Genomic DNA, 144179 nt, shown 5'->3' on the forward strand with positions numbered 1-144179 from the left:
TTGTTCTCCAGCACTCCACTGTATGACACCACATGGTAGGCACACTGACCACAACTGTCTGCTCATCAGTGGGTGGACATTTAGGTTACTTCCGTTGTTGGCTATTATGAAGAATACCGCTATTTTTGCAGATGACTCCTGATTCAACTATTTCAGCTAGGTCACAGGGTGAGCACACATCAACTCTTGTAGCTAATGCCTTGCAGTTCTTCAAAATAGTTATATCCATACACTACCACCAGTAGTGGATGAAAAAGTTGTTTTCTTCTAAATCCTTGACAGTATTCAAAACTGTCAACCTTTTCAATTTGAACCATTCTTGAGTGTAATGATATCTCATTTTGGTTTAATTATGTTCTCCTCATTACTAATGAAGTAGACTTTTTTTCTTTTATGAATTACCTACTCCAGATTTGGGATTTGATTCTAAGTACAATGGAAAGCAACTGGAGGGTCTTATGCAGGGGAGAGAGCCACGGTCTCACCGCTTTGACTGTGGGTGGAGAATAAGTCGGAAGGAGACAAGAGCAGCAGTGAAAAAGATCAGTTAAGTGGCTAGAGTGTTAGTCTAGTTAAGGTGAAGTGGTCTGGACCAGCGGGTAGTAAGAGACAAAAAAAGCAGTGGATGTGTGCCAAATGCAGCTGGAAGCAAGCTTGATAGGACTTGTTGAAGATTGGATGTAGAGGGCAAGGTTGAGGAAGGCAGCAAGGATAACTTCCAGACTCTAAATGCAAACCTGGGTGACTTGTCAAAGAAGAGTAAAGCCAGGAAGGGGTGGGTTGCGGGAACTATTTGGACATATTCCATTTGAGACAGGTATGAGGCATCCAAGTGCAGACATCACCAGGCAACTGAATACTAACAGAGCTAGTGTTCTGAGAAGAGGTAAGGTATTGGCCAAAAAAAAATTTAAACAAAACTGGGAAATGTCATGACACTGATGTCATTTAGAGACATGGGAAAGAGAAACTAGTTCGGATGAGAAGACAATCTGAACTGAAAGCTGAGCACTAGATGGACCTTAGAGGGCTGAGAGGGAAGGTGAAGGTGCTGCAGGGGGCAACGGAGGGGTGTTAAGCAAAGCTCTCTGCCACTTAGTAGTTACTGTGGACAACTCAGGGTCTAACTTCCTTTCTTATACCTCAAATGGTCAATAATACTTGTAGAACTGTGAAGGTCAAATCAAATTCTGTAATTCTTCCTTTCACATCTTAACTTTATTTCCCTTCTTTCAATGTTCTGATTAAGAATTTTGACACACAGGGAGGACCACACACATGGCCCATTTGCTTTCCAGACTAGCACCCAGTGGATAGAGGTTAGATGGTGGCGAGATGAGAGCAGCATTTCAGACCCACACTGTGCTGGTGGAAAGGCATGAGATGAGCATGTAGAGTGGAGATCCTACGAGTAAACGCCTGAAAAGGAGACCCACCTCCCCACAGAAAGCCTTGTAGTATCGGTGCCTGTTTTTCTTAGCCAGCGTGGAGGCAGCAAATCCTGGGCTCTACTGAATGCACCGCAGGGCCTGGCCACTGGAATTAGTGATGGGGAAGAATCTGAGACTAGAAAGATGCTTCATGGCCTGGGCATATAGAGTCAGTCACAGCAACAGCCAAGAGCAAATGGAGGCAGCTGCTGCGACAAGAGGATGAACTTGCATGAACTTGGTAGGAGAATGAACAGGTCATCAGTTTGTTAGAGGTTAAGCAGTTGACAAACAGGTTTAGAGAAAAAGGAGCGTACACAACTGGTGAGCAAGACTATTAGTGGAGAGATTTGGAGAAAATGCTAATAGTAAAGAACAGTTTCTGGTGTACAACAAGGTTGTGGGGGTCTCTCTGGAAAGGGGATCCTTTGGCAGAGGGATTGAGCACTTGGGAAATATGGTTAAACACAGAATTGTGGAGCTGGAAACAAGTCCCAAAGCTCACCTGTTCAGCCCATTATTTTATAAACGAGGGCCTGGAAAAAAAGGAGGGTTTGGCAGCATCTGGGACCTAAATCCACTAAAGGACGCGTCCCTTAGACGTGTGCCCTTGTGTGTGGGAAGCTTCATCAAGTCAGCATTGGGTAAGAGCGTCTGCTGGGATCCAGCTGAGCTAGTCCTATGTTTAAGCATAAAGCTAAATGGATTGCCATAATGAAAGGCATTTAAGGACCTTCTGATTTTGGAAGTGTTTCCAAAGTTTGTGCATAATTAACACAGATGACATGAATAAGGCTGTTATTAGCACAAATAAAGCTGCTATTAAAGTATTTTATTATAAATAATGGTTGGGAAGAGCAAGAAGTACCAGGGTGAAGAGTCTCTGAATCCTGTTCAATGTAACAAGTGTCCAACTTGTCACGTTCCTTCTACTTGAAATGCAGTGACAGCATCTACCATCCATGTTACACAAACAAAAGGTTAACTCAATAAATATTTTATTAAAGAAAAACCAGAATATTGTTAAGCACCAAAACTGGATGTTGTTACATAGCATGTACAGGAAGAGAAAGATGATTGCAATACTTGGTGTACAAGTACTTAACTCTGAAGTCACGAGTGTAAAAAACATGAAATACAAAGCAATATGATAATTACAATGCAGAAAAGTTGCACTAAAGAGCAAAAGGCAACAGTCGAAACAATTATTGGAGATATCAGAGTATTGCTATAAATGCTTGCTTAGTTTTTTCTTTGAATTTTTAATACTTTAGAATGTTGAGCATATTTAAGTATTGTAAATTTGCAAGAGTTGGCATTTACAATACACTTTGCACACTGCCCATGTACTGTAACAGTGTTAAAGCCATCCTTGAAAGCCAAGCACAATGTGCTAGTGTTTTGCTTCTACCATTGTAATATTGCACAAAGCTAGAACTGGTTTGCCATTAAAGTTTTCATTTGTCCAGAAAGGATAAAAAACGTATCAGTTTCATTAGCCCTAATGGGCTTTATTCATGCAAAATGATGTGTGGCCTTCAATTTTTTATAAACTATATATTATGGTTTCAACATTGGCAATACATACAGTACAAATGAGAGAATCAATGAGACAGAGGGGAGTCCGCCCAAGTTGAAGTCACCGTATGGGTTGTATTGTCTACTCCTTTTGGTTCGCAAGGGAAAATGCCACCTTGTGATTGTATGGATACTTAAAACCGATATAATTAGTATTGGGAAAAGCTAGAATAACTTGTTACACTCTTTGATAGTTAACCATAAAACATGCAAGTTTAAAAAAAACAAGCCCCAAACTCCCCTTGTTGAAACTGAACTCTATAACCAACACCTATACCTTTTGTACGCGTCTACATTATCACTTTCTCCATGGTCCGTCCTTAACTTCCCCAAACAAGCCACTCTTAGTTATACCTGACTTTAAAAAAACCCCCAAGAACTTTCCCTTCACCCTCAAAACAAATGATTGCTTTGAGATTCAGTGTGAAATAACATTGATATTTCAATATGTCAATCTCAGAGGTATTTTCTGTACATGCACCTTACAGTGTCATAATGAATGTATGAAGAAGGGGAGAAATATTTATAAATTTGGAATTCAATTAAATTCCTCAAATACCAAGCTGTACACTTACTGTGAGCAAAGAAAAAATTTCGGAATGAACACATCTTTGAAATAACTCAATGAGCAAACATTTCACACACATACACAGGCACACACAGAGTCCAGACTCCCTCTCACCTTTAAAAAATCTGTTTACATACATGATCGTTTAGGCAGCATTATAAACTCATTTTTAGGAAAAACTTTTAAATTAGACTATATTTATAGGATAAAAAATACCATTGCTTCATTTTACAAAGCAATTAAAAGCAGAGATTTTTTTAATGTGCTTTAACTAAAGAGCACTTTGCAGCAAAGTTCAGAAATAACTACTGTGTTGGTCAGTAGCACTAAATAAATGCAACATGCTCCGACAGTAAGGTGCTTCTCCTTTCCTACCTCTCTTCCCTCTGAAATAAATCTTGCCAGTCAGTCCTCTAACACTAAGCGTAGTTCTTCTATGCAAAGCAATAATTGGGGAATAAAATGCACATTTAATTAATTAAATTCAGTGCAAGAATTAGGCAAAACTTAAGGTTTCTGCTTTCACTATCAAATGGCTGCATGTTAACAATGCATCTGACACAGTTTTTAAATGATTTACATCTGTTCAAAAAGATTTTTTACAAGTAACCTGGTGAAGTATATGAAATTTCAACTCCCTGATAAGGCCTTTAAGGACCCATTAGTACTTTACAGGTTGATATCTGATGTTAAGTACATAATAATGAAATTATAAAGATTTAAAAAACCCTTATATTTAGTGAAAGAAAAAACTTTTCTTAGACTAAGAGCATTGACTTAAATATATATATATACATACTCAGTGAATGTAATTAAAAACTGGAGTGTTAGGGAATGTATAAAATTAAATCGTATTCATTGTATACTGGTCCCATCCAAACACAGAGGATGCTCCCCATTCATTTCTGTTCCACTAATACCAGAGTTTTGCTTTTTCGTGTTTGCTGTGGCCAAAGCATGTTTTGCAAAAGTGGCCATGCTCTGTTACCCGAAATTGCCACCAAATTCAGCTTTGGAGAAACAAGAACTTTCCCCCTCTCATTATATGTAAAAGTGCTGAAAATTTTCTATGGTTTCATGTAAGAAAAACCCCACATTCCCACTGTGGAAATACTACACCTGATCACCTGTCATAGCTATGTCTAAGAGTCCATCTGAAAATGGACTTGAAAATTGCATTTTATAGAAATGTTTCAGTTCTACAATGAAGAATTAAGGAACGATTGTTTTTATGCTGCTCACAAACTCAGTAAGCCTATAAACTGTACATTAAACAAGCAAGACAACTGCTTATCTTTTAAAAATCCTTTTTAGCCAGGCATTTCCTCATACTGCTACACCACAGTACCATTAAGACTTTAAACCATTAGTAATACCTTTTTTAGACATGCCACATTGGTTATATACACATAATTTTAGTTGCATTGGAAGAAATTTAAAATTGACATTCAAGTGAGCAGTAACATTAACCTCAAAACATCTCCCAACATCATCTATTTGTTTCCCTATTTTTAAATATGGTGCATTCGAGACTAGATCGGTAAATTAACTTATAAGTGGATTTAGGCACAAGCAAGCAGCTGCTTGTGGATTCTTAAAATGGAAATGATACCTTATCAGAAATATAACTGTCAAATATTTAAAACCGTATGAATAGTGCAGGCAACTTTGGAACTGGTAATGTGATCATCTGTAGGTACCATCATAACTAAATATATACAAATGCAATACTAAGGCCAAAGATGCTCATCTGATTAGGGGCAAGAAAAAAGAAAGAATTTAACTATGCCTATGTAATTCTTGTTGGGTTCTGAAATTGCTTTAAAATTAAAATGAGGATTCAACTGGCCATCTCATCTTGATGGATAACCCACCCTAGTTATTTTAAATTTTAATACTATTTGTGAAAACTCTAAAAGGCTGATGACCTGTGGTAACATGCAATTTTGTGGAAGTAGGAATCTGAATCTTGAAGGGAAGTGAATGTGCCCAAGTTGTTTATCAGAGAATAAGCACAGCTGGTGCTCTAACCCACTCCTCTTCAAGTGTGAGATGACCTTCACCAGGTACTACATACAGTGGGATGTGCTAAGAGCTGTGGGCACACCCCTACAAGGACTAGAGGAGTGTCTACACACCCTACATTACTTGCTAGAGACTTATTGTAATATGGCTCAGAAAGATCGATTGCAGGGCATTTTTATAAGTGAGCCCGCCTGTCTTTTAAAGGAATCTCAGCAGTAACACTAAATAAATGGGTGGCAATTCCCTCTAGACGCCTAAGAGTTCTAGTGCTTTTGCTGTTAATTTAACACTATATCATCCAGTGTTTTCTAAATGTCACTGAAGGAAAAACAAAACATGTTGTGAACAAGCATCCAAAGGCGTAAAATTGATACATGATTTTTTTTAAAGGTTTACAAATGTGCTAAACATTTTTTCAACTACATTAACAATCAAACCAACCGTTCTTTGGGTTAAAAAACATGCTTAAATGCTTTACTGATGATGGTATACAGAAAAAAAAAAAATCTACCTCCATTCCCCACCATGGGATGAAGATTAGTTTTATATATTAGATCTGTATTTCTAATCTTCCCAGACGTGAGCATAGTGTTAGAATAAACCAACATATTGTGAAAATGCCGTGCAAAAGTTCCTAGTCTTATCAATAAAAGTATTGCCAACATTTAAGCAGAAAGACTTTGTTTTATATAATCTGTAGCTGGAAAATTTCCTCCATAATTATTTTGAAGGAAATACCTCTTTAAAATGACAAAGATGTATGCATTTCTTTTTTTCTCTGCAACAGACCAATTCATTGGGGGCTTTTACACTGGGACTGCTTTCTGAGTCCAGGCCAGAGAATTATTGCCTCATAAGAAATAAAAGTTCTTTTTGGTACTTCAGTCCTTAACTCCCTTCACATAAGGCCAAGAGCTGCCTTAGGAAGAACTACACTCTACAAGCACTGTAAAATGAGTCCAACATATCTACCTTCATTCAAGCCCACAGCAGTCCAGTTGAGAACTCATAATGGCTCCGTTCACAGAACTGTGCCTTCAGGACTCCATTACCACGAAATCAGCACCTAGAGCTGCTGTTTAAAAATTTGGTGACAAAGGCTCTCTCACACAATTCCACTCGAAGCATGTGAAGACAGTAAAATGTCAACTAAGGAGACTTTTCTGACTATCTGGTTTCTTTGCATATTTGTTGAACATTGAGCACACATTTTTTCACTGTGGAGCATAAAAACTTAAATGGTGCATGATAAAGAGACTTAAGATCTGCATCCCTATTAAGGAATCGTGATTTTGATTCTCAATAGGAAAGTCATGTTGAGTTATAGTAATCAAGCAATAGTTCAAACAAAAAGACTAAAAATAATTTGAAATATTTATTGCTTCTCATAAACAAAGCTGCACATAAAATTCAAACTATTATAAATTCACAATTATGAAGAGCTATTTAAAAGCACAGACATTTTTCTTTGAAAACTTACAAAGTGTAAGAGTGTGTGGTCTTCTAAAAATATGCCATGTTAAATGTATCATGTTGTGGTAAACACATTAACAGATGTATCTCCAGAGTTGTATCTTTCCAGATGTTGTTCAACATCTTTATGAAAATTCCTTTGGAGATGAGTAATGTGGAAATTTTCATCAGATATATTTCTCTCTGGATTTTCTTTCAACTCCTGTCCTATAGCGGTCAAGATGAACTTTTTCAGAGCGTCACACTACGTATATAAGCTGATATGGAAGAAGCTCTGTAATTTTCAAGCGGATGACTGACTACTCAGTGCAGTCCCAATACAGCTCACAGTAGACCTCTGTCAACCAGTGTTCTTCCAACTCACAGTAACCACTAGCTGTACTGGCCACTGCAAGTATGTAAGTGGGTGGACAGGAGGGGAAGGTGGTTTAAAAAACAACAACCCAAGAATCTCCTTGAAAGGCCTTTTCTTCACTGTAGTCAGGAGCATCCATATCTAATACTCCATCATCTATTGGAATGACTGGAAAAGTGGTAACTTGCCAATTGTGCTTCCTTTTTTCCATACCACGGAGCCAATACACTTTGGATCTAATGGAATCCAATTGTGGACCCAAGTGTTAAAATTTGTTTTCCAAAATATGAATTGATCTTCAACTGCAGATATTTTTCTTTCTGTTGAGTCACCTGTTCACAAACAAAATAATAAAGTATATTATGAAAGGACAACCTATTAAAGGAAAGTGTATATATCATACCTTTTGCAACGTCCAGAATGAACACTGATATTTTCCCTTATAAATGTCCATTTATACAGCCAGTGTACGAGACACTTAAAAAAAAAAAAGGATATGCTTGTATTCAAAAAGCAGTAAAAATAAAAATTTGACATATGGACAACTTGACTGATCTCTGTTAAAAGGTTGTTATGTTATTTTCATTTTTATTCCTTTTACCCTAACATTTATGTCAAAGAAAAATACAATCTAAAAGTAGTTGCCTCATAAACTGCCAGCATAATAACTATTAAATGACATCTTTAAAATTCGCTAGGGAGCAATTTCTGTTATACTGACACTTAGAGAATAGGATTAATACTGGTTTTTAAATGGATGTTTACCAGGATTTTTAAAAATTCAAAATAGTTGTGTTTGAGATCTGTGCGCTTACCTATGGCACAGAGCATTCATATAAAAGGCCCACCTATCGGATGAAAGCTGACAATGCACTGGAATAAAGTACTGGGCTGACCAAAAAGTCTTGTTAGTTTTTTCCGTAAAATAAAAGATACATTCTTCATTTTCACTAATAACTTTATTGATTTGGATATTTTGAGTACGTCAGCTGCCTCCTACGTGGTATAACACTGACTGTTCTCAATAATGTCTCGATTTGATCGCTATCAACTTCAGCTGGTCTACTCGACCACGAGTCCAGGGAGACATCTCCAGCACGAAACTTCACAAACCAGTTATGACACGTTCAAACGGCTGCAGCACCTTCTCCACACACTGCACAATTTTTTTTTGGCTTTTTCAGTTGCTTTTTACCTTTCTTGAAATAATAAAGCATAATATGCTGAAAATGTTGCATATTTTCTTCCATCTTTAATATTAAAATGGCTACACAAAATTTACCAATCTTGATAAGTTTTTTAAAATAAATGCATGCTGATATGATAGCTGTCACAATACAATCTAACAAAATTGCTTCAAATTAAGTTAAAGATAACTAAGTGATACTAGAGCCATACTATTGGAAAAAACCAATCGACCTTTTTGGCCAACCCAATACTAACTTATTTTATAGTTCTGCATTATCTAATACTGTAACTACCTATGTGTGGCTACTGAGCAGTTAAAAATGTGGCAGTGTGACTAAGAAGTTGAATTTTTAATTTTATTTAAATTAAAATCTGAAGTAGTGTAAAATATTTGTCCACTAAATATAATTTTGTTTTGATAGTACATTTTACTTCAACCACTGAATATTTAGCATCCACTGAAAACTGAGATGTGTTACAGTGTAATTTATACTAATAAGTATACAATACAAGGTAGATTTTGAAGACTCAGTATAAAAAATGTAAATTACATAAATTTTTAATATTGAAAACATGCTGATACTTTTTTCAATATATCATGTAAAGTATTAGTAAAATTGATTCCACCCATTCCTTTTTACCTTTTTTAAATATGACTGTTAGAACTTCTAAAATCCTATCTGTGGCTCACTATGTATTTCTGTTGACAGCATCATTATAATGACTTCATAAGTTTAAGGGCCCCACAGGAAACAAATTAGAAACTCAGTAAGAAGTCTATATAATCTGCAAATTTCCTTATGTTTAGAAATGCCCTTCAAGGACACTATTACCTATAGTTACCTATGAAAAGAGTAGAATGGAGGATCTTCTTGTTTTACCTCATGAAGTTTTGAGAAATTAACTCTTCAAAGAAGTATGAATTACATCAATGATTTAAAATCTCTAAGAATGATGCTAATTAAAAATAGGAAATACAAATTATAGCCTTTTAAGCTACCTGCAGAGAAGTATTTAAAAGTCCAGAACCTTTAAAAAGGATTTCCCAGGAGCACGCAATGGGCAGTTAAATACTGCTCCTTTATCACCGCCCGCTGAATGCATGGAGAGGACACCCCGTCCACTGATTGTCTGGAAGTGTTTCACTGTTTCTCTTAATATTATACTACATACACCAGCCATAAAAATATTCAGTCAAATAAAGAAAAGCTTTAGATAATTTTCAAGTTAGTATTTATCATGAACACATTCTTAACATCTGATAAAAGGCTGCATTAGCAGCCAAAAGCTACAGATAACAGCCCAGCCGCTTGAATGTAGGAACTACTGCTGTAGTGTCTATGTGTTTGGGCAGGATCTGGTGGGATGGAAGACAACAAACAAGAATGCACTGGCCTGAGCAACTGCTGGTAGGCCATGTACCTGGACTGGGCCACCGCAGGAAACTAATAAAAGGACCAAAAAACTCGTCTATGTGAAGGCCCCCCTGTGGATTAACCCATCAGCACTAAAATGGTGGTGTCAGGCATAGGCTGAGGAGCTCACTGAGAAGCAGAACACAAGGCAATAGGTGGCACACATTGTAATGTAGGAGACAATCTACAAATACCCAGAGGGGAAAAGATTCCAATCAGACACCTAGGTGTCTGGACAGAAAGATACAAAATAGACACACTGATATATTTACATCCCTCTGCAAAGCACAGTGCACATATGTACAAGCACAAATGCTTTGAAATTATCTGAGGATCTAAAAACAGTAAGTCCTACAGAGTGACTGTTAATTAGGACCTCTATGAATAAGGCCCTTGGAAAAAAGGACACCAAAAGCCCAAGACCCATGGGAGGACCATGGTACTGTGGAATGCTGGCTCCAGCACATTAAAGGTTATACACAACCACTTCCCAAGAGGGATATGATTTTTTCCACCCATTTTGTTACACTACTGATTTTTGCAGATATTGCTGGGGAGAGATGAGATTGGGAGTGAAGAAGAGGGACATTCTCTTGATGGACCCATGTCCAAAACAAACAGGTAAAACTACTTTTAGTAATATTTGATGTCCAAAATAGTGTATTTGAACATGTAATCAATATAAAAATTAATGTTAGTTATGGTTTTTCTGTATTAAGTCTTCAAAATACAGATGTATTCCTGCATATACATCAGATCTACTTGGTCAGAATCCTGTTAAGTGAAGGCCAGGGAATCTATACTTTTAATAAGCTTTCCAGGTAATCCCAAACATGTTTAAGAATAACTGTGCTAATGAATAAGTTTATTACTCCTTTCCTTACTCCCTCCAGGACTGGGTCTTCCACCTTTTGGTGAATGTTGTGAAGCTATATACTCTTTAATTTATGTAATTAGCTTACTAAAATGTACTAGAGTATAACTCTCTATTACCTTAGGAGAATGCCAAATGTGTAACCAATACCCAACTGGGGTAACTCAATAAGATGTGTGTGTGTGTGTGTGTGTACACATATAATTTTTATATTTATGTTAACTGCAATTGTAACTAAATAATGCACTAACTATAATAAGTCTTAAAGTGATAAACCTCAGTTTTAAAGGCTTGGAAAGCTAGATAATCAGATAATACAATTATTTTTCTAGGCTGATCTTCGAAAATTCCTTTGTGGGCAGCTACTAAGACATCAAAATTCAATATGTGTAAGTTTGTAATCAAAATACTTCAATTAGAAAAAGCCTTTTCTGTGTTTTAAAGCCAGAATAAGGCATCCTGTTATTCAAATAAGACTATCTTCTTTCCTTGCGATAAAGCTATACTACAGAATTTTTAGTGAGCTGGATATAAAAAACAGTATTTACATAGCAGTATCCTCAAAAAGTGCTTTTCCACTAAGTTTCTAGAAACTACAGAAGTAAAATCTGAAGTTTACAAATTTATGACTTAACTACAATTAAACTGTATAATAAATAATAAACCTCAGACTCAATACAATATAATAGACTTCATTATACAATATAAAAGCTGTGTTACCAAATGCTACTGAAGAAAGAAAGACCATTTACTTGTTAGTTTTCCCATTCTGTGCAAGGCAAAGTCTCCTCTTCATCCTCTGACTCAGGGGATGCTTCTTTGATTCTTCGAAGGGCTTCATGGATGCTCCGTGTTAAAGGGTCTGTGTCAGGCAGCAGCGTGAAGGATTCTCTCAAAACTTCCTTCTGTACCTTCTTCAATTTTACCCCCTTCCTTATCTGTGCCAAGATATTATTACTATCATCTTCATCAGGAAAAGGAGGCAGAGTTCGCTGTTCAACCTTTTTCAGATGAAAACTACCACGTTTCAAGGAAGCTAGCACCTCATCCATAGGTGAGCTCACTTTAAAAAAAGAAAGAGAACAATTACTGTTAGGATCGCACTTAAACTACAGTATAACCTCTAGACTTCAGGATTGTGATATCCCATGACATTGGAAAAACCATCTATAAACTGGACCGTGAAGAAGTGTGAACAGAAAAGATTGCCCAAGTATGGGGGATCCATTATGCTTTTAAAAAGAAATCCCAAGACTCAAATTCCATGTCAGGTATTATTTGGCATTTCTATCATTTCCCATGGGAGAGAAGGGAACAGACTGGGAGCTAGAAGGTAGTCTTTAGTAATAACATGCATGAGGCCTCCAAAAATTTCTGTAATGCAACAAACAGCTCAATCTAAATTCACACAGTGATTGGGTTAACATGTTCAATTTTAAAAATTTTAATTTTGGTTTATTACAGTGACTTGTTTTCATTTAGTTGTTTTACACATGAAATTCTACTTGGGTTATAGTAAAAAATATTTCAAAGCATGGTCTCTCAAATTAAAATGCAACATGCAAAATGTTTTATATGTTTTCCTTTTGCAAGCTAAAGCTCCTTAAGGGCCAGGATTATTCTCTGTTCTTTTCAAAAATAGCTTTTAGGCAAAAATGACATGCAATAAACTGTACATATTACTCCGTTCTTCTTTGCTTCTTTATACAAAAAGTACACCAAGGTCCTCAATAAACCCATGACCAAAGGTTACACTGTCCTGCCAATGTCATCCTAATGTGACAGTTCTGACCAGATGGCTTAAGCTTTCTGATGTGAATACCTTTTTTGTATTTCCAAGGTTTAAAATCAGACTTTCTTCACAAAAGGAGCCACATACTAAATATTACCACATACATCAAGAATCACTTCAGAAGATGTATTTTTAAAACACGTATAACAGCTAAAGGTACACATTTCTGTGTTTGTATACATTTATTGATGTGGGTTGGTAAGAATTCTGCCTCGCTGTGACCCTGAAAACCTACCTGCTATCAAATAATGTCCAAAAATAAAAGAGTATTTTAAGCTTTGTAAGATCCTATAAAATAAAAAATCCTTTGATTATGCTTCACTTTATTCAACAGATGAACATGAAAATTTCTTAATTTACCTCTCCTTCTCTGCAAACCTTCAGCAGTCTTTTTGAGCTTCTTCCTGGCACTGACCAGCTGGCTACTATCAAAGAGGTGTGCTGAAGGGGCACTCGCAGACTTAGGGATCCTCTTCTCGGTCCCCTCCATTCTAGGCAGACCTTTCTCCAGTGTCTCTGGGATACTGTCCTTAGCAACAGGCAGAGGTGGTGGTGGGGGGGGAGGGGGAGGAGGTGGTGGGGGGGGAGGTGGTGTTGGAGGAAGAGGTGGTGGGAGTGGATCTGCGGTACTCGAACCTGGTTCAAGGTCATTATTATTCAAAAGTGAAAGAGAAACAGTGGGAGACAGTTCCGAGGTAACACCACTGAGAGGTAATGAAGTGTCTTCAAGTTGTACCAATGAAGTATCTTCAATCTGTATGAGGCTCTGGGCTTCTGTTTTCTGTGATGACCCAAGCTTGCCTCTTCTTTCCTCTACCTCTTCACTTTTGTCTTCTACTGGCAGCACTCCTGGTACAGAGTCACACTGGTCCTCGCAGGGCACAGGACTGGTGGCACTCCTCCTTCTTGCATGAGCCAGCCGCAATCTGGTTGATTTAAGTATAACTTGACCTGGGTACCTCTAAAAAATCAGAAGTTATCATAACTGGTTAAATTATATTAAAACAACTTATGAACAAATGGCTATTTTCTCCCTCAAATGAAAGATGTTATTTGGAGATTTTGTCATTTTCACAGAAAATTATTTAATATATACAGAAAACCAGAGTACTTTTCAAACAGTTATCACCAAACTATTATTTGCTTATTATAAAGTTCTTTATCAAGGTTTTGGATCCTCTTACTGACTTAAGCAACTATTCAAAATCACCATATGATTAAAAAAAGGTCTTTACTGCATAAAAGAATGCATTTAGATGAAAATATAAAAATAGCAATGTAAATTATACAACATAAATTATGTCAAATATATATATATATGCAGAAAGCTAAGGAACTATTATTATTAGCTTCTTAAATATATTTCCAGCTGTTTACAGATAAAATTTTTTGGAGTAGTAACTGACATACAGGACTCTAATACTATATTTTTACTCTAATGCAATGCATTGAGTTAATGCATTTACTTAACTCAAGGCTTATTGTTATATAGGACTAGTCCATCTATGCCCCCTCCCCCTTTTACTATTAGTACTAAGAGGACTTTATCAAAAGCTTCCTTCACCTATAAGATGATCCCTCACCACATACAGTGGAAGTAAGGCTCCTGAGCACCTTAACAACTAAAATCACTCAGCTTACACACAGTTAAAAGGAAATATTTGGCTGCTATGATATCAGTGTCCGGAGTCAAGGGTTAGCCTAGTAGGAAAACTGCTGAGGTATTTCTCAGGCATGCTGACCCACCCTCTATTTCTGTTACTGGTCATTTCTATAGATTATTACCAGAGGTCGATGCTTGAAATGGAGTTGGTTATAAACTAATTAATTTTATAAAACTCAAGAGGAATCCAGGCTTCCCAGAGGCCTTGACCATTCATTAACTACTACACTGAAGTGGTAGGCCAAGGGTCACAAGAATATTAATTCTGGGAACAAACAGAGGAAAGGTAGCTATGTAATCAAACAACTAATTTAAAAATATAAAAGGATTGATATAATTATTTTCTAAATAACAAAGGGAAAAACTAAGTTTTCCTCATACAAATAAATTTATAATAGGAGTGTGTATGTAGCAATGAAAAACAATACAATGATCATTCTTATATTACCTGTTTAAAAGTTCGAAGTCTATCCAGAGTTCTCTGTCTTTCTTGGCTAACCCAGGCACTTTTTCTTTCTTCTTCATCATGTAATTTTTCTCTCTTCTGGTAAGAAAATTAACAGTAGTTTCATTATGATGTTTCCCATTTCTTTTTATTGCTAACAGGAAAAAAGAAGAGAGTTCTCCCAGTACATTAGTAATCTGGGTCATTCCAAAGAATGATATATTAAACAAATTTAAAAAAAAATTTATTTGTTTTTAGAGAGAGGGGAAGGGAAGGACAAAGAGAGGGTGAGAAACATAAATGTATGGTTGCCTCTCATGTGCCCCCTCTACTGGGGACCTGGCCCGAATCCCAGACATGTGCCCTGACTAGGGATTGAACTGGCGACCCTTTGGTTTGCAGGCCACCACTCAAATCTACTGAGCCACATCAGACAGGGCTAAACAAAATATTTTATTTTTTTGCATTTACTCCCAATTAAAGATGTTTATTCTGTAAAATAGAATAAAATACTTAAACTAAAAAATGTTTCATCTTTGGGGTTCTGGCTTAACCAATTTTAGTATGAAATACTTGTAGCTACTATATTCTGTTAACTCAAATAATGGATCTTAAAAATAAAATCAGCAACCACTTGGTCAGTAATTTACATATTACACATTAGTTCAATCAATATAGCCAGCAGTTAGGGGGGGAAAAAAGTACTTCCAGCACTATACATGAATCATTTGAATCAACTAGCTCAACTTATAGTTGACATTTATCTGCACAAAATGAAAAATTTTTCCTTTGTCCCTGAATCACCTGTAAGTTGTCTAACCTTTCTTCCATTTGTCTGCTGTCTTTTTCAAATTCAATTCTCCATTACTCTCTTTTCTGGTACCTCTTTCTTTTTTTCCATCAACCTGTCCTGGACAATATAAATTCTAATGGCAGTTTACTGCTATGTTTGCCTTGGATGATTATATCATAATCTAAAGGATGACTTGAATGTTCAGACTAAAGTGTTCATGAATTTTCAGGAAACTCTCATACACAGAGATCAACTGGTAAAGTTACTAGATTTCTACAGTAAAGAAAGATTTTTAATGGATATCCAGGCAGAAAAATCAAGTCTCATAAGTGGGTGTGGATTGGGAGGTTACTTTAGGCCTCTGTATTGCAACATTCAATACTATAAGACAGTGTGGTAATGTCTCCAAAATTCAGATGAAGAGGAAATATGACAGCATCATCCAGCCAAATTGTCCTTTATGTATAAAGGAAACAGACAACCATTCCCAAAACATACCAGACTCAAAAAATACAGCAACCACAAAACTTTCCTGAAATAGTATCTTAATGAAATCTAATCATCTCCAAGATGAATCAAACCGAACTCACAAAAGTTGTGGCAGGGATTATGTACTGGATGGTGACAGAAGGCAACCCAAAGTGGGTGCCTGGTAACATTCTGTTTCTCAGTCTAGATGCTGGTTATATAGGTATGTTCATCTCATGAAAATTCTTCACGTTATATAATTATGAGCAATATACTTTTCTGTAGGTATATTATGTATATATTATGCTTCAAAAAAGCAATGAAAGGTTTTCATAACAGTATTTTTTTAAGAAGGTAAGAACAGACAATGATTAGTCAGGGCACATATCAGAACATGAAGGAAGCAGGTAGTATTAAAAGAAGCCATCATGAGCAAAATAACTGAAAAAGTTCTGATCAATTTCCATAAACTACAGCTTAAAAGCATGTATTCCAGGAGTACTTCCTTTATTATTTCTCTCCCCTTTTAAAAATATCCTCAACCGAGAATATAAACATTTATTGACTTTAGAGAGAGAGAAGGGGAGAGAGGTGGAGAGAGAGAAAGAAAGAGAGAAAAGAGAGAAAAACACAGATGTGAGAGAGAAGTATCAGTCAGTTGCCTCTCATATGTGCTCTGACCTGGGATTGAACCTGGACCCTTATGGGTTGTACAGGATGATGCTACAACCAACCGACCCATCCAGCCAGGGCCCATGTGTACTTTCTTGAAGTGAAACTCATGAATTATGAATGAGTGTGGTTACATAAAACAAGGATGAATTTTTTAATGGGAAGATCTGATTTGTTTCCTGACCACCATTTCCCTTCTTTACCCAAAATGTTTGAGCTTAAAACAAAGTAATAAGCAAGTAATTTTACATTTATAACTATTTTTTAGAGCTTATGATTAAATATTAAACCTCTATAAATCTTACATATTTAATTTGCAAAGATTTCTAGAAGAAATTTTTGAAACAATAAGTAGATCTAGGGATCTACATTTTAAATAATCTACCACCCAACTGTTGAAAAGGTGGTATAATGCTAGCTTGGAAAAACAATGATTTATCCTGATCTAAGTCAAGTTTCATTTTCCACTATTTATACATATTAAAGATAACTAGATAATTAAAAATCCATTCTCCCAGACAATGAGGAATTCCACCCAAAGCTGGCTTTAGGCAAATGACATTACATATATATGACATTTATCTTTGAGATTCCCCCAAGTATCCATTTCCTCATTTTTACTCCTCTTTGTCCCATAAAACTCTTTGAAAAAGGATTTAATATTCATTCTAAAAGTAATTAGTTATGCTATCCACCAAAGTATTAGCCTTTTATCAGAAGCCAAAGTCTTCATGTAATAAGGAACAAATTCTAAGGGATCAATAGCAAGCTGATAGTGTCGGTGCTGATGGTGACAGTAGAGGGCATTCTGACACATGTGTTCTGCTAAGTCTACCTTCCTTATAAACCAGTTTCTGACCCATGAAAGTATAAAAAACGGAATTGAAATAATTACCTATTTCTAGCTGCTAAGAAAAAGAAGAATCATACAGTTAATGGGTAGTTTGGCTACTTTCATGTGCTTAAAATCAAAAGTAAGGGGCTTCAGCTAACATGTGCCAAAATAAGCTTAAGTGATAATATAGACAAATTTGGCCTTGTGTGTTACACTGAAGAAAACTTGTAAGTAAGCATATACAGTGATGTGGTCATGTCATCACTACTACTGTTTAATGAAATATAAATCAATCGTGTTGACTAACCTAAGATGGGTCTGAAAAGAGTACTATAAGAATAATATACTGCAGGCATGACGAAGTACAAAAAATACCAGGAGTGGAAGGTTTTGAAAAAACTAATAATCCCAAAGCAGGGCCACACTGCCAATAGAGGGGAACTTCTTCAACCTGACAAACAACGTTAACAAAAACCCTACAGCTAATACCATACTTAATAGTTAGAAACTGGAAGCTTTCTTGTTGAGAACATGGAAAGACAAAGATGTCCCCTCTGACCACTCCTTTTCAGCACTGTATTAGAAATCCTAGCTAATGCACAGAAAAACAAAAACAGGTATATAGACTCGGAAAGAAGATATAAAACTCTTATTTGCAGGAGACATCACTGTTTACACAGAAAATTTGAAAGAATTGACACAGGAAAAACTGACACAGGACACAGGACAAATTGACACAGGACAAAAGGAAGAAAAGAAAAAGAAAACTCCTGGAAATAATAAGTGATTATAGCAAAGTTGCAGGATACAAGGTTGACATATAAAAGTCAACTGCTTTCCAATGTACCAGTGAAGAACAACTGGAATTTGAAATTAAAAACTACTTACATGATATACCAACAAAAAAAAAAAAAAAGAAAAGAAGAGAAGGGGAACTATATAAATGGAGATATATTCCTTGTTCATGGGTAGATAAGACTCAATGCTGTTACAGTGTCTGTTATTCCCAATTTGATCTACAGATTCAATGCAATCTTAATCAAAACCCCAGCTGCTTATTTTATGGTTACTGACAAGCTGATTCTAAAGTTTCTTTACAGAGGACTTTCAGTCAAGATGGTGCTGTAGATAGATTATGTCTTACCTCTTCACACAACCACATCAATATTACAACTAAAATACAGAACCATCACTCAGAACCATCAGAAACTGAGTTGAATGGCAATCTGACAACTACGGAATTAAAGAAACTACATCCACCCAGACTGGTAGGAGGGGCACAGATGCAGAACAGGCTGGTCCCACAACCATGTGTGGTGGATAAAAATTCAGGAGTAATATCTCAAGAGAAAGAAGTCTCAAACCCAAACAAGGTCCCCAGCCCAGGAAAGTAAGTTCCCACAACTTCCGGCTGCAAAAACCAATGGGGATTGAGTTGGTGGAAGAAACTTCTGGAGTCCCAAGCAGTTGCTCTTAAAGAGCCCACATGTGGACTTACTAAGACTCACTCCTTCTGAACTTCAGCAATGGGGTAGTAGCTTGTAAGGCACCAGTAGCATATTGGGAGAAACTGAACTACCTGTGATCAAGGCAAGCAGAGGCCATTGTCCCTTTTCTAAACACTCCCCACACACAGCCACAGAGATGGCAAGCTGGTGCCATGTCTGAGACTCCATCAATGTAACACTGTTTGACCCACCTGGGAGATTCAGAGAGACTCTACCCCACCCAATTTATGGGCCCACCCAAGCATCTTTTCCATATGAATGGCTGATTTTGGCTCCTGCTTCACAACTTCCTAAACCTTCTCAAATGAGGAAGGGCTGGCCTCAGTGAGCCCCAGGCCCAGCACCAGCAGCAGTCAGCCTAGATTTCACAGCTTGGCTATGCTTGGGTATCTCCAACACTAGCACAAGTAACAGTCACCTCAGACTGTTTTATGGCTCAGGCAGGGTAGCCCTGGGTAAAGCACAGGTGGAAGATGACCTTGGCCTACTCTACCTGGAAAACCCCAGGGCCAGTGCACCCAGTGGACAGCTACAGACCAGACCATGTCAGAGCACTACGACCCTGCCTTTGCACAGCTTATCCTCCATGGAGGATGGAGGCTGGTGGTCGGTGGTCACAGCCAGTCCTTGCATCTGACTGACCTGGGTAAATCCCTCCTGTTGATCTCATATAGCAACTGAGGCTAAACTACAAGAGGAGGGTGTAATCAGCCCACACAAAGGGCACAGCTTAGTACTCAGCTTGATGATAGGGGAGGCCATGCAACTGGACCTTACAGGGTACCTACTACCTTAGGCTACACTACCAAGTCACAGAGTCAAAGCAGCTCTACTGGATACACAGAAACACAGGGAGGCTACCATAACTAGGAGACAAAGAAACATGGCCCAAATGAAAGAACAGATCAAAACTCCAGAAAAAGAGCTAAACAAAATGGAGATAAACAATCTATCAGATGCCAAGTTCAAAACATTATTTTTAAGGATGCTCAAGGAACTTAGTGAGGACCTCAACAGTATAAAAAAAGATCCAGTCAGAAAAAAAGGATACATTAACTGAAATAAAAAAACAATTTACAGGGAAACAACAGTAGAGTGGATGAAGCTGAGAATCAAATCAATGATTTGGAACATAAGGGAACAAAAAACAACCAATCAGAACAAGAAGGAAAAAAGAATCCAAAAAAAATGAAGACAGTGTAAGCAGCTTCTGGGACAACTTCAAGAATATCAACATTTGCATCATGGAGTACCAGAAGGAGGAAAGAAAGAGCAAAAAAGATAGACCGGAAATCTATCTGGAAAAATAATTAAAGAAAACTTCCCTAAAAATAATGAAAGAAATAGACATGTAAGTCAAGGAATCACAGAGAGTCCCAAGCAAGATGGATGCAAGGAGGCCCACTTGAAGACACATCATTATTAAAATGCCAAAAGTTAAAGCTAAAGAGAGAATCTTAAAAGCAGCAAGGGAATAGCAGTTAGTTACCTACTGGGGAGTTCCTAATAAGACTGTCAGCTGATTTCTCTAAAGAAACTGTAGGCTAGAAGGGATTGCCAAGAAATATTCAAAATCATGAAAAGCAGAGACCTATAGCTAAGATTGCTCTATCTAGCAAAGCTATCACTTAGAATTGAAGTGCAGATAAAGAGCTTCTGAGGCAAGAAACAACTAAAGGAGTTCACCATCATCAAATCCTGATTATATGAAATGTTAAGGGAGTTACTTAAGAAAAAGAAAGTCAAATCCATAAACAATAAAATGGTAATAGTACGTATTTATCAACAAATGAATCTAAAAACTAAACTAAGCAAAGACGAACAGAGACAGATTCATTGATGCAGAGAAAATTTTTATGGTTGCCAAATGGGAAGAGGGCATGGAGAATGGTTGAAGAGGTGAGGATTAAGAAGTACAAATAGATAGTTACAGAATAGCCACGGGGGTGTAGTGTACAGTATAGGGAATGGAGAAGCCAAAGAACTTACACACAAGACCCATGGACATGAACAATGGTGGGGGGAATTGCCTGAGGGAGTTAAGGTTGCTGGGAGGAGTGAGGCAAAGGGGAAAAATTGTGATAACTGTAATAGCATAATCAATAAAATATAAGTTAAAAATGCTTCTTTATAGAGGCAAAGACTTACATCTATGGAATAGAATACAGTGCTCAAAAAAAGACCCACACAAATATCATTAACTGATCTTTAACAAGGAGCAAAGACCATTCAATGGAGAGTGGACAGGTTTTTCAACAAATGGTACTAGAACTACTAGAAATCCAAATGCAAACAAATAAAAAAAAAGTTTACCCACAGACCTTACGCCCTCCAAACTCACTCAAATATTAACTCAAATGGATCACACACCTAAATGCAAAACTATAAAGCTCCTCAAATATAATTAGGAAAGAAATACGATGACTTTTTAGATAGAACATCAAAGGTACAACCCGCAAAAGAAAATGTGGTTAAATTGGACTTTATAAAAATTAAGAAGTTTTGCCCTGTGAGAGATACTCAAGCGAATGAAAGGGCAGGACATAGATTTGGAGAAGATATTTGCAAAAGACATATCTGATAAAGGACTATTATAGAGCATAAAAAATTATTTCTTGTAAAGATTTTATTTATTTACTTTTAGACAGAGGGGAAGAGAGAGAGAAAGACAAGGAGAGAAGCATCAATGTGTGGTTGCCTCTCATGAGCCTCCTACTGGATACCTAACCTGCAACCCAGGCATGTGCCCTGATTGGGAATTTAACTGGAGACCCTTTGGTTTCCAGGCTGGCGCTCAATCCACTAAGCCACACCAGCCAGGGCAAAAAAATTCTTTAAATAATTTCTTTAACGTCTCAGTTAAAAAATGAACAAAGGATCTGAACAGATACTTCACCAAAGAATATACACAGATAACAAATAAGTATCATGAAAAAATGTTCAGCGTCATACGCCGTTAGGAAATTGCAAACTGAAATAACCATGAGATACCATTACACATCTATCGTAATGGCTAAAATCCAAAACACTGACAACACCAAATGCTGGTGAGGATGTAGAGCAACAGGAACTCTTATTCATTGCTGTGAGAATGCAAAATGGTACAGATGCTTTGGAAAACAATTTGGCAATTTCTTACCAAATTAAATATTCTTGCCATATGATCCAGTAATCATGCCCCTTGGTAATTTACCCAAGAGTTTAAAACTTATGTACATATAAGTATCTGTATGGTATTGACAAGAGCTTTACTCATAATTACCAAACCTTGGAAGCAACCAACAGTAGATGAATGCATAAAGTGTGGTATATCCAGGGAACAGAATATTACTAAGTGCCAAAAACAAATGAGTTATCAAGTCATGAACACATGAAAGAACCTTCAAATGTATATTACTAACCTAATAAGCCAATATGAAAAGCTACCTACTGTATGTATCCAATTAAACATTTTGGAATAAAAAACTATGGAGAGAGTAAAAATTACCAGTGGTTTGGGGACAGAAAGAGGCATGCACAGAAGATTTTTAAGGCAATGAAAATATTCCATATGATACTACTAATGGTGAATTTGTGCCATTATACATTTGTCAAAACCAACAGAATGTGTACACCAGGAATGAATTCTAATGTAAACTGTGGACTTTGGGTGATAATTATGTGTTAATGTTGGTTCACTGATTGTAACAGACGTACCATGCTTGTATGGGTTTTGACTAATAGAAAAGCTGTACGTGTCTGCTTTATGCCAAAAGTGCTCTAAATTATACAATATGTGCATATATATATAGTGAACTAATGCTCATGTCTATAGTTAAAACATTTTAAAGTTCTCTATTTTATTCACTTTGATACATGTAAAAATTGAAGTTTTACTCTAAGTCTCCAAGAATCCAAACTTACTAGTTGTACTGTGTGATGGGTTCTATATTCCTCTTCACTCCGAAGGCGCTGCTGGAATTTTTCATTGTGTTTTGCAATACAAATTTCCTATAAATACATAAAATGTGTTTTAATATAAGTGAAACATATTAAATACAATCCAGTGATTATATAATGTATTTTTCAGACCATAAGATGCACCTAAGCTTTAGAAGAGGAAAATAGGAAAAAAAAATTTTGAAGCAAAAAATGCGGTAAAATATTCAATAACATAAATAACATAATATTTCACCAATGTAATGTAAACAGAACTCAACAGCAGCATTAACCATTATTCCTCCCAAATTTGGGAGGGGAAAGTACTTCTTATAGTCTGAAAAATACAGTATATATACTTATATTTAATATTAAATATAATCCAGTGATTACTTGATTAAGTTAAATTTTAATCTTAACATATACCTACACAGCAAAATACCAAGTAAACCACCTCTGGTTTCTCATTAGGAATTCTGAAGCTGCATAAGCCAAATCATGAAGATCTTAAAAAGAACTCTTCTATCAAACTATTAAACTTCTCTGACCCTCCTCATTTCTATTCTTTTTTTGGAGGGAGAGGAATGGGGCAAGGTAGAGTGGAAGGGAGTATCCTTACATAATGTCAAAGGTCTCTTTCAGCTCTCAAGTCTGTGCTCTGTGGCCAGAGGATTCTAAGTCTTATTGTACTCTTTAAACTGTCTGGGCAAAAAGGATATACAACTCTTGGTTTAAAGCTTGTATTGTTAAGCTCTCTTTGATGACTTAAAGAACATGATTTTGCCCAGAATGGTTTAATCCATTATTATGAAATCTCAAAACTTCTGGGCACAGACTTGAGAACTAAAAGAGACCTTAAAGACTAGAATGTCAGAAGTATAAAGAAAATATAAGTATGCTGTTTCTAATCACATGAAAATAAAAACATAATAATAAAATGGGATATATGTGCTTCTTTAAAAAATAATGCACTATTATCTGGCAACTTTTTGGTGGCACTCTGACAAGTCTTCATTTTCTCTGCGTCCTTTTGGAAAAGTCCTCCACATGAAAGGGTTTATATTGGTTTCCAACACTATCAGAACTATACTAAAAGATTATTCTTCTAACCAGAGAAAGGCATTTAAGGAATAACGTTTGAAGCCAGTAAATTATTTTTTAAAGCAACTGTTTATATTATATTCTTCACCCACACTAGGTTAAATTTATTGATCATGAAATGAACCTGTCCAAGGTAGTCTCCAGGGGAAACAAAGGTGGTATTACATAGTGACATGATATGGTGATATAAGGACTCAGACTTCTAAGCCATACAGACTTAAGATAGAATCTTACCTTGCCCCATACTAACCACTTTTGGTTGGGTCATTTATTTAACTGCTATGTCTTGGTTTCCTTGGTTATGAGAATACAAGTCCATAATCCCTCATACAGAACAGAGGTCAGATGAGTTTTGAAATTAAATTTTTTTCCAGATTTTGAAAAGGTAATAGGTTACATATATCATATATTACCAAATAACTCCAGCAAGATCTGAAACAGCACCCCATAATAATTTGCTTCATTTAAAAAGATATGCAAGTATCAGTGACAAAGTAGGTTAGGATTATTAGCTATGGATCAAGGATTAGGTAACAAACACAAGACTTAAAATTAAGATTATATATTCAATAAATACATAACCTATTATACCTTTTTATTTCTGAGGTAGGCTTTCTTGGCTGAAACCCGTCCACGTCTCGCTTCCAGCTGGCGTGCTTTCTGCTGAAGTTTCTGCAGCTCTTCTCTCTGTAAGTGCACTGACGCTGCCATCTCTTCCTTCTCCAGCATGGCCTCCATGCTTTCGTAAGTGTCATAGTACACCACTTCATCTCTCTTTTCTGTTACAGAACAGCAACAAAGGGTAATGGTTAAGTGCAGGGACTACAGAAGACAGAACAGGGTTTTAATCCATGTAACAGCTGTCACCTCGGGAAAAGCCATGATCTCTTATAAAGTCTTCTTTTCAATCTTTTCAATCTTTTATTCAGTCTTTTCAAATCTCTCATTCAATCTTTTGTGGACTTATGTGGTTAAATGTACACAATACCTGATATAAGTCTTTTAATGCTTTCCAGTTGTGCTGTCAATAGTAACTCTTCACACTTCAAGATTTCAAACTGTACTTCGTACAATTGAAGTTGCAGGTCATAATAATCAGCTTCTAACTGATCCAATCGGGCTATGGCTTCTGTACCACCCTGCAAACTCTGCATCTGCATTAAAAATAATGTAACATTTCTTGTTGGTGGGGAGAAGAAAAAAAATCACATTTTAAGTTATAATTAGAAATGAAAACTAATTGGACAGGATATATCCATAAAGCAACTATTCTAAGAAAGAACCTTATACGCAAGAATAAAGTTTTAAAAATGATGTAAAACAGTAATAATTAAAACGTATGGTTTTAAAAATAATTAGGCAAACAGCAAAAATAAGATCTTAAAATCTTGTTTATACTTCAGCTCATCCATATTTAGGATAATAATAATTGAATTATCCTGACATAAATATTAATGGTGTCCCTTTCACTCTCAAAAGTGGTTGCTAGTTATGCACTTATCCTTTTCATGTAAGGTACATGAGTAAGATTAGGCCATACTCGGTTAGTTATAACAGGGGTACAAGTTTGGTCAACCTCACACATCCAGGGCTTTGTTTTTTCTTCAAGGTCACAGCCTGGCTAGCTGCTGGGATCTGTTGACTGGAGAACAAGGTGAGTAGATGGGAGTTGGAGCAGCATGACAAATGCCTTCTGTGGAAATCCTTACAAGCTACATAATGATCATTTTTAGTATCAAGTAGATGAGCTCAGGGTCCTACAAAGAACCTAAGGTGGGATTCAGAAATTTCTGTGCATGTCTCATGAAGTGGTGGGTGGACTTGCATGAGACTTGTTTGGTTGGATGACTGGCTTTTTGTCTTGAAGTGAGAAGGAAAACATTTTGCCAGACATCAGAAGAAAACCACTGTAGGGTAAAGTATAAATCAGATAATTATTCCTAATACCACTATTTCCATATATTTCTATTTGGGTCTTTGGAGAAAGATGGGTACAAGCAGCAGCTTTCCATGCATCTGTAAGATGGGAAGTATAGGCACAGTTTTCTGGTATGAGAGATTAAGTATTCTTCCAAGAACAGTTCTTGTAAGAACATGGCACAACCACTTCCAGAATTTAAAGGTTCATGCTTAGAAGTCCAGGAGACTCATTGCACAGGCATCAGTTTGCTGCGAACTAGAAGCATTGGTGACAGGTGGCATGCCAGGGAGTGACTGCCAAAGGAAGCGAGGGAAGAACAGAGAGGAAAAAGAGAAATCTTTATGAGCTCAAGTGAGACATCACCTGAGGCTTCCAGAACAGCAGCAACATACTTGACTAGTAGTTCTGGGAGAGCCATGGCATCAAAGACAGTGAATCCTTATTGCTACAAAATAATCCCTTCAGGCTGGTGAGATTGGTGAAATATGTCAGCACATAAAAAGAGTATTTTTGAACAAGATTTCAACCTTCCTTTACATTCTAGATACCCATACAGTTCTATCCAATCATTTTGATGTTTTTGTCTTAGTATATAATTTCCAGTTCCTTTAATAAAAAGTTTGAACTGCAAAGCAACAGTTAGGCTGTTGTCTAAATGTGCAACACTATACATTTTAAAATAACCAGATGAATTAAATACAGTGCTATTTAATACAAGTTATAAAGATTTTATAAATAAATATTTAATAAGTTATATAAGTTGTTAAGTCAGTGATCCTGCAACATTAGGAAGTATGTTATGAGCAACAAACAATAAATATAGAACAAATCCCAAATGGGTTGAATTATAGTGGCTCATGGAAGAGAATTTTTACAAAATGAAATCCTGATGCTTTTGTCCTAAGTCATAAAAGGAATCTAGGAGTGATTTCTTTCCTCAGACTCCTAGTCTCACTTTATTTTTTTTTACCCTCACCCAAGGACACACTTACTGATTTGAGAGAGAGAGGAGAAGGGAGGGAGAAAGAGAGGGAGAGAAACAAATGATATGAAAAACACACATCAGTTGCCACTTGTATGTGCCCCAACCGACTGGAGACTGAACCCACAAACCTAGGCATGTGCTCTAGCTGAAAATCGAACCCATGCCCTTTTGGTTTGTGGGATGACACCCAACCAACTGAGCCATACCAGCCAGGGCTAATCTCACTTTTAATTACAAATGTATCTTTATATACTATCTTGGGGCTCTCGAACATGTTTGGAGACCAAAGCCCCAGGATGCATCTTCCTCTGTTATTTGTACCCATACCCTCTATGAGCACAGAATGCAAAGAGGTAAAATACATAATGTTAGAAGGCTTTATTCTCTAAGTGGGAATTATAGTCAGTAAAGCCTTGGTATGAATCAGTCTAAAAGCCTTCATCTATGATCAGTTCTCCAGTGATACTTACTCAGGTCCAGCCCAGGCTTGTTAGTTCCATCTTTACTACCTCCAGTTCTTGTCAGCTGGAAGTGACCATCATCTGCCATGTTCTGACACTACGCTATGGCTTCCCCTACCACTCTTCTACCCAATCTTTTGACTAGGGAGGGAAGTTCAAAGTCCCCTCCCTGTTGGCATACCTTTCCATTGTCAAATGCCTCAACTGCAAGAACGATACTTTGATTCCTGCACAGGGTCAACGTACCTTAAAAACACTGGAGATGCATAGTGATACCACAATACAGAGAATATCAAATAGCAAACTAAGAAAAGGAAGGGGATATTCTCTAACAAAAGTGACCTCACCCCCGATTTTCTGGTTGAGTGAGTTCCATTCAGAACAAGAGAGTTCAGAGGTGTATTTGCCATGTCAGGATTTAAAAGGAGACAAAACCTCATCAGAGACAGAAATGCAGACAAGGAATCTGTTAAATACCAACCTCTGAGAGAACAAACAATAGGGCAGTGGTGGGCCTCAGGAAAGGTTAAGGGGTTGTAGAAAGGACTTGCATGGGATAAGCTAAGGAGAACAGCATTAAAGACAAGTCAGGGAAATCTGGGAGGGCAAAACAGTGCTCTGAGGTTTATCTAAACTTCAGCACGGAGGTGGTATCTTCAGTAAAAGGCATAGAAGGTAGAAGAGGTAGGTAGCAATGGAGCAAAGGTTACATTGCTCCAAATCTCTTCCCTATAACATCTGAAATTTCCAGACTGCTTTTTCCCTGGTGCCTAACTCAGCTGACAGCCACAGAACTAAGGGAAAGGGAAGCCAGAGTAGAAGAAGCACCAATTCCGGACAATGGAGCTGGGCAGAGAGGGTAGGTGCCATAGTGAGATATCTTCGTTACACCTGGGGGCAGTGCTTCCCCAGACAAGAAGGAAGCCTAAGAAGTAGGCTAAGTGCGAAAAATTTTTTTAAATAAAAATAAAATAAAATAAAATAAAATAAAATCACTGCCAATGAAAACTGCTACCTTGAAATTTTACTCAGCTCAATTTTCACCCTCCTAATCTTTTGATACTAGGGTATCAAGACCCCAAAGCAAATTGTGACTTTCTAATGTAAGTAGTACCAGGTAGTACCACCAATGTTGAAACTAGTCCCATTCTCCCAATTCCTACAAGGGTGGTCTTTCCACTAGACAAAAGTGGGGAGCATCGTTCTAGTAAATATGAAAAAGGAAACAAAGAAAAATGTTTTTGGAGTAAATCTAGCAAGAAACTGAAGTACATAAAATACTAGTTGACATCTTAAATCCCCATAAGTGCATCATACACTACTGACCCCACAGATGACTGTTCATTCCGCCATGCACAATAAAGATAGTTTTCACATGTACTTATTTTACTGACTGTACTATACCATAAAAATAAACAGAAAGCAATTTTTATAAACTAAATTTTTATGCCCCCATCTTGTCTTTCACCCCACTGTGCTAGAAAACCCCTTGACATGCAAGGGTCTGTGAAAAAAAGGACTTTCAGAATATTGTGGGTTGAGCCAACACAGTAGCCAACAAATACTCACTGAATACCCACCACTGTGTGAGTTAGAGAACATGGCAGTAAACAAAAAACTATGCAAGGGTTCAGATTAGTTAATAAAACCATGCACAGCATAAGAGAAATAACATTAAAGGCAAGCTTGGCAAACACTCAATCAAGACTAGGTTTTTTACAGAAAGAAAGAAGGAACTCCTGCCCTTTGTGACAGCATGGGTGGAACTGGAAAGCATTATGCTAAGTGAAATAAGGCAGGTGGTGAGGGACAAATACCGCATGATCTCACCTGTAAGTGGAACCTAGCCAAAAAACCAAAAATGAGCAAACTAGAACCACAGACTTGGAAATAAAGAACAAACTAACTGTGACCAGAGAAGGGGGATAGGGATAATGGGGGAAAGAAAGGGAAGGGGCAAGCAAAGGAACACGAATAGAGGACCCATGGGCACAAGCAAGGGGAGGATTGAGTATGAGAGTGGGGAGGGGAGGGTGAGCAATGGGGAAAATGGTGGGACAACAGTAACTAAACAACAAATTTTAAAAAAAGGTCTTTATGCCTTTAAAATTATATACATATATAGAGAAAATTTGTAGATAATTTAGAAACTGAAGGGCAGTGTAAATAAAATAAAATAGCCTGTTATCCCCCCCCCACACACAAAAAGACTAGCCCTTTTATATGGAAAAGATGGGAAGAACATGAGACTTAGAACCAGAGAAACCTGGGGTTCCACCAATAATAGCTGCACAAATACTGACAATGCATACAAGCTGACAGAACTATCTAAAATTTGACATTTCAGAAATCTTTAAAAATGGAAAATATCCACAATTTCTTTGATGTCTAAACTGATCTCACAATCCATTTGAGAAGATGATTTGAACTGATATGAGTCTCTATTTATTCCATTTAATGTAAATATCTGTATGTTTCATCACTGGAATCCTAACACTTGTCTGGTAGTTATATGCACTAAATTGGCTTTTGAAAATATGGAAAACTGAGAATTCTGAAACATACGTGGCTTTAGGGGTTTCAGATAATAGCTTATGGGCTTACAGCACAAAGGGTTATGTCTGAAAATTAAATGAGATAATATATATAAAGCACTAAGGACAAGACCTGAAACATTTAAAACTTTTATGTTTATTTTATTTCTAACCACTATAAAAATGTGGCTTAGATAGCTAAAATAGAATTTTATACTTAAATAATATTATAGTTCTTAGAGTGGAACCTAGCTTTTTGTACTTAGAGGCTTTGAAATTTCTAATGTGCATATATGAAACACACTCACTCTGCTTACTGATAAATAAGTTAAAAACACAAAGTCAGCCTCTTTGCCTCAACAAGCACCCCAGTTTCACAACCTATGTTCTTTTCGGAAAGGCCAATATGAAATGCAAATAAACATTTTAAGCATGGGAATTACATTTTCCCCACCTTTTATTCCCTTCCATGATACTTGATACATACATCAGAATACTTGATACACAGTTCAGAATGATAATATCTAATATTTATTTTTGAGTTCTTACTTTATGTCAGGTACCTTGCTAAATGATTTATACACATTAACTCATAAGTCCCTAGAAAGCATATGTTATTTATATTTTACAGAGAGGTTAAGTAATTCACTTAAGGGAAAATCTATAACTCGGTCCAATATAGCAGCCACAAGCCACATATGCCTATTTAAATGAAATAAAATGAAAAACTCTGTTCCTATGACACATAAGTCACAATTCTGTTCCTCTGTCACATAAGTCTCAATACACATGTGGCTAGTAGCTAACCTTATTGAAAAGTGTAGATACAGAACATTTCATTTCCATCACTGAAGGAAGTCCTGCAGAATAGCTGTCTCTACATCATAAGTTCATGCCCACTACAGCATACTGTAAACGCTCAATAAATACTAGATGATTTAAATAAACTGATCCAGAAGGCTATAACCTTAATTAATAATAATTTAGCCACATGCCTTTAGGAGAAAAACAAAATAATGAAATAGAAGGAACTAGCCTCAGGATTGGTGTGTGCACGCGTGTGTCTGTGTGTGTGTGTGTGTATTCAGCTCAATATTCCAGACGTTTATGTATGTTCACAGAGATGACTTCAGAATCATAGTTTTAAAAAAATGAATGGGAATGGTTAAAATCCTCTGTCAAGACAAGTCAGCACACTGATACATTTTTAGAACTTTCAACCAGAAGCATTGGAATCCAGAGGGTTTTCTGGTTAATTCCCTATTAACCAGAGAAAATCATTAATAGAAGATAACAGTCCACAAGTTAATTGAGACATAACTATTTTCTATGATTTGTTTCATGATGGCACCTTAATTTTAGTCTCTCTTATTTCAATCAATAGCTATAAAGAGAATCCCTTATTTCAAAATCCTAACCCTGTGTGATTATATGTAATTTAGTCTTATCCAGTGGTTTAAAATATGTCTTTTATGATCTGTAAACAATAAAGATCTGAAAGTAAAGATGTATTTGGGATAGTTAGATTGTGCTATTGTTTTTAAATCTGGGTTAATGTGGAGTATACAACTAAATGAATGGAATAAGGTAATCACAACTAATTAAACTCACCCTTTCAAAAGTATCAGGCCAAAAAGACATTGGAATTTTCTAGAGTTTTTGATGGGAAAGTCTGAATACCAGCAGACAATCTGGTCAGAGGCTCAGGTACAGATAGATGATCTGGGAATCTACTAAATTTGTGCAAAGCTGTGCAAAGGCGCATTTCTCTGAGTACAGGGTTCCCAGCTTTAAAATTAGTAAAGGGGCAAGTAGTCTGTGACCTAAAAAAAGGTAAGAATGACTACAATAAAGACTCAGTAACAGTTAAAAAGAACACAGATTAAAAGGCATTGTACTTATTCTTAAGTACTAGTTCATCTAGTTAAAGAAAATTTTAAAAGTTAAACAGAATTTTACTTACCTAGGTGACATTTAATACTTCAGCATTAGTTTAGAAATTTTGTTTCAAATTTAGCGTTATACTCATGACAAATATTACTCAATATTTTCAATTTAATTTGTTTTTAATTTTTAAAGTGTTTTGTCACATCAGGAAGAAGTTTTTTGTTTTTAAAATAACCTAGGGAAACACAACATAATGACATTTTTAAACGAAAAGTCTCCCCATTAACTTAAATCATAGGGTAATAATGTATTATAAAGCCTTTGCTGGCAAATTTGTTTGGGATGGGCATAATAACTGACATTTGTTCTCTTTCTCATGAGTAATGTGGTCACCTTGTATTAATGCTAATAAAACTGGTAGAGTGCATCATCACAAATACATATAAAAGGCACAATGCATATATTATATACACACAACAAGCATAAACCTGGCAAGAATGACTGACAGTTTTACCAAAACCTTTGAAGAATTCAAACACAATACAGAACATCAAAAAAACAGACTATTAAGGTAACAGGATGGCCTCAGGGAAAATGAACCCACAGATAATCACCACCCCAGATGCTCAGCCCATTCCAGCCTCACCCTTCCTCTACCACCCTGGCCAATTCCAGTCAGAACAATGTTCCTGCAGTAAGCCAGTGGTCAGAACTCTTACCCTCAGCAGCTCTTTCAGGCACTCTATGTTGTTAGTACAACAACAAATTTGCCAGCGAAGGCTTTATAATACATTATTACCCTATGATTTAAGTTAATGGGGAGACTTTTTGTTTAAAAATGTCATTATGTTGTGTTTCCCTAGGTTATTTTAAAAATAAAAAACTTCTTCCTGATGTGACAAAACACTTTAAAAATTAAAAACAAATTAAATTATAAGCTTGGTTAGCTCATTATCAGCTCATTATCAGCCTGGTTAGAGTAATAAAGCTGCTTCACAGGCAATACAGTGCTAGGATTTCAAGTCTTAAAAGTTTTGAAATTTAAGAAAATTTGAGACAGCTCATAACATAAAGAGAAAACTAACTAGAAAAGGAGACTGCAATAGAAATGCCTCAGAGGAACATGAGATGAGGCTGAAATCCTTGTAAAGAGATTCTGCATATGAAAGGTAAAGAAGTTCCAGGGCAAGAAAAGCTCCAATTTTACCTTTCACAACAGTACCAAATAAGAAATTGTAAGGGAAAATAAAACCACAATTTAAAATTCATTCACAAAAAGATTTCTTTCTAGATCACAGCAGTGATACATTATAGAGTAGCTCATAAACCATTTTTTAAACAAGAGATAAATATATGCACTTTTAAAAATGTCAATGAGAACTATCTTGGTAGTCCTCCTAAGCCCCACAAGTTTCATAAAGCTATATTAATAAAAGCAGAGATAATATTTTGTTCTTCTCTACAGACAAAAATATACTACTTTCACAAATATGCAAGCAATGTTTTAAAAACCAATATAGTCAATCACAGAATGGGAGCAAATATTTATAAATTATATATTATTTGATAAAAGACATATCTAGAATATACAAAGAATTCTTTCAAATTAGTTAACAGAAAAAACCCAACTTAAAAATGGGCAAAAAATTTGAATGTCTGCCCAAACAAGCTATCTAAAGTGGCCAAAAAGCACACAAAAACATACTCAACATCAATGCCATCAATGATTGCACATCAAAACCACAAGATACCACTTCACACCCACCATGATGGCTACAATGAAAAGACAAATTATAAGAAGTATTACTGATCATGTAAAGAAAGATGTGGGGAAATTTTAACCCTGCTACAATGCTACAGGGAATGTAAATGGTTCACAGCTGCTTTGGAAAACAGACTCCCAATTCCTCAAAAGGTTAAATAGTTTCACACCTAGGTATATACCAAGATAAATAAAAAACTTGCACATGAATGTTCATAGTAGCATTATTCATAACAGCTCCAAAAGAAGAACGAACCCAAACATTTATCAACTGATGAATGCACAAAATGTGGTATAATCAGGTAATAAAGTGTCACAAAAAAGAAGAGGAAGAAGAAGGGAAGACAGGAGGAGGAGGGAGGAGGAGAAAGAGGAAGAAAAGGCAAAAGAAGAGAAGGCAGAAGAGGAAGGAAAAGAAAGAAAATAAGCACCAATGCATGCTGCAACATGGATGAATGTTGAAAACATTATGCTAAGTTGCTAAGTCAAAAACACATATTTTATGATTCCATTTATAGTAAAATGTCCAGAATAGCAAATTTATGGATATTGGAAGTAGATTAGTTGTTACCTAGGGCTGAGAGGCTTTGAAGGGAGAGTGAGAAATGACCACTGATGGACACATATTTATCTAAGGTGTTATGAAAATGCTCTACAGTTGAATGTGTGACAGTTGCATAATTCTTTAAATACATTAAAAACCACTGAATTATTCACTTTAACTTTTTTAATCCTCACCCAAGGATATGTTTATTAATTTTAGAGAGAAAGGAGGGGCAGAGTGAGAGAAAAGGGAGAAACATCAACTGGTTGCCTCCAGTAAGTGCCCTGATCAAGCATAGAACCTGCAACCTAGGTATGTGTCCTGACTGGGGAACAAACCCACAAAGGTAATGGTTTGAGTATAGTAAAATCAAGTCTAACAAAATGTTACTGACTTAGGATTTTTGCTAAATTTTTTTAGGTGGTGAAACTTTCTTAATAACTGAAAGCTTTGAATGTTACAGTATAAAATTTTTAACAGATAGCAAAGAAATTCTGACATCAATCTCCTTTTTGTTTTAACAGTGCACTGTTGCCCGCATTCCTACTGTGATGCTGTGAAAATACCATGTGTCTCTAACTCTTCTATTAGTGGCAACCCAAATCATAAGCCCCGTCATGAGTGATACTATTTCATGAATCAGTGCAAAATAAACAGTTGCATGTAAAGTAAGAAATATGTCAGTCTTGTACAAAGACAAAAATCAAACTTAATTTGTAAAAAATTTAATATTTTTCTGAGTTTTGTGTTACCTCTTCTTTTAGTGCATGTTTCCTCTGTTCCAAACAGATCTCTTTAGCCCTCATCATCTGCAGAGTCTCCTTAGAAACCGCATACTGGAGTTTTTCCATACGTTCAGCGGCTGCTGCCCAAGATGCTTTACCAAATTTCTTCTGATCTGCTCGCATTCGATCATACACAGCTATTAATAAATAAATTTTTAAAAAGACATTAAGACATACAACAATTTGATACTAGAGAATTTGAAAAGCTTAGCTTTCATTGACCACACACGCAAAGATAAACATACAAATCCTACCACCATGACAGCCCTAAAATATAATTCAACAGTATCTTACATTTTAATATCTTCAATAAAAAATTTCGGTAATCATCCTCAAAAGTAACTTTATGAAAATGAAACTGAGTTGTCAGATTAATTTCAAAACTTTAAAAAATACTCTTTTACGTGTCTAGTGTTATTAAATTTCAAAGTTTCTATAAAAAATTTTATTCTCTGAAGTTTATATATTTTTCTGGGTTAGCTGAAATATTCAAGATTATTTCAAATTATTTAAACCACGTGCTAAATTTATCATTTTGCCTTCTTCAACAATATTGCAATAATCTGATGTAAAAAGAAATAAATCCTACATGTTAACATGGAGGTTATTATGAGAAGGTTAAAGTTAAAGTGGTACAAGTACCAACGAAGACACCTGACTTACCACCCAGCCCCTGCACACACACACACACACACACACACACACACACACCCCACAAAGGGAGAAATGGAAAACATGTTTGCCACAGCAGAGGCCTGGGTCAAGAGATACTTCTTGACAATCAAACAGCTAATGTTTTCCTGTTAAAGAAGCTTATGACTGATAATAGTATGGTGCTGGCTCATTCTGGGTTGTTACACAATTAGCCCACCATCCTTATGCCCAACCACAATCTGATTAGTACCTAATGTCATCTTTCAGTCAGTATACATTCAATAGTAGTTTCTCCTATATGTTCTAAGGTAAGTGATAAACATTTTGTACTGCTACTATGTCCTACCATCTTTTACAAAGTATAGCTTAGTAAGTTTTCCCTCAGACTTTTATGAAGTCTTAATTTTTTTTTACAATAATACATGTACATACTTAAAAATTAAAACTTGTAGACAGCCTTATAATGAAGAACAGCAGTTTCTCACATTTGGCCCTCCTCCACTCTTAATCCAATGTGCAAATGCAATCAACTTTTAATTGCTTCTAGTAGTTACCTCCATATAGAAATAATGCTATTTTTTGATTCACAGTTTAAAATTATTTGTTGAGGTCCTAGTATGATGGATGAGAAATTTGCTCACTTAGAATCTCTTTTCAATAAGTTATTGGTTCTTTCAGTTTCCTTGTTTTTCTGTGGCTTTTACTGGGTTGGCCAAAAAGTCCACTTATTTTTTTTTCCATAAAATAAAAGACACAATTTTCCTTTTCATAAATAACTTTAAATTTGGATATTTTGAGTATACTGGCTATCTCCACATGGTATAATGTTGATTGTTCTCTATTAATGCCTTGATTTTATCACTATCAACTTCAACTGGGCTACCTAACCACAGAGCATCATCCAGCGAGAAATGTCCAGCATGAAACTTCACAAACCACTTTTGACACATTTGATCAGTTACAAGCACCTTCTCCACACACTGCACAAATCTTTTGCATTTCAGTTGTTTTTACTTTTCTTGAAATAATAAAGCATAATATGCTGAAAATGTTGTGTATTTTCTTCAATCTTTAATATTAAAATGGCCACACGAAAATTCACCAATCTTTGTGTGAATTTTTTAAAAAGCATGCTGATATTGCTGTTATAATACAATCCAAGAAAATTGTTTTGAATGAAGTTAAAGACAAGTAAGTGCTACTAGAGCCATCTTATGAAAAAAATCAGATGGATTTTTTTGCTAGCCCAATAAATGCTAGCATGTAAGAGGTAATGTTTAATTCATAATCTTACTCTGTACCTCAATCTCAGTATTTCTAGTCATGTTGGTTAAATATGAAATGATTCTGCCTTTTAAATTTCTGCCCATCTTTTAAAATTGTGTTACAGTATTTATGCAAACACAAAATCAATAAAGTAGTTCACTGTAGGAAAAGAAAATGGCAGGAGGTTTGGAGTTAGAGAGCTTTGAGTTAAATTCCCAATTCTAACCATAACTGACATGTAACTTTTGGCAAGAAATCTAACTGTTCTTGGTCTCAGTTCCCTTGAGTGAAAAAAGGAAGGACATATAGGATCTAGTCAGAAGGCTTTTATGGGAGTTAAATGAGGATGATAGGTATTCAAATGTCTCTCCCACTTCACAAGGCTATATTAATTGAATATATGGTCTGTTCTATTTCTTTTCTTTTTTTCTTATACACAACCACCACAATCATTCACATTTCTATGAAGTTATATTATTTTCAAAGTACTTTTTTCATATATTATCTATCTGCCCAGCAATCCTATAGAATAGAAAAAGTATGCATTACTAATACCTTCTACATAGATATACATATCTGAGGAGTTTGGGTAACTTAAAAGCAAGGTCACACACCTACAGTAAGTAAAGTGAAAACAGTTACCCACTTTGCTTAAGCCCCTAGTCTACTATCTCTACTATTTTTACCTGAAACTATAATCATAGCAAATAGTCAAACATTCTGCACACTTGCAAATAGTCAGGAGCCTCTTCTCTTGCTCCCCACTTCAGGACCAACCATGTCTAGGGAGCACCTCCCTATCTTAATTCAGTCTCAGGTTGTTATCTACCACAAGACCTAGACAATACTTTGTGTTTCAACACCTTTAGATGGAACGCATTCTTATGTATAATTGCTCTTCACTTCACCTGTAATTATTTCCCAACAGCTCAGGAATACAAAAGGTAATGAGAAATATTATTTGTGAATAAATTGGAATACCCCTAAGAACAGTATTGGAATACCTCTAAAACAGATTTTTCTCTCCCTCTGCTGGGGGAAAAAAAAAAATTCTTGCTAAGATGACCATTTACATGATCAGGATAACAACTCTGTAATAATACTCTATGATGATCATTAACTGTAAAAAAATCTCTGAAGGTGACACAGTCCTGGTGTTTACAATGTACCATGTTAAATCTATTTTTAAAAAACCTTAATGTTCTAACATATGTGTATACTTGTCAGAAACAGGCCCATTTAAGATGTTTTTAAAAGCTAAGTAGTAATATATCAAAATTGGGTTATATCTAGCTTTGTGTAAGAAAGGAAAAAAATAGTGCTTTTTACTTTTCTTCTAAAAAGAGAAGGTTTTTTTAAAGATTTAAAAATTTTTTTAAAATTTTAAATATTTTATTTATTTTTTAAAGTTTTTATTTATTTATTTTTAGAGAGGGAAGGGAGGAAGAAAGAGAGAAACATCAATGTGCGGTTGCTGGGGGCCGTGGCCTGCAACCCAGGCATGTGCACTGACTGGGAATCGAACCTGTGATGCTTTGGTTCACAGTCTGCGCTCAATCCACTGAGCTACGCCAGCTAGGGCGAGAAGGTTACCTTCTGATTGCAAACATAAAGGAAGGCTATTACTCAAAAGCATAAAGCCACAGAGAAATCTTCATGCTTGTAAGAAATCTCTTACACATGGGAAGAGGAAAACATGCTCAGAAAAAAGAAAAGAAAAGAAAAAAGGATCAAGCAAATTAAATATCTCCTCTTGTTTGGGCTCAAATCTTCCTGCTATAATAAAATCACCAGAACTGAGATATAAAATGTCTACAATGACTTTGAGGAAGCAATTGGAACCCTAGAATGTCACTCACCATACAAAAATGTTTTGCCTAAAATTGGAGAAACAAATTATAAAATAAGAGCAATAATAAAAAATTACATACAACTATAACCAATGACCTATGAACTATATATGAAAATATATACAGAATCATGGCAATTATGTAATAAGCCAAAAAAATTAACAGACACAGGGTGGTTGAACAAGGCTGACAGGATTACAGACGTGAAGTTTCTTTTCCTCTAATATTCTAAATTTCTGTAATAGATATATATATTCTTTAATCACAATACACAGATTTTTTTTAACATTAGAAAAGGGTGCATCTAGAAGGCAGTCTAAACCAAGCACAGTTTTTATAAAAGTAGTTTATAGTAAGTAGGGGGTCATCTTTAAACATTCAAAGAAATTACTATTAATATAATGTATTGTTTTTTTCTTTTTTAAAAATTACCATATTGCTCTAGAGTGAATACCTAGAAATGAGATTGCTGGGTAATATGGTAAGTATATCTTTAATTTCATAAGACAATGCAAAATAATTTTCTAGAGACATTGTACAATTTTGCATTCCTGCCAGCAATGCAAGAAGGGTTCCCATTACGCTGTATCTGGTCTGCATTTGGTATTGTTAGTATTTTTTTAAAATTTTCTCTGGGTAGAGCCTAGACATGAGAATTTCAGTGAGCCTTCTAGGTCTGTGATTCTAATGAAAAAATTAATTGACTTTATTAGTAGGAAGATATTAGTATTTGCAGTTGTTATTTTCATCTCAAAAATGAAGTTAGTAGAACTATAGAAACTTCAGTACTTGGTCTTAACTACTGCACATATAATTTAGTTGAAATAGGTCATCCAGGAAGAATGCAGACATCATTTGGTAATTATCAAAATATTTACAGAATGCTAGGAAAGCCTAAAAGCTGAGGGAGGTAGAGCAGTAGTAACTAATTATCCTATTGTTTTATTTTTTTTAGTTTCCTGGACACTTTATTTTTTGACTTAATGTTTATTGTATTTTTTCCCATTACTATTTAATCTCCTTATACCCTCCTCCCCTAGCAATCACCACACTGTTGTCCATGAGTCCCTTTTTCCTTTTTGCTCAATCCCTTCACTCCCTCACCTCCCCCCACCTAGCTGTCATCTGCTCTACATCTATGAGCCTAACTCCATTTTCCTTGTTAGTGTAGTCTGTTCATTAGATTCCACCTATTAGTGAAATCGTATGGGATTTGTGTTTCTCTGACTGGCTCATTTCACTTAGTATAATAGTCTCCAGTTCCATCCACGCTGTCACAAAAGGCAGGCATTCTTTCTATCTGCTGCATAGTATTTCATTGTGTAGATGTACCACAGCTTTTTAATCCACTCATACTGATTTTAGAGAGAGAGGGGAAGGGAGAGAGACACCAATTTGTTGCCCCACTTATTTATGCATTCATTGATTGCTTCTTTTATGTGCCTTGACTGAGGACTGAACTCCCAACCTTGGTGTATCAGGATGATGCTCTAACCAACTGAGCTACCCAGCCATGGCTTTGTTAGTATTTTTAATTTTAGCAAATCTAATAGTCGTTGTTGGTATCTCATTGTGGCTTTAATCTGCATTACCCTAAGGACAAATGACGTTGAACATCTTTTCGAGTGTTATTTGCCATCTTTACTCTCTGGTAAACTATCTGTTCAAGTCCTTTCCCCATTTATTAATGGATGGTTTATTTTCTTACCACCTCTATTCACTGGATTGTTTGCTGAATTTTAAGATATTTTATATATTATGGATACAAGTTCTTTGTTGATGTGTTATTTGCAAATATTTTCTCTTAAATACTCTCTTGTCTCATCATTCTCTTAATAGTACCTGGCAGAGTAAAAGTTTTTAACTTGGATGAAATTCATTTGATCAGTTTTTTCTTTTATGATTCAGTTATCATCACTTTGATCACTTATAGTCTATATTTGTGGTGTCATTGCTAACAACTCTGCCTCCATCTAGGTTAAAAAAACTTCTCTTTTATGTCTTCTTCTGGAAGTTTTACAATTAGATCCACTTTGAGTTCACCTTTGCATAAGGTAGGAGACTTTGGTCAAGGTTCACTTTTCCGTATGTGGATGGCCAACTGTTCCAATATCATTTTTTTCCCCACTGATTTGCTCTGTCAAAGCATAACTGATCATGTATCATGAGCTTATTTCTGTATTCCTTATTCTCTTTCATCAATTTACAAGTCTATCTCTTCTACAATACCACATCACAGTAGCTCTACAGTAATTTGCAAAGTCAGGTAATATGATTCTTCCAATTTTCTCTTTCCAAAACTGTTTTAGCTATTTTAGTTTCTTTGTCTTTCCATATAAATTAGAACAGCCCATTTAAATCTGTAACAACATAAAAACAACAACAACAAACCTCTGCTGATAAGCACTGTATTAAATCTGTAGATCACTCTGGGATGAACTCACATGACCACTATGTTAAGTATTCCGATCCACAAACACAAAATGTCTACCCATTTACTTAGGTCTGAAATTTCTTTCATCAGTATTTTGTAACTGTCAGTACAGAAACCCTGTACATTTTGTTAGATTTATACCTAAACATTTTGTTTGGGGGGAATTATTTAAATGTTATTATTTAAAAATTTTTTATTTCCAATTGTTCATTGCTTGTATAGATAAGTATAATTCACTTCTGTGTGTTGACCTTATTTCTTGTGACCTTGAGAAAGTAATTCACTAGTTCCAAGAGTTTTAAAAAATAGATTCCATACAATGTTATCTGTAAATGGGGACTATTTTTATTTCTTCTGTTCCAAACTGTATGCTCTTATTTCTTTTTCTCGTCTCATTACAACTAGCTAAGATTTACTACATTAAGTTGAACAGCAGTGATGAGTGTGAACATCTGTAACTGTGACTTTTTACATATTTCAGGGCGGGGGGAAGCATTCAGTCTTTCACCATTAACTGAGATACTGGCTTTAGAGTTTCTGTAGATGCCCTTTAGTAAGTTAAGGAAATTCCTTTCTATTTAGTTTTCTGAGTGTTTTTAGCACATATAATGTTGTATTTTGCCAAATGCTTTTAAAATATGACAAGTACATGAAAGGATTTTTACTAAGCTTTAACTGTGAGGAGAAAAACAGAAACTTACTTTAGAAAATACAAATTAAGTAACATATTTAAAGATTTGAAAAGAAATCATTCTTAAAACTTGATAGTTTTTACAAACAAAATTTGTTTAATAAAAAGTTAAAAGAAAATTTAGTAGATATTTGAAAGAGATATCAGAAAAGTTAATATATAACTATAATACAAATATTTTAAACAATCAATGTAATACAAGGAGCCCTTACAGATCCATACAAAAAAATATCATAAACATACACAAAAAATGTTAACTGAATAAAAAGAAGGTACAAATACCAATTAGTAATGAAGGCAAAAAAGATGTATACTCAGTAATAATCCAAGAAATACAAACTTTAAAAACATAATCATATTTTTCACCTACCAAACTGTTGGTCTTATTTTTTTAATGTCAATGCCAAATGAGGCTGAGGAGTTAAGCAAAGTATTGTCATTCAGCATTGGCGTTCTAAAGAAGTAAACGGCTTTAAATGAAATTTTTAAGAAAGTGTGGACTTATTGAAAGAATATTCTGGATGTTAACCTATATTAATGCCAGGTAAAGAGATTATTAAAATAATGAACAGCATTGATTTTGAACTGTATATTAAGGAGCCATTAACTGATTTCTATGGACACCTGTGGACGGAAGTTGAAAGAAATGAATCTTCACAGACCTTGCCCTATGTGTCTCTTCATTTGGCTCATCCTGATTTGTATCATTTATAAACTCTAATTCCTGAGTTCTGTGAGTCATTGTAGTGAATTACTGAATCTCAAAGGGCTAAAGAAACCCCCAAATTTTTAGCCAGTTGGTTAGAGGTTCAGATGACGTAAAGACAACCTCCAAATTAGTGAGTAGTGTCTGAAGTGAGGATAGTCTTGGTGGCTGTGCCTCTAAACTGTGGGGATCATGGTAAATTAAGTGACAGAATTGAACTATACTACACTAGTACCCCATTACCATTATTTTTTACAGTTGGTACGTGTAAACACCTATCTCTAGAAAAGACTGAAAGGATACATTTGTTAATAGTGATCTTCCTTAACTGCTAGGATTATTAGTGGTATTTAGATACTTTTCAATATAGTTATTGTGAACATCAATATTTAAATTGCTCATTCTCAAAAGTAAACAAGAATAATTTTGGACTTCCGGCAAGAGGGAGGAATAGGTGGACACACCGTACCTCCACACACAACCAAGATTAGAACAACAACAATTTAGAGGCAGAATAACACCCAGAACTGACAGAGAATTTATCTGAATGGAAATTGGACAGCCAAGAAGTTGAAGTAGACACGTTCATCCAGACCGGTAGGAGGAACGGAGATGAGCACGGGTCGCAGCGTGCGGAGTGCGGGAGAGCTGGGCGCCTAAGGCAACCAGGAGTGAGTAAGCCATCCAGGGTGTGCAGCGGGTGGACTCTAAGTACGCAAGCAGCAAATGGCGGACCCAGTGAGGCTGCGATCGTGGACCAGGGCAGAGCGCACAGCCCAGGATCCCAGGGAAGGGACTGAGATCCCAGGAGAGTGGGGCTGCCGCCATTGTTCTCTCATGCCCCCGCCCCCACATACAAAGTCACAACCTAGCGACTGGAGTGCCCAGCCCTGGTGAACACCTAAGGCTCTACCCCTCACCATAACAAGAGCGACCAGACCGGAAAAAACAAAAGAGAGAGTGATGGCTCAAATAGAACAAATCAGTGCCTCAGAACTCATCCTTTTGAGAGACCAAGAAATAGCTAGCCTATCAGATGCACAGTTCAAAACACTGGTGATCAGGAAGCTCACAGAATTGGTTGATTTTGGGCGCAAATTAGATGAAAAAATGCAGCTTACCATGAAAGAGATGAAGGAAGATGCACGGAGAACCAACAGTGATAAGAAGGAAACTGGGACTCAAAACAACAGAGTGGACCAGAAGGAAGAAAAAAGAAACCAAACAGGAAATAATGAAGAAATAAGAATTCAAAAAAAGGAGGAGAAGCTTAGGAACCTCCAGGGCATCTTTAAACGTTCTAACATCCAAATTATAGGGGTACCAGAAGGGGAAGAGGAAAAGCAACAGATTGAGCACGTATTTGAACAAATAATAAAGGAGAACTTGCCCATTCTGGCAAAAGAAATAGGCTTCCAGGAAATACAGGAAGCTCAGAGAGCCCCAAAGAAGCTGGACCCAAGAAGAAACACACCAAGGCACATCAGAATTACATTAGCCAAGGTAAAAATGAAGGAGAGAATCCTAGAAGCAGCAAGAGATAAGGGGACAGTCACCTACAAAAAAGTTCCCATCAGACTGTCAGCTGATTTCTCAAAAGGGACCTTACAGGCAAGAAGGGGCTGGAAAGAAATATTCCAAGTCATGAAAGACAAGGACCTATATCCCAGATTGCTCTATCCAGCATAGCTTTCATTTAGAATGGAAGGGCAGATAAAGTGCTTCTCAGATAAGGTCAAGTTAAAGGAGTTCATCACCACCAAGCCCTTATTTTATGAAATGTTAAAGAGACTTATCTAAGAAAAGAAGATAAAGAAAAAAACATGTATAGTAAAATGACAGCAAACTCACAATTATTAACAAACACACCTAAAGCAAAACCAAAAGAAACTAAGCAAACAACTAGAACAGGAACAGAACCACAGAAATGGAGATCACATGGAGGGTTAGCAACAGGGGAGTGGGAGGAGGACAGAGGGGAAAAAGGTACAGAGAATAAGTAGCACAGATTGTAGGTTGAAAATAGATATGGGGAGGGTAAGGATAGTATGGGAAATGTAGAAGCTAAGGAACTTATAAGTATGACACATGGACATGAACTAAAGGGGGGAATGTGGGTGGGAGAGGGTGTACAAGGGGGAAAATGGGACAACTGTAATAGCATAATCAATAAAATATATTAAAATTAAAAAAAGAATAATTTTATTGGGAAACTCACCTTTTTGAGCTTTAGCTGTTATTTCAAAATATTTGACAGTGAGATCTTGAATAGAGAGCACAGCCATGTGAGCTTTCCGCTGCCAGTCAGCATCTTCTTTTTGTAGACTTTCAATTCTTCGTGGACCCAAATAATCATTCTCCATAGAAATCTTGAGAGAGAGAAAAAGAGAACAAAATTAAATAGTTCATTTCTTTCTCTCTTTTATTAATTTCTTAAACATTTACTACATGTTTGTGTATCAGACATTGTGCTTGGATATAAAAACAAAGAATATTTATTTTTCCCTCCTTCAGAGCACAAGCTAATAAGTCATAAAACAAGTAAATTAACAATAACGTTGATATGGACATAAAATTTGTTCCCCCTTCATCCTTCTCTATCTTCATTTTTATCTGTTCTTCTACCATATATAAACAAAAGATGTACAGCAAAATGTTGTAATTATTTTGGGGTGCTGAGATAATGAGAACTTTACTTCTTCCTTTGCCCTAACTAACTTTTCAGATTAAGAATTATTTATACTAATAAAATACTTACTGAATAACTGAAAAACAAAATAAAAACTTAGATTTTAAGACTGATAACATATAAAAATCAACCCATCTACCTACTAAGATGCTGGCAAACCACCCAGACATGTACCCTGAACTGGGAATCGAAACAGCAACCTTTTGGTTCACAGGCCAGCATTCAATCCTCTGAGCCACACCAGCCAGGGCCTTTACCTTCTTTTAGTCAGTGCCCTCTCCTTCCTCCTCCCCTCTTATAGCTCTCAGCCTGTTCTGAGATTCTATGCCTCTGGCTCTACTTTGCTCACTAGCTTATTTTGCTCTTTGATTCCTCTTGTAAGTGAGATTATATGGTATTTATCTTTCACTGACTGGCTTATTTTACTTAGCATTAGTCTCCAGTTCCATCCATGCTGTTGCAAAAGGTAGGAATTTCTTCTTTCTTTCAGCTGCATAGTATAACATTGTGTAAATGTACCATTTTTTTTTTTATCCACTCATCTACTGATGGGCACTTAGGCTGTTTCTAAATCTTGGCTATTGTAAATAGCAATACTATAAACATAGGGGTGCATATAATTGCTTATATTGGTGTTTCGGGGATAATTCAGGTATATCCCAAGCAATGGAATCACTGGGTAAAAAGGCAGTTCCATTTTTTGTCTTTTTAAGGAAATTCCACATTGTTTTCCACAGCAGCTACACCAGTCTATATTCCCACCAATAGTGCAGCAGTGTACTCTTTTCTCCACATCCTCACCAGCACTTGATTTACTGATAACCATTTTGGCAGGTGTGAGGTGGTATCTCATTGTGGTTTTAATCTGCACCTCTCTGATGGCCAGTGATGTTGACCATTTTTCATATGTCTATGGACCACCTATATGTCCTTCTTAGATTACTGTCTATTCAGGTCCTTTCCCATTTTTAATGGAATCATTTATCTTCCTGATGCTGAGTTGTTCTTTATATAAGTTCTTTATATATTTTAGAGGTTAAACTGTTGTCTGATGTATCCTTGGCAAAAATGTTCTGCTATATAGTTGGTTTCTTTAGCTGTGTAGAAGTTTTTTAATTTAATGTAGTCCCATTTATTTTTTCATTTATTTCTCTTGCCCTAGGAGGTATTTCAGTAAAAATAATTGCTACATGATATATCTGAAATTTTACTATGTATTCCTCTTAGATTTTTATGGTATGACTTATTTTTAAGTCTTTTATCCATTTTGAGTTTATTCTAGTATGATGTACAATGGTCCTAGTTCCATTTTTTTTGGATGTAGCACTCCAGTTCTCCTAACACCACTCACTGAAGACACTGTCTGTATTACATGCTCTTGCTTCCTTTGTCAAATATTAATTGAACATAAGGATGTGGGTTTATTTCTGGGCTCTCTATTCTGTTCCATTGATCTGTGTCTGTTCTTATGCCAGTACCAGACTGTTTTCTGTTTTCATTACAGTGACCTGATAGTATAGTTTACTATCAAGTATTGTGATCCCTCCAAATTTGTTCTTCTTTCTCAAGATTGCTGAGGCTATTTGGGGTCTTTTTTGGTTCCATATAAATTGTTGAAATATTTGTTCAAGATCTGTGAAATATGCCATTGGCCTCTTAACAGTAATTACACTCAATCTATAGATTGCTTGAGGTAGTATGGACATTTTAATGATGTTAATTCTTCCAATCCATGCTCTCCACTTATTTCCATCTTCCTCTATTTTTTTCTTTGGTGTCCTATAGTTTTCCAAGTACAGTTATTTTACCTCCTTGGTTAAGTTTATTCCAAGATACTTTATTTAATTGCAACAGTATACGGGATTATTTTCTTAGTTTCTCTGCTAGTTCATTATTGGTGTATAAAAATACCACCTATGTCTGATACTGACTTTGTATCCCATCACTTTGCTGAGTTCGTTTATTAGGTCAAGCTGTGTTTTTGGTGGTGCCTATAAGGTTTTCTATGTACCATTTCATGTCATCCACAAACAGTAGCAGCTTTACTTCTTTTCCAATTTGGACGGCTTTTACTTCTTTTTGTCTGATGGCTGTGGCAAGGACTCCTAGTACTATGTTGAGTAAGAGTTATGAAAGCAGACACCCCTGTCTTGTTCCTGATCTTACTGAACACTCTTACTTTTTGCCCATTAAGTATGATGTTGGCAGTAGGTTTACATACGTGGTCTTTATCATGTTTAGGTATGCACCCTCTATTCTCACTTTGGTGAGTGTTATCATAAATGGGTGCTGGATTTTACGAATTGCTTTTTCTGAAACCTTTGTTATGATCGTGCAATTTTTGTCTTTCATTTTGTTTATGTGATATATCATGTTTGTTGATTTGTGGATATTATAACATCCTTGCATCTCTGGAATAAATCCCACTTGGTCATGGTGTATAGTCTTTTTAATGTATTGCTGGATCCAGTTTGCTAATATTTTGTTGAAGATTTTTGCAACCACGTTCTTCAGAGATATTGACTTGTTATTTTCTTTCTTCCTTGCATCTTTATCTGATTCTGAATTAGGGTAATACCTCAAAGAAAGCGTTTGGAAGTCTTCCCTCTTGCATATTTTGGAGTAGTTTAAGGATAGGTGTTAGCTCTTTGACTGGTAAAAACCATTCAAAAGCCTTTTGTATGTCAGCATTTTTTAAATTACTGCTTTGATTTCACTAGTTCTTACAGGTCTAGTAAGGTTTTTGGCTTCTTTTCAATTCACTTTTGGAAGACTGAATGTTTCTAGAAATTTACCATTTTGTCCAGGATGTCCAAATTCTTGGCATACAGTTGTTTATAGTAATTTTGCACTTCTGTAGTATGAGTTGTTACTTCCCTTTCACTTCTAATTTTACTTGGGTCCTCTCACTCTTTCTTCCATTATTTAATTTTTATTGTATATTTTCTCAAGGTTTATTAAAATTACATTTTATTATTATTACTGTTGTCCTGATTTTTTCCCTTTGCCTCACTCCACCCAGTACCCCATTTCCCTCAGGCAATCCCCCACCATTGTTCATGTCCATGGATCATGCATGTAAGTTCTTTCATTACTCCATTTCCTATACTGTATTCACATCCCCATAGTTATTCTGTAACTACCTATTTGTACTTCTTACTCCCCTCACCTCTTTACCTCTTCCCCCAACTCCTCATATGACAACCATCAAAATGCTCTCTGTATCCATAACTCTCTGTTCTGTAGCTGTCCACTGGGTGTATTGGCCCTGGGGTATCCCAGGCAGTGCAGGTCAAAGTCAGCCCCCACCTTTGTTTAGCCCAGGGCAGGCTGCAAGAGCTGTAAAGCAATCTGAGATGGCTGCTACTTGAGCTGGGCTTGGAGATTCCCAGGCATACCCAAGCTATGAATCTATGCTGGCTGCTGCTACTTCTGGGCCTTGGCTCACTGAGGCCAGCTGTTGCTTGTCTGAGGGGATTTAGGAAGTTATAAAACATAAGCCAAGACCAGCCATTCATATGGAAAAGCAGCTTGGGTGGGCCGGAGTCTCTGGGGATCTCCAAGGCAGGTCAAACAGTGTTAGCCAGGTTGATGGAGTCTCAGATATGGCACTAGCTTGCCAGTTCTGTGAGGGGAAGCTTCAGAAAGGGGGCAATGGCCTCTGCTCCCCTTGATGCCAGACACTTCAGTTCCTGCCTACATACCACTGTTGTCTTTTAAGCTGCTACCAGATGCTTGAGCTCAGAGGTAGAGAGTCTGAGTAGGTAAGTTTGTGTGTGGATTCTTTAAAAGCAACTGCTTGGGGCTCTAGCAGTTTCCTCCACTGACTCAATCCCCACTGGTTTTTGCAGCCAGAACTTGTGAGGACTTATCTTCCTGGGACTGGAACCCTGGACTGGGGGGCCAGATGTGGGGGTAGGACTCCTTGGTCCTGATATACCCCTCCCGAATTTTTTACCACCACATGTGGGTCAAGGATCAGTAAGTTGTACGTCTGTGCCTCTCCTACCAAACTGGATGGATGCGGTTTATTTAATTCTGTCATTGTCAGACTTTCATTCAACTCTTATTTCTAATGATTCTGAGTGATGGTTGTTCTGTATTTTAGTTGTAATTTTGATGTGGTTGTGTGAAGAAGTGAGCCATGTCTGCCTATACCACCATCTTGACCAGGAGTGTGTCTTTTATTCTTGATGAGTCTGGTTAAAGATTTATTAGTTTTGTTTATCTTTTCAAAGAACCAGCTCCTGGATTCACTGATCTTTTGAATTGTTATTCTAGTCTCCATATCATGTTTGTCCTTTGATTATTTCTTTCCTTCTACTTGCTCTGGGCTTTGTTTTTTGTGGTTTTTCTAGTTCTTTAGATGCAAGATTAGGTTGTTTGAAATTTTTTAATCTGCTTTAGGTAGTCCTGTGATGCTGTGAACTTCCCTCTCAGAACTGCTTTTGCAGTGTTCCACGGACTTCTGGGTTTTTGTGTTTTCATTTTCATTTGTTTCCAGATACTTTTTGATTTCTTCCTTGATCTCATTGTTAACCCATTTGTTTTTTAATAACATGTTACTTAGCCTCCATGTATTGAATGTTTTTGAGTTTTTTTCCTTGAAGTTGAGGTTTTCTTTGAATTTTTATTGTGATCCAAGAAAATGCTTGGATATGACTCTTTCTCCAATTTGTTAAGGGTTTTTGTGTCCTACCATGTAATCTATGTTTGAGAATTTTCCATGTGCCTTTGAGAATGTATATTTTGCTTCTTTTGAGTGAAGCGTTCTACAAATATCAATTAAGTCCATATGATGTAGTGTGTCATTTAATGCTGCCATATCCTTATTGATTTTTTTTTGTCTACAGTATGTCCATTGTTGACAGTAGGGTGTTAAAAACCCCTATAATATCTGTATTGTTGTGAATCTCTTTCTTAAAGTCCTCCAAGATTTTCTAATATATTTAAGTGCCCCTATGTTGGGTGTGTATGTCTACTACGGTTATATCCTCCTGCTGGACTGACCCTGTATTATGTAATGACCTTTCCTGTCTCTTGTTATGATCTTTATTTTGAAGTCTATTTCACCAGATAGAAGTATTGCTACCCTGGCTTCCCTTTCACATCCATTTGAATGGAGTATTTTTTTTATCTCTTCACTTTCAGCCCTTGTAAATCTTTTGCTATGAGGTGGGTCTCTTGTAGACAGTATATATATGGGTTATGTTTTCTTATCCGTTCAGGTACCCTGCATCTTTTGATTGGTGCATTTAATCCATTTACATTTAAAGTTATTATTGATAGGTACTTATTCATTGACATTTTTTTCCTTTGCACCTGTGTTCCTCTATTTCTTCTTAACACAGACCCTTTAGCATCTCTTGCAATGCTTGTTTGGTGGAAATGTACACCTTTAGCCTTTTTGGGAGGAGTGGGGATCTGGAAGCTCTTTATTTCACCTTCCATTTTAAATTTTAATTGCTGGATAGAGTAGTTTTGGCTGCAGGTCCTTGCTATTCATTACTAGGAATATTTCACGGCAGTGCCTTTGGGCCTTCAGTGTTTCTGTTCTGAAATCAATGGACAGCCTTATTGGAGCTCCCTTGTAGGTAACTAATTGTTTCCTTCTTGCTGCCTTTAAGACTCTCTTTGTCTTTAAACTTTGCTACTTTAAATGTGATGTGTCTTAGTGTAGGCCTCTTTGGGTTCATCTTGATTGGGACTCTCTGTGCTGCCTAAACGTGCATGGCTCTTCCCCTCACCACATTAGGAAAGTTTTCTTGCATTTTTTCCAAACAGGCTTCCTATGTCCAGTTCCCTTTCCTTTCCTGATGATGTCCCTATGATGTGAATATTGCTATGTTTTATGTCATCTAAGCTATCTTACACTATCCACATTCTTTTAAAATCTTTTTTTCATTTTGTTGCTCTGGGTGTTTTTCCACCTTGTCTTCCAAATTGTTGATTCATTCTTTTCTTTGTCCAGTCTGCTTTTAATTACTTCGTGTATTCTTCCTTTCACATGTTGCTTTCTTCATTTCCAACTTATTTATAGCTTCTATGTCCCTTTTCATGCTGATGTAGCTCTCATTACGTTCCTTGAGCATACTTATATCCATTACTTTGAATTCTATTTCTGATAAGTTGCTTGCCTTGATTTCACTTAGCTCTTTTTCTGGACATTACTCCTTTTCTTTCGTTTGGAGGTTGGTTGTCTCCCCATTTTTGCTGTCTTGTTTTGGTTGTTTCTATGTATTAGTAGATATGCTTCAACTCCCTGTATTGTAGGGTGGACTTATGTAGTAGGCATTCTATAGGACCCAGTGGTGCAGAGTCCTACACCACTGTCTTTTCCAATCTGGATGCTCTATGAATGCACTTCATGTCAGTTATGTTGGCTTTACTGGTATATTTGGGTCCTGAACACTGTTGGCTTGTTTGTTGGTGGGGGTCTGCCCTCCAGCTGGCTGACTGAGAGGCTCAACCCCAACAACATCTTATATGCTGCTGTACAGGCACAGGCAGAACAAAGCAAAACACCACAAAACAAGCACCGCCTACCACCACAAAAGATTAGAGAATAATAAAAGTGGAAAGAGAAGTGGAACATTAAGGAAAGAGAGAAGTAAAAGAAAAAAAATAAGAGAAGGCCGACGGACAGCAAAGTGATTATGAGAGGAGAAAAGGGGAGAGAGAATATGAATAATGAACTGAAAGAGGGAAACAGGAAAAAGAATAACAAAAACAAGAATAGTAAAGCAGGGAGCACTGAGGAAATTAATGGTGAGATAAAATAAGAGATGTGAAAGAACGAAAGAAATAGAGTAATAAAAATAAAAAATAGAGAAACTAAAATGCTATGAAAAAGAAAAAAAAGAACAAAGTGGACTTAGTCCCAGCAGAGTTTAGTGCTGCTTGCTGGGTTTTTCCTTTCGATACAGCTGTGATTTAGTCTGAGGCTGGTATAACTCAGTATCAGTGCTATCCACCCACATCTAGCCCTCTGCAGGCTGTTTGAAGCTACATGCGATCCATAGTTTGTGGCTGATTCCTCCATGTGTGGCTGCACCCAGAATGGACCCAGATGCTTGACAAAGCTGAGTTTTATCAGCACTCTGCCCAGGGGTATGTCAGCAAATATTCCAAGACACCACAGGATCTGCCTCTGCCTGTCAGGCTGCTGTCAGTCTTAGAGTAGTCACAGACCCAACTGTTTCTGAGAGAAATTTCTGGTGGACTCAAGAGGGTGGAGCTCCCACTGTATTCTCCCTTTGGGTATGACTCTTAAGTGTCTGAGGATGATATAAACCAATGTCAGCTGTTGACCATGTCCAGTTCTTAGCAGCCTGTTTGAAACTATAATCGTTCCAGTTTGTGACTGATTCCTCTGGGCTTGGCTGTGCCCAGGTTGGGCCAAGCTACCCTGCCAAGCTACGTTTTATCAGTACTGGGTCTAGGGGTGTCTCAGCATGAGCCCCAACTTACCACAAGATCTGCCTCTGACTGTCTCTGCCTACTGTTCTGCTGCCAGGTTTAGACTAGTTGCAGACCCAATTATTTCTTAGAGGCCTTCTGGTGGAATTAGGCAGTGGGGAGGGGGAGTTATGGGGTATTGGGACTCCTGGATCTCCCATGGCAAGTATCTTTCAGACTTCAGGGAAGATGGTAGATGTGCTCCCCTGCCCAAGCCACCGGTCTGAGTCTGCCTGGGGCCTTTTTCTCCCTGTACTTGGCAAGGCAGGGCCCCTTGTCAGCTAATAGGTAGTCTCCAGAACCCATATTTTGGGTCTGCCAGAAACCAGAAGGGTGTTCCTATGGTTCTCCTATGAGGTGGAAGCACCAGTCTGTTTCCCAGGAAAGTGTATGGTATAGCTGCTCCCTACAGCCCATCTCTGATACACCCTGAATCTGCATAAGTTCCTGTCTCCTCAGCACAGGTTAAGGTGCAGGATGGGAGACTAAAGAGAAGCAAAGCAAGGAAAAAAAAAAAAAAAAAGCCCTGACAAAACAAAACACAGAGCAAAAAACAAAGAAAAAAGATGCAGGGTAGGGCAAGCAGGATTCCAGAGGTTGGGGGGAGTGGTATCCCATAGGGTAATTTAGTTGCTTTATCCCTGGGAGGAGCTTGCTCTTTTCAAGGGGCGTGAGAAATCCAGATATAACCCTAGCACATACACCCCCCATGGCCACTACCCTATGTTTCTCCCCAGTGTCTCCTGCTCCAGAGTCTCCTTGGGCAATTCCTATCCATGCTGCCTCCCTTTGCTTGGGCCCAAGGTGAGTGGGTGAGTGGATACAAGCACAAAATATGTGCTTTGGCCCCTTTAAGAATTAAGAAAGAAAATGAAAGAAAAAAAAAAAGTGGCATTGTCTTCAGCAGGTCTCCTCTCTGCCCAGCAGAGACAAATCTCGCCACCTTTCACTGCTGGATGCTCTGTGGTTGGCTGATCCTAGCACTGGTGCTCTGTACTTGGGAGCCCAGTTTGTGGTCCCAGCTTCTCGCCTTTCCAGGGGAAGTTCCCACAATCACATTGTTGCCTCCGCCCACCTCCCTTGAGAATAGGCCAGCCTCTTTAATGACCTTACCCTTTCTACTGGTCATGGTGTTTCCCTCCCCTCCTGCACCCCCTGCCCCCGTCTTCATTAAAAGTCTCTTTTTGAGGTAGTCTTTGATTTATTTCAGATGTCTAGTCCACTCAAGTTTTATTTCCAATTTGATTCTGGAAAAAGGTGTGATATATCCTTGTACTCCCTGCCATCTTGCACCAAAGGTTTCTTTTTGCATATGTTAAGTTTGACTTTACAAAGGTCATGACCAGAGATATAAATCTGAGTCACCATGACACACAGAAGACATTTAAAACTATTAGAATAAATGAGGTCATCTAAGCAACTTATAAGACTTAAGGTTAAACCCTTTGCTTTTTGTTTTTTTAACGGCAGATCATGCAGTAGGTTGAGCACTGAAAAGAACTACCCAGGAAAGGGAGAATCTACAGATGCAGGAATGAAGTGAGGCTAACAAGAGCAGGAAGGTCCTTGAAAGATGAAGGGGACAAGATCAAAGGACTGGTATAGGGATTTGCTCTTGGTAAATGGAGAGAAAATTCCTCCACAGCACAAAGAAAGGCAGGCTTTGGATTTGGTAAAGGAAGGATGAGGGAAACTCCTGTTTGATGATCTCTTGTTTTCCCATGTGAAAAAAAGAGCCCAGATATGAATAGTTGGTGCAGGGGAGGGGAGGAGAGTAGGATGACAAACTATTTAGAAAGACTCATTCAGTAAATCTTTAAAAGTTTTGAGACTAACCAGGTTAGTGTGCTAATGGTGAAAAGACACACACTCACATACTGCTAGTGGAACTATAAATTGATGAAACATTTTCTGGGAAGTATTTTATGATACCATACTTTCTGAAGGTATTTAAGACAATACTCTCACGGAATAACCAAAGATGTTCACTGCAATGTTGCTTGAAATAAAAAAATGGATCCCAAATGTCTAATAATAGAGAAATTTATGTATGATACACCTTTAAAATACAATTCTATGCAAAAATAAATGTTTATGATGTTAATAACACAGGAAAATGATTATGCTATAGTATTAAGTGAATACAGGTTAAAGTCAGATATAATTTCAATTGTTATAAAAGTCCAAAAAAAAAGACAAAATATGTGAAGTATATTATTACTGATGTCATCTTTTGGTAATGAATTATAGATAATATTTTCCTTCCTGTTTAAAATCTGCACTTCTCAAATCTTCTTTATTTGTGTGTGTGTGTGTGTGTGTGTGTGTGTGTGTGTAAGCATGAAGAAAAAATGCCTTTATCTCTTCTTAGGTTTACAAACCATACCAACTAATAGGCTGAAGGCACATTATCCCAGAGGTTTCCTATTTCTAGTCAAGCCAACAAGCTCATGTTTTCACATATGAGTCCCAGAAAGTGGCAAAATTATGAGACTTACCTCTTTTTCCCAGTGAATAGGGAAGAGAAAAGTAAAGATATGTTTAGAACCTGTATGTTTTCATTATTAACTGGGAAACAGAATTGTATAAACACCATTTTTAGGACTGTAAATATAGTGTCAAGCAAAGACAATTAAGCCAGTAGCAGCAGCTTGGATTCTTGATAGCCAATTCCCCACTCATCTGCACTGGATTTTTTTTTAAATTCTCAGATGATTACTGTACCTCCAGTTTCATACTATAGGAGTCAAATTAAAATAATGCTACTGGTTATTTTCCTTTTAGATTTTTCATGGCTATTATTTGAAAATAATTTCAATTATATAATTTGATAAACAGAGTGCTGTAGTAGGTGCTTCGGAGGAAATATATGAGTAAGATGTACAATCTCCTCCCCAAACTTATAATCTAACGGGGGGTTGGGGGTGGTAGAACAGAGCCATCTGTGATTAAGAAATCTGTCTTGAAGTTAAGAGACCTAGCTTTGCTGTGAGACCTTTGACAGATCACAACATTCAATTACTCACTCAAAATAATCATGTACAGTATCTGCTCAGTGCCAGTATTGTACGGGGCACCAGAGATAGCAAGAGATTCGGCCTAGTGGAGAACACAGACACCCAAATAAAGAATTACAATAGAGTATGAAATGTGTCATGAAAGAGTGTGTCTGAGATACCATGGAGAGCACCAGCTATAGAGTTTGGGGTACAAAGTATAGGGAGACTTTTTAAAGGGAATGATGAATAAGTGGAATTCTGGCCAGGTATTACAGATGACAAAAAGTGTCTCTGTAAAAAGGAATAAAGGTACTCTAAGACTTTTAAGACAGGTTCGGTGAGCAAGAACCTAGCTGTTTAGATTAGAACAGATTTACTGAGGTTTGTAACTGCAGAAGCACTGGCTAGAGGGACAGAATTTTGACACGTACATATGGAGTATGTGAGGAAAGAGAACCACCTTCAAAAGGCATACTGGAGGCAAAGCTAAGTTCAATGCATGATAAGGGACAGAGAGCAGTCCAGCCTGGCTGGAGCTTAGGTAAAATAGATAAATGTAATGGGAAACAGGACTAGTAAAGGAGGCTGTGAATACTATGAGAAAGCCTTTGTGTCAGGCTGAGGAGTATGTACTTAATTTGACAGGCACCAGGATACCATTGTGGGATCCTTAGCAGTAAGAAGCATATTTAGACCACAGCTTTGATTTAAGGGTTCTAGAAGACCTGTTTGCTACAACAAACCATCACGGTTTGTGCTTTTTGTTGTAATTACTTCTGATTTAAAAACACTCAAGTTAAAAAGCCTAAGATTAAAATTTATTAGTATAGAAATTTAATAAATTGAACATGGCAGTCAAATGTTAAATTCTTACTCCATATATTATGAATAGAAACCCTTTCCAATGACATGATTAGACCTTGTACTCTTTAAAGAACTTGTATGTTTATTTTACCCTAAGACCCTAAGCTAGATTACTAGGTTTCCCCCCCTAACTCTGAAAATCTGATACATATGTAAATTCTTGTCTATCAGCTCCAAGTTCAACCTCCTGCCTTGTGATACTACGGGGTTCAAGCTCTACAGACCACATTTGGGCTTTGCTAACAGGAAGGGCTGGAGGAGATTTCAGGGTTGGAAGAGGTAAAAAGATTTTCTGCTTCTTCCCATCTGTATCACTTGACTTTACTGTTTGCTGTTCCTGTGAGCATCATCCCAGACTTGCTTCTTCAATCCAGCATCTGTAGTTCCTTCTTGAAGCAGTTAACAGAATCCAGTTCACTGTTTTTCCATGTTTGCAAAACCAGCTTCATCATGTGCCAACCCACCCACCCATCCCAGAAAGACAAACCAGCACAAGCTCATCAGTACCATATCCCCAGAGATAAGGGTCTCTCCACAAGTGCAGCTCAAACACACCAGCAATACACAAGCAATATCCTCTTCCTCAGACTGGTTTTGCCAGGCCCAGGCTCAACCTCTTCACTAAAGAATGAATAATTACCACCTCCTTCCTTTGTGACCTCTAATCCCATAAGTGCTGGCTGTTTTGGCAATTGTTAACTTTGATACAGTTACTGCCCCACCTTCTTAACTATACCTAAAGTGGTTAACCACTTTATACCTAGTTAATAATTCTTCACATTAAAGTCCCTCTGTTGAAGTAACTGGTTTGATTTTCTAGTCAGACCCCTACAGACACAACTATGGAAGAGAAATTTAATAAACAGTGTTCAAAATTCAAAAGTCTTAACTCAAATTATTAAAATAGAAATTCTTTTCACTTGCACAATTAAACACTGTACATAGAAGTAAGAAAACTTGAGTTATGGCTTTTTGGGAAAAAAAAATTAAAAAAAATCTAGTAATTATTTGAAGATAGATTACTTGTAGTTTGTTGGATTATCTTTAGCTTCACTGTATATGTATATACAAATATACAGATCACATGCTTTGCTTTTTAATGCTGTTTTTTAAGTAACTTCTGAAACTTAGTAAGTAATGTTGCAGCCAACTGTTAAAAAATGTGATTTTAGTTTATTGCACCTAAGACATTAAGCTAGGATAGGATACTAAGTTCTTTTCCTAACTGGGCAAATCTGAAGATGTACAGCACTGGTCGGCTGGATCATGTGCTAAAAACAATGACACCTCTGTTTTCAATTTTAGAGCTAGAAAGAAAACAGTGCCTGTTTAAAACATGGAAAAAAGTATGTGTCAGTTTAGGTAGCTAGGACAGTGAGACTAGTTTATAAATACAAGTTTCCTGGCATGGAATTACTTATCATAGAGTACACCGACTTGCTTGGGTACTGGATTTACATGAGAAACTTAAATGGTATTACTGTCTACTGCTGGGAGAGAGAAAAAAGGGGAAAAAAACCTCAGGTGAAACAAATGCCAAAATAAATTTGTGAGTATACTGATGTAGCAGTACACTTAAATGCAAATTTTCCAGGCCTAGGGGTCATCTGAAGGTGACTATTAACAGAATGACATGATAACTCTGGCAGCATATATTCATAAATTTTTATAGTCAAAGCAAATAGCTGATGTAATAGTCTCAGGAAAGAGTGTGAAATAATGCATTATTTTTTCAAAAAGTGAGAGGAATCTAAAGGCAAGGAAACCAAAGGAAAAAAATAGTTCAGGTAAGAGATAAGGACTTTAATGGATAGTGGTGGCACTATATAGTTTATAGTGTGCATATAATAGAATACAGTGGCCCAATGGTATAAAAGTTGTACCATACAAAAGGGCACCCAACCAAGGGGCAGAGTAGAGCCTGAAACCCAGCTTGTGCTTTGCTGAGCCATGTGTACTATTGCATCTGCCTGGCCGGGCCAGGGTGGGGGAGGTGGCGGCAGGGGGAATGTTGAGGAAGGGGGTTCTAATCTGTCAGCTGGGATTGGGGGTAAATAGGTATTTTTCTATTTCACAAAGACACATATAGATTTGCTTGGTCCTAGGGGAGCAAAAGAGGTGGCAGAAGAAGAGCACATTTGAAATTCAACTAGGATGTAGGTTGCAAGGTGTGGTGACTGGCTACAAAGGGGAGGGAAGAGTTGAGTATGCCTTCTACTTTCTAGCTTATTTACTTCCAGCAAGTTATTAAAAATAACTTAGGAAAGTATTTTAAAGTGCTTATAGCTGATCCAGGAAGACGATCAGTAGGCCAACTCACTAACTAATCCAGACTCATTAAGACGCTGGGTTTAAAAATCTAGAAAACCATCTAGTTTAAATCCCATTTTATGGAAGAGAAAACTGACACCCAGAGAAGACTGCAACTTTTGAGTTAAGTGTGCTCCATCCTTTAGCTGTTTCAAGTTTTATCAGACTTGTGTTTCTCAAACTTCAGTGTATTATCATAATCACCTGAAAGGCTTAATGAAACAAAGACTGCTAACCCCTCTTCCTAGAGTTTTAGTACAGGAGATCTGAGATAAGGAACAAAAATTTGTATTTCTAACAAGATCCCAGGTGATACTGATGCTTCTAGTCTGGGGGCAGAGGGGTGGCCGGGACATTTTTTAGAACAAATGTATTAAGACTTAAGAGTCTGGGAGCTCCCTAAAGGTGTGTATATCTCAGAAAGATTTCGAGGCCTAAAGAAATGCTAGGGAGGGAGGAGCTAGCTACTTAATTCTTAGAGATGAGATAGAGGGTTAGTGAAAAATCTTTATTAACTTCCATTTATATAAATATAATAGACTTCCATTAACATCATAAATTATTAAATATAAAAATAAATGAATACGTTATACATTTGGGATGCCAAACTAACTTCCTTCCTATCATAATTTAATATTTAGGGGAATGAACAACTGGAAATTAAGTTCTTTTTAAAGAGACTAAAGAATAAAGGTCAAACTCCATGGCATTCTAGTCCCTGACTTCATTTCCTACAACATACCTTAGATCGGAGGCATTCCAAACAATTCACACTCTTGTGGTGTGACTAAAACAGAGGCATTGCAGGTCAGACAGACATGCATTTCAATTTTAGCCATGCCACTTACTGGCATCCACTCATGGTGCTAAATTGGTGCGATGATTTGGTAATTTGTTTCAATAACTTATTGTGACTATAAGTACAAGTACTACTCCTGTTTACTATATACCATTCTTTTTTTCACATTATGTCTATCTGGAATGTTCTGAATTCCAATCTCCAACACAGACCACTTCCTACTGAATTGCTCTCGATAAACCCCCTTTCCCATGTTATCTTTAGGCAGTGCTGATCACCCCATTTGTGTGTTTCTACATAAACTTGTATATACACACTGCTCACTTATTTTTCTTTTAAAAAATCATCTCTATTGAGTTATAATTTACATGCAACAAAATGTACCCATTTTAAGTACAGATTTTGATAAAAATCATACACCCATGTAACAGCCACTATACTATAATCAAGATTTAGAGTATATCAATCACCCCAAAGATTCTATTATACCTGCTCCCTCTCAATCTCCCCTGCCCCACCCTAGACAATTGTTTACCTTTCTGTCAATGTAGATCAAAATGATCATTTCTAGAATTCATGGAAATAGATAATGGTTTATACTCTGTGTCTGGTGTCTTCTGTTTATTTTATACTTAGTTTATTATACTCTGTATCTGATGTCTTCTGCTCATCAGAATTTTTGATAATGTATTTTATTAAGGTTTAATTTACTTGCAATCAAATGAATCCATTGAAAGTGCTCAATTTGATGAGTTTTGATAGCTGTGCACACCTAAGAAACAACCACTACAAAGTACAGGAGATTTCTATCATCTCCAAAAGATTCCTCATGCCCTATGCCAGCCAGCCATTTACACTATATGCAGTATAATCTTTAGTGTGTCTTCTATGACCCTGGGATTTATCCATGTTGTGTCTATCAGTAAGTAATTCTTCGCATTACAGAATATTCTTTTACATGGAATTGCCACATTTTGATGATCAATTCAACTGTTGGTCATTTGGGGTGTTCCAATTTGGGTTTACTATGAATAAAGTTGGTATAAAAATTAGTGTGCAAAAATTTTTTTGTGAAAGATGTTTTCATTTCTTTTATATAAATAACTATTAGTCAAACAGCTGAGTTGTTTAGTCAAAAACCTGTATGGTTTTCTCTGTAAAATAAAAGACACATTTTTCATTTTCAACAGTAACTTTATTTATTTGAATATTTTGAGTATGTCGGCTATCTCCTTTGTGGTGTAATGTGGACTCATCTCAATTAATGTCTCAATTTGATCTCTATCAACTTCAACTGGTCTACCCAACAGTGTAGCATCATCCAGCAATAGATGTCCAGCACAAAACTTCACAAACCACTTCTGACATGTTCAGTCAGTCACAGCACCTTCTCCATATACTACACAAATCTTTTTTTTGCGTTTCAGTTGAATTTTTACCTTTCTTGAAGTAATAAAGCATAATATGCCAAAATTGTTGCATATTTTCTTCTGTCTTCAAATGGCCACACAAAAATTTGCCCATTTTGGAAAGTTTTTTTAAGTGCACACTGATAGGACAGATCTCACAATACAATCTAACAAAATTGTTTCAAATGAAGTTAAAGACAACTAAGCACTACTAGAGGCATCTTACAGAAAAAAACAAATGAACTTTTTGGCCAACCCAATATATAAGGCCTGTCCAGAAAATATCCAGCCATGTACTATGAAAACTAGAAAAATTTATTGAAGAAGATACAAGAAACACTGTACATATGATAATGACGCCTCAGTTCCCTTCCAGGTAGGCCATGTCCTGGGACCTCACACAGTTCTCCCAGTCACCATTAGCTGCCCTATCGTATTTTCCTGAATCTCAATAATAATCTGAAATCTCTTCCCTTTCAAAGTTGATTTTAGCTTTGGAAAAAGCCAGAAGTCTTGGGGTGCCAAATGTGGGCTGTAGGCAGGCTGAGTCATCTGGGTGCTTTGATGGTTCACCAAAAAATGGCCGAAAGCGTGATGCATGAGCAGGCACACTGTCATGGCAAAGCTGCTAATCAACAGTTGCCCATAGCCGCAGCCTTCTGAATCATTAAAATATTTCTGTGGAGGAATGTTGAAGCTTCATGCAAAATTTGATGCAAATTTGTTGCTCTACTTGGTCAATCATTTTTGACTGTGACAGCCACACAGTACACATACTCACTCAAAGGTGTCTACTACTGCCACTGACCAGTACAGTGAAGCTGTCATTGTTCACACATGCATATTCCAGTCCACTTCTTGGCTTTCAGGCTACATCAATGTTGTGTAACCTGTTGTTATATTAACAATGGTTGGACTTTTTCTGGACAGACCTAGTATGTTTAACTCTTGAAAAAACCACCAAACTTTAATAGGTTGGTTGTACCACTTTAAAATCCTGCTAGCAATGGATGAGAATTCTAGTTACTCTACATCCTCACCAGCCTTTGGGAATACCAGATTTTTTAATTATATTCATTCTAATGGGTATGAAATAGTTATCTCATTATGGTGCTAATTTGAATATCCCTGATGACCATGTAGAGCATCTCTGCAAGTGTTTATTAACCAATTCTTTTAAGTCTTTTAAAATAGCCCATTTTCAAAAGTTTTGATTTTGTCTTATAAAGCTATACCCTTCCTTTCTCAGGTATACGTTATCTTCTCTCAATCTGTGGTTTGTCTTCTCATTTTCTCAGCAATCTTTCAAAGAGCAAAATTTAATTTTGGTGAAGTTTATCCTTTTTTTTGTTTATGGCTCAAATTTTCTGCATCCTATCTAAGAAAACCTTTGCCTTTCCTTCCAAAAGATGGTATAAATTTTCTATGTTTTCTACATTTTATAGTATAAGCTTTTATGTTAAGGTCTAAAACTTTTCTAATTAATTTTTTAGGCATGGTATAAAGATTCAAGTTCATTTTTTCTGTGTGGGTATCCAGTTGTTCTAGCACCATTTGTTGAAAAGGCTTCTTTTCCCAACTGAATTGCTTTGTCACCTTCTAGAAACTGAGTATATAACCAAGGGTCTATTTCTGATTTGTGTTTTCTTTAATTAACATGTCTGTTCTATGCCAATACCACACTGTCTGGATTCTCTATCTTTGTAGTAAGTTCTAAAATCAGGTAATAAGTCCTCCAACATTGTTTTTTAAAAATGTTAAGGCTGTTCTGGGTTCTTTGCCTTTCCATATAAATTCTGTAATCAGCTTGTCAATTTTTATTTAAAAAAATATCATACTGGAATTTTCATTAGAATCCACAGATCAACTGAGAGCTGATATCTAAATATTATTGAGTCTTCCAATCCATTAACATGGTCTATCTCTCCATTTATTTAAGTGTTTTCATTTCTCTCAACAAGGTTTTATAACTTTCGATATACAGGACTTTTATATATTTTATAAAATTTATCTTTAAAACACTGCATATTCTGAGACGCTAATGTAAATAGTATTTTTAAAATTTTTGATTTTCAGTTTCATTTCTGAAGAAAGTGCAACTAAATTTTTAATAATGGCCCTATGATTAAAATTATACATATTATCACCAGCAGTTTTTACATTCCTTAAGATTTACTACATACATGATCATGTGATATATAAATAGAAAGAGCTTTACTTTGTCTTTTCTAATTTATGTGCCTCATTTCTTCTGCTCTTGAACTGGTAAAAGTAGATAATCTTGCCTTATTCCCAATCTTATGGGGAAAGCAATCATATATGTTAGATAGACTTTTCACATATGCCCTTCATCAAGATGAAGAAGTTGCCCTCGCCTATTACTTGAGTTTTTACGATGAACATATACTGAAATTTGTCAAATGATTTTCTGCAGCCACTGAAATCATATATTGGTTTTCCCTTTATTCTGATTATATAGTGAATTACACTGATTTACTTTTGAATCTTAAGTCAACCTTATACTATTTCTGAGATAAACCCTAATCAGAGCATAATCTTTCTTTTTATAGAGTACTGGATCCTATTTTAATATTATCTTAATAAATACTGCATCTGCATTCATAAAGGGTATTTATCTGTAATCTTTTTTTCTGTAAATGTCATTTGGTTTTGTTATCACAATACTGGCCTTGAAAAATAAGTTGGAAAGTATTTCCTACTTTGCTTTTTGTAAGAATTTGTGTAGAATTGGTATTTTTCTTCCTTAAATGTTTGATGATTCTTCCAATGATGTCATCTGGAGTTGGGCTTTTCTTTGAGGGAAGTTTTAAAAGTGATGAGTTCAACTTTGTTAATATAGGGCTATCAAAATTTTTCTATTTCTCCATGAATCCATATCAATAGATGAAATGGAACCTTTCTCAGAAAAATATAAACTAAGTTGCAGAATTTATTTGGCAGAAATTTGTTCATATTCTCTTGTTAGTCATTTAAAATCTACAGCATTGGTAGTAATAGCTATACTTTCAATACTAATATAGCCACATGGTTCTCATCTTTAAAAAACTCAATTTAGCTAGGTTTATGAAATGTATTGGGTTTTCCCCCCAAATAATCAGGTTTTGGTTTCACTGATTTATATCTATTACTTGATTCCTTTTTCATTGATCCCCACTCTTAATTTTTTTTACTTTTATTTAACTTTGGGTTTAACTTGCTCTCCTTTATGCTAGCTTCTTAAAAGCGGAAGCTTAGATAATTGATTTTAGACCTGTCTTCTCTAATAAGCATTTAAAATTATAAATTTCTCTATAAGCACAACTTTAGTGTCATCCCTTATCTTACCATGAAAAAAAAAATCATGAAAAGAAAAACCTCCGAAATAAGTCCTTCCATAAATACCAATTAGCCCTGCCAGACTATATTAGGCTTTACACAGGGCAATTGTAGAGTACTTGTTTCTCAAACAAGGAAGCACTAAAATTTTGGAATAATAAAAATCACTGTAAGTCAGTACTTAGAAAAAGCATTTATAGTTAATTCAACACACACCCTTTCTTCTGCAACTTAAGAAAACAATATTCCACTAGAGTAAGCCTGACTACTAATACTACAATTGATATAAATATATTCAATTGCTTTCCCTACTGTACACTTATTTTTTCTTCTTTTTTAATTAGCTCAGGACACAAAACACACACCATACTCATGGCACTATTGTCAGAATGAAATTTTCCTCTATTTTAGGTACCAATTCTATACCTTGATAACACAAAACTTATTAAACTGATCTTACTAAATTACGATTCAAAGATTAATTTGCCAGGTTGTGCCACATATTTTTATTAATAAAGCTAGCCTAATTTAGTAACACAAATACATTTTAAAACACAAAAACAAATGCTCCAATTATAAGTTAGTTGGCTGTAACTTATCTTCATAAGAACTATGTATTTCTAGGGCAAACATCCACAGAATAATAATATACAAAATAAATAGTTTTTAGTACTACTTATAACAAATACTTTACCAAATCAATTATAATTGCGTTTTTACCGAGTATGAATTTTCTAACTTAAATGCAACTAGTAATCAGTAGTCTGCAATGAAAACAAAACAAACAAAAAACAAATTCTTTGGGACAAGAGACATAAATTTGAGCACTATACCAGCTCTGCCACTTACTAACTAAGGTAACTTACATAAATCATTCTAATCCAACATTAGTTTTCTTATCTATGAGGTAGGGACAATAAGAGCACCTAAGTTATATGGTTGTTGTAAGGATTACATGAGATATTTTATGTAATAGCACCATTTAACATACTTGTCTGACATACTGAATGAGCTCGTAAACTAAACCTAATACTTCTATTTAAAACTTCACAAGAAGGATAAAGAACAAAAAGTCGTCATAGATGAGAGGCCATTTAGGAGTAATATCATAGAAATAAAAGTACAGTAAAATATCATACTTACCTTTGAAAACCCTGCTTCCCAGGAAAAGTGGAGCAATAAGTAATGCTAGTGGACAAGTAGGTTCACTCAATTTGCTAATGTGAATACTCAATATAAATCTTGACATAATTAATATGAAAGTGAAAATGCACATAGATTCTGATAGTGCTGAGCTGTACAGATTATGCCTGCCTAATCTATAACCGGTGGGGCCTCCATGTCATTCACTTCATTTCTGGCCTTCCATTCAAATTTTCAATGGACAAATATCCATAGTTCACTGAAAAATCTACAGGATATTCTAGTGTCTAAAAATTATAGCTTATTTTCAAGTTACCATTTTTTTTTTAAGATTTTTTTTATTTGTTTATTTTTAGAGGGGAAGGGAGGGAGATAGAGAGAGAGAGAAACATCAATGTGCGGTTGCTGGGTGGGGGTTATGGCCTGCAACCCAGGAATGTACCCTGGCTGGGAATCGAACCTGGGACACTTTGGTTCCCAGCCCGCGCTCAATCCACTGAGCTACGCCAGCCAGGGGTTCAAGTTACCATTTTAATCAAAATGCCAAGTGTATGATAAACTGACAACCCAACAGTATTCAAAAGTATTAATAAAGGAGAGTTTATGTAAACTGTGTGACTAAACCTGTGCTGCTCTATATCCTGATTCACTAGTAAAGGGAAAGATACACAGACATGCTTTACCTTATCAAATGTACTATTTAACCTTGCTCTCTCCCAACTGTAAAGTTCCCAGAATAATTGCTAACTTCTCTTTAAAAAATTTTTTTAAACTTATATCCTTTATTATATTTTTTCCATTACCATTTAGTCCCCTTATACCTTCCTGCCCCCAGCAATCACCACCCTGTTGTCTTTAAAATCAAATTAAATTTTTTTTTAATTTGATTTTAGAGACAGAAGAAAGGAGGAGAGGAAGGGAGGGGGAGAACGGGAGAACAACATCAATTTGTTGTTCCATTTATTTATGTAATCATTGGTTGCTTCTCTTATGTGCCCTAAATGGGGATTGAACCCTCAACCTTGGCATATTGTGAGGACGCTCTAATCAACTGAGCTACTGAATCAGGGTCTAAGTAAAGATACATGCCTGAGAGCAAAGAAAGGTGCTTCGAAGAAAGCTTCAGAGAGGAGAGCCTGCTGCTTAATTTCTCAAATACACATTTCTTATGTAATTTGTTCCAACTTAACCCATTATGCAAAAACACAATTTTCATGTCCTAGTTCAGCAAAAATTCCATGGGATTTAAACAGAGTAATAGTTAATTGAGGTCAGCTATAAAAACAAATCCTTAAACACTTGCTTCAAAATCATGTAATATACACTTTACATGTGGAAATTAAATGTCATGAACTTTAAAGCTCTACCATTAAATCCTTTTAACTTTCAAAACAAGGTCTTCCCAAAACAAATGTTCTAAAACTTCTTGTAAAGAAGTCTAGGACTACATGGTACTCAAAACAGTAAAAGGGAGACAGGAGTTGAGAGAGAAGTACAGGAAAGAGGGGAGGGGATCTCTTACTGTACTTTCTAGTCTGTTCTCCCTGGCTATTCAGTAGAATTGTCTTTTGAGATGCTTTAAGACATGTGTTCAGATTGTATATAACCCAAACCTACCAAACTAGAATCTTTGGGGACAAAGAACCATATATGTACATTTTTAAAAAAACTCCTATAGTGATTAAAATGCAAGGCCAGCCAGGTTGAGAACTATGCAACAGGCAGGCTACTATTTAGGTTTTTAAAAAATACCTTGATCTGCTGTCTTCGTAGCATGGCAAGTTCTCTCATGTCTCGGAATGGCTGCAGTAAATACTGATAGAGTTCAGTTGTGGCTTCTGCAAGGCTGCTGTAGGCTTCATCCTCCATCTGATACAAGTCCAGAAGCTCCACCATGCTCTCTGTATTCTTGTGCTTATCCAAGAGCTGTGAAACAAGAAAGTTTCACTACAAAGAAATCTGATAAAAACCTATAAATACTTGCTTTTGCTCCCTTTCATGAGGACCTGGGAACCCTAAAACACAGAAGCAAGAGGGAACAAAAAGTACTGATTTCTTTTTACCACTCATCTCTATGCCTCAGGTGTCTTATTCAAGATCACTGCCTCAATCATCCTTTTCAAACTTTCACCATATTACTTCTGTTCTCTGTATTTGCTAGGACTCCATACTATTTATTTGTCTAGTTAGCTCTTTAAAATATTTTCCCACCATCTAGTACCTTTCTCCATATTTATAAAAAAAATTTTACTGCTAATCTACAAAGTAGTAACTCTTACCAATATTATTTTACTCATGTCTCCATATCTTCTTGCCACTCCTTTCCTCCTCCCAATTTGGAACTGAATTAACTTTCTTCAAATTCATGCCTATTACTTCCTTAAAAATCTAGGTTTAAAAAGAAACCCTCAACTCTGCTGAAGAGTTTAAGACTGACTATAACAGATGTGTATAACTCTTACTTTGCATAACTTGGTACCCATGTATGTATCTATGCACGTATCTGTATTTATATATTCACTCATTCCTAAACAAATACTGACTGGGCATGTAACATGTTAGGCACTGGGCTAGGTGCTGGGCATACAAAAACATGGTCCCTCTCCTCATGGAGTTTACAGTGCAGCACTATTTAAAAACATTACAAACTGTAAAACATGTAATGAAGATTATTTTATGTTTTGAAAGTATAAAAGTAACACAATGAAACAATGGGTGCCATGAGAAAGAATAGGAGGTGGGGAGGTGATGTTACATAAACTGTGACCTATAATACTTGAGAGTAAGCAGAAGGCTGTCCGAGAAAGTGTAAGCTGAAATTTAAAGGACCTCGAAAAGAACCATGTAGCAAAAAAATATTTTATATACTTATTCTTAGTGTCCACTTACTTGGTGACAGTGTCATCTGCCCAGGGGCACAAAATGCTGCTTTATTTTCTCATACCTAAAATTTCCACTATTATCTTCCTTCTCCAACTTCTTGCTTTGGCTATCACATTTTGTAACATACATTATTATGCTGAATCTATACTTTGGATTCACTTCCTGCCCAGATTCTTGGACCAAAGTCCAGCAGTACCTGGGCATTTAGTATTCTGCCTACTCCATCAGTAATCATCAATAACTGGAAGAAGGGAAAGCTCTGAGTTTAAATTTATGGCTTTTAGCTTGGGGAGAGTTCCCAGTGGCTCCTGAAGGAATAAAGGAGTGCGGCTACAATACAGAAAAGGAACCCACAGCCTTGGTGGCATGAAGAGAATCAGAGAACAGAGCTGGGGAGCAATCATGGCAGCTACAAAGTACTTAACAGGAAAATACTGAATAGGAAAAAAGCCAAAGGAGAAAAATGCTAAATATGTACATAAATAAACTAAAACCTCACGCTGATTACTAAAACTATGATACACAGGACAGGCTCAAAGCACTGCAGCTAAACATAAAATCTTAATATTTTAGCTGCTGCCCTTGGGAAGGTAGGCAGATTTTGCAGTTTTGAACTAATTAAATAAACTGCTAAAGCTAAAACAAAGCTGTATAAATCAACACCTGCTGGAGGAATATAACACAGTCCAGAGGCTCTGCAAGGTATCATTTATAACATCCAGAACACAATCCCAATTAGCAGATCTATAAAGAAATAGGAAACAAAACTCAATCCTCAAAGGGCAATGGATGGAGACCAATTGCAAGATGAAACAAATCTGGATTTAGCAAAGATTTTAAAGCAGTTTCTAAAATAATGCTAATGGATAGAAAGGGAATATGGTCATAAAGAATAAACATATAGAAAATTCTCAAAAAAGAAACAAATACCTGAATTTAAAAAAAAGTTTGCTTGATGGGTATAGAGTATAGTAGTAAAGACAAAAAGAGTCAGTGATATTGAAGATAGACTAAGAAAAAGTATCCAACTTGAAAAAGAACAAAAAAGGGAAAAAAAGTCTCAGGGATGAATGGGACAATACTAAAAGGTTTAAGATACATTTAGTTGGAGTTCAAGAGCAAAAAAAGGGACAAAAAAATTTTCAGAAAGTAATGGCCAAAAAAACCCCAAGTTTAGTGAAAGGTATCTATTTATATATTCCAGAAGATCTGAGAATCCCAAGCAGTAATCCAAGACTAGGCTCAAACTACTGAAAATCAAAGATGAAAGAGAAAATCTTAAAAACAACCAGAGAAAAATAACAACACATAAAGAGGAACAAGCATACATATGCATGATGACTCTGAATCAGAAATGATGGAGAACAAAGAACAGTAGTGTGACATCTTACAGTTGAGAAAAAAAAAGTCAATCAAGAATTCCATTCCCAAAACAATATACCCTTCAAGAATAAAGACAAAGTAGACATATTTCCAGATAAACAAAAACTAAGAGAACTCATTATCAATAGACTGACACTTTAAGAATTTTTTTTATGTTGTTCAGGTTGAAGGGACATATTATAGATGTAAACTTGAACTTTCAAAAAGAGAATCAGTAATATTAGAAGTGGTAAATGAGGAAATATAAAAGCCTATTTTCCTCTTCATTTCTGTAAAATGCATGAGTGTTTAAAGCAAAACATTTTAATACTATACTGTGGGATTAATAATGTATGTGACTATAATACATATGACACTTATGCCTTATAGGATGGGGTTAGAGATGGACCTATATGGACACACAGGTTCTTATGTTTAATATAATGTGGTATAATATTAACTTTAATAAGTATGGTATAATCTCTATGACAACCACTAAAAGAATAATAATGCAAAGTATAACTATGAAATCAACAGATCAAACTGTAAAATACAGTAAATGAACCTAAAAGGTAAGAAATAAAAATCAGAGAATGCAAACAGAAAACAGTCCTAAATATAAACTTGTCAAAAATTACATTAAATTTAAATTGACTAAAATACTAATTTAAAGCTAGAGAGTACCAAAATGAATAAAAAAGTGAGGCCCAAGAGAGATGAAAAGTAGAAAACAAACAGTAAAGCATAAAAAGGATGGAGGGACTATATTAATTTTCTATCATGTAGATTTCAAGGTACAGAGTATTACCAGAGATAATGCAGAATATTCCATAATGACTAAGAGTCAATTCATGGGGAAAACAACAATCATAAATGTGTGTATACCTAATAACAGAGCTTCAAAACACATGCTACAGAATAGACAAAAATAAAGAAGAAAAAAGTCAATAGAGTTGGAGATATTACCACTCCTCTCTCAGCAACCGACAGAACTGGGAAAAAATTAAGTAAAAACAAAGATGTGAGTAACACCATTAACCATCTTAACCTAATATATTCTTTTTAAGTGCATATGTTATATAATATCCAGACAAACCATATGCTAAGGCCATAAAACAAACTTCAAAACTTTTAAAGAACTGAAATAGAGTGCATGTTTTTTTGAAAACAGTGGAATTTTAAAAAATCTACATGTCAAAAGAATGAATCAGAAGAGATATTAAGAAAATCTTTTGAACTGATTAATAATGAAAATACAACCTATCAAAATTCATAGGACAGTTTCTCATCCATCAGGTAAGGAGCTTGGAAATCATTAGTCCCACCCACATGAACAACAAAGTGGCCCTGACTGGTGTGGCTCAGTAGTTTGGGCATCGGCCTGCAAACTGGAAAGTTGCCAGTTCAATTCCCAATCAGGGCACATGCCTGGGTTTCAGGCCCGGTCCCAGGCTGGGGGTGTAAGAGAGGCAGCCAATCAAGTTTCTCTTGCACATGGATGTTTCTTTCCTTCCTTTCCACTGTAAAAATAAATAAAATCTTTTTTTTTTTTTTAAAGAACAAAGTTAATCAAACTGAAAATCAACAAACCCTCTTAGATCTATCAAAGAATTGAGGTCACAGGGCAAACTGCTTCTCCTGTAATTGGCAAGATACATGGACATAGAGAATCACAACTTACTGGGGTAGAAGCAAAATAACAGGAACCTCTGTTGGAACCAATACTGGGGTAGGGAAACCTAAACTGTAATTGTTAAATTGTTAGTGTCTCAGTGTTAACTGGTTTGAAAGTTAAAAACACTCCAGGAGTTGTGGTGGGGGATTGGGTAGGCTATACTTGTTTTGAGTTTTACCCCCATTAGCTCTACCAAATTCTCACAGTGAAACTGGAGGAAAACCTCCTTACCCAGGAAGTAATGGCCAAAGAACTTCTGACAGGGTAAGAGATAAAGCAGCCATTTTGAAATGTGCATGGGGTTTGCTCTCCAGAGAAACTATTTCACCAGAGACTAACTGACCTAAGGGAAGAGAAACACCCAAATCTGGACCTCCCTAGCCTGTCTGTCTCTCCTATGGGGTAAGGCCGGCAGAGGGGACTGAGAAGACAACCCAAGGGAATGGGTGCACAGAAAGACTGAAATGTAATCACAGAGCTATAATTAGCACCTCCCTACACCCCCCAATACCTAACCACTACACCAACAGGACTACAGTGTAATAGCACAATATAAACTTAAAAACTCCATGTCTTAGAACTTATTTAAAAAGTAACTAGGGAAACCAAAACAACAGGGGAGATAAAAACAAACACACCAAAGGAAATGTTAGCCTGTGACACCTACAGCTATTGCCTAGAATAATACAGTCTGCTTCTAACCAGATAAACAAAACCTCACACTAAAAGCTCCTTCTACCCAGTACATCATATTCAGTTTTCAATTTAAAGAATTACAAGGCATATTTAAAAGCACAATTTGAAGAGAGAGTGCAAGCATCAGAACCAGATTTAGATATAACTGGGATGTAGAAATTATCAGACCAGGAATTTAAAAGAATTATTATTAATATGCTAAGGGATCTAATGGAAAAAATAGACAACATGCAAGAACAGAATATAAGCACAGAGTTGGGAATACTAAGAAAAATCAAAAGGATATGCTGGAAATAAAAAATACTGTAAGAGAAATTTAAAAATGCCTCTGATGGGCTATCGTTAGATTGCAAACAAGCAAAGGAATAAAATCTGTATGCTTATAGAAATGGCAACAGAAACTTCCAAAACTGAAATACCAGGAGAAGAATAAAAAAGAATATTCAAGAAGCATGGGACAATTACCTACACAAAGATAAGAATTACCCAAAACTTCCCTTTAGAAACCATGTCAGCAAGAGTAAAGTGAAATTAGTTTTGAAAGGAAAAACCTCACCAATCTACAATTCTGTATCCAGCAAAATTATTTTCAAACTGAAGGAGAAATAAAGACTTCCTAGACAAATATAAACCAAGAAAATTTGTGGTCAGTAGACCTATCTTGCAAGAAACGTTAAAAGAAATTAGAAAGAAGGAAGATGCAATAGGTAAGAAACTTTAATCTAGATAAAAAAGAAAGAACATTAGAGAAGTAAATAAAGGTAGAACAACACATTTTCTTATTTTTAACAAATCTAACAGATAATAGTTCTTTTAAAATAGTGCCATATGCACTGAATGATTATAGCTTGTTGATAAATTAAATGAATCACAGCAATGTGAAAAAAGGACAGGAGAGAAGAATCAGGAATACACTTACAAAGTAACTTGGCACTGTTGGGTTGGCCAAAAAGTTCCTTTGTTTTTCTCCATAAGATGGCAACTGCAGTGCTTAGTTGTCTTTAACTTAATTTGAAACAATTTTGTTAGACTGTACTGTGACAGCTGTCATATCAGTGTGCATTTAAAAAAAATCAGAATTGGTGAATTTTTGTGTAGTCATTTTAATGCTGAAGATGGAAGAAAACAAGCAACATTTTCAGCATATGCTTTATTTCAAGAAAGGTAAAAACACAAAAGGAATGCAAAAAAAAGATTTATGCAGTGTATGAAGAGGGTAATGTGACTGATGAAATGTGTCACAGTGGTTTGCAAGGTTTTGTGCTAGAGATTTCTCACTGGATGATGCTCCAGTCAGGTAGACCAGTGGAAGTTGACAGTGATCAAACGGAGACATTGAAGAACAATCAACATTATAACACACGGAAGATAGCCAACATACTAAAAAATCAAGTATTTTGTGCCACTTTGCTTATTTTAATTCCTTTGACTTTTGCGTTCCACATAAATTAAGCAAAAAATAAATAAACAAAATACACCTTTGTGACCATATTTCCACATGAAATTCTCTAATTAAACATAAGAAAACATTGTGTTTTTAAAACAAATTGTGACGGGCGATGGAAAGTGGATACTTTACAATAATGTGGGAAGAAAGAGATCATGGGGCAAGTGAAATGAACCAGCAGCAACCACACCAAAGGCTGGTTTTCACCCAAAGAAGGTGATGTTATGTACATGGTGGGATTGGAAGGGATTTCTCTATTATGAACTCCTTCCGGAAAACCAAATGATTAATTCCAACAAGTACTGCTTCCAATTAGACCAACTAAAAGCAGCACTCAACAAAAATGTCCAGAATTAGTCAACAGAAAACGTATAATCTTCCATCATGGTAACTTAAGACCATGTATCTCTTTGAGGACCAGGCAATAACCGTTATAGGTTGGCTGGGAAGTTCTGATTCATCCACCATCTTTACCTGACATTGCACCTTTGGATTTCCATTCTTTTGGTGTTCATAAAACTATCTTAATGGAAGAAATTCCAATTCCCTGGAAGACTGCAAGATGTACTTGGAACAGTTCTTTGATCAAAAAGATAAAAAGTTTTGGGAAGCTGGATTAATGAAGTTGACTGAAAGGTGAAAAAAGATAGTGGGACAAAATGGTGAATATGTTGTTTGATAAGGTTATTGTGGGAAAAAAAAAGTGTCCTTTTACTCTAAAACCAAATAAACTTTTTGGTCAACCAAACACATGTGAAGTGCTACAGTATTATTTGAAAGAAAACGTGGATTAATTGCAAATATATATTGCAAACTCAAGGGCAACCACTAAAAATATAATTGATATGTTAAATAAGAAAAGATAATATAAAATGTTTGATTAAAATCAACAGCAGAAAAAGAGTGGAAGAAAAAGACAAAAAAATGAGGCAATGACTAGAAAATAAGTATGGCAGATATTAATCCAACTCTATCAATAATCACTTTAAACATCAATGGCCTAAATATACCAATTAAAAGACAAAGACTGTCAGAGTGGATATAAAAACAAGATCCAAATATCTGCTATTTAGAAGAAACTCACTTAAATATAAAGACACATATAAATTAAAAGTAAAGAAATGAAGAAAGACATACCATGCTAACATTAATCAGAAGAGAGTTGGAGTAGTTGTAACAATTTCACACAAAGCCAACTTCGTAGCAGAAAACATTAGCAGGACAGAGAGGAGCATTATGTAGTAATAAAAAGGTTAATTCTTCAAGAAGACATAATAATCCTTAACGTGTATGTGCATCAAAATACCTTAGGTGAAAACTGACGAAGATGGACACGTAAGTAGATACACTTTGCCTACTTGCACAACCAAAAGAAGGACAACAAATTTAAAACAAAAAAATAACTAGAACTGACAGAAAATCAAACTGTATGGAAGTCCAACAACCAAGGAGTTAAAGAATAAACATTCATCTAGACCAGCAGGAGGGATGGAGACTGGCAGTGGCAAGGTGTCAGCTGGAGGACCAGCAGGTCCACATTTGCGTGCGGATAAACTGGGAGGAACAACTGGGGAGCGAGACAGACCTCTCAACACAGTGTTCTAGCAAGGAGAAATAAAGCCTCAAAACCTCAGAATGAAAAAACCTATGGGGGTTGAGGCAGCAGCAGGAACTTCCAGCCTCACAGGAGAGTCTGTTGGAGAGACCCACAAGGTCCTAGAATGTACACAAACCCACCTACCCCGGAATCAGCACCAGAAGGGCCGAATTTGCTTGTGGGTAGCAGGGGAAGTGACTGAAAGCTGGCAGAGAACTGAGCCAGGAGCATTGTTCCCTCTTAGATGCCTCCCAGACATAAAGCACCACAACAAAGCAACCAGGGTCCTTGGTGAATACCTAAGGCTCCACCCCTTAATACCTAACAGGCACACCAACACAAAAAAATATGGCCCAAATGAAAGAACAGATCAAACCTCCAGAACAAATACAACTAAGTGATGAAGTGATAGAACCTATCAGATGCACAGTTCAAAACACTGGTGATCAGGATGCTCACAGAAATGGTTGAGTATAGTCACAAAATAGAGGAGAAAGTGAAGCCTATGAAAAGTGAAATAAAAGAAAATATACAGGGAACCAACATTGAAGGGAAGGAACCAGGGCTTGCATTAACAGTTTGGAGCAGAAGGAAGAAAGAAACACTTAACCAGAACAAAATGATGAAACAAGAATTCAAATGAGGAGAGGCTTAGGAACCTCTGGGACAACTTTAAACGTTCCAACATCCAAATCATAGGGGTGTCAGAAGGAGAAGAGGAAGAGCAAGAAATTGAAACCTTATTGAAAACATAATGAAGGAGAACTTCCCTAACCTAATAAAAGAAACAGACTTCCAGGAAATTCAGGAAGCTCAGAGAGTTCCAAAGAAGCACATACCAAGGTACTTCCTAATTACGTCACCCAAGATTAAAGATAAGGAGAGAATCTCCTTAAAAGCAGCAAGAGATAAGGAGACAGTTATCTACAAAGGAGTTCCCATAAGACTGTCAGCTGATTCCTCAAAAGAAACCTTGCAGGCAAGAAGGGGCTGGAAAGTATTCCAAGTAATGATAGGCAAGGGCCTATATCCAAGATGACTCTATCCGGCAAAGCTTTCATTTAGAATGGAAGGGCAGATAAAGTGCTTCCCAAATAAGGTCAAGTTCAAGGAGTTCATCATCACCAAGCCCTTACTATATGAAATGTTAAAGGGACTTACCTAAGAAAAAGATAAAAAATACAAATAGTAAAATGACCACAAACTCACAACTATCAACAACTGAACCTAAAAAACAAAAACAAAAACAAACTAAGCAAACAGCTAGAACAGGAACAGAATCACAGAAATAGAGATCACATGGAGGGTTATCAGCGGGGAAGGGGAGAATGAAGGAAAAGGTACAGTGAATAAGAAGCATAATTTCTGAGTAAAAAATAGACAGAGGGCGTTAAGAACAGTAGAGGAAATGGAGAAGCCAAAGAACTTATATGTATGATCTATGGACATGAACTAAGGTGGGGGAATGATGATAGGAACAGGAGTGAATAAAGGGGAGAAAAAATGGGACAACTGTAATAGCATAATCAATAAAGTATATTAAAAATAAAGAAAAAGAAAACTGATATAACTGTAAGAAAAGGATAAATCCACTATTACAGGTGGAGACTTCAAGACCCCACTATTAGTAATGGACAGATGTAAGAGGTAGAAAATAAGTAAGGACACAGTTGAACTGACTAGCAATAGCAATCAACTGGATATAACTGACATCTATTACTTTATCCAACAATAGCAGAATACACATTCTTCTGAAGTTCACATGAACATCCACCAAAGTAGACCACATTATGAGCCATAAAGTCCTTTAAATTTTTTTTTTAAATTATACAAAATATACTCTCAATACTACAGTGGTATTACACTAGAAATCATTAACAAAGATTCCTGGAAAGACCCCCAAATACTTGAAGAATAAACAACATACTTTTAAATGACATATGGGTAAAAAAAAAGTAGAGATTAAAAATATTGTCAACTAAATGAAATGAAAGCAACTTAAAAAAATATTTGGGATGCAGTAAAAACAGCGCTTAAAGGAATATTGATAGCACGGAAAGCCTACGTTAGGGAAAAAGAAGTTTAAAAAAATCTTTCAATTAAGAAACTAGAAAAAGTGAACTAAATTCAAAGAAAGTGAAAGAATGAAATAAAATTAGAGCATAAATCAATGGATTTGTAGAAAAGAAATTAATAGGAAAAAATCAATAAAACCAAAAAGTCTTGTTCTCTGAAAAAATAAAACTGACAAAACTCTAGCATGGTTATCAGCAAGAGAGAGAAGACAGAAATTACTAATATATGACATGAAAAAAGGGATATTATTACTGACCCCATGGACATTAAAAGGATAATAATGGAATATTACAAACAACTCTATGCTCTCAAATTTTACAACTTAAATGAAATAGACCAATTCCCTAAAAGGTAAAATCTAACAAAGCTCAAACAAGAATGGATGATCTGAACAGGCCTAAATGTATTTAAGAAACTGAATCAATAATTAATAATCTTTCAAAATAGAAAGCATTAGGCCCAGGTGTTTCACTGGTGAATTCTACCCAACGTTTAAGGGAGAAATTATGCCAATTTTCTATAATCTTTCAGGAAAACATAAAGAGAGGGAATACTTTCTAGCTCATTCTATTAGGCCAGCATTGACCTAACACCAAAACTAAAGACATTACAAGAAAGGAAAACTACACATCAACATCTCTCATGAACAAAGATGCAAAAATGCCCAATAAAATACTAGCAAATTACATCCAACAGTGTATAAAAACAATTATATATCACAACTAAATGTGATTTATCCTGGGCATGCAAGACTGGTTCAACATTAAAAAATCAATTAATGAAATTCATCATATCAATAAGCTGGAGAAAAATTACATGATTATATCAATAGATACAAGGAAAACAGTCATTCATGATAAAAATTTAGCAAACTAGGAATTCTGGGGAATTTCCTCAACTTGATAAAAAACATCAACAAAAACCCTAGAGCCAACATCACATTTAACTGTGAGAAAATGTTTCCCTACTAAAATGAGGACCAAGGGCAAGGAGGTCCTCTCTCACCACTCCTATTTAACACATTGTGTACCGCATAGAAATCTCTAAGACATACGCCAGGGACCACACGTTTTTGGGCAAACTGCACGTTATTTAAATCATCATAACTACAGATCATAATGCACTGTAGGTATTGTTTTTCAATAATTGTAACATTTTTATTTACAAAAACAATTAAACAACTAATCAAACAATTAAAGTTCCTAGTACTTTTGCAATGTATGGTACTATGTAAAACATTTTCCTCTATGAAGAGGGACCAAACAAAATTTACGTAAGTATCTAGATTCACTCCTTTTTCCATGGGCGGCACAAACTCTGCAGGCTCTCATAGGAAATTTTTTCTTTCCACTCGCTGGAATACACGTAGGTTCATGCTGCTTCATAACACCTGACAACCTTTTGGGTGGATCTTTATGAGGTGTTCTCCTTGTACCCCCAGGGGAAGGGCTGGACAGATTTGTCATTGGTTCCAGAGAGCCTTCATTATTGTCATCCATTATCCAGTCTCACTGCCGATAGCAGAAACTGTTCTTCATTTCCTCTTGGCCCTTGTTGATAGTTTCTATTTCCTTTTTCATGTTGATATCGTTTGCAGTGAGCTCACTGTAGCTGCCCTGTAGTTTCTGGTAGCTCACTGTGAGCTCACTGAGCTTCCTGACAATCACTGCTTTGAACTCAGCATCTGATAGTTGAGTTGCCTGTATTTCATTTAGCATTCTTTCTGAGGCTTCCTCTTTTCCTTTCATTTGGGAATTGTTTCTTTGTCTTCCCATTGTTTGTGAGACTCTTCTGATAGCAGAAACTGTTTATACTTCATTTTTGCTTGTGGATTGAGGCACGAGAAACACTAGAAAACTCGTCAGCGGTACGAAATATGTTAACACCAAACTGTATGTCCTAGTTAACACAATAAGACAAGAAAAGGAAGGAATGAAATACAGACTGGGAAAGGAGAAATAAAACTGCTTTGTTCCCAGGTGACATTGTTGTCTCTGTGGACCAAAAAACCACTCCAAATACCATTTATATTAGCAGGCAAAAAAAACCCAAAACAAAACAAAAACAAAACCCAAAAAACTTGGGTATAAATCTAATATATGTACAAAATCTAGATGAAGAAAATTATACAACTTTGATGAAAGAAAACAACGATATAACTACATGGAGAGATATCCCATATATATGGATTGGAAGAGTCAATATAATCAAGATGTTAGTTCTTCCTAAATTGATCTACAGACTCAATATTATGTCAATCAAAATTCTGGTAAGTTCTTTTGTGAATATCAACAAACTAATGCTCAAGTTTATATGGAAAAACAAAAGACCCAGAATAGCCAACAGGACATTGAAGAACACAATCAGAAGACTGACACTATCCAACTTTATTAGCTACTATAAAGCTATAGTAATCAAGACAGTGTGGTACTAGTAAAATAATAGATACATATTTTACATATAATGTATATATAAAATATACAGAGAGAGAGAGTCTAAAAATAAACCCACACAACAAAAGATTAGTCAGGTAATCTTCTGTCAAAGGAACAAACAATTCAATGGAGAAAGGACAGCCTTCCCAAAAAATGGTGCTCAAACTAGAGGACATCGATCTACATGCAAAAAATCTACTCTAGACAGACCTTATACCTTTTACAAAAATTAACTCAAAATGGATCACAGATCTAAATGTAAAATGCAAAACTCCTATAAAATAATACATGACAAAATCTAGGTGACTTTGGGTTTGAAAATGACTTTTAAAGACACAATACCAAATGCCTAATCCATGAAAGAATAAACTGGTAAACCGGACTTCATTAAAATTAATAACCTCTCTGCTAAAAACACTTTCAAGAGAAATGAAAAGAGGAAGAAAACACTTACAAAATATATTTCTGTAAGGGAGACTGTTATACAAAATACTCCTAAAATTCAAGAAGAAAACAACCTAATTTAGAAATGTACAGAGATCTGAACATCACCAAAGAAGAGATACAGATGGTAAGTAAGCATATGAGAAGATGCTCATGATCATACTGTCATTTAGGAATTGCAAATTAAAATGATGATGTGTCACTACACACCTGACACAACACAAAATGCTAACAAGGATGCAGGGAACTCCCATTCACCGCAGGTGGGAGGGAACATATTCTGATGCTCTGTTGTTTAGCATATTAAGGATTATTGGCTCTTCTTAGAGAATTAAACCTTCCATTTTTATGTAATGTCCTCTATCCCAGATAACTTTCCTTGTTCCAAAGTCTGCTTAGACTGAAAATAGAGCTACTCCTGCCTTTTTTAAATATGCTATTGATTATGCTATTACAGTTATCCCATTTTCTGCCCTTCACTCCCTTCCACCTTGCACACCCTCTCCCACCCACATTCCCCCCTTTAGTTCATGTCCATGTGTCATAAGTTCTTTAGCTTCTACATTTCCCATACTATTCTTGCCCTCCCCCTATTTTCTACCTACCATTTATGCTACTTATTCTCTGTACCTTTTACCCCTCTCTCCTCCTCCCACTCCCCTGTTGATAACCCTCCATGTGATCCCTATTTCTGTGTTTCTGTTCCTGTTCTAGTTGTTTGCTTAGTATGTTTTTGTTTTAGGTGTGGTTGCTAATAATTGTGTTTGCTGTCATTTTACTATACATGTTTTTTATCTTCTTTAAGGGCTTGGTGATGATGAACTCCTTGAACTTGACCTTATCTGAGGAGCACTTTATCTGCCCTTCCATTCTAAATGAAAGCTTTGCTGGATAGAGCAATCTTGGATGTAGGTCCTTGCCTTTCATGACTTGGAATACTACTTTCCAGGCCCTTCTTGCCTATAAGGTTTCTTTTGAGGAATCAGCTGACAGTCTCATGGGAACTCCTTTGTAGGTTACTGTCTCCTTATCTCTTGCTGCTTCTAAGCTTCTCTCCTTCATTTTAATCTTGGGTAATGTAATTCTGATGTGCCTTGGTGTGTTCCTCCTTGGGTCCAACTTCTTTGGAACTCTCTGAGCTTCCTGGACTTCCTGGAAGTCTATTTCCTTTGCCGGATTGGGAAAGTTCTTTATTATTTGTTCAAGTAACTTTTCCACTTGCTGCTCTTCCTCTTCCCCTTTTGGTACCGCTATAATTCAGATGTTGGAACATTTAAAGATGTCCTGGAGGTTCCTAAGCCTCTTCTCATTCTTTTTGACTAATTTCTTCATTCTTTTCTGGTTGGTTGGTTGGTTGGTTGTTTCTTCCTCTGGTCCACTCCATTGATTTGAGTCCCAGTTTTCTTCCCATCACTATTGATTCCCTGTACATATTCCTTTATTTCACTTAGCATAGCCTTCATTTTTTCATCTAATTTGTGACCAAATTCAACCAATTCTGTAAGTATCCTGATCACCAGTGTTTTGAACTCTGCATCTGATAGGTTGACTATCTCTTCCTCGTTTAGCTGTATTTGTTCTGGAACTTTGATCTGTTCTTTCATTCGGGCCACTTTTTTTTTGTCTTGATGCGCCTGTTTTGTAGTGAGGGGTGGAGGCTTAGGTATTCACCAGGGTGGGGCAACCCACGTCTCTATGTTGTGACGCTGTCTGTGGGGGAGGGGTCCAAGAGGGAACAATGGCGCTTGCTCCACTCTCTGTTGGATTTCAGTCCCTTCCACAACTTCCCCCAAGCAATCTTGGCCCTTCTGGTGCAGATTCCCAGGTGGGTGGGTTCGTGTATATTCTTGGACCCTGTGGATCTCTCCAAAGAACTCTCCAGTAAGTCTGAGTCTCTCCCCACACCTCAATCCCCACAGGTGTTTTCAACTGGTGTTTTGAGGCTTTATTTCCTGGCACTGGAGCCCTGGGTTGTGTGGTGTGTCTCACTCCTCAGTTTTGCCTGGTTTATCTATGCGCAAATGTGGGACTGTTCTGCCAGCTGCCTTGCGCGCCATGCCCCCTCCACAATCCTCTGTCTTGCTGGATCTGCCCGCTGCCACCCTGAGCCCGGGGTCTGGCAGCCACCACTTTTTTTTTTGCTGCGGCCCAGCTGCCCGACTCCGCCCTTCCTACCAGTCTGGATGAATGTGTCTATTTTAACTCCTTGGTTATTGGACTTCCATACAGTTCAATTTTCTGTCAGTACTGGTTATTTTTTGTTTCTAAAATTTTGTTGTCCTTATTTTGGTTGTGTGAGGAGGCTCAGTGTTTCTACCTATGCCCCTATCTTGGCCGGAAGCTGTGTTTTTTTCCCACTCCTGCTTTCTTTTCATTAGTATTGGCATGGTATCATCTTTCTCACAAAACTAAACATAGTCTTCCCATATGATCCAGCATTCATGCTCCTCTTGTTTATTCAAGTGAGTTGAAAACCTATGTCCAAACAAGAACCTGCCCATGAACGTTATAGAACTTTATTCAAAACTGCCAGAACCTGGAAGCAACCAAAATGTTCAACAGATAAATAAGTAATACTGTGGTACAGCCATACAATGGAATACCCAACAATAAAAAGAAGCTATCAGGACAAAAAGAGAAGAAAATTTAGATGCACACTGCTAAGTGAAAGGAAGCCAATCTGAAAAGGCTACATGCTGTATGGTTCTAACTATATAACATTTTAGAAAAAGTAAAATATGGACACAGTAAAAAAATTACTGGGTGCCAGGGATTGGAAGAGGTGGTGCACTCCAATGAATAGATGCAACGAGGGTTTTTAGAGCAGTGAAACTATTCTGTATAATGGTGAAATGGTGGATACACAGCATTGTTTACTTGTTAAAACCCAGAGAATTGTAAACCACAAAGAATAAGCTCTAATATAAACTATGAACTAGTTATAATGTATCAATATTGGTTCATCAACTGTACCAAATGTATCACACCAATACAAAATGTTAATAATAGAGACAAAGGAGTAAATGGGAACTCTGTATTTTTGGATCAATTTTTCTGTAAACCTGAAGCTAATGTAAATCAAAGTCTAGCAATTTTTGAACCATGATATAAATCTATACAAAGCCACAATTTTATATTTTACTGTGGGTGCTTAATTTTTAAAGTATAACAAAGAAGTTTATGCCCTGGCCACGTGGCTAAGTTGGTTGAAGTGCCATCCCATACACCAAAAGGTTGCAGGTTTGATTCCCCAGTCAGGGTACAAACCCAGGCTGCGGGTTCAATCCCCAGTTCGGGCACATAAGGGAGGCTGGTGATCAATGCTTCTCTCTCACATTGATGTTTTGAACTCACTCGCTCACTCTCCCCCTCACCCAATCCTCATCACCTCTCTCTAAAATCAACGAATATATCCTTGGTGAGAAAAATCCTCCTGTAAGTGGACCTGAGAAGCTCAAACCTTAGTTGTTCAGGGGTTAACTGTATATACCACATCTTTAACTTGGACCATTTTTGTCCATCATGGGCACTGAGTGTTTCCATATCTTAGCTATTATAAATACTGCTGCAGTGAACAAAGGGGTACATATATCTTTTCAAATAAGTGTTTTCATATTTTTCAGATATATATCCAGAAGAGGAATTGCTGAATAATATAGTAGTTCCATTCTTAATACTTTGAGGAACCTCTATACTGTTTTCCACAGTGGCTGCAGCAATTTACAATCTCACCAACAAAGTACTGGGGTTCCCTTTTCTCCACCTCCTCTCCAACACATTATTTATCTTTTTGATAATAGTCATTCTAACAGGTATGAAGTGATATCTCATTGTGGTTTTTACTTGTATTTTCCTAATAATTAGTAATGTTGAACATCTTTTCATATGTTTGTTGGCCACCTGTACGTCTTAAGGAATGTTTTATACTCAAACCTGTGGCCTGTGAGCCACATGCGACTCAGGATAGCTATGAATGTGGCCCAACACAAAATCGTAAATTTACTTAAAACATTATGAGATTTTTTGTGATTATATGTTGCAATGTATTTAATGTATGGCCTAAGACAACTCTTCTTCCAGTGTGGCACAGAGACACCAAAAGGTTGGACACCCCTGCATTTATTCCTTCTCCACTTCCCTGAACGAAAGGTTTTCTGGACTATGAATCAAAAAAAAAAAAAGGAAATTTAGCAAGGAACATGGATAAAAGACCCATCGTAATGGACAACAGGGTGGGGATTGACTGAGGGGTGGTGGTGGTGGTCCCTGGGGCAGGGGAGGGATTGGGACAACTGTAATTGAACAATTTCAAAAAAAGGAAAATTTAAGTTATCCCCTTTGCCACAATATCCAAAACTACACAACTTTTCCAAAAGATAAGGTGTGAGAAATAAGAAAATATATGCTTCACTTTCTGTGCCCACCTACCTATTATTCATAAATAGATAAATCTTGTGTTGAATCAGCTATGATAAGCTACAGTTGAAAAGCAGGATTATGAAAGGAACAGCACCTGTGTGAATGCTAAATTTTCAATGACAGCACTAGTCTCAAGTTTCAGAAATTAGTTCTAACTGGTGGCAAAGGTACTCACTTTCACCACAGCTTTACACCACCTTAAAACTGCAGCATTATCAGAAACATCATAACCAGATTAAAGAAGGACAGAACAAGAAAACTAAAAAGAGCTACAATGATCATCCTTACAATGAATTATAAACTATTCTTTTATAGTTTTAAAGGCAATAATTCTCTCCTTATAAGAAAATGTACATTCAGAGCAGCTCTTTAACTTTTATTCCACTTAAATGAAAATGGAGCAATTTCATCCCTGGCAGGTGTGACTCAGTGGATTCAATGCAGGCCTGCAAACCAAAGGGTCACCAGTTTGATTCTCACTCAGGGCACATGCCTGGGTTGCAGGCCAGGTCCCCAGCTGGGGGGATGTGAGAGGCAACCACACATTGATGTTTCTCTCCCTCTCTTTCTCCTTCCTTGCCCTCTTTCTAAAAATAAATAAAATAAAATCTTAAGAAAAAGAAAAGAAAATGGAACACTTTCTTTGAAATGATTTTCAACAGTTTTAGGAGTAGCAGAACTGTTAAAAGAATGAAAAAAAAAAAAACCCCAAAACAGTAGGAACATGTCAATAATAAAGTTCCCCAGAGTCATTTATAAGTGATCAAATGCCACGATTCAACAGTAAGACAATCCTTAAGACACTAGGTTTCTTTGAGCTCTTCTTACAGACACTGAAGTAAATGTTAACTCTCCAAACAGTTCAGATACAATTTTCTGCCAACACAAACAACAAGTCACTGTGTTTAAGTTGACAATTTCACTCTATACAACTATGTACACTCAACAAGAAAGAAAATCAGTTATTCTAAACCCATTTATATATTATTTCCCACATGCCTTTTATCCTCAAACAGAACAGTACTTTACAATGCTATTATGCAGCAACTAAACCTAATACTCTTGCAGAGAAGCCCAAGGCATCTCAACTAACACTGCTAATTTATTAATTTGTCTTCTTTGCTATAAAGTTTCATGTTTTTCCAACATTAGATTACCTTAAAACCAATTATAGCTTCCACTGGGAATCTATTTTAACCTAAATATCTGCAAATAATCTTAAAATTAAGGAAATGTATTTTAAAACTTTAAAAGATGCAGTTTACAAAGATTAAGACTTTTTAGTCTAAACCATTTCCTATAACTCATGATAAAAGAATTCAACTGGTAAAACAATATAACCACTAACCTGTTATAACAAAATTTGCTTTTCTATTTTGCTAACCCAAACTGATGAAATCTAGGGAATAAACTTAAGCTACTGACATCTATAGGTTATGTAAACTGCAAAATGTGTAAACTACTATAAATAATACACGCACAAAGAGTAGAAAAAATTGGAGAGAGTTGGATTATTTAGGATTAAGGATATCTGGGATGTTAGGGTGAATTTAAAGCCTGAATTTAAAATGTGGGAAATGCAGGTTTGCTCAATTTGAGAAAACCCACTGATGGACACAAACTGAGTCAGAATGTAGGTGGACGTGAATGAGAACATAACATACCTTCAGAGGATGACTTCATAAGGGCTCAAGTACAACCAACACAATATCAAGAAGCACAATACACTAACCAGAAATAAGAAAATATGAGAAAAGAGACATATCACAAATAAAGCCAAACAGGTAATAAATACAGCAAATCAGACATTTAAAAAGCTACTGCATTTTGGACAAAAAACAAAGGTACCAAACTCAAACTACAGTACATAGTTAAAAGATTCACAACACAAAAACATCTAAAATATGACATCAAAAACTTAAACCATGGAGAGGGGTGTACAAATAAATATAGTACTTTTAGAGTATATTCAAACTTAAATACCTATCAGCTTAAAATAAACTGCTACAGATATAGAATGATATACAAAAACCTATGGTAACCACAAACCAAAAACCTACAAAAGGACACACAAAGAATAAAGAGAACAGAACTCAAACAACAACAAAAAAAGATGCACAATACAGAGATGCAGTGGAAAGAAGGGGCAGGCTGGGGACAGAGACCTGGACAGCTCCTGCTTCAAAAACTGACATATCTCTCATGCAATTTTAGGAAGTTATTTTGTTCTCTGGATACCTTTTTGGGGGGAGGGGCTCCCTGATTTAATCCTGATACTAGGCTCCTAACCTATGAGGTCTCAATTACTGATTCTTAAAACAAAGCTCTGCTTATTGCGAAACTTCTCTAGGGCAAGGACCCCCATCTTTTATCAAGTTCTTTAAAGGAGTCACTGATAACAGTTAAAAACATTTTTTCATGATCCTATGATAATCAATACAACGGAGAAAGCTGCAAAACCACCCTGTGCCATTTACTCCTTTCCCTAGGGCTAGTCAACTTAGTTTCTAACCCAGGAACCAATTACAAATATAAGAGGAGAGGAAGACACCTATTGTGCTTAATTCAGGAGTTCCCATTTTGTACCTTGCCCATCATACTTCAAGGGTCATCTTTCTGACTTCAGGATTATAGGACTGCCACTATCCTTGAAGATCTTGGAATAATTTTCAAAGTCCTAGATATAAAATTTAGAAGCTAGATACTTTTGTGGATAGCTTCATAAATTTCTTCCCATCTCTAATGTGTCAAACCCAAAACTGAATGCATCCTTATTTAGGAAACAACACATTCCACAAATAACATCTTTGCCATTACATTATTATTATTAAGACATGCAAATAATTATGAAAAGGGGTGACTGAGGACCAGCACTGGGGTAGCTCAAAAGGAACAGGTCTATCCTAGAAGTGAAACTGGATCTGTGTTCTGGGAACTCCCCATCCCTTAGATCTACCAGGTCTGTTTCCTTAACTGACTAGTAAGGACCAATGTCACACCAATTTTCCATTCACAAAGCACACCGCTCAACTCTGTTACTTTTTTGTAAAGCTGTTAAATCAGCTTTCCGTGCCAATAGCTTTCTCACAAACATGGTAAACGTTCCTAAAACCTGCCTGACTTTCTGTAAGTAGTGTGGCAAGCACCAACCTTACAAAGTAACAGTACAAGAAGGGCAAGGATTCTCTGTATGCACAGGGAAAGTGGCATTACGACAGGAAGCAGAGTGGCTATGGTGGGCAGATTAAGCCAATTTTCCACAAAAAGACTAAATACAAAGATTGTGCTGAGGCTTAAATGCATTGCACCCAACTCATATCTAAGAGAATATTGGCTATTAAGAGATGCCAGTATTTTGAACTGGGAGGAGATAAGAAGAGAAAGGGCCAAGTGAGCCAGTACTAAGCTTCATATTTTGTTTTATGATGTGACAATAAAAGCTTGAGGATATGTTAAAAAAAATCATTTTGTTATTTCTATGTTAATAATTAATTGTTAAAAACTACTAATGTTAAAATCTAATTTTAGGAAGTGTAAGGGCTACTGACAGTAATAGTTCATCCTGATATTTTAAAAACTGATTTTCAGATTCTTTACTTCATAGATAAGTGGTGAATTTGACTTCATTTTAATCTCAGGGAAATACACGCTTTTAGTTAAAATGTAAACTACATGTAAACATGTCATGTACAGAAACCAACTTTAAAACAGACCAAAGAATATCTTCTGAGCACCTACTGTGTAAAGAAGCACTGAGGAATTTGAGGCATTAGAAACTAACAACAAAACCCATCTTTGTCTCTTAGGGACTTACAATGTATTTTGAAGGGCAGGAAGGGTCCATAAAGAGAAAACCACAGGGCAGCAGTCATAGATGATATGAGCCATATGCAACATAAGACTTCTCTGATTTCTGAATTTCTGACAGTGGTCAGAAATGACTTTCTACAGGAGGGGCATCTGATCTAGCTCCGGAAAGATAGGTGGAACTTAGATAAGCAAAAATTCAAGACATGGGGGAAAGGGGAAGGTCCTGTAATGGAGCATAGTATATGGTGAGTTCAGTGAACAATGGTTAAAAAAGCTTGGCTAGGATAATGAAAGGTTCACGTGGAGAAGAGATAAGGCTGACTGGCTAACCAAAATGACCCTGAATGCTAGGAATTTGGACTCTCTCTGCAGGAATGGAAGAGTTCAACGGGTGTGCATGTGCGTGTGTTAGGGAGCAAAATATAGAAAGTCTACATTGCAAAGAAGATACTAGAAGAAAGCTAAAACCAGTCTAGGGATGAGAGAGTGAGCAATTAAACTAAAATGGCTGCAGGAGCAACGTGGGAAAGCAGTTAATACATAAGTGTGATTCCACAGTTCTTCAGTTCTAAAATTTGTATTTAACATTTCTGAATCGGTAGGCATTTACAAATCAAGATGTACATAGAGAGTGTTGTTTTGCCCACATTGAAAAACTGTTGTAAAACTGATCAGTTGACATAATCTCTCAGAACCAGCAAACACCAGATTTGGAAGAATTGAATAGTTTTGAGAAGTGATGGGAGTGAAGCATTTCCAGGGAAATGGCAAAGACTCAGATTAAAAGTGGCTACACCAGACAGAGCCACAGACCAAGTCAGGGATGGCAGGTGGATGATGTGCTCTGGATAAATGAAACGAACAGGAGAGTAACAGGACATCCAGGTGCAAAGGAAAGTTGGAAATGAAGGACGTTCATCCCAAAGGAGCTTTGGGATGAAAAATGACCACAGGGCAGAAGGAGAGCACACAACTTAATATCTTAAGACATCAGGGACACATACACAAACATATACAGAATTAAACTCCAGTTTTAAAAACAACCTATCCATACATCACATAGGAAATGAATAAAAATCAACAATTTGTAACAACTCCAAAAACTATGACCTGTGGCACAACAGTAATGTGCTACAACCGTCCATCTACCAACTATTCCATTGTACTTTCCAAGATGGCTACTTTACCCTAAAAGTATTTCACTATGTTCAGCCCCACTACACTTTTCAAGTCATTAAGCTAGAAAAGGGGTTTAAAATTACCTCTAGGAAAAAAACATTTGAATTACAGTGCTGTTCTTGGGTAAACACTGGGGTAAGTTTAGCACGTATTTTATACAAATGGCTTCACATTTCAGAAAGACTGGTTCAGTTAGCAAGGGTACTTATATTTATGTATATAATGCAGAGGCAAGATAAAGCAAAATCTACATTAAACATCTAGATCCTGTACCCCAAAATGCTTGATGTTCCCTGCAATAAGAACATTTACAAAATCCAATATTATACCTATAGAATAAAATTAATCACATTATTCATTAAAAAAAAATACCGAAGGTATGTGCCCAGCTGTCTTAAACCAGATTAATTTTCCACTCTTTCTCAATCAAACATTAATGGAAATTTTCAAATAAATTCACTTGGAAAAAATAAGCATATACAAATACCTAATTTCTTTTCACAAGAAATAGAATTCTGAATCCTTTGAAAAACATACTAAATAAATAAAGATGGAGGAGGGAAAGTTGATTGTTAAATATGTTGTACCCTAAAAGCACATTTGTGTTTTTGTTTTTCCCCATAAAGACAATATTTTAAGTGGTGGCTGAACTCCTTAAAAACATAACCCACAAAAATGGCTACCCAAAATAGAGATAAATTTGTGTAAGTGCAATGAAAAACATGAGGATACATTTTGCAAGAGCAAACAAAAACAATAAATGGCAGCACCTAAAAAAAGGCAATTTGATTTCAAACAAATTAATAAAAATCTTATTTCAAATTTTAGGTCTCACAAGGCTCAATGTATAGAGTAAAACCTGCTCACGAGCCAACACCCTCCTAGGAGCCAGAGACTTTATAACACTTTATTTACAAGCATCTAGACAGGCTTCACTGTGAGCTGGCTCATAATTTCCTTTTACTGAAATAATGAATCCTATTCATTCCCATTACTATTTTAAGTTTAAATATTGCTACTCTGAAGTTAATTCTAGCCCCTTTTCTCTCTTAATTTTTCTTTTCTTTAACCCCACTTGTCATAACCTTTTTATTTTCATTTAGCAACTCCAATAGTAAAATTCCCATGACCTAATATAAAAGAAAAAAAAAGGAGGCAGGATTTCCAAATGAAAATAAAACAAGAGAAGTTAACATCTGTAACTGTCTTCCTCTCCCACCTAGCCAAAAAAATTAGCCAATAAGTAAGGCAATTATTTAGTAATGTTATAAGAGGAAGGGGAGAATAATATTATCTATCTGATGTTAGGGACTAATTACTTAAAATGGGAATAAATAGTGAGAGGGAGGTAGTAGATTTTAGGTCTTAGCTTAGAATACAGCAAATGCCCTAGTCCTACTGCAAGGGGGGAAAAGAATTTGGAAATGTTTGGAAACAAAAGTTTTCTTTAAAGTAAGATATACTGGGTTGGCGAAAATGTCCATTAAGTTTTTTCCATAAAATAAAAGGCACATTTGTCAATAAGTTATTGACTTCTTGATTTGGGTATTTTAAGTATGTCATCTGTCTCCCACTATTGGCTTCTAGTAAGTAGAGGCCAAGGATGCTGCTAAATACCTTCCAATGTCTAAGACAGCCCCACAGCAAAGAATTATTTGGCCAAAATGTCAATAGCACCAAGAAACTTCGCAAACCACTTTTGACACGTTTGATCGATCACTCACAGCACCTTCTCCATCGCAAATCTTTTTTGTGCCTTTTAGCTGTGTTTTTACCTTCCCTGAAATAATAAACCATAATATGCCAAAAATGTTGCGTATCTCCTTCCACCTTCAACATTAAAATGCTGGCACAAAAATTCATCAATTTTGATGATTCTATATGACAGCTGTACCAAAACAATCTAACAAAATTATTTCAAATGAAGTTAAAGACAACTAAGCACTACTAGAGGCATTGTACAGAAAAAAAAATAAATGAACTTTTTGGCCAACTCAATACATACGAAGACTTTTAAGGAAAATTATCAAACAGTCCAAACCAACTCACCCTTAGCAAGCTTAATATAAAACAGAATTTAATGCAGACACTGATTTAAATTAGCCTCCTTTGGGATTACAAGGTTCTCTAATCACAGACAACATTGTTGATTATAGTGTATGTACATAATCAAAGTTTATAAAATACAGCCAGCCACTGTAAATGTTTTGTCCAGTGATGAGACATTAACCACGCACTTCAAGTTGACAATGGTTAAGTTTATTAGCCTCATTCCCTTTCTATAGGGATGAAAATGGTCCAAATGCCTAAGAAAGCAGCCAGGAATATGTTAGGCTCAAATTTGAATCAGGTTCTGTTTACTAGAAATGTTATCTTTGGCAAATTTATCTAATCTCTTTGAACCTATTTCCTCTACTGCAAAATCCCTACCTCTTAGGTTGATGTGAAGATTAATATAAATAAGAGTTAACATTTACCAAGTGTTTAATATTCTAAGTATTTTACATAAAACCTATTTTTAAATCACTGGGAGGCTGCAGTATTATTCTCCTCACTTTACAGATGAGGAAGCTAAGGCACTGAGAAAATTAAGCTGACCCAAATTCACAAAGCTGTTAAGTAGAGAAGCCCTAGCTCAAACTCACTTGAACCCTACCTCTTAACTTCTATCCACATGCCAACCAAGATAATATATTTAAAGACCTCCCCACAGTGCCTGACCCACAGAAAGCATTCAAAAAGGTTAGTTATTGTGATTATTGAAAACTAAAGCCTTCATACTTCTCTACACATACATCACTCCAGTTATGACCTTCTTAGTGTCCATAGAGGACAAAGGGAAGGTGAAAAGGAAGAAAGGGTGAGTAATTAAACATTCATTTTATTAGTGTAACTTCAACAAGTCATCAAAAACTGATGGGAAGAGCAGTTTTAATACCAAAACCATAGGAGAAAGCACATAAAAAAACTTCAAGTACAGCTAAAGAACAAAGAGTGAGGACAGAAGAAAAACCCCGAAACAGGAAGAAATACTAGTCCTGCCCTCTTCCAATGCCCTCTGCATTCAAAGCCTAAAAACTAGCAACATTAGAAGTGCTATGACATGGACATCAATTCAGGGTGGTCTAAACTTGGACACAAGCTCATAAAAACAAGGGGTTCAAGTCCCAACCCTTGCCACACTGTGCCTATAAACTACCCTAAAGTCCTTAAAGAGGACACTGTTATTTTGCTTTACAAAATGGAACTAAGGCCAGATGATGGTAAGTAACAACCTAAGACCAAGCAACAAATATCAGAATTAGGACAAGAACAGAGATTTTCCTTAGCCATGTCCAAAAAATTTTCTTTCCACTAAGCATTAATTAAAGGCAATATAGTGAGATGCTTCTTAAAAAGTACTCTGCCTCAACTAAGCCTTTATCTATCATCAGGATGACCTGGTAACCAATTTTATTGTCACAAAGAAAATGACCATTCTTGTTCATCAGTGTCTTTTCCCGATGCCTACAACATTACATGAGGGCACTATTTGCTGAATAAACTAAGCTCTAAGCTATCACCGTCAAACCTTAAAGTTAAAAATAAAATCCCAAATCATTAAAGGAACTTCATACATTTATTCTTAAGACTATTTGCCTCTATAAAATGTCTAGCACATCAACCTTCTTTTCATTTCAAAGCCTAGTCTACATAACCCTCAGTATGGTCTGAAAGAGTCTATTATGTAATTATGACCATATAAAATTTAAAATTCAAGGACAAGTATAAGACACTTCCAACATTTAGGAAAACAAAATTTTCTAGCTTTTTGCTGAATGAAGTCTTCCCTGGTTTTAATAACTTAGATACTATGTTAAGGCTACTTGATACTGACAGTCACCTGTAAGAAGCTTGAAAAACCAAATGAACTTTACCACCTCTACCCAACCCCCCCAAAAAAGCACCAAGAATTATTATTTAGCCATCACTGCCTATGCCTCTTACCCTCGCAACTTAATTTTTCTCCTGTCAAATGGGTCAGATTCAGAGGAAGCAGATTCTGGTCTATTAAAGAGTAAAACAAGCCATGGGAAACCTCCCATTACAAAAAAAAAGTGAATAAATAAGTAGAAATACATTTAACCACCTATGGAGGCCACTTTGTGCTTTGGAGTTCCACTTCCAATAATGTTCTACAGTCAATGAAAGGTCAAGTAAAGCAACAATGGAAAACAGTGAAAGAATGATTAATTAAAGTTACGTGAACATTTTGGGAGTGAAGATTGCAAATTCAAACACAGCTGTTATGTTTGACAAACCAAACCTTTCACTCACCTTCTCCCTTCAACACACAGACACCGCCACCCTCCCCCCACGCCTTGTATTCACATTACTAAAAGTATCCAAGCTGACTTTGTTTTAGCAAGAAAGAAACATGCCCAATTTCATGTCTGTGAAGTATCTGGTGGACTGGGCATCATGTGATGGTAAGTGGCAAGCAAAGAAACCACCACATAAATTAGTTATCAGGAAAACTACCATCCTGCCCGCCCCCCCCCCCCAGCCTCCACATTTCCTCCTTTACAAAGGCACTAACCTAGAGACATATATTCATCTTTTTTTTCTGTACTTATCTCTTTTTTGGGTGATAAAATAAATGGCCAAGTTTACTTGAGCACAGAATTGAAAAAAAAAAAATGATTAGTATCTAAGTCATTTTAACAGCTTCCAGGTTCCAAGTCTTTCATCAAACTTGTAACTCTCAAGAATCCCACAAAATTCTCTTAGCTTCATTATTCCTTAAATGTATTTTATAGCAAGATAGCAGTTTGTACTATTTTTATAGGGATATACAGGCAGAACAGCTCTCTCCACTGCAACTACATGTGTCTTTCCTGGGCCTGATTCTACTATTCATTCCTACCTAATATCATGGGTCATGGCTCCCTGGCTCAATAAAAGATCAGCATCCTAGGGCTTGTAAAAGACTATCATTTCTAGCCCTGGCTGGTGTAGCTCAGTGGATTGAGTGCAGGCTTCGAACCAAAGCATCGCAGGTTCGATTCCCAGTCAGGCACATGCCTGGGTTGCAGGCCATGACCCCCAGCAACCACACATTGATGTTTCTCTCTCTCTCTATCTCCCTCCCTTCCCTTTCTAAAAATAAATAAAATCTTTTTTTAAAAAAGATTAGTTTCATTCTTTAAAAAAAAAAAGATTGTCATTTCTCTAATGCATACAGTTGGGGTTTCAGCAAGGCTTCAGAGTTTTATAACGAATCTTAGTTTTCCAGAAAACTTAGGGAAGTCGTAATTGGGAGAAGAGGTACAAGCAAAGTCTTTTTAGAGTCTCTTGAGCCTTCTGTTAAATAATCTCGGAATTCAGGGGTTGTTTATAGCTGAATCATTTTAAGATACAAAGAAAAAATGTGACTGGGCACTCTTGTCTTACCATAAATCCATCCCTGCACCCCTAGGCAAATGCTTTCTTCTAAAATACAACCTGCAGGACTTCTGGCCAAGATGGAGGCATAGGCAGATACATTTTGCCTCCTCACAAAACCAAAAGAAGGACAACAACAAATTTAAAAACAAAAACAACCAGAATTGACAGAAAATCGAACTGTATGGAAGTGGGACAACCCAGAAGTTAAAGAAGAAACATTCACCCAGACCAGCAGGGCATGCCAAGACGGGCAGTCGGGGCAAAGAGGACTCACTGCAAGGTGGTGGCTGGCGGACCAGGTCCCACATTTGCATGTGGATAAACCAGGAGGAACAACTGGGGAGTGAGACTGGCCTCTCGACCAAGGGCTCCAGCGTGGGGAAATAAAGCTTCAAAATCTCTAACTACAAAATATCTGTGGAGGTTGAGGCAGCAAGAGAAACTCCTAGTCTCACAGGACAGTTCATTGTAGAGACCCACAGGGTCTTAGAATGTACACATACCCACCCACATGGGAATCAGCACCAGAAGGGCCCAGTTTGCTTGGGGGTAGTGGGGGAAGTGACTGAAAGCTGGCAGAGAGCTAAGCAAGCAGCATTGTTCCCTCTTGGATCCCCTCCGCCACCCCACATACAGCATCACAAAGCAGCGATGTGGGTTGCCCCGCCATGCCAAATACCTAAGGCTCTGACCTTACTATGTAACAGGCACACCAAGACAAAAAAATATCACCCAAATGAAAGAACAGATCAAAGTTCCAAATATAAAACTAAGCAATGAAGAGACAGCCAACCTATCAGATGCAGAGTTCAAAACACTGGTAATCAGGATGCTCCCAGAAATGGTTGAGTATCATTGCAAAGTAGAGGACAAAGTGAAGCCTATGAAAAGTGAAGTAAAAGAAAATATACAGGGAATGAGCAGTGACAGGAAGGAAATCGGGACTCACATCAAAGGTTTGGAGCAGAGGGAAGAAAGAAACATTCAACAGGAACAGAATGAAGAAACAAAAATTCAAAATATCAGGAGAGGCTTAGGAACCTCTGGGATAACTTTAAACCTTCCAACATCCAAATCATAGGGGTGCCAGAAGGAGAAGAACAGCAAGAAATTAAAAACTTATTTGAAAACATAACGAAGGAGAACTTCCCTAATCTAGCAAAGAAATATCATATTTTAGAACCATAAGACACACCTAGGTTTTAGAGGAGGAAAATAGGAAAAAAATTTTGAGGCAAAAAAATGTGGTAAAATATTTAATAACCTGTGACCCCGCTCCACCACCGCCCCTACCCACAGCAAGCCAGGCAAGCTACATTTGGACTATAAGATGCACCCCCCGGCCCCCCAGGCTTTCCTCCCAAATTGGTGGGGGGGGGGGGGGTGTGGGGTGGGGAAGAATGCATCTTAGAGTCCAAAAAATATGGTAGACTTCCAGGAAGTCCAGGAAGCTCAGAGAATCCCAAAGAAGCTGGACCCAAAGAAGCACACACCAAGGTACATCCTAATTACATTACCCAAGATTAAAGATAAGGAGAGAATCTCCTTAAAAGCAGCAAGAGATAAGGAGACAGTTGCCTACAAAGGAGTTCCCATAAGACTATCAGCTGAGTTCCCAAAAGAAACCTTGCAGGCAAGAAGGGGCTGGAAGTATTCCAAGTCATGATAGGCAAGGGCCTATATCTAAGATTACTCTATCCAACAAAGCTATCATTTAGAATGGAAGGGCAGATAAAGTGCTTCCCAGATAAGGTCAAGTTCAAGGAGTTCATCATCACCAAGCCCTTACATGAAATGTTAAAGGGACTTACCTAAGAAAAAGAAGATAAAAAAATACAAACAGTAAAATGACAACAAACTCACAACTATCAACAAGCAAACCTAAAAAAACAAAAACAAAAATGAACTAAGCAAACAACTAGAACAGGAACAGATTCACAGAAATAGAGATTACATGGAAGGTTACCAGCAGGGAGGGGGAGAGAGAATGAGGGAAAAGCTACAGGAAATGAGAAGCATAATTTGTGAGTACAAAATAGACAAGGGGAGTTTAAGAACAGTATGGGAAATGGAGAAGCCAAAGAACTTATATGTATGACCCATGGACATGAACTAAGGAGGGGGAATGATGGTGGGAGAGAGGGTACAGGGCAGAAGGGAAAAAAGGGGAGAAAAGAATGGGCCAACTCTAATAGCATAATCAATAAAACATATTAAAAAATAAAATAAAATACAACATGCAGATTCTGCCCCACACCATTCCTATCATAATTAATTTGAAATAAATCAAATGACAACTTAATTTAAAAGTCATTATTCAACTTATTAAAATTTTTAAATACTGGCACTCCTCTATTCTCAGGAGTGGAGACTGACATCCCTTCTAATGTCTTCAGGGAAACTACACATGGGAGAAAAGGCACACGTCTGGGTTAAGACAAATCTAGGTTTGAAACTTGAGTTTTGTCACTTAACTGTTTAATGTTGACCAAATCTGTGTAACACCTTTAAGTTTCAACTCCTACTTCAGCAAAATAGTACAACAACAAAACATCACTTAGCTCTAAAGATAGTATGAAAAAGTAAGGAGATAGGTAATGTGAAGCGCCCAATGCCTAAGTAGCCAATAAATTAGTTACTGAGTTGGCCAAAATGTCCATTACATTTTTTCTGTAAAATAAAAGGCACATTTGTCATTTTCACAGTTGTCAATAAGTTACTGACTTATTTATTTGGATATTTTGAGTATGCCAGCTGCCTCCTGCTATTGGCTTCTAGTGGGTAGAGGCCAGGGGTGCTGCTAAACATCTTCCAATGCCTAAGACAGCCCCACAGCAAAGAATTATTTGGCCAAAATGTCAATAGTACCAAGAAACTTCACAAACCACTTTTGACATGTTTGATCACTCATGGCACCTTCTCCATACACTGCATAAATGTTTTTTTGACTTTTAGCTGCCTTTTTACCTTGAAATAATAAAACTGTAATATGCCGAAAATGTTGCAAATCTTCTTCCATCTTCAACATTAAAATGCCTGCACAAAAATTCACCAATTTTGATAAGTTTTTATATGACAGATGTAATAATACAATCTAACACAATTATTTCGAATGAAGTTAAACTCAACTAAGCACTACTACAGCCAATGCAGGGGAAAAACTAAATAAACTTTTTGGCCAACCCAATACATTCCCTGAAAGGTGTATTGAGTTGAAAATGCTGGAGAATCCTTATTACATGACAGAAGAGACCATTAACACTTCTTGGAAGTCTCCTTTACAAGTGCCACTTTGTTAGGCACTTTTTCATACTCTTCATTAAATGTTAAGATATCCTTTAAGCATTTCCCCCATTTCTCTGTTTTAAAGAGTTTAAATAAGTAAGCAGGTCAAAGAAGTGATTAAGCCTGTATTCAAATCCAAGTCTTCTGGACTCCAAGCCCTAGGCAGGCTCTAGTTACCGTGTGCTTTTTGTAGATGGATACTTTTGAAAACACACAATTCTCAAACAATGGTTTCAACTGGAAAGAAGTTAGAATTGAGGACAGTTTTACAAACATAATAAATTCCAAAGTGAACATTGATTTCAGATCTTAATCAAGCCTACAATCATAGTGGCTAAAATTTATTACCTAAAGGACCATAACTAAAAATTTCAAAAATGTTGTCCTTATACAGAAACCATTACTCACAAAGATTAACTCATCAAAGGTAAGCCACCATAGGGCCACCCATGCACACACACTACTGTACAATCATCAGCTCTGACCACCAACCAGGGCCACTGCTGAAACCATTCCAAGATGCCTTGGTAGCACCTGATTCATTCAGGGATTGAGTGCCTGCTATATAAATAGCACTACTTATAGTAAACCCTTATAAAAGTCCAAAACAAACCTAACCTGTAATAAATTTCACATTTCATTTATTCAAGATTGAGGTTCTAAATAGTATATAATTCTTATGTAATCCAAAAATAGTTTCTCAGTATTGTGTAAGTTGTAGCTCCTTACAAACTATTATTTAGTCAGATGACCAAATCTGTGAATTATTAACAAATCTTTTAGCAGAAAAGTTAAAGTTTAATTCTTCAACATTCCTTAAAAATATAGGAATACTTCTTATAATTCATATTTAATCATAAGTATTCCAAAAATTAAACTCCAGTAAGACTTATAAAGTACACCAACCAAGGGTGCTAATTCATAAAGCATGTAATTTACAATTGTGGTTTTAAAGCTTTTTGAAAAAACACCTTTAAGAGTTTGATAAAGGCCCTTCTATCCAAAAAATGCAAATATCCCTATGCATATAAAACTTTACTTGCTAATTAAAGTTCACGTATACCTCCTCTCAATTTACAGGGAATTCACCAATTCCAGATTTAAAAAAAAAAAACCACTCCTTATTTAGGAAGTCATTTATAGTTTTAAGAGATTCTTCTCCTAGTTTTTCAATAGCATGGTCCCTTGAGTAATTTACATTTATCATTTTATAAAAATTTATTTACCTGCAACTTTACATTAAAAAGACACTTTTTTCTAAACCCTTTAAATTCTTGTAATACTAAAAATAAACTGGACCCTTTGTCCACTAATATTAAGAGTGGTCACAAGACCTGTGGCCCTGAACTAGGGGATGGCAAAGAAGAGAATTTCAAGATATTGTCAAGGCCAGTGCCTGAGAAGTTTATGTTGTATTTGCAGTCTGTTCTATTAAAAAAAAACAAAACACTCAAAACTCATTTCAAGAATTTATTGACCATTATGAACAAAAACAGGTGTGGTCTTTAAGTTGAAACTTTTACATGGATAGGAAAAGAAACTCTATGGGAAAAGGAACCAGAAAATAGATTCACTGAAATTAAAGGAAAAACATGACTAAACAACTCAATTTTCTAAGCATCATAGACTTAAGAATATGTTTGATTTACCAAATATATCTAGCTTGGAAAACCATAGCCAGTTTCACAAGTCAACTTGAGAATTGGACATACAAAATCATTGAGTTAGATGTAATTCCTAAACTCAATAAAATCAATAATAGAAAAATGACACAAGTTCTATAAACATTTTACCTTAAAAAAGATGTTAATGCAAACTACTAAGATAGCAAAGAACTTAAGCAGTTGGGGAACAAAAAAATACATGCCTGGTGTGCTATATACCTCCATTATCATGTCCATGGCAGACATCACTAATTAACCACGTCATCCTTTGCCCACACTGAGCTTCATAATTTCAATACAACTTTCTAGTAGAAATCAGGGTGGGCATTACAACTGAACCTGTTGATTTCCTATTTTTTTAAATACCATCAAGTCAACTAAATTAAGCACCAAAAGTTTATGTATTTAATGTTCAATGAATTTATAATAAATTTTACTTATTTTCAGGTGTTTCCCAAAATGCAAAATCCTCTTTAAAAGTTTATATTTTTTCTGTTAAAGAGAATAAAACATTATGGTCAATATAAACTTAATTAACAAAAGATATTTTTTAAAAAATGTCACCCCATGAAAGACTTCTAGAAAATTGTTAATTAACTATACTTTTGGCAGCCCTAATTTTTAACCCAATTTGAATTAAAAAATCCAAACAAAATCATTTTTTCTGAGTATCATTAAAATTAAAACCAGACATGCTTGCTTACATGACTTAGGAATTAAAAAATACAAGTTTAAAAAAACAATAGTATAATATGTATCTGTAAATGGAGTAAGAGAAAGAAGCACTAATTTTGTCCTTCCAATTTCAATGAAATACAGATCAATAGCAGCAAAACTCCACAGCAAATATATGTGGCCATTTAAGAGTTGTCAATTCCTTCCAAAAAACAATCTAAGGTAGAACACAGACTCCAGAAAGGAGATGATCCAAAAGAAAATAAAAACATTCTGGATCTCCAGGATCATATATACAGGTGGGTGATGTTTAACATAAAATAAGCTAATAGGAAGGAATGAAAACCTGGATTCAGGAAGTTTTGAGAGTACTGTGGAATAAGTGAGAAAGAGTTCATTTCCAAAATCCTCAAATCGAGCAAGAAAAACTATATGTCTAAGAAACCAGAAGGTTCCAGCTTCTTAGCCTTATTATATAAAGGCAAAGTTAAGGATGACAATGCAATGTCAGGAATATAAATAAACACCATAAAAAGGGGAATTTTCCCACCCCAAGCCCAACCTCAACTGGTACTAATACTGAAAATAATAAACTGCTCTGAGAAAGTATGTTTTACTGTTCATTAGAGGAAACTGAGTATATCTGAAAATAATGTTTCAGTGAAGTTCTTTCAGGGCTGTTAAGTAGGCATGACCTAAAATTTTACAAATTTTACACATTGTAGAGCTCCTTTTGTATACCCGTTCCTACCTTTCCCCCATATTGCACTATACTGTACTACTTTTAAGTATAAAGTATACTAAACATCCCTGCCCAGAGCATTTTTTTCTCCTTTAAAACAGGAGTGAAACATGAACCATCTGTAAAGACTTGATATTCCTAAAGTGTGTATAAAACCTTTAAAAATACACTTGTATCCAACTGGCAACTGGTACTTTTTCATTTGGTCAGGCCACTTATTCCGAGAACAAAGTATTTAAAACTTGCCCAAGTTGCCAAACTATATTTGGAGGTAAAGATGGACCAACTCTACTCCATAAGACAAACTATTTTGAGTAAATGAGCATGACACCAGAGTTAATACCTGGACAGTTATTGCTGGAAAGAGCTTTAGGGGCAAAGAGAAAAGCTCCTTTAGCTTACCTTTATGAGCCTTCTTTTTTTTCATAGTGGCTTTAATCTTAGTGACAGTATGTAAACAGAGCACTTACTACATAAAACCTTTGTAATTAATGAAAGAAGAACTCTAAAGACTTACCAAAGGTCCTTCAGAGGGCCAATTAAGGAAAGCCAGCTTTCCTACCACTGACTGAAAGGAATGAAGAGGAAGGTAAGTCACGGGCACCCATCGCCTTTCTTTCTAGAAAAACAAGTGTCCCGAATGTGCACAGCCTAGACCAAGACTCTAGCCTTCGGTAGTGAATAACAAAAAGCTGTGACCGACCAAACTTACCTCCTGGATGCGCTTCCTAGCTCGCTGAAGCACTTCTTCATAGCCCTTCTGCCGCAGTTCGCTAAGGCTTTCGTAATACTCCTCGGGATCATCGGTCTCAGTGAAAAGTACCTGGGAGAGGATCTTCCAACCGCAGGTGTCCAGGCCGTGGCCCAGGTAGACCTGGAGCTGGTAACAGAGACTGTCGATCTCCTGTTCGGTCATCTCAGGGGCCCCCCCAAACAGCACGGTCCACATGCCCGAAGGCTCCTCAGGAAAGACGGGCAGGCACGGCTCCAGCTGCGAGTTCACTGAGCACAGCTGCTGGTGCACAGCACGCAGATCCTGAAAGGAAAAGAGCCCGGCCCAGCTGCACTCTTCGGCTGTGGACTCCAGTTCACCGGTGGGTGGCTGTTGCTCGGCATCAGAAAGCGCCTGGGAGGCCGGAGATGCCTCGTCTTCTCTCACCATTTCCAGCACCTCGATCTCCTCAGAGACTGCCCCGCAGGCACTCACTACTCGCACAGAGGACACCGGGGCCTCCTTGGGCACCGGAGGGGTTGACGCTGCGGCAGTGCCCGCTACATCTCTGCCTTCAGACCCCTTCCGGACCGGGCTGGACTTGGCCCGCACTGGGCTCCTGAGAGGGCTCTCTGCTCCTTTGCCGGCTGAGCTCCGCAGCAGTGAGTCCCCCCGAACGCTGCGCGCGCTCCGCGGAGAGCCTCCCTCCGCCCAGGCTGGGCTCCTCCGGGGCCCTGGGCTCCTCCCCAGAGTAGCAGAACCGGTGGCCTCCGGCCGCCCCTTGCCCACGGGGCTGCCTGGCCCCCGGGTCCCGTCGGACCCGGCTGTGCCGGTCTCAGCGCCCCCTCGTGCACCCGCCTGCTCCCGGGAGCCGCTCCTCTGCCTCTGGGCCGTCCGGTTGTGGCAGGTTATGGCAAACTTGCCCTCAATCTCGTTCCAGGCCACAATAAACACGAACTTGTGCTTCTCACGCTCATCAAACACATGGGGCCGCACGGCCACCCAGTCCGACTCCAGCGTCTCCTCCAGTGCGAACGACATGGTGGCTCCGGCGCCAGGCCGCCGGAGAGGCGACGCTGGTCCTGCCCGCTCGAGGACTCACCGGCTGGCTGCACCGCGCCCCCCGCTCAACCTCGCCGGGCGCCTTCAGCCATCTTAGCGTCCCGGCCAGCTCTCCTCGCTTGCTCGCCTGTCCCTGCGCACTCGGATCCACCACACTCCTTTGTGGAGCGGCTCGCGGGAAAGACAGACAATACGCGTCCCTAAAGCAGGTAGTTCACATGGTCACGTGCGGCCGGATCTGTTTACAAGCCCGGCGCTGCGGCAGCGCCCCGAGCCCGCCCCGGCCACCCCCCGTGAGAGGCCGCGGTGCTGCGTCTATGGCGCTCTGGAGGTAAGGCGTGGGTCCCACGGGGCGAGCAGGCCAGTGGGCGACTGGGGCCAGCTGTGTATGAGTCTCCGCTGGGCGCCCAGGCCGATACCCCTCCCCCTCTTCTCGACCACCCAGAGTCGCCTGACTGATGGACGCGTCTTCTAAACTCCGAGCCTCAGTATCGCCACAATGTTACCATTCTGTTGCTGACGTCGGCGGCTCCAGGAGGGACGTAAACACCGGCACGTGCCGCACGCTGGTGACGCGACAGCGGCGGCGCGCACACCCCGCCCACGCGCGCGCCAGCTCCGCCCCTGGGTGCCTGTGTGCTCTGCCGGCCAGCAGCCTTGGTCCCATCTTTTCCCTTCCGCCAGAGCAGTCGCTTTCTCCCACAAGCTGGAGCTGGAGCCTCACAGGTTGCCGGGTCTTAGGGTCTAAGAGTGACAGGTGTACCTTGCGGGCCACAGGCCTCGGGCCTCTGGCCTCCGAACCCCGGAGGAAAAAGGAACAAAGTCTGAAGAACTCAGGCTTGTCGCACTCCAGTCATTTGTAGGGGCCCTCAAATGTAAGTTCGCCTTCATTGCCCCCCTTGGGGGGAGTGGGAGGAATTGGGATTGATAAATCCTATATTCGGAAAGAAATACATTAATACCCTGAATGTTACGCAAACCATGTGCTAAACTTTGGGTTTCCCCCACACTGTTGGATTTTACCCTAACACTCTTGAGACACAATTTAATATATGAAAGGATAATGTCTGTTGACAACCCAGTAAAACTCCAAGACAAAATAAAATTAAAAGTAATTTCAGTCATGTCCTGATAGTATGAATGTTTTAAGTTAATCGGTGTTTTATTGCTTCAGGTTTCATCATTGTATAGTTACATGAACCTCACTGTCTTGAGCCCTTCTGAAGTTGTATTCAATTATCAGAGTTCCCAAAATACACATGCAAAAAAAAATCATGTAAACCTAAAGAATTTTGTTATTCATACTCAACTGTGATGAAACACATTCTTAAAATTGGCTAGTGGATCTTATAGTCCAGCCTATGTCATTACCGTTTTTGTAATAGTGTTGAATTCATATTGGCGGTATTCTGCATCCACAGTAAAGTACAATAAAACTTCATTATTTTACTTTTATACATGTTTCTAAAATGTACGCAAAACCATTTGAAATAACTGTGCATTGTCAGCTACACTTACTTTTACTTCAGTGTTGTCCTGATCTCTGAATAAACAGCCAAAAATTTTAGCTCTGTTTCTCAGCAGGACATTTTAAACCTATAGATCTGCTTTAACAAAAAAAAAGGGAGGGGCACATTGGGCAGGATGACCAAAAAGAAAACAAGACTGATTTTTAAACCTTTTTGCAGTTCTTTATAGGGAACCACACATTTTCAAAGCTTGTAACTGAACCTGTGTCAACTCTCAAACGGAAATCAGAAATACACCTTTCAAAAGGTAGGAAGAAAGAGAACTCATCACAAATCTGTATCACCATCTAAGCAAACAATAGCACACTATAGAAAAAAATTCTTTTCTGCTAAAAAGTACTAAAAGTTTTGTTTTTTTTTATGAAAAGTGATGACATGATCCCTTCTCGGCCTTTTGGCTAAGATCAAGTGTAGAGATCTGTTCTTACCAGTTTAACATTTGATATGTCCTCTATTGAGGACAGCATATTAAATGGATTTTTAGAGCAGGGAGATGGTCTAGGAGCTCACTCTGTCCATGCCATATTGGTATTGTACTACTTCCAGGCACAGTGCAACACCTCAGGGACAAAAACAAAGTGATGACATTAGGGAGGAGGAAGTGGCTGCTGGTGGGGTTGGTGAGGTGACAGGATCATGAGTTACCTTCTTGTAATACTTATAGATAGGTATGAGTGAACAATGAAAGGGTATAGGAAATATTTTTTATTTAAATGTATTGCAGTATTTATCCACAGACATAAAATTATGTCTTATCACAGTAGTGCTAAAGGAAATTGGTTGGTGGACACACTGGTGTTAAATATTTTCCCCCAATACTATGGTCACTGTATTTTATCAAAAGGATTGTGTCGATTGTTCTTGTTACTCTAGAAATGAAAAGAAACAAACCAAAATTCCCATGGCAAGCTACTGTTGTACTCCACTATTCTTTATTTAGGTCCATATCTGATGGCCAAACAAGATGTCTGAGTGTATAAATTACTCCCTGGGAATAAGTAAAGCTACAGAAAAACCACATAACCATGCTAGCTTTGAAAGGGCTTGAAAACGATTATCTGTTTGATTTTTTTAAAACTATTGTGAATTGTTAGGTAATCTGGGAATACTTTAAATCTTTAGAACTTTTAATAAAAACTATAATAGTTCACATAACGATTTTCAAATTACATAGCATTTTCCTGCACATATTCATTCTATCTTTGTAATAATCATATAAAATATGCATGAAAGAAATGTCTTTAACTTTATATATGAGAAAATAGTTCTGATTAATTAGGTCAGACATCCCAGGATTGGGAGCAGGGAACAACTTGAGTTCAGGGCTCTGACAGACAACTGTTCTAGTTAGATTTTCTCAGAAGCAGAGACTGAAAAGAAGTCAGGAATGCCAAAATTTATTGGAAGGTAGTGGGGGTGGTGTACCACCCATGAAAGAAAAAGGATTGAAGCAGGATTGGAGATCCAGAGCAAAAATTGTTTTTTATTTTTATTTTTCTATTACAGTTTACATTCAATATTAGTCTTAGATGACTAATAGTTGTCTTAGTTCCAGGTGTCTTAGTTCCAGATGTACAGATAGTGATTAGATAGTGATTAGATAGTGATTAGGTGTACAGATAGTGATTAGATAGTCATATACTTTACAAAGTGTTTTCCTGAATATTTCTAGTACCTACCTGGTACCATACATAGTACAATATTATTGACTATATTCCCTACGCTGTACTTTACATCCCCGTGACTATTTTTTGTCATTGTCAATTTGTACTTCCTAATCCCTTCACATTTTTCATTCAGTCCCCCATTCCCCTCCCCTCTGGCAACCATCAGTCTGCTCTCTGTATCTATGAATCTCTTTTTTGTTTGTTCATTTATTTTAGATTCCATTTATAAATGAAATTATATGATATTTGTCTTTCTCTGACTGACTTATTTCACTAGCATACCGGTAATACCCTCTAGGTTCATCCATGCTGTCACAAATGGTAAGATTTCATTCTTTTTTTATGGCAGAGTAATATTTCCTTATATATATTTGTAATGCTACTTTTTTATCCACTCATCTATTTGTTAATTTATTGATTTTAGAGAGAAGCAGGTGGCAGGAGGGGTGGGGCAGGAGAGAGAGAGAGAGAGGGAGGAAGAAGGAAACATTGATTTGTTGTTCTGCTTATATATATATACATTCATTGGTTGATTCTTGTATGTGCCTTGACTAGGGATCGAACCTACAACCTTGGCGTATTGAGATAACAGTCTAACCAACTGAGCTATTCAGCCAAGGCTGCACTTGTCCATTGATGGGTAATCAGCTATTATAAATAATGCTGAAATGAACACAGGGGTGTATATGTTCTTTCAAAGTAATGTTTTGGGTTCCATTGGATATCTACCCAGAAGTAGAATCGTTGGTTATAAGGCAGTGCCATTTTAAATTTTTTGAGGAACTTCCATACTGTTTCCCATAGTGGCTGCACCATTCTGCATTTTCACCAATAGTGCACAAGAGTTTTCTTGTCTCCACATCTTAGCCAACACTTGCTGTTTGTTCATTTATTGATGATAGCTGTTCTGGTGGGTGTGAGGTGATATCTTGTTGTTGTTTTAATTTGTATTTCTCTGATGCAGTAATTGTTTCTTAAAGAAGTTCCCCCTTTTAATGGAAATTGTTAGGCCTTACTTAGTGGCTGACTGGGGACCACTCTGAGAAAAGCATAGGTTGAAAATCTGAAGCTGACTCTGAAGTAACAAACAGCTGGAGACTATCAGCTAACCATACCCCTTGAAGCTGAGGAATGAGTCCTTTCTTGAAGGAGGATCTGATTGACATATCTCCTATCTGCCACAGTTTACTCTGTGTGCCATGCGGATGGATGCACTCCATAATACATTTGGGGAGCAGTTCCTTCAGGGGTCTGGTGGGCCTCTCTTCCTGAGGGAAACGTACAAGAGGGGAGTTAGATGGATGAACTATAGTCTCCATGGCTATAAGTGGTTCCATGGCCACAACTGACACTCTCCCATCTTCATCATCTGTTCTAACATCTCTCATTTTCTGCTGCCCTCAGTGGCTCATGTGGTGGTATTTCCTAAACCCTAACTTTTGAAGGGTCTGAACTCCAGGTAACTGTACCTGTGTATAGCCTCCATTACTGCATCACTGCATTTGCTGCACAATAGGTAATAGCTATCAAGAGGCACCCAGTAGGTGACCTGGGTTCCATACACATTCCTCCCTGCTCCCATCATGTAAAAGCATCTCTGCCACCTCCTCCTCATCAGAATTAATTACCCTGACAAGATTGTGATTCCTCTTCTTGCCTGCTGGTTCCTGGCCACACAGATCCCAAAGGGTACAAGTGGCAGCTATAGCTTGTGGTTCCATGGGATCTTTGCTGTCCCCTGGCAAGAATGCACCCATTTTGGGGACCAGGACCTTCAATCCTGCAATGGGATTGCAGAGCTGTGGGACCTCCAATGTGTCACTGAGAGTGGCGGTAAGTGAAGCCACTCCTGCTTTCACCCCTTGGTGCCTAGAGCTATGCATTCTTTTTCTTAGAGACATAGTACCATATAAAGGACTGTAATTCAACATTTATACATATCGTGGAGGGTGGTACCCCCATCCTTTCAGGGTGTTGCCTCTGAGCTGGGGCTTTACCTGTTCATTCAGCACACCATGCCAACACTTTTTTTAGCCATCAGCTTCTAGATGATAGAGTATATGACATGACCAGTAGATCTGTAAAATGGGTTCCCTGGTTGAATACTAAGTTGTTTCATGTCTTTAGATCAGGCATTCTGTAAGTGGCCTTACAGTGGTGCTGGCAGAGGCCCTGTAGGTGGGAAAGGCAAAACCCTGCTCAGATTAAGTATCTGTTTATTCTGGTAACAGAAATCAGTGTTTCTTTCTGGTCATTTCTTATGAAGACCATTTGCTGCCAAGTGACTGGTTAGTCTTTAAGGAGTAGTACCACACTGGAGGCTCAGTGTTGCTGTCTGTTGCTGGCAGTTGGAACATTCAAAGTAGGCAGTTACTAGATTGGCCTTCAGACATGGGAGTCCATGTTTTTTGATCCATGCAAAGCCTCCACCTCTGACATTGTGGCCATGTCATCTCTTTGCCTATCATACCAGTGAATGTCAGCTGGTCAAGTTATTTTATCCACTTGGATATTTGGTGTCCATACCATGTCAGTGATTTCATTGGGCATTAATGTACAATAAATATCTTCCAACCTTGGGTCCACTCTTAAACGTCCATCTACATATCTCTTCCCCAGACTTCATTGTCTGTGATGTTTTAATTTTTCTGCTTCCATGTTCATTCACCATTGCCCATAAATCTTTGTACATTTTGATTTCAAGCCACTTCTCTTTTTGCATGAAGTAGATGACCAGTTTTACCTCCTGAAGCTCTGCCCATTGGGAAGATTTGTCTTTACACAGGTTCCCATTACTGTCTTTCACAGCCACCCCTGAATATGTCTATAATGAAGACAACATCCACTTTTGGTTTTGCACCCATACACTGAATCAGCCTATCCATAAACTAAGCTAGGAGTTTTTCCTCCTTCAGCTGGTTGAATGGGAGGCTTATGTGGTCATTCATGTGAGCGGAGGAGGGACACTGCTACATAGTGGATGCCATGACGGGACACAGTGGATGCCATGGGTTCTGGACCCACTGCTCATGTCCCTAGATGTGTTATTCCTTCCTGTTCATGATCAGTTTCAGCTGCACCATTCCCATTTTATGATGGATTGCTACTGGACCCATCTCATTTTATGATTTGTTCCCAACTCACGGTGGGCACTTGGTATCCCAAGGTCAAGCATTCCAACTCTGTCAGGGCCCCATAGCATGCTTGGAGCTGTTTTAAAAAGGTACATAATCCTCTGCTGCAGATGGTGTGACCTTCCATAACCCCAGGTGCCTGGGTTGTGATTCTTCCCCTGAGACTTGCCATATCTTTTATTATTGATATCTCAAATATTATAGAGTATGCTGGAATTTTTGTTCCAAGCAAACTTGCTACTTGCTCTGCAGCCAGGACCTACTGCAGAGCCATTCTCTACTCTGAGCCCTACTGAAAGCTGGCACCTTCCATATGGGCTAGGGCAGTTTTCTTAGGACTGGACTGTATTGCCGCAAAAGGCTAAGGAGGCTTAACAGTCATTGTGCTTCCTTCATTATAGTAGTAGATACATGATGCAGCAATCTATCTTTACTTTGAAGGGAATGCCCTGGCTTGCACCTGACCATGGGCTGTGTAGAAACTTTACTGAGTTGGCAAGTACTTCAATTTTTATAGAGTTTATCTCCCTCCTTCTGGAATGCATGTGTCTTACAAAAGTCTCCATCATGCTAGCACCCTCTTACTCATGCTACCAGATCAGCATGATGTCACCAATGTAATGAGTCAATATGATGTTTTGCAATGTGTCCAGGTGGTCCAGATGTCTTCAGCCTAAATTGCGACAGATGGTGGAAGAGTTAACATGGCCCTGGAGGAAACTGTTTCTAATCTTCCTGATTGGGACAGAAAAATACACATTTGCCAGATCAATCTGCATACTATTTCCAGAGACCATATTATCTGCTGTAGCAAAGAAACTACATCTGGTTGGGCAGATGAGATCAGGGCTATTTCTTGGTTGAGCTAGCAATAGTCTCCAAGATCTATCTGGTTCTGCAATAAACAGACCAGCAAATTAAATAGATATTTCAGGGACCACCATGCCTGCATCTTTAAGAGTGGCATAAATCTCTGCCATTTCTCTCTAAGGTTGTGATGTTTTTGATACGCTGGGTAGTCTGAGGGATGAGGTTTCACAGGCTTCCACTTGACCTCCCCCACTACTGTAGCTGTCACCAACAGACGCAATGTGTGGGTTGCTCCAACTACCACATGTGTCAATCTCAATTATATATTTGGGGACAAGGGAAATAAGCACCAGGTAAGTTCACAGAACTACTGGTCCCTTTCTTTGGCCACTTCACTTATTACCTGGTGCCTGTATCCCTTACTCTAACACAGAGCCTATGATGAAATTCCTGGTCATGAGATATCAGTGTAAACTTGGACCATGTGTTCAACTGTCCTTGAAATGTCAGAATTCTTCCCTTTCCCCAGTGAACAATCACTTGAGTACATGGCCCAGATCCCTTTGGGGAAGCCCTGGGGAAATCATTATGTATTTCAGGGTTCTTCATACTGGGACCCAGTCAAAAACCAGTTAGGTCCAGAAGTTGGGCAAGAGGTTGGTGGGGGAGTGGGCATGGGTGGCAACTTCCCTCAACCTCCTGCTCATCCACTCTTCCTCTATTTTGATTATACGAAGTATTAAACAGTGCCTTTTGGCTGCTCAGCTATTTTGCCCTTAGGATGCTGTGTTTTATTAAACATCCCCTAACTGTAGACACTGAGACCCTCTGGATTCTGATGGTGAAATGCTACCATCAGCCTCTCTTGCTCCTGGGCCTCCTTATCCCCATTGCTTTCAGTGAGTCAAATTCTGTGATTGCTTCTCCTACTGTTAACCCTGGCCTGCAGAGGAGAGCCCCACTCACCAGCACATTTCTAACATTCTTGGTGAAGGGTGTATTTTTTGGGCCTTCCTGGGAAACATAGTACTTCTGGCTTCATGTAACATGTCCATTCCAGCATTCCCACTTCCCTGAGTCTTTTACTCTCTTCCTCTTCTGTATGCCATAGCATTTCAGTTCAGGCTTTGTGAAGGCTATTGCTTTTTCCAGGTTTCTAGGAGTCATTCTAGCTGCAAGTTACAATGTACCCTAGGGTCCTAGCTTAAATATTAAATTCTGTTGTCCTGAGAGAGTGACCTCAGTGTCAATAAACAATGTTAGTTACCCACAGCTTTTCTTTATCAGTCTGTAGGGTGACAATGAAACTCCATAACAACCCTCCAATTTCATTATCCTTATATTTATCATTCCCCTTACATTTCAAGTGGTTAAATGCACCAGGCAGTGCATTTTTTCCTACAGGTATAGTATCCTAACTCACCACCAGTGAAAATTTAGAAACAGAGCTTCCACCTTTTGCTGGGGCTGTTCGTTCTTTACCCATCACTCAGAATGGGGTGCTTAGAGCTAGTCAGGTGGGGTGTGATCTAGTCTCCAAACCTCATCTTCTTGCTTTCTCAGACTGCTTCTATTACCAGCTGTGCCAACTGGGCTTTCTGGGAAGCAGACACTGAGGGAATGAGGAATATTAAAGGTTTATGGAGAGAAACCTTTGAAAGAAAGAAAGAAAAAAGGAGGAAACAGGATGGGTAGAGGGGCATGGGCCTGGAATCTCTGCCAGCCCAATGGGAAACCTGGAGTGTTAGATGAGGTGCAGGCTGGATGGAAATGGCTAGACCTTGATACTACATACAACCTTGTGCAGTCATTGGTAAGAACCAATAAGAGTATTATCATAACTACCATTGTCACAATTCATCATAGGCTGGGATCCACCTTGAGAAGTGTCTGACCAAGTTTTAAAAGCTAAGGTGAATCCTGAAGGTGCTAATCAGCGGGGAGCAGTCAACTAAACCCACTTTTTGCAACTAGAAAGTAGGATTTTCTTGAAAGGGGATCTGAATAGTGCATGTTCATGACTACTCTTTTTTAGTATTTTACATTAAATGTATTATGGCCAAGCATTCTTATTTTATAACTACCAACTAGTGAGAGTGAGAAAAAGAAGGAAGCGAGTCAAGAAAAGTTGGAAGCCCTGCAAAGTGGTGCCTGACCACTCTACCACTGCTTTACAAGACACAGGAGGTCACTTGGAATATGCTCTCCCTCAGCAATAGGGGCTTCTCTGGAAGGGATGCAAAAAAACACCATGTTCAGTGAAGTCACAGGAAAGGAGAAAGAAGGGAAAATGTGTTTGCTTAGCTCCTTCTCATCTGTCATTTCCAAAAAATGAAGTTTTACTCCATGGGGAGCTCATAATTCCAAGTTGCATCATCCAGCCCTTCAGGAAACCAGAATTTAGGCCCTGCACTGTGGCATTTCAACCAAACCTGGAAATAGAGGGCAGCTCAGCACCAATAGATTCAACAACCACCCACCCATAAGAGTAAGCCACTCCACTCTGCAAAGACAGCAGTAGCGGGTGGTCTGGGATACAGGCAGTACCTTCAGAAAGAAAGGCAATCGAATAGAACTGAGAAGGTGAACTAAGTTTATATCTGATAAGAAAAATCTAATTTTCATGTTGGATTGAACCAAGAAGAGTAGCATGCTTAATTAAAAACATCAATATCTTTTTAAAGCTGAAAAAAACTTAAGTGTTGTAATAAAAGTAATTTGTGTTCATTGTAGACATATTTGAAACTGCAGATAAACTAAAACAGGAAACTTTAAATAGTACCAAGAAGCCACTTTTAAAACCTTGTATATCTTTTCATACCTTTTTCTATGCTTATTTACAAAAAGGGATCCCATTATAAATACTGTTTTGTAAACTGTCTTTTTTTACTTAATAATATGTCTTGAATAACATGCATCTTTAATATCATTTTGAAAGAATCTTTATATCCTAAATTTTAAGTTTTCTTCTTTCATTCTTAATGCTCTGTCTAGGGAATTCTATGAGACTCATACACTTAATCACTGTGTTACTTAAGATTCTCCAAGAAGCAGATACCAAGGTGGGATTAGATGTTCAAGAGCTCTTTTGGAAAAACACCTTTGAGGGAAAATGGGGAGAAAGACAGAGGAAAGTGGAGCATTGATACATTGTGAAGGAGAGAAGGGTGTGTTCAGTCGAACACATCTTAGAATGCAATGCAGTGTAAGAAAATTTTTGGTAAGCCAATGGAGAGTCCTCAAGCCAAAGTCTCCTGTCAGAAGAGTTTTGTGTCTCACAGCAACAAGCCTGCCTAAGTCTTCCTGCCATAACTCAGTTATTGGTTAGGAGCAACCTGTGGGAAGTGTGGTGGATTCATAATGCAGCATCTGGGGTGTCAGTATTATGCTTAGAGATCTGAGAGGCAGTCTCATGACTGCCACAAACACCATCTGTGCTTTAAAAACAAACAGAAAACCTTGGTACTATTTATTCATTAATTCATAACACATTGAGGGCAAAATGAGAATATGATGTGCTGCTCACATTCTAGTAATTGGCTTCAGTTTGAGTGGATTATCATGAATGTTTCAGAAATTAGAAACAGAAATAGATTTCCAAAATCTCCTGAGGCAGATATTCAGAGTATGGCTTCATTATTTTGTTTGAAATGATTTTTCAGATTCTAAGGTGAATTCTAAGGATGGGGTTTGGGTTCTTCTTTTTTCAGTAATACTCATTCCTGTATTCATTTTACCTAATACAGAACATCTGTATGAGTTTAACATAATGAATTAAAATCCCTAGAATATGAAACAATAACTGCATTTCTAAAAATATTTTTGAGCCCCCGCTGGTGTGCCTCAGTGGATTGAGTGCCAGCCTGAGAACCAAAAGGTCTCTGGTTCAATTCCTAGTCAGTGCGCACGCCTGGGTTGCAGACCAGGTTCCCAGTTGGGGACATGCATCTGATCAATATATCTCTCAAACATAGATGTTTCTCTCCCTCATTCTCCTTCCCTTCCCCTCTCTTTAAAAATAAATAAAATGTTTAAAAAATATATTTTTGAGAGTGAGAACAATGTACACATCCCCAGGTACACATATTTCCTTACTTTCCTATAATATATTCCATACTATTCATTTATATATATGTATTTACATTTATATTTATATTTATATTTATATATTTTAGTTTTCTGTGGCTGATGTAACAAATTACCACAAACTTCATGACTTAAAACAACACAAATTTATTAAAGTTCAGGAGGTCAGAAGTCTAAAATGAGTCTCACTGGACTTAAGTCAAGATGTTGGCAAAGCTGCATTTCTTCTGGAGTTCTAGGGAAAAATCTATTCTCTTCCCTACTTTTAGAAGTTGCCCACATTCATAGGTGTGTTGCTCTTTATCCTAGGTCAGCAATGTGGGTAGAATTCCCACAGCATATCCCTTTTCTTCTCAGAGACAGATTCTGCTTCTGTTGTCATCTTTCTCTGACTTTAAAAATATTGGTTTTAACATGGACAAAAACTAGGGGGAGTGGAAATGGGAGGGAGGTGAGGAGGGATGGGTGGGTGGGCTAGGATGGGAAAAAAATACTGGTTTTAGAGCTAGAAAAAGAAACATCAATTTGTTGTTCCACTTATTTGTGCATTCATTGGTTGATTCTTGTATGTACCCTGACTGGGCATTGAAGCCACAACTTTGGCATATTAACCAACTGAGCTACCTGGCCAGGGCTTTCTCTGATATTTGACTTCTGCCTTGTTCCACTTTTAAGGACCCTTGAGATTATATTGGGCCCACTGAGATAATCCAGGATAATCTTATTTTTAAGCCCACTAATTAGCAACCTTTATGCCATCTGCAGTCTTAAGTCCCCTTTGCCATGTAACTTCACATATTTCCAGGTTTCACAGATGAGCACATGAATGTGTTTGGCTGGGGGGCATAATTCTCCCTATCACAGGTGTTATAGTCAAGGCCTCCAAAACAATATCAATTAGAAACAGTTTCAGTGTCTCTTAATCTTCTGGACAATTCATGGGAATGATTCTATAGATTTATTATTCTTGGACTATTTCTCATAGCTTTTTGTAACCATATATTATCATACTAAGAAAGTTATCTTTTAGTCCTATGGTTCTCTTATATATTATTCTGTAATAACCCACCCAAACCTTAATGATTTAAAACAACTACATATTATCTGTCTTGCCTCGGTAGGTTGACTGGCTTAGCTGGGTCATTCTTACTTGGCGCTTAACCAGGTGGGATATCCAATATGATTGTTTTACTCACAAGCCTGGGTCTTCTGTGCCTCTCTATGAAGCCCCTCTCCCCTACAGAGTAGCTTGTCTTATGTATTGAGTTAATCATGTTTTTTAATCTGTTAATGTTGACAGAGTTTAACATGTGGGTTGTTTTCTAAAATGTGTCCTGGAGCTCAGTTGGTTGGACGTCATCCTGCAAAGCAAAATGTTTGATTCCCAGTAAGGGAATATGCCTGGGTTGCAGGTTCGGTCCCTGGTCAGGGAGCATTCGAGAGGCAACCAGTTCATGTTTCTCTCTCACATTGATGTTTCTCTCCCTCTCTTTCTCTCTCCCTTTCCCTTCTCTCTAAAAAAATAAATAAATAAAATTTAAGATGTGCCCTGGGATCAAGACCTGTGGAAGAAAGAGGAGGGAGCAGGAGTAGGGAGGAGATCATCAAGCTGTGGTGGGGGCTGAACATCCCTGACCTCGTGGCAGCTCTAGCTGAGTTGCTCCCTCAGTGGGCCGTATGTTTATACATTCACCCAGTCATTTGGATATGGGTTGTCCCTGGTTGGGTATGACATTGGATAGAGCTGAAACCATTCTCTAAGGGGCTGAAGGCTAAATGAAAGTTGTACACTAGTCCTCCTTATCTTCTAGAGCTACATTGTAAGACCTCCAGTGGAAATCTGAAACTGTGGATAGTACCGAACCCTGTATATATTACATTTTCTTTTTTACATATATAGCTTTTCACTGAAAGGAAGCACTTTATAGCTTCTCTTTGGTATATGTGAATTGCCAGTATCACTATTTTTAAGCTTTGGGGCTGCTATTAAGTAAAATAAGGGTTACTTTAACACAAGCCCTGTGGTACCATGATAGCCAATCTGATACTTCAGGTGGATATTAGATGACTAAAGGATGGGGAGCATATAGAGCATGGATATGCTGGACAGAAGGATGGTTCACATCCAGGTAGGACAGAGCCAGACAGTGAGATTTCACTATAATGCTCAGAATAGCATTTTGAAGTGTTCTCAAATTTTCCACTTAATATTTTTAGGTCATAGTTGACTGAGAGTAACTGAAACTGCTGATAAGGGGGGACTACTCTGTAGTACTCTGAGCAGCTGAGATATCACCCTTCCTTGAGGGCAGATTTTGGCTCTGCCTTTCCATGTCTCTGCTACAAGGTTTATAGTGCAGTTGACCCTTGAACAACACATGTTTGAATTACACTGTCCACTTGTACATAGATTTTAAAAAATATGTAGTCAGACCTTCCTATTGGTAGGTTTCATATCCACAGAGTAAACCAAAAGTGGATCAAAAACAGTATTTTCTATCTGTGGTTGGTAATCAGCAGATGCAGAGGGCTGCATTTAGGTACCATTATACACCATTTTATTTAAAGGACTTGAGCATCTGCAGATTTTGGTATCTTGGGGGATCGTGGAACCAATTACCCTTGGATACCAAGGGATGATTGTAGTTGAAGTTTTTGGGAAATCAAAACTTATGGAGGATTCCAAGATGGTTGCAGAGTAAGTGGAAGCTACACTCACTTGCTTCCAGCTCCAAACCAGATTTACAGCTTGAATCAACATGAATAACCAACTGAAGTCCAGCTGAACAGAAATATTATAATGAAGGATTTACAAAAGAAGCCACATAGAGACCAGTAAGAAGGATGAAGACATGGAAAGGGCTATCTCCCACACCCAGGTGTGGCAGTATCCAGAGGTATATCAGGGCTGAAAACCTCCCTCCCCCCAGGAGTTTGAGGTCTCAACCCCACTGCCCAGGGATCCCCAAACCAGAACAACAGATGGGAAGAGATGCCTGCACAATATCTTGTGGAGAAAATCAGTGGGGAGTCAGTCCTCCTGGGAGACCCATACCCCACCTTCTCAGGGATGGGCATTCCAATTGTTACAGCACCAGCCTGGGGAATGCACTGCCCCATATCCCACTGCTGATGAGGCCACTCTACCACACTCAGGTTCTGTGGAAGGGTCTGCTGCCTGCAGCCAGCAGTTACTTTTGAGGCCCTCTTTTTTCTGGGATGCTCTTAGCAAAGACTCAGACAATGTCTAAATTGTGTGGCTTTGGAAAAAGGGCCAATCATCCCACTTCAAGTGCACAGCCAGCACCGCTCACCCCACCTGTCTGGCCCTACCTGCTGAGTTCAGCCAAGCAGGAGACCAGAGTGCCACACACTGGTGGGACTTTTAGATCCTGTCTTCCATGGAAGCTTTTGCCCAGGAACCAACAGGTGGGAGCTGGGTTATGTGGCTACATTCCAGGGGCGAGGGCCACTCCTACTGCCCCAACAAACTCAGCCTGCACTACCCTAAGAAGGGGAAGAAGAGCCTGCCCCTATTCCACAGGCTTGCAGGCCTCACCCTCAATGAGAGACTGTTTAGATTAGTCCTGCCAACTCCCCACTGGGCTGAGTTCCAGGGAGGGGAAAGAACAGCTCAGAGCTGGGACCTTCAAAGGGTGAGTCACTCAAAGGCTATGGTCTGGAACTGGGACAAAGTGCTTAGCCCCCTCCTGCAGACTTGGCTGGCATTACCTTCAATGGGAATCCCTTTTGATCTGACCCCTTGATTGTGGAACAGCTGAGATTTATCCTGCAGAAAGGATGGTTGGCTGCACCCAACCTGAACCCACAGAAAGCACCTCCAAGGGGAGCTAGAGTTGGAGACTCTGGCAAAGACTGAGTGCTTTGATTCTAGGGGCCACTTTCCCCTCTTTGAGTGCCTGACTATGTGATCCTTAAGTAGGGGACCCACTAGTTGTATCCTCCTGCCCCTGGTTGTTATACCTTACCTGACTCACAACCTGTGGAAGGGCTGTGTGCTTCCTATCTAGCCTGGGTCCACTCTACAGTCTTTCTTTGGAAGGTTCTGGAGGAAAACCAGGCAACCTTGGAGAGGCAGAGTAGCTGACAGGTGGAGGAAGACCTTAAGGAGCCTTGATCCTTTTAAAGATCTGTCCCCAATTCTAAGCTGGAGGAAGCCAGCCCCTCCCATGCATGCCCAGGACCAGTAGGTGCAGCCACAAATAGTAATCAGCATAGTGCCAGACAGGTAGCCCAAGACCTGTTACAATGTCTTACACCTACCTGTACCTGAGCCCTGCCCAAGTGGACTCAAAGCCAACACAATCAATGGTGGAATTGAGACCACACCAGAGCTGACCTGACTAGCCACACAAGCAGCACACCCAAAGGGGGATTCCAGCAAGCACCAGACCCTGCTGAGAACAACTCTGTTTCAGAGGACAGCCCCTGCACAGCATCTCATACACAGTGATTGAGGTTTACCCATATAATCAGCCAGCCTGAAGGGTTAACTCCACCCATGAAAGAGCCAACATCATTCAAGACTCAACTACAATAAGAGGGAGCACATAATCCACAAGAAATATTCCTGGAACATGAAGCTCAGGTGATGTGGAACATTGTGCCACTGAGACCAACAAGATACCTTCATCATAAAGCCATCATAACAAGTTTGGGAGTCATAGAAGATCTACCTAATGTACAGAAACAAAATGGAGAGACAAATATGTCCCAAATGAAAGAACAAGAGAAATTCCCAGAAAACAAATTAAATTAAATAGAAGGAACCCAAATACAAGATGCAAAGTTTAAAACAGTGGTTATGAGGATGCTCAAAGACATTAGGGGAGGAATGGATGATCTCAGTGATAAAGAGACTGTAAGCATCAAAAAGGATATAGAAACCATAAAAAAGAACAATCAGAAATGAAGAATATAACATCTGAAATAATATACTAGAAGGAATCAAGCAAGTGAGATTAAACAGGATTGAATCAGTGATTTCAGGGGACAAAATGATGGTAAGAACTCAAGTAGAACATAAAGAAAAGAGCATTTTAAAAAATAAGGGAAGGAAAGTCTAAGGGACCTCGGATAACATCAAGTATAGCTACATCTGCATCATAGGGCTACCAGCAGGAGAAGAGAGTGAGCAAGGGATAGAGAACCTGTTTGAAGAAATAATGGTTGAAAACTACCCTAACCTGAGAAAAAGTCACACAAGTTCAGGAAGTATAGAGTCCCTAGCAAGATGAACCCAAAGAGACCCATACCAAGACACATCATAATTAAATGGCAAATGTTAAAGACAAAGAGAGAATCTTTTTTATATAATGTTTTAAACTGTTGTTTAAGTACAGTTGTCTCCATAAAGGCAGCAAGAGAGAGACAGTTATATAAAAGTGCGTTCCTGATTTCTGAAGGCTGTCAGCTGATTTCTGAATAGAAACACTTCAGGTCAAAAGGAATTGGCATGAAATATTCAAAGTGATGAAAGCAAGGACCTGCAACCAAGACTGCTATAACCAGTAAGGTCATCATTTAAAAGTGAAGGTGAAATAGTTTACCAGACACACACAAAAAAATGCTAAAGGAGTTTATTATGACCAAACCAGTATTGCAAGAAATGGTAAAGGGCCTGCTTTAAGAAGAAGAAATAGAGGAACATAGGTATAAAGAATAAAATGGCAATAAATACATACCTATCAATAATAACCTTAAATGTTAGATGCATTAAATGCTCCAACCAAAAGACATAGGGTAGCAGAATGGATAAGAAAACATGGCCCATATGTATGCTGTTTACAAGAGAACTAACTCAGAACACAAGATGCACTCAGACTGAAAGTGAGGCATGGAAAAATATTCCATGAAATGGAAAGAAAAAAATCTGGGGTAGCAATACTTACATCTCACAAAAATAGATATCAAAAGGCCATAACAAGAGACAAAGAAGATCACTACATAACACTAAAGGAATCAATCCAACAAGAGAATATAACTTTTGTAAACATATATGCACCCAACATATATATTTTGTAAGCATATATGCACCTAAATATATAAATAAAATTTTGGTGGAATTTAAAGGAGAGATCAACAGCAATACAGTCATAGTAAGGGATTTTTTTAACGCCCTACTGTCATTAGTGAATAGATCCTCCAGACAAAAAATCAACAAGGCAACAGCAACCTTAAATACCACACTGGATTAGACAGATTTAATTGATATTTACAAAACATTTCATCCCAAAGCAGTAGAATATACATTTTTCTCAAGTGTACATAGAACATTCTTTGAAATAGACCATGTGTTAGGACAAAAAATAAGTCTTAACAAATTCAAGAAGATTGAAATCATAACAAACATTCTCCCCGACCACAATGGTATGAAACTAGAAATCCACCTCAAGAAAAAAACTCAAAAACATTCAAACACTGAAGGCTAAAGAGCATGTTATTAAACAATGCATGGGTTAACAATGAGATCAAAGAAGAAACAAAAAATTACCTGGAAAAAAATAAAAATGAACTCATGACAGCCCAAAATCTATGGGACACAACAAAAGAAGTCCTGAGAGGGAAGGTCATAACATTACAGGCCTACCTAAAGAAGCAAGAAAAATCACAAATAATCTAACCCCACACATAAAAGAACTAGAAAAAGAACTACAAAAAAAGCCCAGAATAAGTAGAAGGAAGGAAATAAGAAAGAACAGAGTGGAAATAAATGACATAGAGACTAAAAAACTACAAATAATCAATGAAACCAAGAGTCCGTTATTTCAAAAGATAAACAAGCCCTGACTGGTGTGGCTCAGTGCATTGAGTGCTAACCTGTGAATCAAAGGGTTGCTGGTTTGATTCCCAGTCAGGGTACATGCCTGGGTTCCTGGCCAGGTCCCAGGTGGGAGGCATGTGAGAGGCAACCACACATTGATGTTTCTCTCCCTCTCTTGCTCCCTCCTATCCCCTTTCTCTAAAAAAATTAAAAAGAAGATAAACAAGATTGGCTAGACTTTAACCATACTCATCAAGAAAAAAAGAGCACATAAAAGAGAGATAACAACTGACACCACAAAAATATAAAGGATTATAAGAAAATAGTATGAACAACTCTATGCCAAAAAAATTGGACAACCTGGATGAAATGGATGAATTCCTAGAAACATACCCAAAGTTGAATCAGGAAGAAGCAGAAAACCTGAATACAATTAATGTATTACAACTAATGAAATTGAAGCAGTTGTCAAAAAACACCCAGCAAACAAAGGTCCTGGACTGAATGGCTTTACAAACATTCAAAGAAGAACTCACACATAAACTCCTCAAACTGTTGAGAAGTGTCTATAGACCTTTGCCTATAGGCAAAGGATCTGAATAGACACTTCTCCAGAGAGGACATACAGATGGCCAATAGACATATGGAAAAAAATGTTCAATGTCACTAATTATCAGAAATATGGAAATTAAAACCACAATGAGATATTGCCTCACACCTGTCAGAATGGCTATCTTCAATAAGTCAACTAACAACAAGTGTTGGAGAGGATGTGGAGAAAATGGAACCCTCACGCACTGTTGGTGTGAATGCAGACTGGTGCAGCCACTGTGGAAAACAGTACAGAGTTTCCTCAAAAAATCAAAAATGGAACTGTCTTTTGACCCCGCAATCCCACTTCTAGGAATGTATCCTAAGAATCCCAAAACACTAATTTGAAAGAGTATATGCACCTGTGTGTTTATTGCAGTGTTATTTACAATAGCCAAGTTTTGGAAGCAGCCTAAGTGCTCACCAGTAGATGAGTATATAAAAAAAGGGGTGGTATATTTACACAATGGAATACTATGCAGCTGTAGAAAACAAAGGAATCTCACCTTTTGCCACAGCATGAATGGACTTGGAGATTATTATGCTAAGTGAAATAAGCCAGTTAGAGAAAGTTAAATACCATATGATCTCACTTATATGTGGAATCTAATGAAAAAAATAACTAGCCAAACAAATAGAAACAGAAGTATGGATACGTGGAACAGACTGACACCTGTCAGTGGGGAGGGGAAAAGGGGTACTGAATAAATGAAGGTGAAAGCATTAGCCAAAAAACAAATATGCATAACACATAGACACAACAGTGCGGTGATGGCCAGATGGAAAGCAGAATGAGGGCTAGTTGGAGGTGGACAAAGGGGTGGAAAATGGAAAAACAAAGAGATTTGTTTGGGGTGATAGGTGCATGATGCAGTGTGCAGATGATGTTTTATTGAGTTCTACACCTGAAACCTGTATGGTTTGTGAGCCAGTGCCATCCAAATAAATTCAATTTAAATAAGTAAGTAAAGTCTAAAGCAGGAAAAAAAGTTATACATGAATTTTGACAACCTGGAGGTCAACACACTTAACCCCTGTTTTGTTCAATGGTCAGCTATAGAGTATTTATAATAGTAAACACTGGAAACAACCTAATTCCCATCATACAATAATAAATATATGTGGTATAGTCATATAATGAAAAAATACACAGCAAAGAAAATAAATGAACTAACACTACATTGACAAGAACTAGAATTACCACCATCTGTTAGCATGGTTAAATTTCAGAAACATGATAACAGAAAAATTTTAACATAGATAAAAACATGTATTTAGACCCCAGCCAAGATGGAGGCATAGGTAGACACACTGTGCCTCCTCGCATAACCATAAGGACAACAACAAATTTAAAAACAAAAACCAGAACTCACAGAAAATTGAACTGTGTGGAAGTCCAACAACCAAGGAGTTAAAGAAGAAACATTCATCCAGACCAGTAGGAGGGGCAGAGATGTGCAGCTGGGTGGAGAGAACTGGTGGCAAGGCGGTGGCTGGAGGACCAGGGCGGACAGGGCAGCAGGTGGCAGAGTGGGCAGTCCCACATTTGTGTGTGGATAAACCAGGAGGAACAACTAGGGAGTAAGACAGTGCAACCCAGGGTTCTAGCTCAGGGAAATAAAGCCTCAAAGCCTCTGACTGAAAACACCTGTGGGGTTGTGGGGACTGGAGAAGCTCCCAGCCTCCTAAGAGAGTTTGTTGTAGAGACCCACAGGGTTCTAGAATGTACACAAACCCACCAACCTGGGAATCAGCACCAAGAGGGGGGCCCAATTTGCTTGTGGGTAGTGGGGGAAGTGACTGAAAGCCAGCAAGGAGCTGAGCAAGTGGGATTGTTCCCTCTTGGACACCTCCCCTGCTGACAGCACAATGACACAAGTTGTCCTACCCTGATGAATATCTAAGGCTCCACCCCTTACTATGAAACAAGTGCACAGAGTAAAAAAAAAAAAAAAATATATATATATGTATACACACACACACACACACACACACACACACACACACACATATATATATATATATCCCAAATAAAAACAGATCAAAGCTCCAGCAAAAATACAGCTAAGCAATGAAGAGATAGCCAACCAGTCAGATGCACAGTTCAACACACTGGTAATCAGGAAGCTCACAGAATTGGTTGAGTATGGTCCCAAAATAGAGGAAAGAATGAAGGCTATGAAAAGTGAAATAAAGGAAAATATACATGGAATGAACAATGACAGGACGGAAACCAGGACTCAAATCAATGGTTTGGAGAAGAAGGAAGAAAGAAACATTCAACCAGAACAGAATGAAGAAACAAGAATTCCAAAAAGAGGAGAGGCTGAAGAACATCTGGGACAACTTCAAATGTTCCAACATCTAAATCATAGGAGTCCCAGAAGGAGAAGAGGAAGAACAAGAAATGGAAAACTTATTTGAAAACATAATGAAGGAGAACTTCCCCAATATGACAAAGGAAATAGACTTCCAGGGAATCCTGGAAGTCTACTGGGCTCAGAGAGTCCCAGTGAAGCTGGACCCAAGGAAGCACACACCAAGGCACATCATAATTGCATTATCCAAGATAAAAGATAAGGAGAGAATCTTAAAAGCAGTGAGAGAAAAGGAGATAGTTGCCTACAAAGGAGTTTCCATAAGACTATCAGCTGAGTTCCCAAAAGAAACCTTGCAGGCAAGAAGGGGCTGGAAAGAAGTACTCCAAGTCCTGAAAGACAAGGACCTACATCTAAGATGATGCTATCCAGCAAAGCTATCATTTAGAGTGGGAGGGCAGATAAAGTGCTTCCCAGATAAGGTCAAGTTCAAGGAGTTCATCATCACCAAGCCCTTATTATATAAAATGTTAAAGGGACTTATTTAAGAAGATCAGAACTGTGAACAGTAAACTGACAATAAACTCACAACTATCAACAGCTGAACCTGAAAAACAAAAACAAAAACAAACTAAGCAAACTAGAACAGCAACAGAATCACAGAAATGGAGATCATATGGAGGATTTTCAGTGGGTGAGTGGTAGGGAGAGAGAGCAGGAAAAGGTCTAGGAATAAGTAGCATAAATGGCAGGTAGAAGATAAGGGAGGTTAAGAATAGTATAGGAAATAAGGAAGCTAAAGAACTTATATGTACAAACTATGGACATGAACTGAAGAAGGGGAATGTGGGTGGGAGAGCATGTACAGGGAGGAGAGGAATAAAGGGGGGAAAATGGGACAACTGTAATAGCATAATCAATAAAATATATTTTTTAAAATGTATATTATTCTTATAAAATTTAAAAACATTAGCCCTGGCTGGTATGGCTCAGTGGATTAGCCAACCTGCAAAATGAAAGGTCACAGGTTCAGTTCTCAGTTTGAGAGCACGCCTGGGTTGCAGGCCCATGTTTCTCTCCCTCCCTTTCTTCCTCTCTTCTCTCTCCAAAAATAAATAAATAAACATTTTTAAAAAGCAACTGTATATTGTTTATGGATCACAAATAAGTAAGAAGAGTATTAAAATGGTCATGGGAATTACAATCACTAAATTCATGTATCTAGGAAGGGAGGGTGAGCACTAAGATCAGGGAAAGAGGTTCAGGGGGCTACAATGTATCCATAAATCTGGGGGCTTTTTAAACATCTGAACTAATATGCATTATAGGACAATACTAATATATGATGAAATTTTGTCAAGTATATGGGTGTTTATTACATTACTTAATTTTTGTATTTGAAAATATAATAAAAGTAATTTTTAATGCAATGTTATTAAAACAGAATTAATTACAAGCAACATTAACATGGATACATTTCAAAAGCAATGCTAAATGAAAACAGGTTTCAGTAGAGTGTATACATTACCATGCCATTTTAATTTTAAATAAGAAAAATGACATTTTGTATAATTTATAGAGTTACACTTATGTGGTAAAGGTATTTTAAGATACAAAGGCAGGGCACACAACAGGATCCAAATAGTTTTACCTTTGAGGAGAGAGGGAGATGGATCAGATTAGAGAGGGATACTAAAAGGATTTTCAGATATTCAGATTGGCTAGATCTGGGTGAGTTTATGGGTGTTTATATTACTTTCTCTGCTTCTTGGTATGTTTGAGTGTTGGGAACTGCCCTGCCTGGTTTCAGAAGCTGTAACCCCCACCAAGGCTAAGGCTGAGGGAGGGACCTTTGGACTGTAAGCCACTAAGGAGACAAAGCTTATTTATCTCCCTGGCAGGAGCTCTGCTTCTGCTCCTTTTACTTCATCCATAACTGGCCCCCAATGCTTGGTCAGTTAGCCAATGATGGGTAAGATTCCCCAAAAGGGGGAACGACTTAAGACTGGCATGATCACGTGGGAGGCCCCCAGGGAAGGACCTTGGGGGGCTACAGCAAAAGGGGGTGATGGACCCTCACCCCTCAGCTTTAACAAAGCCTGAGTCCTCATTCTGTCTGCAAGAAGTCTACTAATCTCTTGGCTGCCTTATTTCCCCTGCCTGAGTTAAGCCTGAAACAATGACAGAGGGTGGTGCAGCCCTGTGCTGGAAAGGGCGGGTTCCCCGGGTGATCAGGCCTAAGAAAGAATATGTAAAATCCTATGAAACCTGCTTTGTTTAGAATGCTCTCAATTAAATGATAAGGATCCAAGCAAGAAGTAAGTTTGTTCCTCAAAGTTTTCAGCTCTTTAGCTATCTGACCCTGACCCAAAATAGGCCCTCAGAGTTCTTTGTTATCTATTGTTTGATCCTTACTGCCCGACAATGATTAATGAGCTTTACCTGTATTCTTGTTCAAATGAACCCAATAAAAGTCCATTGAGGAAAAGGCTCTTGGCCCTTCTCCTTTGAGAGATTGGCCACCTTTCCTACCCAAGCAGATCTTGTCTTGGTAGACTTATTCTCATCTGTGGTGGCCAGGGGGTGGGGGGGCCCTGTGGTGGAGCCCCCCCACATTTGAGATAGTTCATATTTTTAAAGAATTTAAACATTCCATTCCCTTTGGTTATAAAGTAATCTAATAAGTATATGCTATCATTTGGTTGACATGAAAAGGAAAGAAAAAGAATGTCTTCTCTTAATCTGCAATTGTCATATTTTCTGGAATATTCTTAGCTCCACGCATTTTTGCAAAAGACTGACTTCATGTCACATATTAAAATCAACTCTACCAAGGCTTATGTGTCCCATTATTTTTGTGGGTGTTAAACTACATTGCTGCAGTGGGAGAACACTGGTGTTTTCAGGCAGAGGAAATTAAAAGAAGCACAGTATGTAGTTAATTCTGCTAAGGCAAGCCCTTGATTCTCCCCCACCCCATTAAAAAAAATCCAGATTTTAACTAGTTTAATGGAGAAAGGATATTAAGTTATAACAATTTACACCCTTCTATAGTATTCTCTGATCTTTGTTATTTCATATATTTGTTTTGCAAGTTGCCATCCACATGGGGATTTTGTTGTCTTTTTATTGAACTTAGCATTTCCATGTATCCATTTAGTCCCCACACTAGCCAGTGTTCCATAGTTTTCCATCTTGATAATACACTGCAGTTTGCTTAGCCTTACTGCATTGTTGAACTTTTGAGATTTTTCCAACTTTCCAGTATTATAAATAGCATTTCTATGACCATCTTTGTACAAACTATTTCTTTTTTTTTCTGGTCATTTCCTTGAGGTATAAACCTAAAGTGAAATTAGGCCAAAGGATATGAATGGTTTTATGACTTCAAATTCATATTCCAATATTTTATCTTAGTCCCAACAATATTGGGTTTACATATTTTAATATATTTTTTAAAATTTAGTAGGACAATAATGATTACAAGTTATTTAATTCTGTCAGATTCTTTCTTTTGTCCAATTGTTAAAAGTAATCTCTCTATGGAAAAAAAGATCAAGTAACTAAAAGTTCTTTCTAACCTCCATCTCCCAAATATTCTGTGTTCCAATTAAGTTTACATTTTTTTGCATTATTTTGTATGCATGCAATAGTTTCATTCAGGCAACATCTGGAAGTTCTTTAGAAACCCACTCAATCAACACATCCTGTGTGTTTGGTACTTTTCTCTTTGCTGTTCTTTTTACTATTTCCTTTCTCTCCAAATCTATACCCTACTCTCTTCACCAGCTCTTTTTCCTGGAAGTTCCAGTGTAATCTAATCTTCCCAAACTGGACTTCTGCAGCTACAGGTTTACTTTTATTCTTACAATCTGTGGTTCTAAGCCTCACAAGCATTTCAGAACACCATCCTTGACCCCACCCAAGATTATTTAAAACAGGGTCTTAAAGGGTGGGGCCCTGAAATCTGCATTTATTTTTTAAAAAGTCCCAAGTGACTATTCTAAGATATATTCAGGGTTGAAACCCACTCTGTTAATACTAATTTCTGAACTATTGTAAACCTGCATATTTTTACTTTTTCACTTCTCCTTAATTCCCTATAAACTAGACTCTGAGTCTTCTGCTTTACTGAAACCAATAACTTCCTTTTTAATCAAATTCAGTGCCATTCAGTACTGAGAACAGGTGATAGGTCTAGAAATTAGCTCTTCTGCCCTCTGTATATTTTTCATGTTACTTTATGAGTTTCATATTTGTTTTGAAGTTTCATGTTTGTTAATATATGTCATCTATTGTTATATTGCAAACTACCCCAAAACTTAGCGGTTTAAAACAACAAAAGCCATATCTTCATTTTAATTCTGCAATGTGGGCAGGACTGGGTGGGGACTGCTGGTCTCTGTTCCATGTGGTGTTGACTGGGACTACCTGACTGGGGCTGGAGGATCTAAGATGCTTGACCTACACATTTGGTGCCTCAGTTGCCTCTTTTGCTTCAACAGGGTGGCTGGACTTTCTTACATAGTGGCTCAGGAACCTCAAGAAGTAAAAGCCAAAGGTGTTCAGGCTTGCAACTAGCAGGATACCACTTTTGCTGCATTCAATTGGTTGGAGCCAGCCAGATGTAAGGAGAGAGGAAATAGACTCCACTATGGATGAAGAGGAATGGCATGTCTGAACAGGGACGGGAGGTTTCAAGAAGGGAAAAAAGTGCTGGGCACATGGTAGGCAAACAATATCAGTTGGAATCATTGAGTGAAGGAACAAACAAATAGAATAATAAAAAAACATAGTACAGAAAATATCTTTAAATATAAAGATAGTACTTAGACAATTTTAAATCTTTTCTTTAAAGGGAATATATTTAATGGTAGAGACGGGCTGCATTCAGTTTTGCATTAAAAGAGAGGCTGAGGGAGGCAATGGATATTCTACCCCAAGACAGATTGTGCCAGGCCAGACCAGAGTGTGTGAGGAGAGGGAGGGACATTTCAGCTACATTAGGAGGAAGTATTGGTGCCTAAGGCAGGCTGGACAGAAGTCAGGTCCAGAGAGTTCAGTCCTGGGAATGTGGAACAAGATCAGGAGCGAGAAGTGATGGAGGTCAAGGTAAGTTCAAATCAGCAGGGTCAGACCCTGGGACCAGAAATTCACGACAGGAGCGTGATATATAATACGAGAGCTCAGATCAATAGGAGAGAAGATACTGGCCATCAGCATTAAGTATGGTGCTTAATGTGGGCATTCTGTTCTGCTGGCCTGATGAGAGGTAGGGCCTGGAGCCTCGATATACGGTAGCCAGTCTAAAATCTAGGTTTGCAGGGGCCAGCCTGGTGCTAGGTTGGTCAGGATCTCTTTTCTATTTTCTTACTGGAACATCGGTTCTCTCTACGTAAATTTGCAGAAAGAAGCAGCTCTCACTATGAGCTGATATTAATTATTTTTACCAGAATTACTCAAAATGTCTGGTAGCTACCCTCAGAGATGGCCTCCACTGATCCCCACTTCTTGGTATTCATACCCTTGTTTAATCCCCTCCTACAATGCATGAGGATTGGTCTGTATGACCTGAAGAATATGGAAAAAGTCACAGTATGTCCCTTCTAAAATTAGCTTATTAAAAACTAAGGGTTCTATCCTGGGCTCTTTGTCTCTCTGTCTCTATCTCTGGTTACTCACTCTGGGGGAAATATGCTGTCAGGTTGTGGGCAGCCCAATGGGGAGGCCCCTATGGCAGGAAACTGAAGCCTCTGGCCAACAACACATAACTTACATGAGAGAGCTTGGAAGTCAGATTCTCTAGCCTTGCTGAGTCTTGAGGTAACCACAGCCTCTGTTAACAGCTCAAATAACTTCATGAGAGATTATGGGGCAATAATATTCCACTAAGTCACTTTAGAATTCTTGACTGTCAGAAACTGTGAGATAATAAATGTGTCTTTTTAAGTTGCTAAGTTTGGGTAATTTGTTACATAGCAATAAATACCTAATGTTTGTGGTCTGTATCAGAATTCTCTGGACAGCTTACTTAACATGCAATTTGTAGGCCACAACTGAATGAAAAAAAGCATCTCTGGAGTATAGGTCAGGAATCTATATTTTTAACAAGCTTCTGAGATGATTCTTATGTACTCTTAAATTTGAGAACCACTGTGTTATGCATTTAATCTATTAATATTACTCTTCCAAAATAGGTGTGCATTTTAATCCCAATATCTAAGATTTTAAGCAATAAGAATTATCCAATGCTTAAACACTAATCTTAGAGATTCTTGATGTTTTTGAGTTCAAGACACTATTTCAAATATTATAACTTTGGTGTTATGTTTGATACTGTTAAAAGGCTGAATAAAACCCTAAGCAAGCCAGAGATAGTTATAACCAATCACTGCTACAGTATAGCCTTGTTAATAAAAGCATCCATCCATATTGATATGCTACTCCCCTGGGCACCCTTCAGCCTTGGCTGCTGTTTGAGCAGCACAGTCTATTGCTCTGTGTGTCCTCATTCATAAACTCAAGAGGCAGAAAATTGTCCATACTTCAATAAGAATGTATCAAGCTTTGTGCTAGGCATGTGCTAGGCCTCACTCTTATTTTTTTCACTCTCTTCCTATCATATGTCCAACTTAATTCAACGTCCCACCCGTAAAAGAATCAAACTGCTTGAGAACCATAGCCCAAACTCTTAATGATACTCAGCATTAGAGATAGTTGTTTTATTAGTTGGGGTTCCGACATGAAAAAGACTGCACATTCAAATTGTACTTATTTAAGGAGAGTTTAATGAAGGGAGTAAAAACAAAGATATTAGATTGATTTAGAAAAGCAGTAAGGCATACATAATGCAGTGCCTAGTGGCAACTAGCAGAGCCATCCCTGATGGCAAGGGGAAGGACTGGTTCCTGGAACTGGAGACACAGAGGGCTGTGTAGAGAGGACCAGCTAATGGGAGCTGAGAGCTTTGGTGGAGAGCAGTGGCAGCCCATCTCAGGCCAAACCCTGAACCTGTCTCCAAGACCCCCTTTCTCTGACTTTTCAGTGAGCCAAAGTGGCCCCACCTAAGCTCTCTCCTGTTGCTTCTTTTATCCTAGGCCCTTCCTTGTTTCACTGTCCCCAGCTTTAATAAACATACTCATAAAATAAAATAAAATGAATAAAGTAGAATGAAGTGATTGTTAGAGCTATTGTTGAGTAAAAAGGATCAAGCGCAAAAGTGTATGCTTTTTTTTTTTTAAGATTTTATTTATTCTTAGAGTGAGAGGAAGGGAGGGAGAAAGAGAAGGAAACCTAGATGTGTGAGGGAACCATCAATAGGTTGCCTCTCCTATGCACCCTGACCTGGGACCAAACTTGCAACCCAAGCATGTACTTGACTGGGAATCAAACCGGTGACCTTTTGCAGGATGACACCCAACCAACAGAACCACAACTGGTCAGGGATATTTTTGGTGTTTTTTTTTCTCCCTGGCAGTTTTTTTTTTAATAACATATATGCATAGAATATCTATATGAAAACTGTTAACAATGGATACTTCTGGAAACCTGAACTGAACTGGGTATTTAGAAGAATAGGATAAAAAGGAAACTTTTATTACATTTTTTGTACCTTTTGAAGTTTATGGTTAGTCAAAAATTAATGGAAATAAATAGGCAAAAGAGATGGACCCAAATCAATCAAGTATTAATAATAATACAATGAGGACTTCTGGTCAATATGGTAAACACACTTTGCATTCTCTGACAACCACAGAGAGAATTACAACTATATCTTGAAACAAATAAGAACCAGAACTGTCAGAAAATTGAGCTGTATGGAAGTCCAACAACCAAGGATTTAAAGAAGCCACAATTATCCACATGGGTAGGAGGAGTGGAGTTGCGGAGACAGGAGGAGATATGCATATGGCAGTGGGGAGGCAGCAGAGGTGATAGCAGAATGGGCAGTTCCACAGTCACGTGTGATAGATAAAATTCAGTAGGGATACCTTGGGAGCGAGCAATCAGCCCCAGGCCAGACCTCACAGACCAAGGTTCCCTGCCTGGGAGATAGGTCCCCATAACTTCTGGCTGTAAAAATCTGTGGGGGTTGGGCATCAGAAAAAACTGCTAGATTTTCAAGAGAGTCCATTTAAAGGGCCCACACAGACTTAGAACATACACAAACCCACTCTCCCTGGTATTAACCACCACAGCAACAGCTGCCAGCACACCAGTCACATACAGGAAGTGGGTGAAGTGACTGGAAATGTGGTGAGTGCCAGGCAGCTGGAAGGCAGGCAGCAGCATTGTCCCCTCTCTGAACCTTCCCCTAACACAGTGCCACAAAGCACTGAAGTGGGTTTCCCTGCCCTGACAATTACCTAAAGCTCTGCCCCACACAACTTATGTACTTTTCAAAGACAGGGAGCCAAAGCAGCTCTACCTAATACACAGAAACACACACAGGGTGGTTGCCGAATTGAGGCAAAAAAATATAGCCCACATGAAAGAATAGAATAAAACCCCAGAGAAAGAACTAAATGAAATGGAGATAACTAACCTATCAAATGCAGAGTTTAAAACACTGGTATTCAGGATGCTCAAATAGCTCACTTAGTACAGCAAAAACATAAGGGAAGACATGAAGGTTATACTAAGTGAAATAAAGAAAAATCTACAGGGAACCAACAGTGGAGAAGATGAAGCCAATAATCAAAATCAATGATTTGGAACACAAGGAAGGATAAAGCATTCAATCAGAATAGCAAAATGAAAAAAGAATTAAAAAAAAATGAGGATAGGCTTAGGAACTCAAGGACAACTTTAAATGTACTAACATCTGAATCATAGGGGTGCCAGAAGGAGAAGAGGAAGAGTAAGAAATTGAAAACTTTTTTGAAAAAAAAAATAATTAAAGAAAACTCACCTAATTTAGTGAAGGAAATAGACATACAAGTCCAGTATGCTCAGAGAGTCCGTAACAAGTTAGACCCAAAGAGGAACACACCAAGACATCATAGTTAAAGTGCCAAAGGTTAAAGATAAAGAATCTTTTTTTTCTTTCTTAAATGTATAAATGTGGTCAATTACACTGATTTTCAAATGTTGAACCACCATGCATTTCTATGATAAAGCTACTTGGACATGGTGTATTATCCTCTTTATATATTGTTGGATTTGGTTTGCTAATTTTTTTAAATTATATTTTATTGATTATGCTATTACAGTTTTCCCAATTTTTCTGCCTTATCCCCCCTCCACCCTGCACCCCCCAACCTTCCAGTATCCCCCCCTTAGTTCACGTCCATGGGTTGTACATATAAATTCTGAGTTCTCTGTTTCTTATACCACTTTTGACTTCTCTTCATCTATTTAATGCCTACCAATCATGTTTCTTCTTCTGTGTACCTTTTCCCCCCTATTGCTCCCTTCCCCCTTCCCATTGAAATCCCTCCATGTGATGTCCTTTTCTCTGATTCTGTTCCTGTTCTATTTGTCTGCTTAGTTTTTGTTTTCACTGTTTTATATTTTTTTAGGTCCATTTGTTGATAGTTGTGAGTTTGTTATCATTTTACTGTTCACAGTTTTGATCTTCTTTTTCTTAGATAAGTCCTTTTAACATTTCATATAATAAGGGCTTATTGATGATGAACTCCTTGAACTTGACCTTATCTGGGAAGCACTTTATCTGCCCTTCCATTCTAATGATAGCTTTGCTGAATAGAGTCATCTTTGATGTAAGTCCTTGCCTTTCATGACTTGGAATACTTCTTTCCAGCCCCTTTTTGACTGCAAATTTTCTTTTGAGAAATCAGCTGATAGCCTTATGGGTACTCCTTTGTAGGTAACTCTTTCCTTTCCTCTTGCTGTTTTTAAGATTGTCTCTTTATCTTTAATCTTGGGTAACTTAATGATGATGTGCCTTGGTGTGTTCCTCTTTGGGTCCAACTTCTTTGGGACTCTCTGAGCTCCCTGGACTTCCTAAAAGTCTATTTCCTTCGCCAGATTGGGGAAGTTTTCCTTTATTATTTGTTCAAATAAGTTTTCAATTTCTTGCTCTTGTTCTCCTTCTGGCATCTCTATAATTCAGATATTGGGACATTTCAGGTTGTCCCAGAGATTCCTCAGCCTCCCTTCATTTTTTTGGATTCTTGTTTCTTCATTCTGTTCCAGTTGGATGTTTATTTCTTCCTTTTGTTCCAAATCATTGCTTTGAGTCCTGGTTTCCTTCCTGTCACTGTTGGTTCCCTGAATATTTTGCTTTATTTCATTTTGGGTATCTTTCATTTTTTGACCAAGCTCAATCAGTTCTGTGAGCATTTTGATTACCACCGCTTTAAATTCTCCATCAGATAGGTTGGCTATATCCTCCTCACTTAGCTCTCTTTCTGAGGTTGTGCTCTGTTCTTCATTTTGGCCCTATTTCTTCATTTGGGGCCTCTGATAGGTTGTAAGGGGGAGGGGCCTTCAGTATTCACCCAGACAGTGCAACCCTCCTTGCCGCTCTGCAGCACTGCCTGTGGGGGAGGGGCCAGAGAGGGAACAATGCAGTTTGCCTTCTCTTCTCCAGCGCACTTTTCCACGAACTCTCTTGTGAGACTGGCAGTTTCTCCCACCATGGCAACCACCATAGCCCACAGCCAGCCCCGAGTCTGTTTCCCCTTAAGTCAGCCTCTCTCCCATGGCCCGCTGCCTCACTTTGGGTTTTCTCTCTGTCTGCTGCCTTACCGTTCTGGTTGGTCTGGTCGACTGTTTCTGTAGTTCCTTGGTTGTCGGAATTCCATGCAGTTTGACTTTCTGGCACTTCTGGTTGTTTATTGATTTTAATTGGTTGTTTTTGTCCTTTTGGTTGTGTGAGGAAGTGAAGGGTTTCTACCTATGCCTCAACCTTGGCTGGAACTCAAGAGAGAATCTTAAAAGAAGCAAGAGAAAAGCAGAGAGTTACCTACAAAGGAGTTCTCATAGGTATCAGCTGATTTCTCAAAAGAAACTTTGCAGGCTGGAGGGGACTGGCAAGAAGTATTCAAAGTGATGAAAAGCAAGGACCTACAACCAAGATTACTCTCTCCAGAAAAGCTATCATTTAGAATGGAAGGGCAGATAAAGCACTTCCCAGACAAAGTAAAGCTATAGGAGTTCATAATCAGCAAGACACTATTACATGTAATGTTTAAGAGACTTACTTAAGAAAAAGAAGATCAAAGCTATGAACATTAAAATGGTAACAAATTCACAACTATCAACAACTGAGTCTAAAAAACAAACTAAGCAAACCACCAGAACAGCAACAGAATCATGGATATGGAGATCATTTGGAGGTTTATTAGCTGGGAGAGGGAAAACATGGAGATTAAGAAGCGTAATTGGTAAGTACAAAATAGACAGGAAGATGTCAAAAGTAGTATAGGAAATGGAGAAGCCAAAGAATTTATATGAATGACCCATGACATGAACTAAAGTAGGGGATTGCTGGAGGGAATGGGCATACTAGAAGGACAGAGGCAAAGGGGGGAAAATGAGCACAACTATAATAGTATAATCAATAAAATATATTTTAAAATAAAATAACACAACTGTCAGCAAACTCTTATAAACAGAAACTGTAGGGACAACAAACCAATCATCTCCTTTCCCCCCCAAAAAGGGCGAGGGAGAAATAAGGAATATTGTGGATTAATAATAATCTACAGGACAGTGTGTCAGAGATAAGTTACAGAGATTTATCTTCCCCAGACTATAGCTATGGGGGAAAAGGGAGATTCCTTTGGTGTTTTGTCCAAGAAAACAATTGTTACAACATTCTCTGAGTTCTAGTCATTTTTTTAATTTTATGGCTTATAAGGCCTTGTCTCCTAATGGGCTTGGCCAAACAACAGGATACACCACTCCTGAGGTAAGCAGATGTACCAGACTCCCAGTCACTCAGAGTTTTCAGAGAGGCAGGTTTGGGCTGGGGTGTGGCTGAACTCACCTCGGGACTATATACCAGCAGAAGGACTATGACATCCCTTGTCTTGTTTAATGTGGCAAGCATGGGAGTGTCTTGTGGGGCTCAGGGATAAATGTACCTTGGCACAAAGCAGTCTGAACACAGGTGATAGCTGCCCAGAACCTGGAGACCTTGATAAGGGTGGGATAACCACTCTACTGGGAAACTGAGTTTCAGGGTAACACAACTGAAAAAAGGAGGAAAATCTCGTTCCCCTATAAAGCAGTTCAAACCAATTTACTCATTGGACAAAACCTGCTCTTGGTCTTCATAGGGCTTAATATAGGTCCCTAATGCTAAAGACTTGACCTTTCTTTTGCATTATATTATATTATATTATATTATATTATATTACAATAATCTCAAGGGAGCTACTTTTTCATTACTGGAATGCAAGCCCTTTTGTCCTAGTAAATCATACATATATGCCTCTGTATGTTCATGATATAGTTTTAATAGCATGTATTATGGGTGGTCTTTATAAGCAGTTGTTCCTGTCTTAACTTCTGCCAGAAAGAATGACTCAGCTTTCAGTTTCTGCCTTCTATGGTCATTCACCAAAATTCAAATAGCTCCATGCCACAGGTCAAGATGTGCAGGTGACTTGCTGTACAGTTTGCAGCTAATTCACTCTGGCAGGCACATCAGGAAATTATGCTGTTCAGAATCAAATGTTCCACAGGAACATTACCAGACATTTTTATGGCTAAGCAGCAAAATTGATGATACCTGCTCTGAAAATTTTCCATGTCAGGTTTATGCACACCAGGCTCTGCCCAAGCACCATTAATAGGAGAATGAGTCCCATGCAATTCTGCAGATTTGTATGTTTCTTCAGGGACCTCAACCAGGTACTAGAATGAAGGCAAAGGTGTTTTTTGAGGGAAATTCTGGCTTTGGCTCAGGTACTCTGTAGTCCACCTTCCCTCAGAGCAGAGAGTTGGGGCAGGCTTTTCAACCTGCTTAATAGAATTTCAGCCTTTCTACCTGCTTGCTTGGTGTAAAGATTTATGTATCTTCTATCAGTCAGGAACGTAAAATCCTAACACTACATTTGATTTGGAAAGTAACCTTGGATTGTCATTATTTTACCTTTTTCAAAAGCTAAGCAGAGAAAAGTGACATTTAATCAAGATTGTTTAAGTGCCATGTTATCTATCCATCTACTTTTTGGTGACTTACAAGAGGTGTCCTTGTATTTTGTTAGATTGTAAAGCTGTGTATTTCCACAACATTAACTTAGTCCTCATCAGAATCCCCATTACTGAGTTTATCTTTTAGAGAGTACAAGGACCAAATTTGCTGTAGAACTATTAAAGTTATTGACTAAAATAACTTACAATATCTCCTACATAAAGCATCACATTATGGGTTTACTTTATTTTAAGGTTTAGTATTAGGGGAAAAAATTCCCTCTGAAAAACTGGTTTCCTTATTTCCTGTTCTAAGAGCAACACATTGTATTAATCTTCATTTTCTGGTGGCAGAAACAGAATTAATAATCATGGACAGTTACCATGTTAGCCTTTGAAGCTAGAGTATGTGCTTCCTCCTCCTTTTTATGACTTTGGTATTATATTTCTATTCCAATAAATGTGTTTATATGTGTCTCTTATTGGAAGCCACTGTGTGGCCTACATTTATTTTTAGAAAAAGTGGGGCTATGAATTTATATTACCATAAAATATTTTCATAAAAGCAACATTATGCTCATTTTTAAAAATAAAACAATTTTAAAAAAAAAGAAAGGAAAGCCACCCTAATAACCAGCAGACTATACCCAGACAAGGAACAAGATTTTAAAAATAAAAAGTCTGATAAAGAAAAAAATACTCATGATTTGTTTTGCTTCATCCATTAATTCTGGAATTCATTCATAGCCATTAAATATTAGGTAAATTCATTGACTTTCTAAAGACACTAGTATTCTTCATGTCAGAGGCTGGCATCTACAACCTACTGGGAGATTCCAGGAAAGGATAGAGTTCGGGAAATGGATGAGAATGGGTAAAGGTGTCCTACATCCATTAAAATGTATGCATACCAGTTTAACCTGCCTTGGTGGGCCAGTTCTGATTCATCCTGGCCTGGTTTAGCAATGATGTAGACTCGATGAGGGCAAGGAATTTTAACAGACATGAATGAGCTATTCCTATTAAATATTTGGTGATGGTGATCCAAGTGTCCTATGGCCTGAGCTCCTGCTCTTGTCTCCATGCTTCTCTTGCCAGGAGATGGTAGCCTCATCTCTGGGGACTCTAAGAAGCTGCTTTCCCAAGAGCTTTTGCCTCAGTGTAGGTCTTGGAAAAGATATTCAGATCCTTTCTCCAACCAAACTCCATGTCCATAAATATAAAGTTGGGTGTGTTTTAAAATATTAAGTTCTTTAGAATACCCATAAATCTCCAACATTCATTTCCCCTAATTGTTTTACTTTATTTTTATTGATTATGCTACTACAGTTGTCCTAATTTTTCCGTCTTTGCCCCCTTCCATCCAAGAGCCCCCCACTCCCTCCAGTGATCCTCCCTCCTTTGTTCATGTCCATGAGTCATGCACATAAGTTCTGTGGCTACTCCGTTTCCTATATTTTCACGTAATATTCCCCTGCCTATTCTGTACCTACTGATTTGTACTTCTTAATCCCTTCACCTTTTACCCCATTCTGTTCCTCCCAACTGACCACCATCCCAATGTTTTCCATATGTATGATTCTGTTTCTGTTCTGCTTGTTTGCTCACTTTGTTTTTTAGATTCAGTTATTGATAGCTATATATTTATTGCCATTTTAACATTCATGGTTTTTATATTCTTTTTCTTAGATAAGTCCCTTCAACACTTCATATAATAATGGTTTGGTAATGATGAACTCCTTTAGTTTTCTCTTGTCTGGGAAGCTCTCTATCTGCCCTTCAATTCTAAATGATAGATAGCTTAGCTAGATAGAATAATTTAGGTTGTAGGTCTTTGATTTCATTCCTTTGAATACTTGCCAATCCCTTCTAGCCTGCAAAGTTTCTATTGAGAATCAGCTGACAGTCTTATGGGAACTCCTTTGTAGGTAATCATCTGCTTTTCCCTTGCTCCTTTTAAGGTTCTCTCTTTAACCTTTGGCTTTTTAATAATGATGTGCCTTGGAGTGGGCCTCTTTATGTCCATCTTGTAAGGGACTTTATGTGCTTCTTGGACTTGCATGTCTATTTCCTTCACCAAATTAGGGAAGTTTTCTTTCATTATTTTTTCAAACAGATTTCTAATGTTTTGCTCTTTCTTGTCCTTCTGGCACCCCTGAAATGCAAATGTTGGAATGCTTGAAGTCATCCCAGGAACTACTTACACTATCGTCATTTTTTTGGATTCTTTTTTCTTCTTCTTATTCTGTGTGGTTGGTTTTTGCTTCTTTTTGTTCCAAATCATTGATTTGATTCTCAGCTTCATCCACTCTACTGTTGTTTCCCTGTAAATTGTTCTTTACTTCAATTAGTGTATCATTTGTCTCTGACTGGGTCTTTTTTATGCTGTTGAGGTCCTCACTGAGTTCCTTGAGCATTCTTATGTTGGGAACCGCCCTGCCTGGTATCAGAAGCTGTAACCCCCGCCAAGGCTAAGGCTGAGGGAATGACCTTGGACCATAAGCCACCAAGGAGACAAAAGCTTATCTCCCTGGCAGGAGCACCGTTTCTGCTCCTTTTACTTCACCCTGCCTGGCCCCCAATGCTTGGTCAGTTAGCCAATGACGGGTAAGATTGCCCAAGGGGGGAACAATCTAAGACAGGCACGATCACGTGGGAGGCCCCCAAGGAAGGACTTTGGGGGCTACAGCAAAAGGGGGTGATGGACCCTGGCCCCTCAGCTTTGACATAGCCTGAGTCCTCATTGTCTTTGAGAAAATCTCCTAATCTCTTGGCTGCCTTACTTCCCATGCTCCACCTAAGCCTGAAACAATGACAGGGTGGTACAGCTCTGTGCTAGAAAGGGCGGGTTCCCCAGGTGATCAGGCCTAAGAAAGAATATGTAAACTCCTGTGAAACCTGCTTTGTTTAGAATGCTCTCAATTGAATGATAAGGGTCCAAGAAAGAAGTAAGTTTGTTCCGTAAGGTTTTTTATAGCTCTTTGACCCTGACTCAAAATAGGCCCTCAGACTTCCTTGTCATCTATTGTTTGATCCTTACTTCCTAGCAATGAGTAATGAGCTTTTACCTGAATTCTTATGCAAATGAAACCAATAAAAAGCCTGCTCGGGCGGGAGAACAAGGCGCTCTCCCTTAGGAGTGCTCTCCCCTAGGGAGGGTGGCCATGGCGCTCCCCACTAGAGAGAGTGGCCATTCTGTTCCTACTTCCCCACAGGACCTGGTTGTCTCTGTGTATGTTTTTCTCGTGTGTCGATGAGCCATCCGCAGCATTCCATGGTCACTGCCGGTCGGTGATGGCGTCATCCTTATAGCCAGTGTTTTGAACTCTGCATCTGTTAGATTGCTCATCTCCATTCTGTTTAGCACTTTTTCTGGAGTTTTGAACCTATTCTTTCATTTGGGCTATGTTTCTCTGTCTTCTCATTCTGGCAGCTTCCCTGTGTTTGTTTCTATGTATTAGGCTGAGCTGCTTTGACTCCATGTCTTGGTAGTGTGGCCTAATGTAGTAGGTGTCCTGAAGAGTCCAGTGGCACAGCCTCCCCTATCACCCAAGCTGGGTACTTGAAGTGTGCCCTTAGTGTGGGCTGAGTACACCATCCTCTTGTACTTAGGACTTGGTTGCTGTTGGCAGATCTATGAGGGGGGGCGGGTGGATTTTCCCAGGCCAATCAGCTGCAAGTCTTGGCTGTGACCACTGACCACCAACTTCCACTGTCTGTGGAGGATCAGCTGTGCAGGGACAGGGTGGTAGTGCTCCAACATGGTCTGTAGCTGTCCACCAGGTGTGTAGGCTCTGGGGTTTCCCAGGTGTTATAGGTGAAGGTCAGCCCCCATCTGTGCTTTTCCCAGGGCCACCCTACCTATTCTACAAAGCAATCTGAGATGGCTGCTACTTGTGCTATGTTTTTTGGAGGCTCCCAGGCAAAGCCAAGCAATGAATCTAGGCTGGCTGCTGCTAGTGAAGGGCCTTGGGCCACTTTGCAAGAGGTACAGGGGCTGGTGGCTCAGTGAAGCTGGCTCTTGTTTGTTTGAGAGGATTTAGGACGTTGTGAAACACGAGCCAACACCAGCCATTCATATGGAAAAGTCTCTGTTAACAGCGTGGGTGGGCCCTTAAGTTGAGTGGGACAGTCTCTGGGGATCTCCAGGGTGGGGCTAATGGTGTTAGCCAGGTTGATGGAGTCTCAGATATGGCACCCACCTGTCAGCTCTGTGGCTCTGTGTCTGGGGGGAGTGTTCAGGAAAGGAACAATGGCCACTGCCCACCTTTCTGTCTGGGAGAGAGCTGTCCCCTGGCTCTCATCTTGATGCTAGCCACTTCAGTTTCTCTATGTATGCCACTGGTGCCTTACAAGCTGCCACCCCTTTGCTGAAGCTCAAAGGGAGTGAGTCTGAGTAAGTTCAGATGTGGGTTCTTTAAGAGGAACTGCTTGGGACTCTAGAATTTTCTTCCACCAACCCAGTCCCTACTGGTTATTATAGCCAGAAGTTTGGGGTACTTATCTTCCTGGCACTGGAACCCTGGGATGGGGAACTGGTGTTGGGCTGGGACTCCTTACTCCCTAGACATCCCCCCCTGAATTTTTATCCACCACCCACGGAGGTAGGACCTGTCTATTCTGCACCTCCACCTCTCTTACCAGTCTGTATGGATGTGGTTTCTTTAATTTCGTAGTCATCAGGCTTCCATTCAACTCAATTTCTGACAATTCTGAGTGATGGTGGTTCTATATTTTAGTTGTAATTTTGATGTGGTTGTGTGAGGAGGTGAGCCATGTTTACCTATGTCACCATCTTGGCTGGGCGTCTCCCCTAGTTTTTCATAGCTATATACAAATAATGTAATATGAACATTTTCTTAGTACTTTGGACCTTTGTTATAAAATCAATATATTATACATTTTAAAAGAGTCATAGCATTGGGGAAATCACTCTACTCCACTGGTTCTCAAACTTTAGTGTATACCAGAATCCTCTGGAGGGCTTGTTGAAACTCAGGTTGCTGGGCCTCACTTTTTGATTTGCTAAATCTGAGGTGGGGCTTAAGAATTTGCATTTCTAACAAATTCCCAAGGGTTGTACAGGATCACACTTTGAGAGCTATGGCTATAAACCAGCTGTCTTTATCTGATTGTCTGCCTATTGTGACCTTTGGTGCCTGCTGTTTAAATTCTGTTGGCAAATGTTCAGAGTGGCCTTAGGAGTGGAACCCTGACTAATCTGATGACTGTGACCTGCATTATCTGCAGCTGGTGACAGATTGCAAAATGAAATAATTAAGGATTAAGACCTAAATCACAGGAAATTAATATGAAGCACTATTGAGCATAAAACCCATAAAACTGCTAGCATTCTTCTGTTTTGGTCACTCATGTGCATCCTGCTTTGCTCCACCATTCTCCCCAGCATGGATGAGACCACACCCAGAACAAATAAAACACGGTCTGTCTCTGCCATCCAGTCACATAGAGTCACAGGCAGGCAAGAGAATGGTAGTAAATCCAATAAAATAACATTCTGGTGCTGATGATGAAGAAAAATGTCATTATATTAATTTAAATTTCATAAATATCCACTCTGTAATTGTAGCAGAGTGGAAATCAGAATTTCTATTACTTCCAAAAGTGGCTTCTTTATGCCAAAATATTTTCTCTCTGAATATTTTCTATGAGTAAGAACTTCACATGTCTTTCATATGTATCCACTTTTTATTTTGATGATAATTCTTAGAGTAAAACCCTGAAGCATACTATAAGATAAATATGAATGTGAAACATAGGCTGATAAGGTAGAAACATGCTGAAATTTTATAATGTTGATTGATAATTCATTTAACTTCTTAAAACTTTATATTTGGATTTCTTTTTATATATCTTTATTTTTAAAATTTAAGTTGATTAGCACCAAGTAAAGTGAATTGATGTAAAGTCCAGAAAATCTGGTTGGATTGATTCAACAAAAATTAGTTTGAAGACTTTCTTCCTATTATGTCCCCTCTATGAGGTCACAAAGTCACTTTTCACATTACAGACTTCCTCAAATTGTTATTACTGATGTTTTCTTTGACTAATCAGAACAAAATGACAGTTTCTTTTTTATTCATCCTACCAATCTTTGAGTGTTATTTGTCTGAATCTGCTCATTCTGCTATTCATGATGATTGCATTTATGCATATAATGTTTGAGAGGGGTTCAGGGGCTGGGTGAAAAAAGTGAAGGGATTAAGTGAAAAAAAGAAAACCCCAAACACAGATAACAGTATAGTGATTGCCAGTCAGAAAGGTGGGTGGAGGGAGGTGGAAGAGGGCAAAGGGAAGATAAATAGTTGCAGAAAGACTTGACTTTGGGTGGTGAGTGCACAATGCAGTGATGGGGACTCCAACCAGCAGTGTCCACAGTGTTGTGGATGCAACGAACAAATTCACACGGACTGCAGAAGTTCTGTGGAGAAAAGGGACGGCGTGGCCACTCTCTGAGTGAGAGAGCACCCTGATCCTTGCCTAGACAGGCTTTTATTGCTTTTCTGGGAGCATTACATCAAGGGAAATTTGCTTCAGGTGATTACCTTTTACAACTAACAAAGGAAACGTTGTTGCTGATTACTTCTTATGATAACAAAGAAAAGAATGTTGCAAATGCAAGGGAAAAGTGGTTTAACTGGTTACACTCTCTCCTTGGGAGGTTTAGCACAGACTTTAGGAAGTTACTTCAAAGATATGCATTAAACATTTGCTGCCTTAATTCAGGGTGAGGGAGTTTTAGCAAAAGCAAGCCTCAAAGCAGCCTAGATATAATGCAGGCCTGGTTCCCCATGGGAAAGCCAGTCTGTGGGCCTGGCTCCTGTGTGCCACCTTGAACCTGTTGGTTTTCCAAATCAGGGCTGAGCTACATTTGGCATTGTCACATGGATCAGTTCCCTATAATGCAGTATGCAGATGATTTGTTATAGAGTTGTACACTTAAAACCTGTATGG

At 37.8% G+C, this 144179-nt stretch overlaps 1 protein-coding gene, 1 non-coding gene and 1 pseudogene across 2 annotated transcripts; 2 read left to right on the forward strand and 1 right to left on the reverse strand.

The window, feature by feature from the left end:
* Window positions 1-2447: 2447 nt before the first annotated feature.
* JMY (junction mediating and regulatory protein, p53 cofactor) lies at window positions 2448-104574 on the reverse strand. The gene is made up of 11 exons (XM_045847807.1): window positions 102117-104574; window positions 67341-67514; window positions 44800-44950; window positions 34948-35117; window positions 25090-25255; window positions 24693-24880; window positions 22986-23072; window positions 14810-14905; window positions 13059-13659; window positions 11659-11969; window positions 2448-7761 (listed from the first exon to the last, which is right to left on the reverse strand). Exons 1-10 carry the CDS (start codon window positions 103155-103157, stop codon window positions 11662-11664), a joined length of 2982 nt encoding a protein of 993 aa, XP_045703763.1. The 5' UTR covers window positions 103158-104574; the 3' UTR covers window positions 2448-7761; window positions 11659-11661.
* Window positions 87715-88027, forward strand: LOC123824583 (annotated as a pseudogene).
* Window positions 104575-105085: 511 nt separating the features above from the next.
* Window positions 105086-105269, forward strand: LOC123825051. The gene has a single exon (XR_006786830.1). It is a non-coding gene; the product is annotated as a U2 spliceosomal RNA (small nuclear RNA).
* Window positions 105270-144179: the final 38910 nt, after the last annotated feature.

The sequence above is a fragment of the Phyllostomus hastatus genome, unplaced genomic scaffold (genome assembly GCF_019186645.2).
Source record: "Phyllostomus hastatus isolate PE091 unplaced genomic scaffold, TTU_PhHast_1.1 phas_contig_58, whole genome shotgun sequence".
Lineage (NCBI taxonomy): Eukaryota > Metazoa > Chordata > Mammalia > Chiroptera > Phyllostomidae > Phyllostomus > Phyllostomus hastatus.

Bases quoted from the DNA above. Each gene is read 5' to 3' on its own strand.
- JMY (XM_045847807.1), bottom strand. From the start codon at position 103,157: ATGTCGTTCGCACTGGAGGAGACGCTGGAGTCGGACTGGGTGGCCGTG. The intron at 67,515-102,116 runs GTAAGTTTGGTC...CTTGTTTCACAG, and splicing joins CTAGGAAGCGCATCCAGGAG to CTCTTGGATAAGCACAAGAA. The intron at 14,906-22,985 runs GTAAGTTTGGAT...TTTTCTTACCAG, and splicing joins CCCATCACACAGTACAACTA to AAGAGAGAAAAATTACATGA.